This window comes from Thunnus maccoyii, chromosome 17 (assembly GCF_910596095.1).
Source record: "Thunnus maccoyii chromosome 17, fThuMac1.1, whole genome shotgun sequence".
NCBI classification, from domain to species: Eukaryota; Metazoa; Chordata; class Actinopteri; order Scombriformes; family Scombridae; genus Thunnus; species Thunnus maccoyii.
The window spans coordinates 13,299,602-13,443,780 of NC_056549.1; the positions used below are offsets into that span (position 1 = coordinate 13,299,602).

General features: G+C 39.1%; 4 protein-coding genes and 1 long non-coding RNA gene across 15 annotated transcripts in view; 2 read left to right on the forward strand and 3 right to left on the reverse strand.

Annotated features, from left to right (window-relative positions):
* Positions 1-255: 255 nt before the first annotated feature.
* On the forward strand, positions 256-19,348 carry med23 (mediator complex subunit 23). Its single transcript, XM_042390603.1, has 30 exons — positions 256-451; positions 1,178-1,209; positions 1,452-1,539; positions 1,662-1,786; positions 2,173-2,284; positions 2,669-2,767; positions 2,911-3,012; positions 3,109-3,178; positions 3,425-3,537; positions 3,629-3,724; positions 9,045-9,251; positions 10,154-10,297; positions 10,539-10,684; positions 10,795-11,040; positions 11,169-11,311; positions 12,540-12,714; positions 13,935-14,098; positions 14,272-14,396; positions 14,502-14,707; positions 14,804-14,984; positions 15,087-15,257; positions 15,484-15,700; positions 15,842-15,951; positions 16,069-16,195; positions 16,539-16,704; positions 16,888-16,960; positions 17,075-17,289; positions 17,434-17,554; positions 17,657-17,788; positions 18,579-19,348. The coding sequence occupies exons 1-30, from the start codon at positions 401-403 to the stop codon at positions 18,846-18,848; spliced, it is 4,227 nt and encodes a 1,408-aa protein (XP_042246537.1). The 5' UTR covers positions 256-400; the 3' UTR covers positions 18,849-19,348.
* Positions 19,349-32,907: 13,559 nt separating this feature from the next.
* LOC121882573 (A-kinase anchor protein 7-like) lies at positions 32,908-76,521 on the reverse strand. Of its 4 annotated transcripts, XM_042390919.1 has the most exons (11): positions 75,886-76,520; positions 75,733-75,765; positions 75,498-75,615; positions 74,243-74,392; positions 73,750-73,904; positions 72,415-72,551; positions 70,279-70,439; positions 67,520-67,629; positions 66,292-66,338; positions 65,666-65,766; positions 32,908-36,187 (listed from the first exon to the last, which is right to left on the reverse strand). In XM_042390919.1, the coding sequence occupies exons 1-11, from the start codon at positions 76,054-76,056 to the stop codon at positions 35,973-35,975; spliced, it is 1,398 nt and encodes a 465-aa protein (XP_042246853.1). In that variant the 5' UTR covers positions 76,057-76,520; the 3' UTR covers positions 32,908-35,972. The 4 variants fall into 4 exon arrangements, with proteins under 4 accessions (XP_042246853.1, XP_042246852.1, XP_042246854.1 ...); XM_042390918.1 differs by having other exon boundaries at positions 75,498-75,765; positions 75,886-76,519; XM_042390920.1 differs by lacking the exon at positions 32,908-36,187 and adding an exon at positions 40,204-41,001 and having other exon boundaries at positions 75,498-75,765; positions 75,886-76,521.
* A 429-nt stretch (positions 76,522-76,950) lies between these two features.
* On the reverse strand, positions 76,951-80,980 carry si:ch211-245h14.1 (uncharacterized protein LOC563420 homolog). 4 transcript variants are annotated; one of them, XM_042390683.1, is made up of 11 exons: positions 80,933-80,956; positions 80,767-80,841; positions 80,541-80,608; positions 80,288-80,409; positions 80,002-80,062; positions 79,725-79,874; positions 79,416-79,505; positions 79,261-79,287; positions 78,571-78,612; positions 78,174-78,386; positions 76,951-77,867 (listed from the first exon to the last, which is right to left on the reverse strand). In XM_042390683.1, exons 3-11 carry the CDS (start codon positions 80,599-80,601, stop codon positions 77,545-77,547), a joined length of 1,089 nt encoding a protein of 362 aa, XP_042246617.1. In that variant the 5' UTR covers positions 80,602-80,608; positions 80,767-80,841; positions 80,933-80,956; the 3' UTR covers positions 76,951-77,544. The 4 variants fall into 4 exon arrangements, with proteins under 4 accessions (XP_042246617.1, XP_042246618.1, XP_042246616.1 ...); XM_042390684.1 differs by lacking the exon at positions 80,767-80,841 and having other exon boundaries at positions 80,933-80,980; XM_042390682.1 differs by lacking the exon at positions 80,933-80,956 and having other exon boundaries at positions 80,767-80,924.
* Positions 80,981-102,153: 21,173 nt separating this feature from the next.
* On the forward strand, positions 102,154-110,353 carry LOC121881871. Of its 4 annotated transcripts, XR_006091947.1 has the most exons (9): positions 102,154-102,263; positions 102,821-103,017; positions 103,131-103,294; positions 105,561-105,609; positions 105,843-105,893; positions 105,985-106,084; positions 106,446-106,508; positions 106,907-107,060; positions 107,281-110,353. It is a non-coding gene; the product is annotated as an uncharacterized LOC121881871 (long non-coding RNA). The 4 variants fall into 4 exon arrangements; XR_006091946.1 differs by having other exon boundaries at positions 102,154-103,017; XR_006091948.1 differs by having other exon boundaries at positions 102,154-103,017; positions 107,404-110,353.
* An 8,651-nt stretch (positions 110,354-119,004) lies between these two features.
* The window catches only part of LOC121881823, a 37,456-nt gene continuing 12,281 nt past the window's right edge, over positions 119,005-144,179 (reverse strand). Inside the window, exons 3-7 of one of the 2 annotated variants that reach the window (XM_042389554.1) lie at positions 130,660-130,858; positions 127,968-128,009; positions 121,297-121,344; positions 120,075-120,236; positions 119,005-119,041 (exon numbers count right to left, since the gene is read on the reverse strand). In XM_042389554.1, the coding sequence (XP_042245488.1) occupies positions 119,019-119,041; positions 120,075-120,236; positions 121,297-121,344; positions 127,968-128,009; positions 130,660-130,858 (474 nt within the window). In that variant the 3' untranslated portion in view covers positions 119,005-119,018. The remainder of the gene's footprint in view (positions 119,042-120,074; positions 120,237-121,296; positions 121,345-127,967; positions 128,010-130,659; positions 130,859-144,179) is intronic. The other variant, XM_042389553.1, reaches the window with a different exon arrangement.

Genomic DNA, 144,179 nt, shown 5'->3' on the forward strand with positions numbered 1-144,179 from the left:
GAGAAAGATCAGATTGTAGTCTCGTCTGGCAGTAACAAGTGGTTACATGATATTCAATTCATGCAAAGGCTATGTGAGACTTAAAAGACATGAATAAGGCAATAGGTTAGAAGAATATATTATGATTTTCCACCACACTATCAATCGTATATTATAATTATCATATTTACAGAGACATAAGTGCTACACGTTGTGATGGCAAAATAAAGCGGAACTATTGCAGCTGTTGTCTCTGATGCGTCTCCGGACTGTTTTTGCGGTTGCACGTCTCACGGCGCATTCATTCCGGTGTCTGTTAGCATTTAGCTTGTTGGTAGCATCACCTGCGCTCACTGAAAGGAGCAACCTGGTAGATTTGTGTGATGATTCGCTGAAAATTGGCCCTTTTGTTGCTGCAACCATGGCGCTTTCGATGGAAACGCAGCTCCAGAGCATCTTTGAGGATGTTGTGGTAACTTGCATCTTTATTTACTTGTTTTTAAGCTAACATTAGTTAGCATTTCAGATAACATTAGTTTCAGTAACGTTAGTGTTCTGTCGGTGAACCTGCTGTGGTTTTACAAACGAATAATTAATCAATCAACAATCGAAATTAATCACTTTGTTTCAAAATACAGTTAACGCTACGTTATCCTACTAGCTAACAGCGACTGCTTTGAAATACATATGTACTGTACTTGCACTGTTTCTATTAATAACATAACGTTGCACTGTTATTTAGAAACAACTGACAGCAACGCAGACACTGAAATGTGGCTACTTTTCTGCATTGTGTCTGCAAGTCATTGAAGTTATCTAACTGCTTAATAATATTGTTTTCTTTTTAATGCAAATGCATATTCACAAATACTTAGTTTACCTCACAGTGATGCCATCTTAATTGGAAAAGGTGATTTGAGCTCATCCCTATGACATCTTTGCAAAGTGTAAATGAAGCGTGTATGTACTTACTGTACACCTTTTAACTTCCTCTGAAGTGTCCCCGACTCTTAAATCTCTACCAACTTTTCTGTTTGCCAGTTCTCACATCAGCAGAAGAGGCAACTGAGATGAAAATGCCGTTATTGTTAGAAAAAAGTAGTATGCTGTTTAATAAATAACAGAAGAAAGGTGAGGGGTTTGAGGTTCCCCACATAACATTTCTAAATTGTATTTTTCTCCCCTCTCCTCTCCTCAGAAAACTGAGATAATAGAAGAAGCCTTTGCTGGGTAAGATGACTCCAAACACAGCCCTCCTGCTGTGTTGTTATCATGTTGTTACAAGCAGATTTTGTCAAGTTGAAATAGGCATAATATTAACTTGTGATATGCTGGTACTTCTTTTTCATTTCTTAACACAAAGACCAATTAAATGTTAATCTATAAATACATCATGCCTTTTATTTTCTTTGCATGGCTATAAAACAGAAAAAGGTACTGGCTAAAAAGTAACAGCTATGTTGTGTTTTTAGGATGTTTATGGACACTCCAGAGGATGAGAGGACGAAACTGATCAGTTGTCTTGGAGCCTTCAGACAATACTGGGGAACGCTACCACAGGTCTCTACACACACACACACACACACACACACACAGACACACACTCACACACACACTCACACACACACACACAGTGTTACGAATGATTGGCTAGACTTAATTACCTCCCTGTCTTTCTTCAGGAGTCCCATGAACAGTGTGTGCAGTGGATCGTGCGGTTTATACACAGCCAGCACAGCCCCAAAAGAATCTCCTTCCTCTACGACTGTCTCGCGATGGCTGTGGAGACCAGTCTGTTGCCGCCCAGGTACACACGCACACTCATACACACTTGCTGTACAAAGGCACACAGATATCAAGAGTCACAAAAGATTTATAGAGATTTTTTTTTACCCAAAATAACACAGCCAGCTCTCGCCAAAAGATATTAGATAATAAGAATAGAGGAATGATGCTTATAGTTGATGATTATTCCATCATTTATAGTATTAATGTTCATTTTATGATACATGAAGTATGTAAATGATTCACTCATCATGGCATCTAAGCATCAATCATTAAAATGTATCTGTAATTAAATCTGTGTTGGCTGTGACATAAAATATGTGTTTACTGTACGTACTGGCACTCGTATCTGTTATCTGCCTGTTAATTGTCCTAATTATGCCTGTAATGAATCTGTCTTGTGTGTAGGATGGTGTGTGTCGCCCTGATAAGCTCAGACAATTTGGAGTGGGAGAGGACTCAGTTGTGGGCCTTAACTTTCAAACTGATTCGAAAGATCATCGGAGGGGTGGACTACAAGGTCTCCGATTGCAAACACACTCACACTTACACACAGCTGAGACAGTTCCTCAACAAGCTCGATGAACAAACATTTCCTCTTGAGGTCTACACATTATTGTGTTGTTTTTTTATATGCAACAGATATTGCTGTTTGGAGATGGTAGTTAATAGAACAGTGAATTGACTCTTGCCAAGAAATTACAAAAGATGTTAAAACATTTGGAAGTATTTTAAGTTGTTACAATTTATTTTAAAAATGTATTTTTTTTATGTATTTTTTTCTTAAGACACTCTCTTCATTCTTATTAGGAATCATAAAATATTGTAATATGTATTTTTTTTGTGTGAGAATTCCACCACCAGATATATTTCCATCTAAAGTGTTCTTGTGTGTGTGTTTCAGGGCGTTCGAGACCTGTTGAAAGCTGTACTGGATAAAATTCAGACCATTCCTACCACTATCAGCTCAGCTGTAGTACAGCAGCTGCTGGCTGGCAGAGAGGTGTCTGCCTTTTTCATCTTTCTCACTACACACACACACACATTTGTACTATTTGTCCCTTATCAAATTTAATTTGTTTTCATTTCTATGTTTTTCTCTGATACCTTGTTTCAATAATGTGTGTGTGTGTGTGTGTACTCCAGGTGGTAGAGTATATACTGGACAGAAACGCCTGCCTGCTTCCAGCCTACTTCGCCGTCACAGAAATCAGAAAACTGTATCCAGAGGGACAACTGTCACACTGGGTAAGTGTGTGTTACTTGTGTGTGTGTATGTTTGCAGCTGTGTCGGTGTGTATCTAACACTTTGTTGCATTCCTGTGTCCCTCTCTCATTTTCTAGCTGCTAGGCAGTTTGATATCAGATTTTGTGGACAGCTTCAGACCCACAGCCAGAATCAACTCTATCTGTGGTAAGAGACACATGAACGCACACACTGAAAGCTTACAAAATACCAACCAAAATATATCAAGTTTTTTCTTGTTTTGGCAATCTGATTGTTTCTTTTTTCACTTTAATGAAGTCTGAACATCCCTTGCAGTGTTTAAAATCAACTGGTTTAAAGAGGGAAACGCAGACTTGTGATTTTTAGTAGTTGGCTAAAATACATAATGCAGCTCATGTACCGTATTTCGTGCGTGAATGTGTGTGTGCTTAGGTCGGTGCAGCCTGTTACCGGTCGTGAATAACAGCGGGGCCATCTGTAACTCCTGGAAATTAGACCCCACTACCCTCCGCTTCCCTCTGAGAGGCATGCTGCCATTTGACAAGGTAAACCGACGTACATAAACACTACACACGCTTATGCGCACACACGCGCACGCACATATGCAGTAATTATGTGTCCGTTTTGTGTGTCTAGGACCTGTTTGAGCCACAGACGGGTTTGCTGCGCTACGTGTTAGAACAGCCGTACTCTAGAGAGATGGTCTGCAACATGTTAGGACTCAACAAGCAGGTAAGTCACCTTCTTCTCGTCCCGCTTCTTTGCTTCTTTAACAGGGCCCCCTCCTACCCTCGCTCCTCCTATCCCTTTCATACCCCCTCGTTGTTTAAAATTTTTGCCATCTCTTTTTTTTTTCTTACTTCTTTTCTCCTCTTCTTCACCCTATTCAATTCCTCTTTCTCCTCTTCCTCCTGCTCCCAGTTCTTTCTTCATTTCCTTCAAGTTTTCTTTCCTCGTCTTCTTCCCCTCCCCTCCCCACCTCTTCCTCTTCCTTTGGAAACCCTCTCCTCCCTTTGTTGCCCTGATAACACACCTATATAAGACCATATGTAAAGCAAGCCAATGCTGTGAGCTTGACCCATAATGCACCAGTAGTAGTTTGCCCTGTTGGGTTCACACAGTTTCAACTCAGCCCAGCTCACCGAGTGCAGCCATCTGTTGCTAAAAGAAAGCATTAATCAGCACCGGTCGCGGCTCTGATTTTGATTTTCTTCATAATTCAAATATAAATAAATGTCACAGAATCCAGTTTGCATGTTTTGAATCGGCTGAGTTGATGCTAACTGTGCTGAACGGACAGTGAACAGCCTAGCTCCTTTTAGTCACCACTTTCTGTTTCTGTCTGTCTCTCTTTTTTTTCCCCTCTCTGTTTCTTTCTCCTTCTTTCTTTGTTTCTCTCTCTTTCTTCTCTCTCTCTCTCTCTCTCTTGTCCTCTGGTTGTGTGTTGTGTTTGTCTGTCTCTCTGACATGCGCTCTCTAGACTCTGAACATTGCCCAGGTATGTCCTCTTCCCGGTCTTCCTGACCTACCAACTAACCAGCCCACTGGACGCTTAGCTTTTTAGGCACGCAGATGATGCCATCACTGTCCTAGAAATGGGGGAAACTGGAAGAAAAAAAAAAAAAAAAAAAAAAAAAAAAGGAAAACTTGAAATCGAGTAAAAGGAAATGCCACAGAGCTTGAGATGGTCACAGCAGGGCTTTATAGAGATACACTGAGTAGAGAGACAGATACGTCCAAATAAAGGGGATGAATGGCGGGCTGCAGGCAGGCAGCTGCAGGCGGATCAATGGGCAGACAGGCTGTTTACTGTAGCTGATAGAGTCATTTATCATGGATGATATTTTTCAGATACACTTTTAGCAACATTTGTACTCTGCTCGGTTTCCCAACGTGGGTGTAATCCTCTCCTCTTCTTCTTCAGTTTGCTTCTCATGCTACAATATCTGCAATGAAATATATTAATCAAAGCCAATATTATCCGCCACTGTCTTTCAGTTCAAGGGAATAGCTTGTGTAACTTGTTAAGTTTTCAGGGCCTATTTGAACTATGAAATTTCATAATGTTTTTGCAACATTGGTTTTGCTTGTTTAATCCTATTAGCTATTTTCTTAATTACATAAATTAGCCTCGTTGTATCCCTAACGCCCAGCGTCCATACATTTTTCATCTTATTGTATCTTGCAAGTGTCAGATAAGCTCATTAACACTGAGACATTCCTTCATTAGATTCTCTGGATTGCCGTTTTTGTTATGAGAAAACGTATTTAGTTCCAGCTAAGTAACTGACATGAAGTATCTCTACCTTTGAACCCTGCTGTTGACATTTCAAGTCCTGCCGCACTGCATGTATGGATGTAGTCTGGTCCTGTTGCCTGTTGTTAGCGAGGTCCTCTTGTGTCTGACCTTATGCTGCTGCTTTGTGTTGTGCTGACCTGGGCAAAACTACTCTTTTATTCATAGTAAATAGTGCAGCAGTAGTCTTTACTATCAACCAGCTGCCTTCCAATTCAAGCGACTACTCGATAAGTGTCAAAGAACTTGTCAGGCTGCCATAAACAACAACATTTAAGTACAATGTAATAGCAGGAAATAGTGTTGCAACGATTAGTCGATCGACAGAGAATTAATCAACTATTTTGACAGTTTATTAATCATTTGAGTCTTTTTTTTTTCTTTTTTAACGAAAAAATGTCCCAAGTTGTCAGATCCCACCTTCTCAAATGTGAATGTTTTCTAGTTTTAGTCTTCTGTGATAGTAAGCTAACTATCTTTGGGTTATGGACTGTTGGTCGGGACAAAGAAGACATTTGAGGACGTCACCTTGGGCTTTGAGAAACAGTTATTGACATTTTTCATAATTTTCTTACATTAAATGACTTAACGATTAATTGAGAAAATAATCGACAGATTAATCGATAATGAAAATAATTGTTACTTGAAGCCCTATAGCAGGAAGCTCGTGCACTACTTTGTTGTATAATTGTGAAAAAAGTCTAGATGTAAATCTATCAGAGGGTTTTTATGTAGGCCTAAAATAGGCTTGTCAGGTTTTTTTTTTTAGCTCATATGACATATATCAAAGTTCTTTAAATGACTTTCTCTCACTGTCAGGTCTTCTACTTCCAATCTAAACTAACTTCTGATGCTTTGATGCTGCAGTACATTAGTTACCTTGATTTCTATGCAACTGGTGCTGTCCAGTCAATTAACTGCATTTGCATAGTTTATTATTTGCAACGTTCATGTTTTGCTAACATCACTTTGCATTCGCTTATAAATGTATCTACTCTCCAAAGTGTACCTCTTGTCTCTCCAGGTTAGAGATGGAGTGATATATTAGTTGTTGCTTGAATAGCAGGATATGAATTTAAATGTGCACAGGCAGCCTCAAAAGTAGAAGACATGACAAAGTGTGGTACATAAAGCCAAATGCTTCTCAGGCGTCGGAGTTTTGCCCAGGTCGGCTGTTGAGTGATTCTGATTGGCTGCCTGATTGGATGAGTGACCTTTGACCTGTGTTGCGTGATGTTTTTTTTATTGATAATGCGCAATTAACAAAGGCCAACATGTGTTTGAGGCTTTTTGTTGGTTTGTTTCAGTTTGTTATTCAGTTTTACTTCTTTGATGAAATTTACTGAGCTTTAGCGCTTAATGAACTACGATCTGAGTCCACTGTGACTGAAAATATAAGGGAGATTTGTTTTTTTTTTTAATAAGCTTCTTATGCTGACCGTTAAATGATCCAAATAAATAAGGCATATATTGAAAGCTATCCTCTGAAGGTACTGAATGAATTGAAATGTTGAGATGACATGATTGCTGCTGAAATGTGCTTAATGTCCAGTTTAATTACCACGGCTATTTCCTCAAAAAGTCTAAATTATGCAGTGATTATGGGGGACAAACAGTCATGTTGTTCTGAGCTCCTGGAATAATCGTGTTTATATAATTTAGCTCAGAGAAAATGATGATAAAATCTTGGCAGAATGTAGCTCAAGCCGTGATGGTCTTCCATTTCTTTAGCAAACAGTATGACTCTTTTGGTTTGTAAAGCTTTTAGTTATTTTCAACAGTTGAGATTTGAAATTAAACTCAATGTTAAATTCAAGAAATCAGCTGTCAGTTACAGGTAGATGACATGCTCAGTTGCAGTTGGTTTGGTTGTCAGTAGTCAGGTTTGTTGCTGTGTGAGTTTGGATTATAAACCAGCCACAGATGTGGTTTTACTGTTGTTAACACACCAGTTTGTGAACTCTGTAAGCAACAAGACCATTTCTTTTTAGACAGAAGATGTGCTTGTGCTTTCTCTTTTTCCTCTTTCTTTTTCTCCGTCTTTCTCTCGCTCTCTTTGTGCGAGCATGCGTGCGTGTGTGTGCGTGTGTGTGTATGTGTGAGTGTGTGTGTGTGTGTGTTCGGGTGCAGGGGAAGAGAAGTTGTACTGAAGGCGAGTCAGCCTCACAGCTCCTCTTCTTCCTCCCAATCACACCACCTCCTCCCCCCCTCCCACCTTGGAACCTGTTAGCGTGCATGCCTAATTGTGTTGCTGCTCTGTTTGGTTGGGTTTGGTGTTCAGTGCTATGCCGTGCTGTTCTGCACCATGTTGTACTGCTCTGTGCTGTGCTGTGCTGTTTGATTCCTTGCTGTGCTGTTTGATTCCTTGCTGTGCTGTGTCCGTGCCCCCCCGATCTGTGAAAAGGGCTCAGTTAAGTCCTACCAGTGGTAGCCAATGCAGAGATCCTCGCTCCTTCCGCTCTGTCACTCACTGGTAAAATTAAGTTTCCCACCCTGGGTAATTACAAAATATCTAACATTTTTCTTATTAAACAAATGGAAAGACCAGAATCTTATTGCATGACATTATAACTATGGTGATATGTCTGCAAATAGGTGTCACAAGATACAATTCAACTTTTTAATGAAACTCAAAAAGTGAGGTCTGTAGATAACGCTTCAATCCATGAACATTAAACCATTATATGGCCTAAAGTTAGGATTCACACTTCTAATCAGGCAGAAACTGCAGTAAACCAATCACTGACTGGGGCTTTATGATCCCATTAACCAACCTCCTTTGTCTCCCCCTCTTTTCATTCTCCCTCTCATCCATTTTTCTTCCTTCCTTCCCTTTCTTTTTCATCATAAGCCCCTTTTTACACATGAAACTGACAACCTTATAGGGTTTATATACGCCAGTGAGGTTGTAGAGTTTGTAATTCCTCTGTATTTTGTCCCTGCATGACACGATCATTGCATATAAACTGCTTGCATATGACTTTTTGCTATGCTCAGTTTTATTTCTGCAATCTTTGCGTGGCAACGCAGTTGAAAGCGCAGCGTGACTTGATTGCCCCAGGTAATTTTAACGCATACATTTACAATTTTTACATAACCTCTTCATGATGTCCACTTCACACGTTAATGTTCTTGGATGTCGTAACGACCCACAAAGGCATGAACTCTTTTTCTTTTTAAATCCACCTTAGTTTCTGTAAGAAAGCTGTGACATGTTTCATGCCTCCCCGGGGAAATTTTTATCGCTTTTATTTTCTCTGGCACTGTGGCTAAAAATTTATGATAGTCTTACAAAGTCCTGAATTGGCAAATTATCTAAGCTTTTTGCACTGACACTTGAGATCAAGTTACAAACGTGATAAATTACTGGAACATTAAGGGCTAAGAGATCAATGTGGGAATGGGCCGACAGTCAGTTGCATCCAGTTGACAGAGGCAGGAAGGAGATGTCCTGCAAGCAAAGGGAAAAGGTTTTTTTTTTTTTTTTTTAAAGTTAATTTCAAACAATTGTTGGAGCATCTATTAACAAAACTTTGCATGTGAAGTAATTAAATGATGATCTTATTCTCTCCCACCCTCTGTCTTTCTCTTGTCTCCCCTCCTTTCCCTCTGTCTTTCCCTACTTTTCTTTTCTGTCTCAATCTGTCTCTTTCTGTCCCTGGATACCCCACCCCCCACCCCCCCTTTTTTTTCTATTCCTCTCTCTCCTGCCCACTATTTTCTTTATCCTTTAACACTTCCCTCCTACCCTGCCAGCATAAGCAGCGCTGCCCCGTGTTGGAGGAGCAGCTGGTGGACCTGGTGGTCTACGCCATGGAGCGCTCGGAGACCGAGGAACACTTTGACGCAGACATTGGAGGAACTAGCCAGTTGCTGTGGCAGCACCTCTCCTCCCAGCTCATCTTCTTTGTGTTGTTTCAGTTTGCCAGCTTCCCACACATGGTGCTGTCGTTGCATCAGAAGGTAAGGGGGAAAGTGATAAGAGGTGTAAGGGAGAGCTGATAATCCCACTAATGGATTGGAGTGCAGTGATGCAGATCGAAAACACAAGAAAATATGTATCTACCACGCCACTTGAAGAGATGGTCTTTTGATATCTTTGTCCCTGCTAAAACATAAATTAAATGGATGTATTAAAAAATGAAACAAACCACACGCAAATCAAACAGCTAGACCGATAAATCAGATAATGTTGGTGTATATGTCAGTTGATAAGTAAGTAGAAATTGCCAAACTAGATGTGAGGTAATTTAGAAACGGTGCACCTGTTACTTAGTTTGTTCACCAGAGAGCGGAGACAGGTTGGTTTTTCAACTGTAAATGGTCCTGCTGCAGAGCAATAGTAACATAAAGTAGGAAGCTGGTACTAAAAAGACTGTAACTTTGAAATGTAACCATTTGATTTGACTAAGTCGGACTGCTGAAATCTTAAATTAGCTTTTGCTGAACTTTGGAATACATTTTTACATAGTTTGAGCAAAGACTGTGGATTTTGTCCCCATCATTTACTGTACAGGCTTTAAAGAGGGGATCTTTTTTGGGGGCCAGTATGAACAGGAGAGCAAAAACTCTTTCAGTATATGTATATTCATGAGAGTTTTGTTTTATGACAGACTTGGAAAAAATGTGTACCTACCTTTTTTATTGTGAACTATCAGCAACAGGAAATTTTTTGTTTGCATTAGCATTAACTTAATACAGCTTGGATTCGAAGAGCGTGAAGAGTCAACAGTGAGGCTGATAACAATGAGATAAGACTACTAACTGTAACATTGGATTACAAACATGCATTGTTTCCTGTGAATCCCTCATGTGTAGGTAGGGAATTTGAATTTTTCTCTCTGTCTCTCTCTCTCTATTTCTAGCTTGCAGGTAGAGGTCTTATTAAAGGGAGAGACCACCTGATGTGGGTCTTGCTGCAGTTCATATCAGGAAGCATTCAGAAGAACGCCTTAGCCGACTTCCTGCCTGTCATGAAGCTCTTTGACCTGCTGTACCCAGAAAAAGAGGTACACGACTGCCAAGACGTTATTTTGGTGTATTCAAAATGTTTATTATGGTTATTTTTATCAATGGCAGTGGTATCAACATAGTTTCATTTCATTTCTGTAAATGTTTCCTACATTAGTTGAAATTGTGCTTCTTTCAGCAGTTGCAGTACTAGTAGTATTATTATTGGGCTGTTGGTGGTCAATTAAAGCTCTGAAGGTAACATCATCAGATTTATCTGTGTTTCCTCTTCCACTTCAGTGCATTCCAGTTCCTGACATTAACAAGCCCCAGTCGACTCATTCCTTCGCCATGACGTGCATCTGGATCCACCTGAACCGCAAAGCTCAGAACGACAACTCTAAACTACAAATACCCATACCGCATTCTCTGAAACTACACCACGAGTATGTATCTTTTTAAAACATTGTGTCCTGAAAATGTATTTACTTCAATAAATTCCTCAAATCTCTACACCTCCATAACTGTACCTTCTTCCCTTCCTCTTCTCTCGTAGGTTTCTCCAGCAGTCGTTGCGTAACAAGACCCTGGGCATGTCCGACTATAAGATCGCCCTGCTCTGTAATGCCTACAGCACCAACTCTGAGTGCTTCACGCTGCCGATGGGCGTCCTGGTAGAGACCATCTACGGAAACGGAAATATGAGGATCAACCTGCCCGGCACCAACTGTATGGCATCAGGATCTGTCACCCCGCTACCCATGAACCTGCTGGACTCACTCACTGTACATGCGAAGATGAGGTGGGAGGAACAAATGGAAGATAAAAATCAGATGCTTTTTAATGTTTAGAAGGATATATGATGCATCAGACACATCATTTCTTAAATCAATTGTTCCTGCCTTCTTTTGCCTCTTTCTGTCTGTCCAGTTTGATCCATAGTATCGCCACGCGGGTCATAAAGTTGGCCCATGCTAAATCCAGCATCGCCCTGGCCCCTGCGCTGGTTGAAACATACAGCAGACTGTTGGTCTACATGGAGATCGAGTCCTTGGGCATCAAAGGATTCATCAGTGAGTCACAAAAACATTTTATTTCACTGAAAATATCTGCTGTGTTGAAAAGTAGTCAGATACAAAAGGGACAAAGTGTGTGTGTGTGTGTGTTTTTTCTTTTCTTTTTAATTCCTCATTTCAGAATCAGATCATTATGTTCCTCAGAGGATAATAGTCGTCTCGCACGCAAGAAGCACAGATTAACAAGCAGGGTGAGGAGGAAGAAAGCAGGAAAAAGATTTGATCAACCTCAGTGTGTTGTATACAGTTTCACAGCTTTAATCAGGGTAAAGCAGGCTAACAGACACGCTTATAAGATCAAATAGACTGAATTAAATACAAAGACATATTTAATGAGGCATCAAAGCTTCAGCAACAAAATAGTCAAACAGCAGATGAATTATTTATGAAAAGCTTTACATATAATATTTTCTACCCATTTCAGTGTTTCCCCTAGGGGAAATTGACACTAAAATGAGAATTGCTGGTCCACCTTAAAAGTCAGTCCACCTTCAGTGAGCCTGGTCAAGTTAAGCTAACGCGTTGTTGCTAACTTCGGGGCTAACCCCCTTCGATAGATGAGTATTTTCTTGATGAGCTGCAGCATTTATTAACTGACACACAGCCTGTGCTGTACTTTTACTGCCAGATTGACAACTTACTGCTAAACTTTTCCTCTGCTCCGCTCGCGTCCACATCATGTTTCTGCCGCTCGCCCTCTGCGCGCGCACTGCCTTATTCTTTAACGGAGCAACGCTACTCTTGCAAAAACACATAGATGTCCTTTGAAGAACGAAGAGAGTGAGAATGAATGAATGAATGAATATAGGGGAAACACTGTATTTAGAGTCTTGTTAATTTAAATTGAAGTTAGTTTGCCTTGATGATGACATTTGGTCCTAGAGTACAGTGGACATAGATTAATGTGCATATTTTATACATATTAATTAACTCAGAGGTCATTATTTCAGTGAAATTTAAGGAAGCAGCAAGTTAATCACAGCTACGCCATTAAGTTTTTAAATAATTAACATTCTTAATCTCGAAGCATGAACATTGTTACAAAAAAAAAAGAAATATCTGTCTCTCTAAAAATAATTTGTATTCAGTCATCACTGCTCGTCCTCTGGGTTGAGCAGACTGGCTCTGAACATTTGTGTTTAACATTAATTTGTCTCAGACAGAATTTGTCATAATTTTCCAGCAGACACATGCTGATTAATGTGAACGCTTCTTATCTGTTTAGGCCAGTTGTTGCCCAACGTGTTTAAGTCTCACGCTTGGGGAATCCTTCACACGTTACTGGAGATGTTCAGCTACAGGATGCACCACATCCAGCCGCACTACAGAGTCCAGCTACTGAGTCATCTACACAATCTGGCTGCTGTGCCCCAGACCAACCAGAACCAGCTGCATCTATGGTAATGTAGACACACACTCACATATATCCCGACACACATCAGTTTAAACCAAGATAAGATTAGATTGTTCAAGTAAAAAGGTTGTTGCCTAATGCAACTTATATAAAACAAACAGCTACTCTTTGTTTGTAGTGGACTTCGATTTGAATTAATCATCAGCGCTTTGAAGTGAACTTGAGCTGTGTACAGTAACAACAGGGTGACTCAGGATTTATAATCCTGTTTCATTAATCAGATAAGTTGTTCTTGTACGGCTTTTTGTATCTAGACATTATTTAATACATTATTTAATTGACAAAGTTGTCTTCTTTTGTTAAATAAGAAACATGTTCCAAAAAAGATATGTTTTATATTTCTCTAAGCTATTAATAAAAGTGACTGAAACTCAGTTGTTGTATCTGCACTAGGGCTGCAACGATAATAATTATTTTTATTATCAATTAATCTGCTGATTATTTTCTCAATTAATCGTTTTGTCTATAAAATGTCAGAAAATAGTGAAAAATAATTCCGTGGAGCTCATGGTGATGTCTTTATATGTCTTGTTTTGTCTGAACAGTCAAAATTCCAAAGATATTCAGTTTCCTGTCATGTAAGACACATAAAGGTAGCTAATCCTCAAATCTGAGAAGCTCTAACCAGCAAATATTGATGACTAAATTGTTTATTCGATTATGAAAATAGTTGCCGAAATAGATGGCATTTAGAGGCTGATGTATGCATATAGATGACATCACCATAGTCAAGGACCGACAGAAGAATCTCCTCCACCCCTCTCTGCTTTCAGAATGTAGGAAAACAGGCCGTATTTCTATACAAAAAGCTCAATTTCATCCTCAGTTTATCAATTAAAACTGAAATATGAGCTTTTAAGGTAAGTTTGTCATCTAACCAGATGCCCAAGTACTTATATCTGTGGACTCACATTAATAGACTAATCATTGCAGCTTTAATCCGCTCTAGTATTGAAAAATGTCAAATGAGGTCCAGTCCTAACATGAAATACTAAAAATGATGATAATGTTAATTCATATGGATTGCTCTTGATTATATATTTGAGTTAACTCTCAGCGTAAGTACAGGTGGTTCCCACATTAACATACTTAACAGTGTAATGTGATACAATACAAAAACACCACAAACTACAGACTCTGAAAAGAATCAACTCCTTGCTAACACATTATAAACTTATCTCCATGTCTTTGCTTCTCTTTCTTCAGTGTCGAGAGCACAGCTTTGCGTTTGATCACAGCGTTGGGTAGTTCGGAGGTGCAGCCTCAGTTCACCCGCTTCCTCAACGACCCGAAGACGGTTCTGTCGGCCGAGTCTGAAGAGCTGAACCGAGCCCTGATCCTCACCCTGGCCAGAGCCACACATGTCACTGGTAAATGGTTTTTACCTTAGTTTTCTCATCTCTTAAGGTCCTAGATGCTTCTAAAGGTCTTTTTCTTTCATGCTTCATCCGGTGTCTTCCTGATCTCTCACTTTTCTGTTCCTATATTCTCTTAAATATATTTCTTAAGTTGTTATGGTCACCTGTTTTGTCTCTGTTCGCAGATTTTTTCACAGGGTCCGACTCCATCCACGGGACTTGGTGTAAAGACATTCTCCAGACCATCATGGCCTTCACACCTCATAACTGGGCTTCACACACTCTGTCCTGCTTCCCTGCTCCACTACAGGTGCACAAAGGGTCACTTTTGCATGGAAGAAAATGGGGAAAATGAAAACTTATTTTATTCTCACTCAATCCACATTCTTCCCACCTCTCTACCTCTTTCTCCCAGGCGTTCTTCAAACAGAACAACGTTCCTCAGGAGTCCCGTTTCAACCTGAAGAAGAACGTGGAAGAAGAGTACAGGAAGTGGAAGTCCATGGCCAATGAGAACGACATCATTACCCACTTCTCCATGCAGGGCTCACCCCCTCTCTTCCTCTGTCTGCTGTGGAAGATGCTGCTAGAGACGGACCACATTAACCAGATAGGCTTCAGGTCTGGTGCCACCATTTAAATGATGTCTAACTTAGAACCAGCTGCTAACTGCTGCTAATTGATGAGCTCACGATAAACTGATTTTGCGTCCCTCAGGGTCTTGGAGCGTATCGGGGCTCGCGCACTGGTGGCTCACGTGCGCACATTTGCCGACTTCCTCGTCTATGAGTTCTCGACTTCAGCTGGTGGACAGCAGCTCAACAAGTGCATTGAAATACTCAACGACATGGTCTGGAAATACAACATCGTCACCCTGGACAGACTCATCCTGTGTCTGGTGAGGACAGATATACATACAGAGAAATAGACGGTTATTTAGTGTGTAACTTCTCCTGTAAATATGACAATGTGGCATGTTGCTCCTCTCTCCTACCTCCAGGCGATGCGTAGCCATGAGGGCAACGAGGCACAAGTGTGTTACTTCATAATCCAGCTGCTGCTGCTGAAGCCCAACGACTTCAGGAACCGAGTCAACGATTTTGTCAAGGAGAATGCTCCTGAGCACTGGCTGCAGAGTGACTGGCACAACAAGCACATGAGCTACCACAAGGTACACATTTAACACAAACACACAAGTTTTGTTGTCTTCAGATGTTAAAAAAGTTACACCACAGACAAATTTAAAAGTTATGTTCGATTTTATCTGTGTTTAGATACATATAGCTGCTAAGAGTAGTGTCAAGCTATTTTTTAAGGGACACACCACAGGTTTAGAGATAATAAATCTATGTTCTTATGTTTAAAAATTAAATATTTATTTGTCGTTCCCCTACCAGAAATACCCAGAGAAGTTGTACTTTGAGGGTCTTGCAGACCAAGTCAACCCTCCCATGCAGCTCCAGCATCAGTACCTTCCCATTTACTTCGGCAACGTGTGTCTACGCTTCCTGCCTGTCTTTGACATCGTCATCCACCGCTTCCTGGAGCTCCTTCCTGTCTCCAAGTCGTTGGAAACGCTGCTGGATCATCTGGGAGGGCTGTACAAGTTCCACGGTGAGTAATGTCTGAAAATGTAAGGAATACAGACAAGAATACTGCACATGTTTGTAAAGAGGGGATTAAGGGTTAATCTCCAGGGATGTGAATGCAGTTTATAAGCCATTGTTTTGTATTTACTGTTGTGTTTGTGTGCAGACCGTCCAGTGACCTACCTCTACAACACCCTTCACTACTACGAGCGACACCTGAGAGACAGAACCAACCTGAAGAGAAAACTGGTGCATGCTATCATGTCTTCATTGAAGGTAGGCAGAGCGAGATGAAGGAAGAAAGAAAAAAACAAACACCCATTTTTTAATTATTTTTTTAAAACTGGCACCAGTTCGTAGTTTGAAGTGGATTTATTTTTCTTTATTGAACAGGACAACCGAACCCCAGGTTGGTGCCTTAGTGAAACGTATCTGAAGTTTGGCATGAACCCCAGAGAAGACAACGTTTGGATCCCTGACGACACCTACTACTGCAAGCTGATTGGACGTCTGGTGGACAATATCCTTTATTTATCTTTCTGTCTTTGTAGATGGATCCATCACTGCTCTCTAACTGACTCTCCTGGTGGCAAATAAAGGATAATGGGCCTTTGGGGTACTTAAACAATATACTGCTGATACTACTAGTCTCCCCCAATGCTTCTTAACTTTAAAGGCCGATGCTAATTACTTTAACTTCTGCAGTAAAGTCAGTCCCGGTTCATTTATTGCAGCCGATGTAGCTCTCACAATAGAGAAGGTGGAATCTGTTCTAGTGGCTCATGGACTGACAAACATACAGAATATAAGCATCTAATCACTTCCTTGTGCCGTGACTTTCACCCTCCTTAACCCTCTCTCACCCATGGCGGGAAAGTCACCTGGCCCGTTCCCCAACTGTGACTGGAGGTTCAACGAGTTCCCCAACCCCGCAGCGCATGCCCTGCACGTCACCTGCGTGGAGCTGATGGCTTTGGCCGTGCCGGGAAAAGATGTCGGCAACGCTCTGCTCAATGTGGTGCTAAAGAGGTACGATAGGAAAAACATCTTTTAAAGAGTTTAAAGCTCTTATTTTTTTGAGAAGAATGGCAGTGAAACTATGCTTTTTGTAATGATACAGATTATTTTGAGCACTTTGATTGTGCGCTCTGATGATGTGTGTGGGTTGCAGTCCATTAAAGTATGAATCACTGTTCTCCCTTTACCTTTTAGCCAACCTCTTGTTCCCAGAGAGAATATCACAGCCTGGATGAACGCCATTGGACTTGTCATCACTGCACTGCCTGTAAGAGAAATGCCACACACTCACAAAAGATCATCCCAGTCCTTCATTTTATGATGAATTCACATCTTCTTTGAACATTTGCTCAATATGGCCACCTCCGCTCTCCTCTTCTAGGAACCCTACTGGATCGTTCTCCACGACCGCATCGTGTCTGTGATTGGTTCTCCGGCGCTGACGTCAGAGACGGAGTGGGCCGGCTATCCGTTTGCCTTGCTGGACTTCACAGCCTGCCACCAGAGCTACAGCGAAATGAACTGCAGTTATGTGCTAGCGTTAGCACACGCTGTCTGGCATCACTCATCCATCGGACAGCTGTCTCTGATTCCCAAGTGAGGAAGTCTTTCTCATTCTCTGTCTTCTTACTCTTCTCTCTGTCTTCATGTTTCTCTTTTACTTCTGTTTTTATGTCACTAGTCCACCCACATTTGTTTATGAAACTCTGTGTGTGTGTGTGTGTGTGTGTGTGTGTGTAGATTTCTGTCAGAAACACTGAAGCCCATCGTCCAGACAGAGTTCCAGTTACTCTACGTGTATCACCTGGTCGGGCCGTTCCTGCAGCGCTTCCAGCAGGAGAGGACACGATGCATGTTGGAGGTAAACATACAAGTTTGCGATTTCAATAGTTTTGAAAAACTTTTTGTCATTTTGTCTGTGGTTATTGAATACACATTGTTTTCCTCTTTGTGTGTATTTCAGATCGGCGTGGCCTTCTACGAGATGCTCCAGGCAGTGGACCAACACTGCCAACATCTTAGCTACATGGACCCAATCTGTGACTTCCTCTACCACATCAAATACATGTACACTGGAGATAGTGTGAAGGAGCAGGTGAGCCTTTCTGTGTGTGTGTGTGTGTGTGTTTTAAATAGAAAATTAATCATCAACTTGAAAGCACATAACCAGTTTTATTACTTTGATAGGTTGTCATTAAAGACAACCTGTTTCAAAAGAACAGTAGTCATAAAGGTAAGAGAAGCACACAAAATAAAAAATAAAAAAGAGAGAACTGATTAAAATACTAAAACTGGAGACCTTCATCACCCAAACATCACGTAAGGTTACATCTGTGAACTCGCTGCTCTTCAGGAGACGGTTTTTATTTCCATTTTCCGTATTTAGTTTGAGTCTGTCACCTTCTGTGCTGCAAGACGACTCACCACCGGTGTCCAGACCTGACAGCAGAGTTAATTAGAGGAGATTAAACTAGCTGCACTTTGTGCTCGAGGCCAAGACGAGTGTACTTTTAATGGGAATGTCAGTGATTTTTATGGACAAAGCTGCTATTGGCCTTATAGAACGAGGCTCTAGTTATACATGTTGTTGTTTTTTGAGTGCTGTGATTCACAACAATCGAGTGTGTAACATAAATGAATATGGTACGTGCTGAACTGGTAATTACACTGTACCTTAATTTGATTTAGTGAGTCAGAGAATCAGTTTAAACCCAAACAACCTCAAACAGAATCATTTTGTTGTTTTTTCTAAACTGTTCCAGTACAATCTCTCTCCCTAACTCAACCCTCATATGATTATTGATATATTATTCTTCCCTATCTTGCCAATCCATCCATCCGTCTACATCTGTGTGTTCATTTTCTCTTCCTCTTTTTCTCTCTAGGTGGAGAAAATCATCATGACTTTGCGTCCGGCCATGAAGCTGCGACTGCGCTTCATCACGCACACCAGCAAGATAGAGACTTCATCATCAGCTGCCGCTGCTGCCGCCGCCGCCGCTGCCGCCGCCGCCTCCTCCTCCTCCTCCTCCTCCTCCGCCCCCACAGCCTCCTCCTCCACCCCTCAGCCCTCCTCGTCCTCCTCCTCTTCACTCTCGTCCTCCGCCGCCGCTGCCTCGCCCTCCTCCACGCAGCACACACACACACCTATGTAGGCGGTAAACGCAAACAGACGGAGGTGCAATCATGACAGTGGACGGTTCACACACACACACACACAAAACCAGACGTACTTTCAGAAACATTTTTGTGATTAGTTGTTTTCTTGACTTGGATTTTGCTCGAAATATAAATGTTGATTGTACTTTCACAAACTAGAACCCTGGAGGGCTGATTGTGTTCCCTGAGCATGAGTCTTGTTCATAAGTGCATATAAACATCCTTTTTCCCAGAATCTCAACTCACAAAATAATAAATCCAGGCTGATTTTGTTGTCAGAGAATATTAAAATGAATTACTTCGACCTGGCACAGAGGTACCAATATATGAAGCGTCTTCAGCAAAAAGTCTAGTGAATTATCAGGTCTGGTATCTATCAGACAGCAGCTCTGTCAGCAGTCAGGTGTCTTAAGGAGAATCCCATAATGTAGCTTATTTCTGTTATTGTCATGACATTTTTATTTTTCTGTTTGTAGTCAATTTTTTATATTGTATATTATTATTATTACTTCATTAAAAAAAAGATTTTGGTATCCCGGGTTCAGCTTTTTTATTGATGGTTCCTCCTTACTAAGCACGAGTAAGCAACAGGAAATTACAGAAAATAAGTCCTAGGATCATGTTTCAAGTTTAATGATTTTGTGTGGTTTCACAGTTTATCCCGGCACATTTTTGTCTTCATTGTTTCCAAATGAAGTTTGTCTTTTCTTGGCCTGTAATGTCTTTATTTTTTTTTTTGCCCTGGACTCATGATAACTTTAGCCTGCTGTCGGACTGGGTGTGAACACCACAATGGCTCTGCCCGGCCAGTTAGCTGTCATCTGTCACACTCTGGTGAAACCACTTTTCTTCAGTTGAGTCAGCATGACCCAGACAACCCAGTTTATAATCTACTTTGTCATAAAACAATCTTACATTGTAGCCTGACACCAGTAGGGGGAGTCCAACATTTATGGTTGCCTTCCAGTCAGACGACTCCTCACAGATGTACCTTTTTATTAATGAGTCATAGAGAGAAAGAGACACAGTAGACATCCTGTAAGCCCTATCAGATTGTTTCCCTGTCTCTGCCATGAGGATATCTGAAAAACATCTGAACAGATATCCATTCAATTTGGTAGAAAGCCCAGCTTTGAGCCAAGAACACTTTAGAATTTGGCAGTTGAATCTGAGATTTTTGCCATTTGACAATTGGCAATGAAACTAATGGTGAGAGAAGGACTTTACTCCAAATCCGAGTGGTATATTTGTTGGGTCAGTGAATCAAATAATTAAAGTGGTGCCTTTGGGTCCTTATAGCGAGCTGGAGAATTGAAGCATTGATGATGGTTTGGTGTAATAGTGACTCAGTCAGTATTCAGACTTGCCTAGAAGGCTGTTTTCACATCCGTCTGCTAAAAGTGGAAAGTTTTTCTGTGCTCACCTTAGATCTGAGTTGAAGAGTTGTGTAGCCATGAGCAAGATTTGTGACATAATAACAATTTGGTCCAGGTCCAGTATGCAACTTACCCAAGAGCAATGTGGAAACTTGAAGCCACCAGTGCACAAACACTGAGAATGGACTTTACAGTGAAGTAGGAGACAACTTTTGTCCAACAGTTAAACTTTTGAAATGAAAAATGATATATTCATATTCATAGATTCTGGATTTTTCAGTGAGGGAGGAGTAGTTATCAGCTGATATAGATTGAACATCATACCCCCTGCCTCTTTATGCCTTGCTGTTACACAAGAAACAGTGCGCTGTCACGGCCAAATGGAGCAGCAGTGATGTCACAGTGTACTGACCCCCCCCCCCCCCGTCCCCCGTCCCCTCCTCAGAGTACACTTTTACCTCACTGAAGCAAGGCGAGAAGTTCAACCCCTGGAGGTCGGTAAAAAATATGATTTGTGGCTGATGTTAAGTTGCTCTGTAAGTTCTTCCAACAATCATAAATCATGTTTACAATGTTTTCTCACGTGGAAAGATTAGGTTTGTTTCACAGCATCTCAGAGCCAGGATGACTCATTTTCCGGTTTCGTTCAAGCAAATGTCTTCACGCCTCCTTTCCTTATCACACCTCACCTTGGAAAAATCCTTAGTGAGGCTGAAGTCTAACTCTGCTGAAGGTTGCTCTTATTCTCCTCAACATTTGAATCCTGATGAAATGCTTAGCTCACATAGAGGAAGAAAACAATAAGGTTATGACCAGTAATCAATCAGTCCTGTTTTACCCACTCCCAATTACATTACATCTTCATCAGGTCAGCTGTAATTGAATTACATGAACATTATGCAAGCTGTTAACTAATTACATTAGAGACCTGAGCATCTCTTGTGATTTCCATCGTGACGACGGTGCAAATTCAGGTCTTAGTTGTCCTTGCCTGTGTCTTGAGGGGAGAGCACGTTGAGATATATTGATTTTAGTTTTCCAGACATGACACATCATTATTCCTCTTCATTAAAGTTTAATTTATACCAGGTCATCCGTGACTTAATCACATCACAACTAATGTCATGTAGGAATACTTAGGGCGTTTAATTGTTCTTTATGTGTGTATGCGTTTGTGTATGTATGAGTCATCACATGACCTCGCAAGGCCTGTGAGATGTAGGTCAGAGTATGTGCTGTTGGGCCTGTGACTTACCCATTAAACTCTGTGGCCCTAAATTAAATGTGGCAACATGTAGCCCTGTGGATTCACAGGGAGTTTCATATCGCAGTCTGGTTGAGTAAAGCTTTCCTTACATATGTGTGTTGCTGTTTCAGCTCTGCTGGCGTTGCGTGGGAAGCCCCGGTTTAAATTTAGCACGGCGGCATATAGGCTCATGAGCTGTACACGGACCAGTATGCAGCGTCAGTGCGTCATCTTGGATCGATTCCAGATTCACAAATCACTTCTGCTCCGCTCCTATAACTTGAACCTCCTCCTTTAGAGTTGTGGTTCAAATTTCAGCAACAGATACGTTCTTAATTTAATTGTTATCTGTGTTTTCCACTTTCGATTTTATGTAGAAACAACTAAATACATGTCAGGAACATATACAGTACATAAAAGTCCACACCCATCATCCTAGCTAACCATCATAAAAAATTTAAAAGCATCAGCTCCGTCTGCTTCAGTGGAGCTGCTCGGTGACTAGCAGGTCAGACTGCAGTTGTACTGAGCAGCTGCCAGGTGATAATATGTGTATCTGTGTAGTCAGAGCACAGTTCTCAGTGAAACTTCCCTGAATAAATAAAGTGTATTTATTGTTTGTACATTAGATATAGTCTAGTAAGGAAAAATATAGTAATTTGCCATATCACATCAAGCCAAACATGCAGGATTGAAAGTTGTGCAATCAGGACAACATCATACTTGGCATTTATGTATTTTTTAGTTGCACTAGCAGCATGGCAGTGTCACTCCACCACTTTGGTCCAGACTGAAATATCTCAAACACTATTGGATGGATTGTCATGAAATTTTGTGCAGATGTTCATCGTCTCCACACGATTAATCCTAATGTCTTTTTCCTCAAGCACCAATCATGAGGTTGACATTTGTGGTTCAGACTGAAATATCTTAATGATATTGGGTGGATCAGCTGTGAAATTTGCCAAAGGTATTCAAGGACCCTAGAGGAAAAAATGTATTGTAATTTCCTGACTTTTAATCAGGTAAACATTTCATTTTGGTCCAATACTTTGATTTATGACCATATACCTGCAAAACATATGACACCCCCCTCAGCTGTACTTTGTGTTGCATTCACAGAGGTACAGTTTTAAAAGTGGCAGTTCAAAAGCCTCAGTTACACTTAGTGGTGAAATGTTTACTTGTAAACAGAGATTGTTTCTTTGCCCTTTTTTGTTTCTCTCTCTCTCTCTCTCTCTCTCTCTCTCTCTCTCTCACACACACACACACACACACACAAACACAATAAGCCACGCCGCCTTGTAAACTCAGTGCTGTAGTCACAAACAGTCTTTCCTCCGTCCTTCTTTCACATTCAGTTACTGCTAAATGGGAAGGTCTGAGCTAAACACACATGCACAAACACAGACACAGAGCACTCCATTTCATCATCTGCGGTTGCCATGGTGACCGGGTGCATTTGGGGGGAAGTGAGTGTGTCCCTGGTGTTTGCCTGCTTCTCTGATTTGAAATGTGTGTGTGTGTGTGTGTGAGAAGATCTTTTAACCTTATCGTTCTGAATCTTGTCTGACGATCTTATTTCTTTGACAAGGAGCAGAGAGGAGTGATGAAGGGAAGAACAGAGGTGAGAAGTGAAGGGAAGAGGAGCAGAGAGGAGAGTGATAGATTGACAGAAGTGAAAGAAGAAGGTGTTGGGTGTTCCATGTTGGAAATGCACTTAAATCTGAGAAGAAATCAGATTAAGATGCAGGGATTCATCTTCAAATTAAGCACATAAGTATATGTGTTTGTTTATTTGTAGAATGCCGGATGGAGTCTAATGATACCAGAGAGGAAGCAATTACTGACGTAATTAACATTAACAACACAGTATCTCACTGTGGAGGACAGACACAGGACAAAAAGAACATCAAGTTGTTCAACAAGTTTCACTAAACTCACATGAAATATGTAACAGTGAATTGTGATTGTTCTGATTGTGTGTGAACGGGCCAAATCAATAACCCTGAATTATTACAATTTTAAAAATTGAATTGATTGATTGATCAAGCCATATGATATTAAATGATTAAGTAAAAATTAAATTAAATGCATTAATTAAGTAATTGAAGTAGTTGAATTAAATGATTACATCTAATCAAATGAAATAATTCAAGAAATGTTAATTAGATGACACATAACTATTATATAATTTAAAGTAAGTTACATTTTTAAAAAAATTACCAGACGCTGATCCTAATATATATAAATCAAAATCAAGCAATGAAGATTTTAAGTAATTGCAGAAAAAAAATAGACTTTATCTAATAACAACCTCAGCTTACAGTATTCTTGTTTGTTACATATTGTACTGAACGGCAAAGGAACACTGTGTAATGTCTTTATAACTCGGTCCAGTCACATGAAAATATTAAATATTCTTTTTCTAACTGGACTATTACAGATTCCATTAGACTATTTTTCACTGTGGAAACACTGAATATGCAAAGCAGCGACAGAAATCTGTCATTTGTGACAAATGCACTTTGCAGCTGTTCGCTAGTTTAAACCGTTTTCTGCTCTGCGGATCACTGATTGCCACCAGCGTGTCTCAAGCTGATTAGAGCTGCTGCTGCTTTCCGAAACGTCAAAATCATTACATAGAGAATACCTTTCTGCAGTTTTCAGTCCCGTGTTGCTGCTGGAAAAACTGTACATTAAATCAAATCTGAAGGAAAACCAGAGAAGGTCTAAACTTGTCTGTCTGTCCATACACTTTACACTGGCAGATCTACAAACAGTAAGTGACATTTTACTTTCTTTAAAGAGGAACTTCACCACTCTGAATATGATGATTTCTTAAAACTAGGTCACCTATATAGTAGAAATGTGCAATTATTTTTTTAAATTGATGCCCTATGACAGGATAAAACTGAGAAAAAGGCTGTAGATTCTCCATATCACTCTAAAGGGCAAATCCTACAACAACCAAAATGCATTGCACGCGCAGTCCCATCCAAATCTACTGATGGTGTGTTTGCAATGAAGACGTTTCCCAGCAGAGCGGCTGGTTAGCAGAGACAAGTTAGCATGAGCAGCGTTATATCTCTTTACTGAGGCTTATTTTCATTTACAAAATGCTTTTCCTCGTCAGGTTGAGTTATATCGTACCGGTGTGCAAGAATCATAACGGCACACTGGAGCTAGTCATGCTGATCAGTGCAAATTTACTGAGAGCTGCACACAAGCCAGAATGCTGCCAGTGGACAGTCAAATAACCTCCGTCTGCAGTCTCAAATTCAACTTGGTTTGGGAGACAAATGTGGACGGAGGGGTGTAAAACTGCAACCAAATGCGCTTTCTTTTATCGCTATGGACGACAAGGAACTGAGAGCTAATTTTGCTCAAGCTGGATGCAGCTGCATAAGCTACAGATAACACACAGTCGCTGATGTGCTGTTCTGTATTCAGCGTTGGCAAAGTCTGATATAATATTCTGTGAGAAAACAGAGTCAGGTTTACTAAAGTTTTCAGTTCTGTCTCCGTTCTTTCTGCTGATCCTCACCGCTCATCGAGTGATGCTGCAAAACCTCTCCGGCTGCGGCTGTAACACAGCTCCAGTGGTCGCTTTCCAACCCTTTCCACAGCATGATACTTGACCTCATAACTTACAACAGTAGCGCCACATCTTTGATACAACATAGTAAAGCTTTAAATTCACATTGAAGTTGTCCCACCTGCTCAGCAGCATGTGTGTGCGTGGCAAGACGGTAGCAAACAGTGAAATCTTCATCAGTGATGATTAAGGTTCTGTTGCTAGGTGAAGTTCTAGGTTAATACAGCTGCTGCTCAAGGACGAACTGAACATTTTGAACAATGGAAATTGCTCAGAGAAGATTAGACAGAATAAATCAGTGTGACATGAAGTATCTACGACACAAAACAAAACAAAATCTGCATCTCCTCTGTGTGGAGAGTCTTACTGTCTTTTAGCCACAAACAAAGCCTGAAGTTACAGTATTTCACAGGCTGAGTGGGGTGTATTTGTCTTTTCAGAAGAGTTTTTGCGTCTGTTGGAGCCTCAGTGCAGCTGGTGTGTGTGTGTGTGTGTGTGTAGCAGCCTGGACTCTGGTAAACATTTCTTTGTGCGTGCCCTCTGCTCATTTGCGGCTTTGGAAGTTTCTTCTACAGTGTCAACAGTTAGATAGGAGCTGATATTTGCTACAGTAATACTTAGTATGTCTGTGTGCTGCGTGGGTGGGAATGTTTGGGTACATTTGCAATTGTGTGTGTCTCACTAATAAGGACAAAATATTTGAGCAGCTTTTATGGATCTAGAAGATTTGCTGACTTCAGGGACTTTTTTTTCCCTGATTGAGGCAAAGCAGATCAAATCTTTCATCCCTGTATAAAGTAAACCAAATTTGGTTAAGACTCCATTTGCATAAAAACAGGATCAAACAGAATCAAAAATATTTCCTCAGAAATCAGTTTTGTGTTTCGTGAGGGACTGACAACAATGTGTGTTTTTAATTTGTGGTGTTTCTGCTTCTCATTCACACCCACAGACATGCCCGGTCAATAACAGCACACACAATGTGCGGTGACATTTCCCTGCAGTGTAAATTGCAGCGGATATTAACACAGAGTCAACATAAATCTCTATTTGAGGCTGGAAAGACAGATAAGAGGCTATCAGATACATCTTTGACAGACAATGAGAAGTGAAAATGAACCATCAATAAATCCTCAGCTTCCTCTTTGTTTGTCACCATTTTCCTTTAATGACAAACACACACAAGCAAAATCAAACTTTTTCACCAATTTATTATAAACCTGATATTTTCTACCCTCCAGACAATGCCATGAAAACGACCAAATAAGATATCGCTCACAGTGTAAATATAATCCTTTTAATTATTCTTTCAGTGTTATCGTGTTTTCGTGATGCAGCCACAGGGAACGTTTCAAAACTCAACCTTGTCGGTGGATTCAGTGCTTGTAGGAAACTCCGACACTCAAGAGTTGTCTGCTGACCTGCAGCTTTTTCGACGCAAGAAACTGCCAGATTCACATCACATGATTCTCCTCACAGCGTTTGCTTGTAGTGTGTTTCATTCAGTAGGTTTGATTTTCTGACGTCACAGGTCTTGAATGAATCTAGATAGACACTAAAATCTGCCTACTGGCACCTCTAAAGCTCACTAATTAACTTGTTTAGCCTGCACGCACAAAAAAGGAAAAACAAGTTTAGCAGGGAGTTATGAAACTTATGAATAATTTCTTCATCCGCCATATACATGCATTGTTTCCTGCTGTATTGTACATGGCAATTTGAATCTCATGCAGGAAAGGCGACGTAGCCGGTAACAAAGATAAACTACTGTATATAATTTAATTACAGAATGCAAACATCTTGAATTGCTATTACTGAAAAAAAATGCAGGGTCAATTCATTGTTGACTTTTGGTCTTTTTCATGGGATTTGTTGATATAAGCAAAATATAGAATATCACTGGACATATCCTGAAGTTGGGGAAGCTAATTAGGCTGTGGCTCAGAATCGGCAGTTCGATCCCCAGCTCTTCCTAACCATGTGTCAAAGTGTCCCTGAGCAAGACACTGAACCCCAAGTTGCTCCCGATGGTCAGGACAACACCTTGCATGGCAGCTTTGCCACCATTTGTATGTGAGTGGGTGAATAAGAGGCAAAAATTGTAAATCGCTTTGTCCGTTAAGGTAGGAAGTCGCTATATAAGTGCAGTCCATCTATCATGTCAAACAGAAAATGTGTGTCTGTCCATCTGGCTGCATAAAAGAATCGACTGTACGTAACTGCTTTAAAGTGCTTTAAAGTGACATAAGTCAGTGTGTGCAAAACCCTTTTTTATTCATCCACAGGAAACAAACAACCATCACTGACATTTCTTGGCACACATAAAAACAATTCAACCAAAGTTGACTTTCCTCACACACTCAGTCAGAACCTCCTCCTCCAGTGTTTAACAGTGAGAGCATCTTCACGTCCTCCGTAACAGTTTAGAACAACAGCTCAGACAAAAAGACAAACTCCTGACCCCTCTGTCACCCCGCTCACTCCTTTATTTACTCCTCTACCAGACTACAATGTAGCCTGCTGCCCACTCACACAACATAGTTCAAAAACAGCCTTTTACTGTCTGGAAATTCAACTCATTAAAAATGAAGGCTGCCCGTCAATACTCACATTTGTACTTTGGCCCACTGGTGAGCCTTTTTCACACTTAATTTATTGTGTGTTTATTTATAAAGGACTGCTGATGTGTATTGTGTGTTAGTGTTGGTCCACTGAGTCTGTGAAGAAAAATGAGCTGATTACCAGGCTGCGCGAAGAGCAGACGGCACCAACTGTGTCTGTGTCATCACTAAAGCTGATTGAATCTCCAGGTTGCTTCCACAGAGGAAACATCATTGATGTCTGCTCAGCTCACAATCGGGATCATTTATCTACATTTACACGCCGCTTTACTTTAATAGTCTTTTTAATTTCTCTCCACTGTTTTACTCTTTTTGTTTCTCTCATGATACAGTTCACATTTCTATAACTACCACTCTTTTCATGTCGCACTCTCCGCACTCAAGCGTGATTTTGCACACCGTGAATCGGTGCTTGTGTTTTAAACCCACCTGACAGCAGGTGTTTATCTCAGCAAATTAACAGAAAATGGTGCTTGAGGTAATTTGGAAAGTGGTATTTCAGTTTGTCAAGCACATTGTTTATTATACTGTGTAGTGTGTGAGGTGACAGTTTATCACAGCAGCAGGCAGCAAATTGTTGTAAATTTGTAGAACTGTAAAATGTAGTAAAATGTGAGTGAATAGGAGGGACGTGTCTACGCACAGAAGTATTCAGGAAAGTTAATGTCAAAACTTTAAAGAAATATACATATAAAAAAATGTGTAAGCAGCATTTTTATGTTGAGGAAGTTGCACTTAATTGTTACTAATTGGGATAGTTTTGATTATAACGATGCATCCTGTAAGACGATCACATGTTCTATATGTTAAGTCTAAGACTAAGACTTCAGTTTCTTAATACATTGTTTATTTGACAGGTTTTCTCACTTTGCACTCCATTAGTTTTTCTTTGTGTTTACTTCAGCGTTCAAATGTGATTTTAAATTATCATTCCTGAAGAGAGAAACAGTGATAGCTTGGATAAACTGTTTTAAATGTTGTATATAAAAAAAAATTCCAATGTCACTCTGGCTGTAATTATTCAGCTCAGTAGCTAAACAAATGCAAGTCATGTGCGCTCCTACAAGCGTTAAAAGAAGGCCGTAATTTCTGCTTTCCTTGCTGTATGACAGAGAGCGAGCATCGTTTTTCCTAATAGATTCTGTGTATCTGTATGTGGATGAGCGGAGGGAGGCGGGGGGTTTAGCTTGTTCATATTCTAGTCATGCTTGAGTCACCTTGCAGCACAGGCTCTTCACCGCAAATAATTGCTCCCTCTACCTCCCCCTCCCTCTGCATGCCCTTCAATTTCTTAAAATTATTATTGTGATAATTGCCAGCTCTCAGCCCACGGCCTCGGTGAGATGGTCTCTATTTTCAAATTCTATTATTATTAAGATGCATGTGTGTGCGGATTTGGCACTTACTGTATGCTGCTGTCGATTGAAATAGGAGGAAAAAGTGAGATCCGTGAGGTGATGAGTATAGTGAGCTGGCCAGAAATAACAAACACACACACACACGCACACACAGATATGTGTACTCGGTAAGGCAGATGGTGGCATGAACTGAGATGGAAATAGAAAGAGAAAAGAGGGTAAAAAAAGGGAAAAAAAGAAGAAGAGGATATTTGTTCTTCAGAGCAAAAGCAGAGAACAACCCTTTGGGCTTCAGAGAGTTCACAAACACACACACGCACATGCACACACGTACACACACACACACACAGAGCACACACCAGGAGCACAGGGCTGTATGTGGACACTGGCCAAGTTTAGTTGCTTTTTTGTTTTGTTTTGTTGTTTTATTCTAAAAATCTCCCCAAAGCTCAATAACAATCACAATAGTGGGTCATCTCAGTGGCTACATACAAAAATACCAATAAAACAGAAAGAAAACCAGAAATACTAACTAAAATCATACTACTAACTATAAAAACTACAAAACTTACTATGACTAGTATGCATTATATGCAAATGTCTGAATGTCAGATTGTGTGAAAATTAAAGGGATCCGCCAAAACTGTGGATCCTACATTTCCCATAATGCAGCTCTTTATTGGGGCATGTTTGTACTGCAACACAGGCTTTCTGTTAAAAACGTGAAGTCTCAAGCTAAAAAACATCATCAGGCTTATTTTCCAGGACTCAAAGATGGCGCCTGTTCACTTGAGTGAAAATTCATTGTAAGCCCAAAAAGTTTTCTAGCTTCTGTGTTTTGCGGCCCACTGGATATGGGCAGTAGTGTTTCTCCCGCTGGCCTCGCCCCTTAGTTCCTGCTCGGCCCACAGACTTTACACTGGGATGACGTATCCAGCTCTCTTAACACATCCATATTATTATCTCAGACTTTAGAAATGTCCTTCCAGAGCCACAGAAGACATTATACAACTGTTCTCACAGGCTGAGAATTACTCCTCATATTGTAGTAAACAACAAACTGACCTGCATGTGTAAAATCGGTGAAATGCCCCCTTTTTTGTGCTTGGACTTCCTCATTTTTCCTGCCTGACTGAACCTAACTGGCTTATTGATCCCAGACTCAGCTCGCTGACATGATAGATATATTGGAGGGGAATGATGATACACAACCGTGGGAAAGAGGTGTAAAGGAGAACTTGTCTGCTGTTCGTACTGTGCAGAAAACAAGAAGATGGTATGTTGTTCAAGCTTAAATTGACAGTGAAGGACTTGAAATATTCCCCCAAGTACTTAAGTATATACTCAGACAGTTTTTGCTCTCAAGAAGAAGATATCATCCTCCTGTCACAGGTCCTATAAATATTCAGCACTAGTATCATGGATGATTTCCGTTCATGATGAGACACAGCAGGTATGAGAGACTGACAACTTGCATGAGACGAGCTAATTAGAGTTGGGATAGCAGCTCCCTACATCCATTAGTCACATATTAATTAAATTAGTATACTGGTGTACATTTCCAGATTAGGGGAACCAATTCAGTATCTACGGTAGTAAACAGTTTTGTGGCCTCAGGCTCAATCAGCCCACTAAATTAAATGAAAGTTATTGAGATATACAATTCTTGATGTTCAAATGAAGACATTTTCCAAGTGGAGAGCGTTCCTGCCACATGAAATCTGTTGTAATTTTGCTGCCAATTCCTCCGTATGACGTTAATTCAGCAGATAAAGGTGTGACTCAGGGACAGCTGAAGATCAAACTCCAAGAGGACGAGTGTAAAATGAGTCAATCATGTTGGACAGGTGATTACAAATGTGCCCTTCACCCATCCATCCACCCATCAGCCCTGTCTCTTCTTGGCAAGCTGTTAATGCTCGGCGAGTAGTTATGAATCACGTTGAATCTGCACCATCACAGCACTATATCACACTGTACAGATCAGCTGATGACTAATCACAGTATCAGCTATGCGGCGTTACTCAGTGCAGTTCAACAGATTCTCACATTAGGAGGGAAGCTGTGAAACAACAGAGCTGGCAGGGTCTCACACCCTGGTGACCTCGTTTCACGAGAGCTCAAACTGACTTCATATATTTAAAGGTAATGTTGATGTTGGAAAGCTAAAATACCAAAAAAAAAAAAAAACAGCAGAGCGTCAGTTCAGTCTCTCTGCTGCCATTGAGACAGATGTGAGGCTTCCTTCACTGCGTCTGCTTTAAACCTCCTGAATGTCAGCAGAGGGAAGGTCATTATCGTTTGTCAAATGTCTCATTATTATGCTGAATTGAAATCATTTCTGCATTAACTAACTGTCCACCCATCTGCCTCCTGCTGTTCGTTAGGAGTCATGACTTTGCTTACAGATGCTTTTAGTCTTTTCTGGCTGATACAGTACGGACTCCACGTGCCGGCAAGAATGATAAGGTCTAATGCAACAGTGACAATCACGCACAGTCTGTCCTGAGACGAGGTCTAATCAGGTAAAGTGAATCATCTGTTTATGAAGGGGCCTTTGTACATTCAGACCTCTGCTCTGATTGAAGTTGAGCAGAATTACTGTGTGTCAACAAAGTCCATATACAATAAAAATTAATAGTGTGTGGTGTAATAGAAGAGTAAAAATTATGTCACCCAAGCAGTCTGTGTCCACCCACACAGTCTTTAAGAGGCCTAATCAGGCACGTGTGTGGGAAGGGCTTCATAGCTTTGCAAAGGTTAACAAAAGAGCACCAAAGGTTCAACTCTTAAAGACTCCAGCTGGTATTTTTTATATAGTTTCTATGTTGCAAGTGCCATAAAAAGCCCCAAAAACCAACAAGGTGTTAATTCGTCTCTCGGTACTTTTTCAACTTGCTGGTCAAGCCTGTTCACTCCTACTGAAGATGTAATTCTTTAAAAACACATCACAAATGTATTTTAATGTTGAAAAAAGGGATGAATATTTCTCTTTAACAGCTGCACACTGTCGTTTTTAGCAAACAGGTGTAAATAGTGCGTTTGTTGGGGGACTATTTCAGCCACAGATTTGGTGCAACGGTGAGTATTTATGGCAGTAAGAAGGTGTGTGTGGGATTGACTCAAATAAACTACAACACCCATGTTCATAGTAATAAAGCAACATGTCACCCAGTGCAACGCTATGGTTACTGATATGTTTATCATAGTTTATTGACAATGATGGTGTGGCATAGTGGAGTTAAGAGGATTTTACTACAGGCAATACTTGTTAGTAGGATCAATTCATTGCTGTTTTTTGTCTTTTCATGGGATTTTTGCATCTAAATAAGAAAAAAAATATAATATTATCAGACTTTTAAAAAAATTTAACATCTATTGATTTTTTTTAGAAGCAGTGGGTTTTAAATTCTTGATGAACATGTTGAAATGTATAATTTGAACTGCTATTATTCACACTGCCAGCATTCAAATACTGCACATTTAAGTTAAGGCTTATAAAACAGTTCTTTTTTAAATAACGCCTGATGAATTTAAAGTCTTGCCTTTCCCCCCACAAAATGGATATGACATTTTAGAAAGAAACTTTTCCATAATAATTGGTGTTTGGCATTTAGGTTTCACGTTTAGAGAAACATAATAACAAATAATAATGCAGTCCTGTTGGACACTGTTCAATAACATTTCTTCATGAGCCTTATAATATTGAGTTGAAGATCTTTTGCAATGTATAGCAACCTTAAAATAATGTCCTTCTTGATATAAACATAGATATACTACACATAAACACACACAATCTGCACATACATGAACACTCACACTGGAATCAGGAGACAGAGAAGGATATTGGTTTTGAATCTCATATCCTGGTTTTATTGTTCAAACATGGCAGAACAAGATATACAACACGGTACAAACAACGCAGCCACACGTTCCGACATACACACGGACCAATGGAAAGACAAACAGAAAAGACACACACACACACACACACACAGCTCCTAGTCGTCATGATTGATAGAGACAAGAATTTCTCTGGGGAACCACTGATCAAACATCCCACAGACACACTGTGTGAACTCACACACACACACACACACACATACACACACTCTCTCACAGACAGATGAACACACTAACCATACAGGCCAACAGGACAACTTGTGTATTAAAGGGGATTTTAAGGAGATTAAGGATCCGGTGACAGTAAAAGATCAAAACGAAAATGTTCAAAGTCCACCTTAAAACAGAATTCACCTTTGTTATTGACATTTCAATGAGCCCACAGTGGCAGCACTTAAGTGGGTTTCACAGGGATGAGAGCACATCTGTTCGCACTAGAGGGAAACAAACCTCATGAGGCTGAAAATCTGAGTCTCTGTGTCTCTGTTCATGTACACAGAAACTCATTTAACTTATATCAGAAATAACATAAATTCTGTTATATGGTGGATGTTTTTTTTTTTTACATTTAACTCAAGAATCCAACTCTTTAGCCGCAGGATAACATTTAAGAGACTTTGGCAAAATCTCACAGCACAATGAGCCATCATCACTCAAATCAGCCACGTTGGCTAAAAAAATGTCACCTATGCATTGTCACCATGAGCACTTACAGGAAAACAAAAATCACATCAAACTGTTTCTTAGTGACTGAAGGCCACTTTGTACAGAGGTGATTGGATTTTAACAGCTTGTATATATTTAACCTGCTCTCTGAAAATTGAAACAAAAAGACAAATAAAAACAGAAATTCAGAATTTTGTGCTTTTTTTTTCACCTTCAAATGCAGAATGAGTGTTCTTACTCTCATTTCAAATTAATGTTTTTTTTCACATAAAATTCATTTCTCAAACAGGGAAGCCATTCAGCTTCAACAGCAAAGCAAATAAATAGTTTAAAAAAAAAGGAAAAAAAAGGATAAAATAACATTTAATTTCAGCGTAAACCAATCACCTTCATCAGCTGTATCATCATCTTGCTGTCAGTTGAAAACCTCATCTTCAGGAAGTCACGTTTTTTTTTTTTTTTTTTTAACAAATCCAGACAATCTCCCTTAATTTCACAATGATGCCCGTGTGTTTAGTGAATGGCTTGAATAGATGTATGAGCTGTGGGGTCAAACCCAGTGCACAAAAGGCCAATTTCATTTTCAAGTTTGACAAAAAAAAAAAAAAGAAGAAGAAGAAGAAGAAGAAAAAAAAAAAAGATGGAAGACACTGAAATTAAGAGCCGGAGGGTTTTCAGCCGACAGCAGCGATTGTCTTAAGTTAACCTCCCCGACATCAGCATCACCATCCGAATGACAGCGTCCGCCGTCGGCTTGGCTTTAACTGCTCTTACATGTACAGTACAACTAGTCAGCATAAATACTCCCAATAAACACTGAGCCTGTTGCAGACTTTAAGACGACTGTACAGAAAACCCACAGAATTAATGAATGGATCATCTGTGCGGTCTGCTGCTGCTGCTGCTTTAAATTCAATTCACAGAAGAAAAGTGACATTATGTGGAAAACTTAATAATTATTAAAGTACATTTATGCATGATCAGACAGGAAGCTTAGTGATTAATTTAATGCCTGTGTCTTACAGCAAAAACAGCCAGTCATGAAAAAATCTGTTTTCAATGAGACGTTAATGGAGTTTTCGGCATTAATGGAGTAAAACTGCGTTCTTGGCAGCTCATAGTGTATTGTAGCAGTGTTATTATACTTTTAGTATCCCCAATTTAGTGTCTGACATCTCTTGTAAAGTTAGTGTTATTAGTGGAGATAAAGTCATGTGATAAAGGGAAACCAAACTTATGCACAGTCAGTATGTGCAGGGTGTCTCCCAGTGAGTGTTTGTGGACCCAAACAAAAAGCTGGTATCACTTAGTTTCTATTTCAAAAAAATTAATTCAGAGCTTATCATTGAATTTATCTTAATTTGATGATTGTCTCAGTGCTGCCTCTATAGGACACACTTGGTTAATACAACAGTAATATACGATACTTAAAGCGTTGCTGGGGCCAGATCACTTTCTATAAATGTAGAAAACAGGCAGAACTGCAGTTTGGCATGCAGACAGACATCTTATGAAAAAAGTTAAATAAATTCCTGGAAGTTACCTGAAGTGAATGAACTGAAAGTGCTTTGAACCCAAACTCGCTGCAAATAACAACCGGTAGAACGAAAATTCACACAGACCGAGTCCAACACACTGTAGTTCATACTGAAGTCTGAAGAATCCAACCAGTCACGACTCAGACTCGGGCATTTAAACCAGCTCTTTTCATCTGATGAGTAATCTTTTGTGGATGATGACAGCGCTGGTTTGCCCAAATAAAACATATGCTCAAAGAGAAGTACGAATTTTCTTCACCTGAAACATCTAAGTCAAGGAGAAAGGACATTTTTCTTTTTTTTTGTTTTTTTACCTCGAGGATAAACCAAACAGTAAATCAAATTCTCTACAAAACATTATATATCAGTTACTCTAAAAGGGCAGTTTGTAAGTGACAGGTCACAGTGAACCCTACGTGTGTCTCTAGAGGAGTGCTTCACATATGTTTTCTGGGTTTGACGTGCAAACACAGACCCACAGCTGAGTGAGGACCGAGGGACGTGTCCTGGGATCCTCGAATACCAGAGTTTGTGGGTTAACTAGCAGGCTTAGCTAGCTGGCCTTATTTGGGATGGTCGCCTAGCGTTGATCTCAAGCTACATTTTTTTTTATTTAACTAGCACTGTGTCAAGCTAGGTTAGGTGGGCAGATAGCTAGCATGACTGGCTAGCTAGTCAGCATACTGGGCTGACTGGTTGGCTGGTTCAGGCTTTGAGCCCAGGGCTTACTGACTCTTCTCATGGTTTAGCCAGGCCTGGCTGATGTTTTCTGGGCGGCTGGTTTGTCAGTCTTCAGTGCCTCAGTCCGATGATGTCACTTCCTGTTGTCTGTGGTGGAATTAGCTGTAGTGTCCGTATTTGTTGCTTCAGTGTTTCCGGGGGGCTGCATTGCTGTGGCGTTAGGCCCGCCCCCATTTTGAAGTGTTTCCTGTTTGTATTGTTGCAAGGCGCGATTGACAGCGTCTTCGACCAATCGCTTGCTGACCCTCAGTAGCTCTGCCTCATCGGGCTCAGACCGGCGACGCCCACCTGAGTAGAAGAAGCACAACAAAAGCAAATATTATATACATTATCATATTCAACACATCGATACATCTGTACATCATCACTCACGAATACAACACACCGAAAACTTAGTTTATGTAACAAAACAAAACAAAAACCTTCCAAAAACAACCAAAGACCCAAGAGATCAGATCTAGCACGATTAGTAGCCTAGACGTTCTCAATATCTCTTCTTTAAACTTGCATTAATTCACTTTTTGGCCACTTGGGGGCAACGCAACAAGTTGTAAACACAACACTAACATTATAAAATGTTTTAGCAAACAGTTGCTTATTTATACATTCAGCAAACACTGAGAAACGTTAGCATTCATTTGGAGTCGTGTTTCCGACCATATGATGAATACATGCCCATTATCAAATCTCCTTTTAGCTTTGTTTTGGTCACCACCGACTCCCGAGGGAAATATCTGACTCTTTTGCTGTTAAATGCTCCACAATGTTCACCAGCTAGTCACTAACTTTGTCTTCTGTTTGATGTTGGCCAGTGTACAGTCAGTTTATCTGAGCTTTTTGCTGAAAAACAGCTGCCTGCTGCGGCAGTCAAGTTATGGGCCATAAAGCCAAAAAAAACAAGCTAAACTGCAGGAAACAGCGGGATTGTTGACAATTCTGTGCTTGTTATTACAAGTGACCTCTTTCACATTACACATGACCATTTGACCCATTGTTCACAGGGAAAACGATTAGCTGCTTTAGCAGCTTTAAAGTAAATGAAGCAATATGAGCCTAGAATAACACTCTGAGATATTATCTACATTTAATATCATACCTAATTAATCATTTGAGTACATTTATTCATTTGGGGCTTTTAGTGACATCTTCTTTAGTGACACAGTCTTTTAAAATGAGCTGGAAATTTGTTCTTTTAGGAGCTTTAAATCAAAGTACAGCTTTGTTGTGTTACAGTGAATTGATGCCCTTTTCACTTCCTTTCAAGAGCTTAGACGATACATATGAGTACAATTTTCAGTCTGTCTTCAAAGGAACAATAATCCATTTCCAACAATATACATACATTTTGAAGTCAAACCCTATTATCCAACCGATGATTTCTCACTGTGTTCGTGCGCAGCCTGGGTGGTTGTGCTCTGCTGTATGCGACGGGGATGACACATTCAAATTCTTAACTATAGTGACCTTTAACGACATAAAGACCAGTGTGGATTTGACTGCAGCTCTAAGCCTCTTCCTGTGGTGTTTGGGTGTCTTTTTTTATATGATAGCAGGGCTGATTTCATTCTTATTCCAGTACATTCAAGATGAAAACAGAAAATAATGATTAATCTGACATTGATAAATGCAGATATTCATTCACTGATCACAGACTCTAGCAACAATAGATTAGATGTGATGGCAATAGACAAGATGTGACAGTTATCTAGTTGATAATAACAGATGAGGTAGACGACATCTCTCAACTCTTCTATATATGAATTTTGAATTCAATCTACCTCCTGGAGGGAGACATACAAAGCTCTTTTACTTTTGCTACAGACAAAATGGCAGTGGCATAGACGGGGAGTCACACAGACATAAAGCCAGTTAGAAAAAAAAAAAAAAAGTAGGGCAGAAAGTCAATAATTCATGTAGAAAGACAGTTAGATGTGCAGGCAGTAAGATAGACAGCCCACACTGAGCCATTCAGAGAGAGGGAGAGAGAGTAATATAGAATCACTCAACCGTCCAGTCTGTCTGACACACACAAGATTACTGCAGCGGTTGGAAAAAAAAACACTGTAGCCACCTCGACATTTCATACCATGGCCGAGCACAAAATCCCTCATCTTCCATACCGCAAACATCCTGCTGAGCTCATAGGTTTGTTTACATCTGAAAGTAACGTGGCGCTCTATTATTCATTATACAGGGAGGCAGCAGATACAGTAGGAGTGAGACAGAAAGTGAGGATGATAAAGGTTTTGCTGTGGTCAGAATCAAACCCTGTGTCACTTCCTGTTTTTTCATTTTATTTTGTGGTTTTGTTTATCAGTTTTTTTGGGTTTTTTTTTTTTTACATATTAACTTTTTTCCTTAAAAAAACAGTGAAAAATACATTTTCTAATTTCTAATACTGTGTCCCTGTGTTAATTGTTCAGTTACCTCTTGTTACAAGATCCATTTTAACAAAAAAATCTGAGTATTTTTAGATTTTCTTCTCATTCTGTTACATGTTATAGTATTTTTGATGACTCGTATTGAAAATCGGGGGCGTATACATAAATTATTACAATTAAATGTGATTTGGGGCGACTAGCTAACCCCACCGCTCATATCAACCTGCACTTGCCCGTTAGCTCATGAGTCATAGTTATTCACTTCTCCTTCGTCCTCCTCCTCTTGATATATGCAGATTGAGGGAGGTGTGGGTGGACACAGGAGAAGAACTCTTTAAGTCCCCTTCCACTTAAAAAAAGTATGTGTGACATACAGTATGTCATCAGTACGGCTACAATCCGTGTCGACTTGATTCCCCTTTCATCGTCTGGGCGTTCTGCTGGGTTGACAGTCCCTGTCACGAGTATGTATCACCGCAACGTTTCACCACCGCTACCAGATTGTTCTGTTGACACCAGGCATTATGTATTCATGTTATTCATGCCAAATATCCAGCCTGCTCACAGCATGCCACACAGAAACCAGGATTGGTCACACCGGGCGGCATATGTATACTCTTCATTCATCCAATCACGGTCACCATGCGTTCACATCAGCATCACTTTATCTTTTGCTAAACTGATTTAAACCCAGCGTGTTGTACTGTTGTAGTACATCTAACTCACGGTTTATTGAGTTGTGTTTTCTGAGAAGCCCTGCTGCTGTTATACCGAGATGCTATTTGATTATCTGCGGCCTGCCTGTCAGTCTGAGTGACTCTCACCTTTGACCGCTGTTTGATAAGATATTTTTACCCTCAGGACTGCGGCTGACTCAATTTATTCTATTTCTCGGTAAACTGTAGACACTAGTATGTGGAGTCCGTGTTTATGTTGGCGATTTTAGAGTAACTGGAACTGGCAGTAATGATCAGATCATGTTCAGAGCTCTTTTTTTTTTTTTGCACCAGTCCTCACCTCTACAATTACACAAATGGACCCAGCACATGTGAGACATCGTGGTCATGCTGACTTTGCAGCTTGTTATTAATAATTGAGTCCAGTTCGGTGTGACTGCCAGCTGATTACAACTGTTGGTCTCACAGAACTATATTATAATTTTGATATTACTTTATCTGCTTTTTTGACAATTTGAATGATCAATAGAAGAAAAATGTGAAGCCAACATCAAATAACAGTCTCAATGTGCCATCTCTTGGGATGCTGCCACAATGTGTATCCTACAAAATTTGGCTCACATGCAAAATCAAGTAATACCAGGACCAGAATCACTGATATTGATACTGATACTTTTTTACTATTAAGAGTGTCTAATGTAGCATTATGTAGAGAAGAGCAGTTTGTGCGCTGCTGGCATCATTTTGGAGGTTAATGTATTCTGAACACATTTTTCATTACCGCTGAGTGATTTGCCAAACATTACTTTGACTTTTGACTTCATTATTTTTTTACTATTCTCTCTTAACTACTTAATCGTGTTCAAGTTCCTACGCAGGAAAGTTTCAGTGGTGTATAACTGTATCTTTATTGTTTGTATTCTCTGAACTCACGAGATCATAGCTGCATGCAGGCACACAACAGCAGCAGCAGCAGAGAAGGAAGAAGAGTGCAGCGTCATGTGCCTACAACGTGATCTAACATGAGACGGAAGACATTTTTTTTATATCAATCCTTGATATTAAAAGCAAGATTTAGTTTAGGAAGTGTTGATACTTTAGGTATTGTAAAAGAAATCTGCAGCTTTACATGGTTTTATACTCAGCATTATGTATGCTGAAATCATCACAACTCCAGCAGTCACTAAAGGGTTCGACGCTGTTTGTATGATTTAGTACTTTATTAACACATAACTCATTGGAGGAAGTTTTTACAGCACAAAGAGAAGAATGTCCCTAATAAACAAATATTACTGGTGCTGCATTCAAAATGTTTCGGGTTGCAGACCCAAGCTCCTGGATTTAGTTTCTTATAAAACTAAGAATGATAATGTGACACTATTGATTTCTCCAAGTAAATTCTTGTATTTGTGCCACATCAGAGGTCAGAGAACAGGCTCAGCTACAGAAGAGCGCCCTTAAAGCCTGCTTTGCTCGAGGAAAAATACGGCACTGGGGGGGGGGGTGCTCGCTCACATGAGACCATAAAGGCAAGACTGCATGGTGGATGGACAGTCGACTTAATCACTTCCTGCCCTAATGCCCTAAACCAGAGACCTTTCCGTTTTGGTTAACTAGATTTAAACAGATGAGGGATGAAAACAGCCTCAGTTGAGAGGAAACACGGGCAGATACCGTTTTATCAGTCAGACTCTGATTGTTGTATCGCATCAGTTGTAATGGAATCAAATCAATAAAATAATGATAATCACTTACATAATGCTCGAGGTGAGTAACACCTCAGATAAGGTCTCGAAGAAGAAGGCGTTCAGATTATGTAATCTTTCAATACAATCAATGGTAGTTCAGAAGTTGTAGGAAGTAATTATATCATTGATCAGCATGGATTTGATTGTTCTGAGCGATTACATCAGATTTCATGCAATTTCAGCGTGTAATCAGGAATAGATTGGGTTTTAAATTAAACTTCCCGAGTCTCATTGTCGACACGTGATACGAGGAGGACACATACTTGGTTTACGTTTGGCACGGAGTGGAGTCAAATCTGCAACACAAGCACAAACAGCAAATATTAAATAAAGACACACAAATATATTAAAAAAAAAAGTGGGATTTATGATGTCCCGTGGATTTCATACTCTCACGTAGCAGCGCAGTCATAAAAGCCTCTTTGTCTGTTAACACAAGGGAGATACTTTTGGCGAAAAGCAGCAGTGATTTTAAAGATTAGGTCTGGACCCCTTGGCTACAGGACTAAAATGGATGCAGGAAAATTATGAGGAAATTTTGTTATCCGGAGCGGCTGACTGTCATACTGCCAAAAGCTGCGAGACACTTCGGTGTAAAAATAGGGTGCAGGTGTGCACTTTTTTGGGGGGTTATGAGCAAGGCAAGGAAGCCCGACAAAAGAGCATAATTTATTACACAAGACTGCATATTGTAAAAATGCTTTTAATAAAAAATGAGTGCGGTAGAAAAGCAAACAATTTTCTGAGAGCGTTTCAGACGAGGCAGCACTTAAGAAAATGAATTTGCTGGATGACTGTAACGTGGGAAGATTAGTGACAAGAGTTCCCGCTTTCGTGGACATTTACCCAGCAAATATTAGCTTGAAAACTGCAAAAAAATGGACTTCTGCTTGCTTGTCAAAGGTCTGTTTTATGTTGTTATCTTTTAAAGAGGTGTGTGTGTGAGAAATAGTATGTCTATTAGTCTGTTCAATCCTGACCTGACAAAATAAAGGTCTTTATGGTGGCTATAAAGCTGCCCTATGTACCCACATACACACACATACATACACTTTAAGAGAGTCACTGATAAGCCTTTCACATGGTGGATAGAAAGATTCCACAACAACGAGGCTGACAGACACAAGAATATCTGTCTCACACACACACACACACACACGTCCAACAGTATCTCACACACACTTTCTCACACAGTGTACTGACAAATTCTTGCAGCTTACTGTGCATCCTTCCACCTCTACTCCCTTACTCTTTCTGCCTCCTCCCTGTCATACTCCCTCCATCTTTCTGTCTTTCCAAACATCTCTCTCTCTTTATCTCAACCTTTTTTCCCACTCCACCTTTTTTTTTTTTTTTTTTTTTTTTGCTAGCTGTTGTTGTCATGGTGACGGGATGAGAACCAGACAGGCACTTCAACTTTTAACAACACGGGAGGTTGTACTGACTTCCATCTTTTTTTGGCAGGCTTCACTCGCTCTTGTCTTTAAGTGGCCTCTTCTCGCACATCTGTTTGACTTGTTTCATCTCCCTCAACCTTTTAGTCTCTCTCTCTCTCTCTCTATGAATCTGTTATGTTTTCTGCTTTGCCTCGCTGCGTGTCTCTCTTTCATGATTAACTGCCCTAATTTGTTGACTGTGTTTTTGGCTGGAGTTATCCAAGAACCTACAACATTAAAATTTGATGAATGACAAAAAGAAATGAGCTGAATTTCTTTCTAAGTATGCATCTCATTTAACTCCCGTCTCTGCCTCCTTAATTCATATACAGCCAAACTAACCCTCTCAGCTGATATAGTACAAGCCAAGCCAAGTAGTTAATTCTAGTTAAACCAATAGTGGAAATGAGCTTAGTCAAGGATATGCTGTTAGTGTCTGACAGCAATAGCATGCCAGGTTTTCTTTGCTCTGTTTGTGCCTCCGTCTTCATCAAGACCCTCCAAACATTTAGCCACACTAGCAGCGTGGCTGTGGGAATGACAACTAGAGCTGCCACTAGCGTTTATTTTCCTTACCGATTAATCTACGGATTTCACAATTTATCTATTAGTTTCGGTCTATAAAACATCAGAAACTATTAAAGAAAAGTCACAAAAATGAATCACATTTCTATCAGTGTCAGCTGTACTTTCTGTTAATTAGCAAAGGTTAGCAGGCTAACATGCAAAACTAAGACTAATACCTGCTAAACATCACCATGTTAGCATTGTCGCTGTGAGTTATGTGATGTTTGCATTTAGCATTCGCCACTCTTGGTCTTGTTATTTTCTCCTTCCACTTCTCTAACACCCTTTCTTCCTCTGTCTTGAATCGGTCCTGTTTTATAGTCACTCGGAGGGCATAACGGTTGTTGGTGCGCAGATGCTGTGTTCATGACTGTGACTGAATACTGTCAGCGAGCTGTGAGTCTGTAAAACATCAAGTGACAACTACTGTGTGTCTGCTTTAGTTTTATTTCATTCCCGGCGTCGCTGCTCCGCTCCGCTCGGTTTGGCTCGGCTGTCTTCTCCTGACCGCTGCTCTGCTCTGATTTATTCTGTGCTGTGTGAGAAACCTTTTAACACTATTACTTCAAACTCCCTTACACACTTATTTAACTTGTTCTTAAGCAATTCCTGCCTCCAGATAACTAATGTTGTCCACTTCCTGGTTGGATCAGATCTGACATTCTGCTGAAGTCTGCCAAAATGTTTCAGCCAGCCTCTTATAATACTTGTACTTTCCATGATGATGGGAGCTCTCTGATGGGTATGCGACCCATACACAAGCATCCATCAACGTGCAGTATCAAAAGGACTCATAATAATCCTTTAAGAATCTAAATCAAATTTACTGGATATAGCCGGCCAACTGATTATGCTTAGATACAGCCTAATAATCTGTTGCAATGACTAATTTCCTTTTACTCCAAATGAACTGATTTCCTGGAAGCTCTATCAGGGGTTTAGGCAGAAAATTAATGCAGCCATCTCTGGTAAGAGGATAAAGCATAAGAAAAAGCAAAAGGCAGATGAAGAGGAGAAGAAGCGGGAGCAGGGGGGGGGGGGGGATTAAAAGGAGGAGGAAGACTACAGTACAGTACAGTACGTGATGTGAGGAAGAGAGGGGCGAGCACATTTATTTGCGCAACATGCAGACCACCGTAACGGAGGTTAGGGGGGAAAAACGGGGGGAAAAAAAAGGGAGAGGGTGCATCTGAGGACAGAGAGGGAGGCTCAAAAAAAGAAGTAAAAGAAAGTGGGGGTATGTAGGGGCTGCGGAACTGCGGGGTAGGTGGGGGTATAGAGCCCTGATGGTGGGGCGGTTTCCTGAGGAAATACCAGAGACTCTCAGACACGAGATACTGACTGCAGTCTAGCTCAACACGTTTATATTCACACTGTATTAGGATAGCTTATAGGAACCAACCTCACGGAGAAAAGGAAAACCAACGTGTATATAATTTACATGGATGAATGCCTTTTGGACTTATTAAAGTAGACAAATGAGCTTATGTAATGTTTAGATGCAACCGCAAACACGCTGCCTAATTACATGCTGAATAACATCAGGACACCATAAAGTCAATGGAGTTTAATCCAGTTAATCAAACATTAGACTAGAGGTGGAGAGTAAAAATCAATAAACTTAAGCTGTGATCCTTAGAATGGAGGATGTCTGACAGACCTGCACAGCTCACTGTCCTCCTCAAACTGCCTTTGAGCAAGGCATTAGACCCATAACTGAGTGAATTTAATGTGTGCGAAACAAACAATATCAAGAGCTAAAATTCTGCAGCTCACTTTCCGACAAAAGGTCCTAAAACGTGTCCTGCATTTTTTAAATTCCACAAAGATGAAAATAATTCTATTTTTTGACAGGATGTTGGAGCCTCTTTGCCACCGGTGCACTGATCAACAATTTCCCTGCCAAATTCCTCCATAGAGACAGTGAAGGGCATAAAACCCATCAAAGCACACTTGTGCCTTTGAAGTGATATGATGAGGATGATGAAGACGGGGAGGGGGGGGTGACAAACATCAAACACCCACCATGTTGGGAAAAAGATAAAACATTTGTCCAGAAAAAGAGTGCAGACAAGTACAATTTTTTTACATCGTAGGACAAATATTATTGCAACTTTTTTCTTTGTATTTTAACACTTAGCTTAGCGGTCTGAGAGCGGACGCGGACATTAAAGCGGTGGAGTGGGACAGGTGTGTCGTCTGTGATCGTCTCTTGACCGTAGATCAAATGAAAAGCCCGGCCTTTCTAGTGTGAATGAACACGCTGTAAAAACATACTACCCTTTGATGTGACATATTTTTTGCTCCTCTAGCCTGGTGTCACAACACAAAGGGATCACAGCCTACAGTAGTCTGTTAGCTAACTCGCAATAACTTAACAAGCCGTGACTTGGCTGTATCAGCTTGGCACAGCCCCGCTGCGACTAACTGTGATGGAGTGTTGTTTTCATCTCTTAATCACTTCAGGAAATCAAAGCAAATCAAAATGCCTCTCCCTCTTAGCTTCACCCCTGTGTCCGCTCCTTGTATTTGACATCTAACTGAGAGGCGTTTATCACTTAAATACATTCATTTTACCCACTGCGGCTTTAGTATACGCTGGATACCTTTAGAACCAGCACTGGCTTTGTCTAGCTCACACTGTGTCCAGCCAGGTTTTCAGAATATGTTTGAAGAGCAACAGAGACTCTCAACCCGACACACCTTGGCACAATCAAACACTGGGAACACAAAGCATTTAAGAAGTGAACATCTTGTATTGATTGTATCTTAAAAAAAAAAGCAGATGCTGAACAGTTTCAATTTGTTTTCGCAGAACAAACCTTAAGTCCCTTATTCCCCCCTGGATAAGCTTCGGGGGCCATGTGTGTTGTAATTTAAGCCCAGCTGTGCCTCCCTCCTTTGTGTCAGGACCTGACACGGGGTTGAAGCGGTCAGTCAGTATTCAAGGGGGGGCAGCTTTTATCAACTCGCCGACCCAGCTTGCAGAGCTGTCATCGGCTGTCAGACTCACACTTACAGACTCGAACACGAGGCAGGGATTTTAGAGCGTGAACAAAAAAAAAAAAGGGAATATTTCAATGTTTTTGCATTTCTTAAGACTGAAATAGCATGGAAATGCAATCAGGAAGAGTTGACACACAGATGCAGCAGAATGAAAGAAGGAAACTTGGCAGAGAGAGCTGAATGGGAGAAAGAAAAACAAAAGGATGAATTAAGCAGCCCTGAACGCATCTCTTCCCCTCTCTCTCTGCTCCCTCCTCATCTCTTCACCAGCGTTCTCTCTCTCTCTCCCCATGGTGCATCACTCTCTCCCTTTTGTCTGTGTTTTTTTGTGAATCTCTCACAAATACCACAGTTGTGCAAACCTTGACAGCTAAAAGGAAAACAGTCATCCTGTCTGATTAAGGTCATTTCTGCTCTTTTGTTACTCTATCAATGCAGGTGAACAGCTGCAACTGGAGGCAGAGCTGCCTCCAATCACTTGTTCCCGAGGAAGCCGTGTCACTCTGCGAGGGGTGAAGCTGCTTCTACGTAACTGTTGTCGGACGAGGAGAATTAATGAAGATGGAACAGTGTAAATAAAGGTTAAGCCATTACTATACCAGTGGTTGTATATTCATTTAAAGATCCCAAAGAGCAACAACATGACACGCTGAGTGAAACGTTTTAAATTTGTTCCGTCAACTGTGAACCTACTGAGTGAGGAAATATGAGGAGTGCTTAACAAGCAGAGAGAGAGAGAGAGGTGGAAATAAACAATTAAGACCTCTTAAAGAGCAGCAGTGAGGCAGTGAAAAGACAGCTGCTCATTACAGCACAATTTAGTCACTTTATGTAGCTTTATGACGAAACTGAATGATTATAATGTTACATTTGTCTCATACTAGGAAATCTTAAAAACTGCTCTACATATTTCAATGAAATATGGTGCAAAGGAGGGAAAAAAGGAGGAAGAGCTGGTTAGTTTTTGATGCAGATCGCACCTCCGTGTGGCCATTTAAAAAGCACTTTTCACACCTCAACTGTGAAAGCGATGGAGCTAAAACAATTGAATTATCTGATTAGTCAATGAACCGTCAGTCAGCCACAATTTTGATAACTGATTAATGGTTACTGTAGTTAAATCAAGCAAACAGTGTATTTATTCTGGTTCCAGCTTTTCAAATATAAAGATTTGTTGCATGGTTCTTTATTATCTATGATTTAATTGGGTTTTTGGACTGTTAGACTGTTAGAAGATGTCTCCTTGGTCCCTCTGAACTTATAGATTGAAAAATCTAAAAATAATCAACAGGTTAAACTATACTGAAAAGGCCAGGCCATGATGACTTTACACTACAGATGTGCCAACACTATTCTCCACCAATCCTGCAGCTGCTATCCAATCAACAGTTAACTCAACTCGACATAAACTGCGATAATTCCTGCCCACATTGTGCAATCCCTACCAAATATAAAATGACATATCGACATATATCCGAGTGATCCCACAAAGTTTTACGGCATTTTGCCAAACAGGCGATGCAACAGCAGCTTGAAAAATGTGAACGGCTGTAAGTCAGGGGTCATAAGTTGCACTCACTTAAAATTGAATGAATTGCACAATTCATCTTTGCATAACACCACCAGAACGTTCCCAGGATTTAGGTATTTTACGGCAAATCGGAAACTCAGATGCAGATTTAGAAGATTTTCAATTTGGCAAATGTAGTGGATTATGCAGCCTTAACGGAGGTATCAGTTGCAAACGGCTGGAGGAAATAACGATCATATGATAAGATAATAAGATGCCCTGGAGAAAGCAGCAGCTTTTCTTGAGCTGGACAATAAACACTGTGATTGCTGGTATGAAAATCTTTACTCAAATACCAGTTAATGCTTTTGATACGAAGAAATCCGCTCAACTGTGTGCGTTCGTGTTTGTGTATATCTCTTGTTAGAGGTGTGTGAGTGTATGTTTTTCACCTGCAGCGACTGCTACCACCACTGTGTGACACCATGTCGTATCGGTCACGGTTGAATTCACACACAGACACACTGCTCGCACGCGTACACAAACACACACACACACACACACGTACGCGCTTGCTGCGCTCACGAGGGCGACTGTCATGAGGGTGACATCACGGGGTAGCATCTGACCTACACACACACACACACGCACGCACACACACACTCCCCCTGTTTGTCCGCCTCCTTCTGTTTGCCTTTGTCTTTGTCTCCATATCACCGTTTCTCTTTAAAGCCCATTCCCCCCCTCGTTAGTCTTCATTCGCTGCATCACTCTTTCCCCCCTTCTCCCTCCATCTCTCTCCACTCAGAAGTAGGGCACGGTGGCTCGACTGTGATGCGATGCAGCTGCAAGCGGTGAGAGAGAGAGACAGAGAGAGAGAGAGGGACACATAGGGGAAAACACAGGAGGGAGGAAGAGAAGCAGGAAGATAGTGCACACAGTGATGTGTGTGCAGGCGGTTTAATATCTCTGTTTTAACACACACACACACATGCACCCACGCCCACTGCACAGGCCACAAATTCATCAGATCATTTTATTACTTAGTAACACTGTTTAATCATTAATCTAACATACTTAGTTTAAGAATCTACAATAAATTACATCAAAATCAGTTTCTTGCGCTAGAATGAAAACTGGAACAAGCAAGTAAATAATCTAATTTACTCCCCCCCACAAAACACAACAGGGAGAAGTCTGAATTCTGCCTCTATTGACTGAAGACTTCCTTTCACTGCAGCTAATCCATATCACGCTCTAAATAAAACCGTTTGAGCTCAGTTAAAGTCAACAGACGTCATGTAAAGGATCAATATGCCAACCTGATACAGTTACAATGTTTAAAAAAATGTTATATTGTCCCCAAAAAAACATGTCTGTGGTGAAGAGATTGTGTTTATCTTTGTAATAATAGAGTAGCAAATAATAACACGGTTGTGCAATTAGTTGTACAGTGTGTGCGAGTGTAGCATCAAAACTGAGCTGTACATTCACCCAAAAATCTAAATGAACCCGCTACAGCTGCTACAGAACAATGAGAGACAAATAGCTGCTTAAAGCTGTAATCAAACCACAAGCTGCATTGGTAATTATCTGCCAGAGATCTTTTAATTTTATATGAACTGAAGCATAGCAGCCAGTTTCCACTCCATATCGTTGTCATCTTGTGGAAAATTTGGGGGCCTTCGGTCTTTAATTGATCTGTTTCAATGTTCCTTTCACTGACCGCTGATGTTGTGTAACAACACGTGTTAGATAACATCAGTTGCTCGAAAAACACTCATCCAGAAAAAAAAAAAAGTTGTTGTGGTTGTGGTCGAGGTATCGGGCTAATCTGTGCCACATGGTCATGGCCCTTGTGGAGCCATTCTAGCGTTGTGGCTCAAAGGATGACGATGTTGGTCTGTCAGTAAGTCACGTCTTTGGTCCGGACTTAAATATTCGAACAACTATTAGGTGGATTGTTATGAAATTTTGCACAGAGATTCATGGTCCCCAGAGGATGAATCCTATTGACTTTGGTGATCCTCTGACTTTTCCTCAAGTGGCATCGGCAGGTTTGTTTTAAAGTAACATTCTTTGACAACTATTGGCTGGATTGCCATGAAATTTGGGACAAACATTCATGGTGCCCAGAGGATGAATCCCAAAGACTTTAGTGATCCCCTGACAATACATTGGTTGATGACTAAACATTTACAAAACTACTGACACTCCCCTCAGCCTCAGGTGTACTTTTTTTTAGTGCTAATTAACATATGTTAGCATGCTAACATGTTAACTAAGATGGTGAACATGGTAAACATCACACCTGATAAACATCAACATGCTGATGTTAGCATTTAGCACAAAGAACTGTTTTGCTGAAGTACAGCCTCACATTACCCTTCTTTAACTTTCAGGCTGTTCAATTTAAATGCTGAGGCAACACAGCGAGAACTAATGACAGACGCTTCAGGTGGTTCTCCAAACATACTCGAAATGAAGAAATTACTACTTTATCAAACTGTTAATCATAACGTATGGTGTCGTGAGATATCAATCAAACATAATTAATACAAGTTGAGAACATAACTTTAAGTTTAGTACTCAGAATCGGACGTTATGCATCACCTCAAAGATGATCAGTTAAGCAATGAGAGCTGAATTACACAGCTGGAATTCAGCTGACCTCGACTGATACTCTACAAATGTAACCACATATACAATAATGAGCTGCACACAAAGACAACTCACTGATCACACTGTCACACACATACAAACACTTATCGTCCATCTAGTGCGACACACAGTCACGGATGTAGTTGTGCACACACACTGACAGAAGGCACACACACACACACACACACACACACACACACACACACACACGTATAATCGAACACTGCATGCATACAGATCCTCCCGACAGACAGCACCACTGAGTACATCAATCCGATTCGCTTCTCCAACAACACACACCCACGCATGGAGACACTTACTGATTTTCTCCTCGGCTTGGGAGAAAGGAAAGCAGCACAGCTGACCCATGGCGCCTCCTTCCCTCTCCTCCTGTTCCCCCTCTTCCCTGTTGTTCCCCCCTTTTTTTTCCTCTCTGCCCCTTGTTCTAAGACAGACAGATGGAGCGAGAGAGTCCTGCTTCTGTCTCTCCCACTCTTTCTCTTGTCTCCCCGTTTCTGTCACTCTTTCTCCTCCCTAGAAGGACAGGCGGATCGGCGAGGATGGAGGCAATAAAAAAAAATAAAACCCTCCCTTTCCCTGCATGCAGCCCGAAGAAGCCGGGGTAAGGCGGCAGACGATGAAAAAAAATGAACGAGTGGCTCCTTGCTCTCGCTCTACTTTGCACTGACAGGGAGGAGGGGTGTGTGCGTGTGTGTATCAGGGAGAGAGAGAGAGAAAACGAGAGAGAGAGAGAGAGAGAGAGAGAGGAAACGGGAGAGCTGGTGTGTGTGTGTGTGTAGGAGACAAAAAGGCAAAAAGAGTGTAGTTTTTAATAAAAATACAAATTAGTGTGTGAAGTGGGGAAAGCAGAGGAGGGGTATGTGTGTGCATAAGATACAAAGCGTGTGTGTTTATATGAGTGTGACTGAAAGGGGACAGAGGAGGAGGAGGAGGAGGAGGAGGGGTGTATTGTGCGAGCAAGCTTGATTAAGTGTGTATTTACGAAAGAGACAGACCGAGTACGCTCAAGAGAGTGGAAAGTGTGTGGAAGAGGAAAAGGGAGCGGTGTATACAAGGAGACCACAGACACTAGTGTGTGTGTGTGTGTGTGTGTGAGTGTGTGTGTGTTTGTGTGGAGGGGGAGGGGGGCTGCAAGCTCCACCTCCCCTCGTCACTGTAGCTTGAATAATGGTTGTTGAATAGCCGGGAGCTGCTGCCTGCTACTGCATGTATCTGTGTTATTTATGAGACATGTGACGGTATTTTGTGGGGGGTAAAATATTCCTGAGAGAAAAGAAAAAAATTGATTAAATTCATTCGTACAAATAGGTCAAACACAGGGTTGAGCAAAGATTATGGTTGAAGCGATGGTCAGGTGTGAAAATGAACATCACAGGATGAGGAATTATGGAGACATAAGGAGATTATGAGAAGTTTAACATTTATATTCAATGTATTTCACATTATCTTCAACGTTACAGTCATTCAAGAAAACGCAGCAGATGTAATGGATAATAGAAACTGACTAATACTCTCCTAACTATGTAACTGTGGTTTTTGACTGTTTGTAGCTTGTAAATAAAAGTAATTATGCCTAAAAATGTGTGTTGTATAAGTTATTTATAATAACGAAATGATTACTTTTATTATTCAAACTGAAAATAACTTAATAAATTTAACTTTGAAAATCATTTAAATCACTTAGCAAACCAAAATGCCAAACAAGGTAAGTATTTGGTTTTTCCCATGTTTTTATATCCTAATAAACTACGGTGCATATATATCTTTTCAATTTTAACTTTTTGACAGACAAAAACATACAACTGAAGACATCACACATTTTTGTTCATTTTACAGACTAAATGGTTAATCGTTAATGAAAATGATTAGCAGTTGGAACACAAATAATTGTAAGTGTATTCAGAGAATTATTCATTTGATAGTTTCTATTATCTGTTGATAGCTCACCCTTTGCTAAATGTAGTCTTGCCTTTGATAGAGGAATTCCCAAGTGGAACAGCAGGATCAGAGTCAGGGCTGATACCTGGCAGATATCAAAAACTGTAATAGACGCGCACATCCAATAAACTTCAAACAGGTGCTAGACCAAAGAAACAATGCACAAAAAGAAAAATGAGAGTCTAGTGGATGTCTATTAAACTGAATCGAAGGGAGCTACAGTGTGCAGACTTTCATCTTTCTATCTATCTGGCAGATATCATTCATTTGTTGATCCTTATTTGGTCGGGCTACATCACCTGACCAACAGGCCTCATGACACTTTCATAAAACACTGGAACAGCAAAGTGTTATGAGTGAGTAAACATCTACATAAGCCCATAAATGACCACATTGGTTTCCTGGTTGGGTTTTCTCAGTTTCATCATTGTTTTTTATGTATTACCATGCCTCAATTGATGCAGTGTTGGTAGTATCACCTGAATACTGTATTTGCATAATGAGTAGCTGACCAGACTTTCTTGCTCTCTCAGCTCAGCATCAGCACTACACTCAGATGTAATGACCTCAAACAAGCGCTCACAGTCGGAGTTCAGTATCGTCTGGCTGCACGATTTGCAAAATATGGTTGTAAACTGTATTCTGACAAAAGAAAAGGCAAAACTAGAAATAAAGCCTCACAATTATACGCCTCCGCCAACCTGTCAAGTTGCAGTTTACACCCATGTCTGTCCAGACTCATAATATTTGTAGTGAAGACTTTGAAGGAATTTAATAAAGGTATTAAGTGTATTTACCACGTATGTGTTCACATGTTTGGCCAATAAAGATGATTTTGATCGAACACAAAGTTGCAGCCATGACAGTAGACGATGATTCAGATATGGATGTTGCTGCAAAGCTACAAATAAGGCTACAAATTCTAAAACGAGGAAGCTTCACACACATCTTCAACCCGGCAGCACAGAAGATCAATACAATCACCAGAGTTTCAAGGTGGGAACCCAAGATAAGTGTCACCAATTCAGTATCCGACCAAATGTGAAATATGGTCACAATCTCCCCTTCTGTCCTCCTGTTCCTGAGTTATGATGCTGGATAATGGCCAGAAAAATGTTTTTGCAGAACATTACGATGTCACAGTGAAGTTGACCTTTGACCTTTTGGTTTCCGGCCATCCGGAGGCATAAAAAAGTTTTGCTTTTTCCATCTCCTGCTGTTGCATTGATTCTACTATTGGCGAAACTGAGTCACAGTATGACAGCAACCTGACAACAGAAAGCTAAAACAGACCATAAGATTACTAAAAAAGCAACAAAAGCAGTGTAGCTGAGTTTTATGGGACAGAAAAGAGAAAGGAGCAGATTTTTTCTTGGAAAACGTACTTGAGTAAGAGTGAAAAGGATGCTGCATTAAAACTACACTTAGAAACACCAATTATTCTAAAAAGTTACTTAAGCATATCCCTCAACCTGTGCTCTGCAACTGCCAGCAACCTTGTTAGCATTTCCCGAGGTCAAGACTGGTCTAATACATCGTCAACTTTGTTAAACGTACAAGCACTATTCGTTATTCGAATGAATTATCAAGTGCATTTTGTAAAGGAGGTCACATTTGGCCATATTCAAGGCATAAAAAAAGCTGTTTGTACATTTAAGAACATAATCTGGAGTTGCTCAGTGGCCACTGGAGCAGTTGAGGTTAAGAGCCTTGCTAATGAGGGAGGGGCAAGCGCTGCTTCTTCACTTTCCCCACCCATATCATCCTGTCAGTCCGGGAAATTGAACGGGCAACCCTCCGGTTACAAGCTCACTTCTCTAACCTTTAGGCCACCACTGCATGGGTGAACGTGTAGTGCTGCATGAAACGATGAGGATGCAGGTAAGAAGGTGATTAGAGGCACTGCTTTTCAACCAGAGGGCCTTGGTTCAAGCCCTCTCCCCGGTCCTCTTCAGCAGCTCTGCTGATGAGCCCTTGAGTAAAACAATGAGTCTCTACCAGTACCAAGGATGCTTTTTTGGTAGCTGCATGTGTACAACCCTACAGAGAGGAGGCCTAATTAAAAACACATCTCTCTACTCTACTCTGCAGGATTAATGAAGGATTATAAACAAGGGGTAAGGGGATGTGCGCGTGGATAGCAGGGGAAATGTAAAAGCAAACACACACACACACTACTAAACCACATACATTGTGCTGCATTATGCACTAAGCTCAGCTGCATGAGTACACAGTGGTGTGATTGTTGTCCTGTCTCAAACAGCAGCATTCAGCTCACAGCTGCCACTTCACACACAAAACGCTTTGCTCGTTCACACATACACATGGACATGCAGCTGTGATGACTGCTATCGGAGGGGCTTAAGTGTTGTTATTGATGAGGCCCAATTACTATTGAGTATCAGTTCTGCTGTATAAAACCTGTACGTGCACGTGAACACACACGTCATCTTTGCATGCACACAGACATAATCTAAGTGATTTGTTCATTTTAATGGTAAACAGAAAGCAGGTTATCATCATCATTCAAACGCAAAAATCAAGGCCAGGCTTTGATAAACATACTGTAATTTCTGGATACTACAATTCTCCTGTACATACTGCTTTTCTACTGGTTCAACTATAAAACATCTGTTATTATATGGACTATTTAACATGGAATAAATTTATATTATATGCTGTAACATGCAAGTTGTGAGCACCTCTCAAGGCCACATTAAATACACTTTCATTCAAGCACCATAATACAAAGAGAGAGAGAGAGAGAGAGAGAGAGAGAGAGAGAGAGAGAGAGAAAGAGAGAGCAACAGAAAACTCTAACAGTGTTGACTCTGTTCAGCTGAAGGTCAACTCATGGTGCCTCAGTTCTTAGTCACAAGACAGGTTATGCACACAAAGGAAAAAAGATGACTGCATGGTGCAGATAACAGGAACTACAGTCTCCTTTAGAGATATGGCTGACTCTTTATCACAATACTCTCATGAATAATTAACTATGGATATACTAACATACACATAATGCACACACTATTATGCAAAAGCACAACAAGCACATGCATGAGTTATGTTAAACTTATGACCTGTATTTCAGTTTCAGCTCCACATCTACACAAATGAAACCAGGGATTATATCTGTCCGTCATCACTATACACAATGAAAGTCATTTTAATTGCTAGTATAACAAATCACTCCCAATCAAACCACTGCACATAGGTGTTCATTGTTTTGGTGGCCTTGCTATCAACTCCTCGAAATGTCGTTAACAACTGCTCAATGCTCCCCTGTTCTTCTTTTATTTTCTTTTTCTCAGTCAGAAAAAGGACTCACTTCTGTGCGGTTGACAATTGTTTGTCACAGAGATGTAAATTTTCCATATAGATCTTCTCTGGCTGTCGCCTGAAAAGGGAATAAGCCTGCCATTTGGCTGGATTTCCACCGTACAAATTCAAGCACACTTAATCCAAGTGGCAAAGAAAAACATTATTTATATGCATGACACATTTCGGGCAGGATTCACTGCAAAGCTAACTCGGCTAAGATTTGTAGTCCACAGTGAGGTGGTTCCATTGTTGGGAGTTTTGTGGAGCTCAGCGACAGGTGTGTTTGTAAAATAGCGACTAGGAATGACACTTGTATTATAAGTGTTGTTGCTGCAGCTTTGTGTGGACATGTGTGGTTTAAAAAGCTTGTCGTCTCACACACACAATGTGAACACTATAAGCTTCATGCTGTTCATTGGTTTATTGTATAAAATCAATTTTTTGAATGTAAAACTGCATTGTCACATGTGTTCATGCTCCGTCATTGTTCACTCTCACTCCGGATGAACAAACTGACATTTAGTTACTTTCTGGGTGGGACGTGACTGCACTGTGTTATTTTTATGTGCTCATCCGGGCAGTTCAAGTTGTTAAAGCTTCTCTGGTTCAGTTTGTAACTGCAGTTTCAGTTCAGTGCTGTGGATTTCTAATACTTAGACATTTAGAGATTGTTTGCATTATTTACATAGCCTTCTTAATGGTGTTATTTAATAACTTAACTGTGGCATTTGCATCAGAAAAGAGTAAATTATGGTCACTTTTGAGTTGTAACTTCTACTTTGCACATAACATAACATAAAGACTTACAATTTACACAAATAGATCATGTTTCCTCATACCACTGGTTGCTATTCAAGGTTTGATTTTTCATTTGTTAATAACAAAAGTAACTCAACATTTCCTGGCTAATTATTTTCTCTTAAAAATGTTTGACAGAGCGGATCTAAATAAATGTTCCAAATGTTCAACACTGGAATAAAATGTTTAGAGCAAAGTCAGACAGAGAAACAGATGGAAACAGATGGATTTTTTTGAGGGAGGGGGGGTTGGTGGTGGTTTGGGTTGATTCTCATCACATCTGACACAGAAAACCAGAGGGACGATTCTCCCTTTCTAAACCCCCGTCCAATCTTCCTCTGTCTGTTGTTGTACTCTACTATTATTCCCTCTCTCTTTCTTTCCATCTATAGCCGTCTGACTCCTTCATTGCTTGACCTTTGTCGGCCTCCTTTGCCCTCCTTTTAATATCAGATTTCAAATCTCTCTTCTGTTTAATGTCACCTTCATTCAGACTCTCGATTTTCTCTCGTGGTCTGTCTGGCCACCCTTACAGCTCTCCTCATCGTTGCTATCTCCTCTATTTAATTCTATTGCTTCTGTTAGTCTGTTCTCCTTTCCTTTGTCCCTCTCTGTTATTCCTTTCTCTCTCTCTCCATACTCATTCATCATTCTTGTTTAATCTCACTCGCTCCTTGCTTTATCCTCTTCGATCTCTCCCTCACTTATCCTTCCATCCTCGTATCTGCTCAGTCACTGTTGCTTTAGTTTTCCTTTCCCTCTCACTCTCGTCTCTGGCCCATCCTTCTGTCCTTTCTTTTCTCATCTGCTTAATCTCGCTCCAGCCCCTGTTCTATCCTCTTAACATTCACTACTGCAAGCACTAAGTTCTCAGGTGCTTATTCTTTGCTGCGCTCATTGCAGATTTAGATACGAGCATGAGATTACATACTAGCTCAGTGCTACATCTATACAACAAGTTATTATGCTTCACTGTGCTTGTGTCACTAAAGCCCCGGCAGGGTCTTCTTGCTACATCTTCAGGACCCTACAGATGGTCCAAAAAATCCTTCACACTGCCTCAATCAAGTAGTTTCGAAAAGAGTATAATTCTTCAGACTACAAAATAATTTCGTCTTTTGAAAAATACACGTTAAGATTTGTCGTCTTTCTTGACCTGTGTGAGGTATGTAAGTAATCACGAAGGAGGTGCCACCATCAACATCATTCTTCTTTCGCTTCACCATGTTTTACAGTTGGGCAGAGAAGAGCATTCTGCGCTCTCATTTGTCACAGAGCACGTTGTAGAAGTTGTCAAAGCGGGCAAGAGAAGGCAAACGAATTGTGTCTTCCAATATGACACACTGCTTCAGATAAAATGAACAACTGTCATGCTCATTTTTGTTCTCAATGACCCACATCTGTCAGGTCATTATGCTTATATCATGTAGTCTGATTCTGGCACAATGTGAGACAACTTGCTCGAGGCGGTCAAAGTCTCAAAAACTCAAATGTAAGGGAGCTTTAGACAGCAAAACACCCGACAACAGGCCCACCAATGCTACTGTAGAGAGTTCTTATTGTTGCAACTCACATTTAAATCAAGGGTTTTAATTTTTTTTCTAAGAATAGCTGCCCTTCCTGTTGGATTACCATTAATATTTCCATCAAAGAGCACTTTATTCATTTGTGTAATTATGCTCTGAAATGCCTTTCAGGCTATGAAATTACTTCAACCTCAAGTGTGTTAAAATGCCATGCTAATATGACCAAACAAACTTTGGCAATGCTTCTGCGGTGAGATGCATATATGCAACGCTGCAACAAAGGCCTTATTCAGATACTTGCCGTCTTTGTAATGAATCAGAAATTTAGATGATTAGAGGGAAGAGGCAGAGAGAGTGAAAGGGAGACGAGGGAGCGGCAGATGCTGGAGGGATTTCAGAGTCTATTCAATACAATTAATTATTAGGAACAAAAGCCAGTAGTGATGTGCCAATCTTTTCATGATGACGCCTTAAAACAATACCAGATAGAGCCCTCAAAATACTTGAGGCTCACTGATTTTGGTTTTTATTGTTTTCATGCTCCTTTGGATCCAAATGTTGTTGTGTTTCCTGCTGCAAGAAGACACAGATCAGCACTGTTAGCAATAAAAGAGTTCCTCATGTAACGATGACAGCTCAGAAAATACCTCTGGTTATGTACCGTGAAGAGATGAATGGGAAGAAAATGCAAATGAGTTGCTGAGTCTCAACAAAAAATTGTGTTTGTGCTGCAAATGGTGTTTTTAAAACAGTTTCTCCCCCTGGATTTTTGTATAATTGATTTTTTAAATCCAATTTTCCCCTGTAATGAAAGAAATGTCTGTCATATTCAGCATAGAAGGCAAACCAGTTATTTTTTTTCAGTATTTTTAGTAAAAAATAGAGTAGATTTATCTTTAGATGTTCTTTTTTGTACTACTGTAGGTGTATAAAAACACTCCAAACCACAACCCATGTTCATAGTTCAAATAAGAAAACAGGACGCTTTCAAAGTGCTGTTTCACTGTTGAAACTGACAGCATTTTCCATGCTCTAGTGTACTGTATATATATATTTTGAGTAAATCTCCAACAAAACTTGACAGTGTCTGCCACTTTTTTTACACAATATTTCCCATTCAAGCATCAATAATCCTTCAATGTGTTGCAGTTTCCTGTTTCAATATGTCTCCAGAGAGAAATTAGCCCACTTAGATGCAAATTAGCGAATCGCGTCATCTGGCACTATTGGCTGGCGACTGGATAACGAGCACTGCCAAAGACTCAATATATGGGAAAAAGTAGAGCAGCACAGCCTGTAGGAAAGTGAGCAACCTTATCTCAATAAAATGCCAACAGGTCATGGAGCAACGAACCGTCTTCATCTGTCCATGTGTGCACACCGTTTGAGTGCATTTGTGTCGGCGTATGTTTGAGTCTGTGAGTTCCTGTATTCAGGTATTTATGCCTGCATGTGATTCTGTATGTGTGTCTGTGGGTTTGACTGTGTTCTACTGTAAATACCAACAGGGCATGACAGGAGCTTTACCTATCAGTCTACTGAGAGAGTATTATCACCACTTTACAGGTCGACTGGAAATGTCACACTGACAATTTGTTTGTGTGTGTGAGAGCACAAACAGTTAAGGATGTGTTTCTAAAGCCGTGACATTTTGGAACTTCACTCTAAACTCTTTTGGTCTGTCGACACTTGCTGCAAACTCGCTCTTCACTGGAAAACAACATTTAAGGCTAACTGAAAGGGGTCCAGTATAAATTTCATCCTTCAAAATTTTCCCAACAAGAACCTTCTGAGGTGAGGTGACGAGTGACGAGGAGACTTGTCACCACAGCATGGACCCATTATCTATCTCTCACACACACTTCTATTATTATCTCCATTTCCAACAGAGCAGTCTGTGGAGAGAGAATGAGATGAGACTTGAGTGTGTTTACCAGCGACCTACTTTTGCCATCAGTCCAAAGGGAAGTGGACAGGCCATCATAATATTTTTGCCTTTCATCTTTAGTATTTAGCCCAGAGGACAGAAAAAAAGAAAGATTTTAAAGCAGGGCAGAGAATGACGTGATAAAATAATCCTAATTTATGAGCTCGAACAAATTGTCGGTGAAATGTTTGAGCTTCACCGTGCAGAATGAGGGTACTGTACGTGTTGTGTTTGGGAAATTGTGATGATATTTTTTCACTATTTTTTGACATTTCATTAACTAAACAATGAACCGATTGATCTAGAAAATAATTGGCAAACTAATCGCTAATGAAAATAATCCTATTCCCATTTGTTCCGTATATCCTGGCTACCTCCCCCTTCCCCGCATACAAACACATCCTACTGGGTTGTGTATCACAGGCTCTGTTGTGGATTATGTTGTACTGTGGATTATGGGATTAACACACACACACACACACACACACACACACATATATATATATGCACACACACACAATCAGAAACTGACCTCGGTGGACTAACAGAAAAAGCACACTGAGTCTCGGTGGCACCCTGTGAGTAACGGGGATGCAGAGTGAGATAAACCTGACATGAATCCGTTTAAACAGTTGCCATCGCTTTCTCTTAATACAGCTTGATAGGATAATATCATGTAAAGCAGCGGTATTCAACTCAGTGGTATTATGTAGAAGAGATATACCAACCGACCACTTTAAATATATTCTAAGCAAAACAATTATGTTTATTTAATATTTTATAAGCAATTTAGCTACCAGACTTTATTGAAAATAAACAGAATGAAATAACGATTGTAATTTTAATTATTCATGTTATTAGCAGTTTTCTCTTAATTGAATCTGAATTCTTTATTCCCCACTGCATCGCCGTCTACACAGAGCAATGAGACTGCTTTGTGCCGGCTCAGTTTCCTACAGAGAGCGTGATTCCACCCAATCTCTCATTGCTTTATATAATAGAGATTTACAGCTGTAGTACAGATGCCGGCCATAGTTAAACCATATGTTTTTAGATTGATAAATTTCCTACCTTCACTGCTGCTTTTTTCCATTCATGCTGGCACACTGCAAAAAAAATTGACTTGACGTTTTCTTCACCATACAAAAATTTTTCTCTCATTTTTGTCAAAGTTTTACTATCGCTGCATGAGTCCCTGAAAGAAGAGACTCTTTTAAAAGTTCTTTCTTATTGGTGCGTTTAAATGCTTTATGGAAAAATAGGGAAAAAAGCATTCATCGATCTAAGAACAACTATATGCTTTGGAAAGAATCTATGCTAGTTTCTTGGTATACTCAGTCGTTTCCCATAAAAGTGGCAGTTGTGACTCTATATGTCCTGCTAACTTTTCTCTCTGCAGCTCCGTTATTGAGAATCCAGAGGTTCAGATTGGGTCAAATGAGGCCTTGTGTATAGTGACGGTTATCAGGGAAACCTCTGTCAGCCTCCTACTGCTTTAGAAATAAACATCATTTCTACATGAAGTTTGTTTGTGAGTCTGAACGAAAGTAAACACAGGAAGTACATGCCTTTAGGTTCGAATAAAGCAGAATTTTCCTTTAATAATGATCAGTTACTGTCACCCGACTTATCCACATCTATAGCAGGCGACTTGTGCAGAACATCTGGCACTACAAGTTTCTTGTCATGCTGTCTTTTTTGTGTTGTAAATACTAGTTCGTTTAACTGATGAAACATGTTTAGGTCTTAGTTCAACACAGGTGGCCGTGTGCCTTAAACTGCCACTCCTCTAAAAGATACTAAGTGCTGGCTCGAAGAAAAATCCCATGAAGAATATCTAAACTTCTCATTGAAATTACCTGTTTTTCAAAACTTATTTCTTGTAGTGTGTCTTGATGGTGATTTTGAGAATCATTGTGTTCAGAAATGAAGAAATTCAGTATTATTTTTTATATTTTATAGTTTCATAGTTGCGTCCTCGTCTTTACCTTAATCTGTTAGAATACACTTAGTCCTCCTTATATGGGGATAGATAACTTGTCTCCATACAGCCAATCAAATTACCTCATCTTTAACAATGTTTGCAGACTCTGAACAACCCACATTAGTATCCTGCTGAAGTTTCCTTCTCATCTAACTTAGAAACATGAACACACATCTTGTCCTGCACTGTAGCTTGTTGAACGAGCCACTGAACTAACACTCTTTGGGGAAAAGTGCCTGCTAAAGTAAGTTTGCAGGCTAGATAGGCTTGCATATTAAACAGCATGTTTTACCTGAAAATGTCACTTTGGTCCTTTTAGATGCTGGTATGATCTTTACTCTTTAATGCCACTGCTAACGACACGCTGTCTGCCCATGGCGTGCGAGCTACAGCACAAGATTGTTTACTTTGCCTCTAGATCCCCTGCTGCAGCTCAGTCTGCCAGCTGCTGTCAATCAACACAGACACACACCACAAGATGCTGGGATGAAAAGGTGCATTACTGACATTTCACTAAAGACCTGTTTTTGTTTTTTTTTTTTCGTTTTAATAAGAAAAAAACTTTTGACATTACATTCAAAAAACACATTGATGTTATTTTTGATTTTAAAAAAAAGATGACGAAATGCGATTTCAGCTGGACTTCAAGGCTAAAAGAGAAGTTTATCTACATTGAGACTATGTAACTGAATAGTGGCTGCAAGAGGCATTAACAGGATAATGGCAGATTGAATTTCACTTCATTTCCTAAGATTAATTTGATTCAGTTGCTTTAAAACCAACAACATTACATAACCTGTCTTACAGCAGGTCAAAGGGGATCACAGTGTGTTTACTTCTTTAATTTTGTGATAACACCGTTAAATGTTTATCTGGAACATGTTAAAATGTAGTAGCACAATAAAAGCAGATCAGTTACACAGGTATATTTAGCTAAAGTTCATCTAAAGCTGCAAATATTAGCCACTAAAAACTACTGGTTATACCAGAGTGTATTGATTTGAGCAAGGGTGTGTTTTTATTGCCCCTATATTTAGATGTTATTCCTTCTTTTAGATTTACATAGTCTTCTTTTACTGCTTGTAATATTATATAAGCTCTAAGCTTGAGGGTGACAGACTCTTAACTCTCACTCACAGACAGCAAGCATTATAACCTTCCACACTGCAACGCTCTGGTGTAGATGTTGCGCTATAATATCAGAGAAAGTGTTCAGCTTTACCTTTGACGCATTTTAAAATGTGTATTGTTGTGGAAAAACACTTGACAAAAAAACACAGGCTTTTTGATGATGAGAAGTGTGAGGTAAACATCCCTTTGCTCTGTCTCTCACTCCCACACACACACACTGTCGCTCTTTGTCTCTCACAGACAGCCCAGTGATCCACAAAACATTGTGACAGCCTAGTTTCACTCACGCTGACAGCCCACAACACACACACACACACACACACACACACACACTGACACCAGCACACAGAGCAATTAGTGTAGCTACTTCACAGTGGGACTCGGGGAGTCCCTGTCTATCCGTAACACTGTATATATTCATATGTGTGTGTTTCCATGTGCTTCTACTTGGATGTAAACTGCTGGCTCCATGGTAACACCGATCATTAGTGAGGTAATATCCTCATTTTGTATGCTTGAGTTTCTGATGTACGCAGAAAGATGGTCTGTTGATACAAACCTGAATTGAGAACATATTATCTGATGAAAAACAACTACAGTGTGGAGCCTCATGTGAAGCAGAATTTACCCAATGATCTCTGTGTTCAGGGTTACGTTCAGGTACGTAACCATTATCTGTAGAAACAGGCAGGTTTACTGCTCTCCCTGAAGAGAAAAGATTTTGTTTGCTATGTGATTTAGGTGAGACTGAAGACGAAGTCCATTTTATGTTTTATTGCTCATTACATGATGATTTAAGGGCTACTACATTTAGTAAAATGTCCTTAATTTATGATGAATTTGATGATGATTATAAGAAACGTGAGCTGTGTTTCAGGAAGGGAACCTTTTCGTAGCTGAATTTATTTGTACAGAGGACAAAGTTCTTTCGTTGCAATGTAATGTCAGTAGTTTTGTTCTTGTCTATGTTTGACAAATGTTTCACCACTGCAACTGTATTTTGGTGTCTGTGTGGGCTGGGCACTTGTATGTGCATGACATACTAACTAACTATTCATGTATATTTGGCTACTGATGAGCCTGAGAGACAAATTTGCATACATCAGTTTTTGTGAATAAAACTTTTAAACCATTCATATAACAGCACATCACTGCAGATCACACAGTGTTTTCATTGCATTAGGATTCACATTTTCCTTTGACACAGCTGTTTTAAAAATTTTTTTTTTTTTTTTTACCTAAAATGTATACACATGAAAAAAATAAATGACTGTTTTGGTTTTTCTGTTGACATACAGGGTTGTTGATCACCAGAGTTTTGAATGTGACCACAGGCCACACTAGCTATTAGTTCAAAGCGAGGATTTTACACTTCATTTGATATGGACCATACAGTTCCTGTTTTCAAATGTGTTTTTGAAAACCTCCTGCAAAAGCAGACCCTGCAAAAGCCGCAACTTCTGCCTCCAATCTAAATGGGTCGAGTTTTATCTAAACACCCTGTGAAATCAGCAACACATCCCTCTTACCTCCAGAACTCTACTTAGGTCTTTTTCCTCTGCGTGCCTCTTAAAACCAAGCTGTTTCAATGATTAAATTATATTACAAACATTGATTTTTAAATCTCTTTCAGACATCTGTCATTAGGAAACAGGAGGCAGCACTGCATTTGCCATTATGGCTGCCAATCGATCTTGGCTCACAACGGTCGCAAAGCCTCGACACTTGTTGCGTTTAAAATCCCTGTGCGCTCCGTTGTTTCTGCTAAAGCCACACCGCATGAAAAGCTGTGTGACAATTGATTCTGACAAGTTGTTTTATCTGTGGACGCGCAAAACCGTTATATTCAGAAAATGATCCTCCTGTTTTCTTGTAGAGATAAATCCTCCGTTGGCTGTTTGTTATAAGCTCCCAGCGTTTTCTAGACACTAGAAGCCCAAAAGATGCTGCTCGTCTGGCTGCATCCCAAGTCCCGCTGTGGTCAACAGCACCATCTCAAGTTCATGTGGAGCTACACAGTAACATAAACTACAATGAAAAAAAGCCATTTACAAGTACGATAAGAAGACAGCACAATGGATGCTGCAACATACTGATCTGATCACATTTTATGCGTTTCAGAATAGAGACTGAATATATATGTACATGCTCTTCATCAAATATTAAAAAGAAGTGAGCTATTTCCTCCATCCTCCACTTCTACACATCAGGAGATTCTTGTCCCGCTGCATCTCTGCACCTCAACTGCTAAACCTTTTAACCACATACTGCAACGTCTCGAGGCCCATCAGCACTGCATTCATTCAGTTGCTGTTTCACTACGGTGCCGAGTTTTGAAAGAGCTGGCAGGGTGATAATGTCTAAACTGGGCTGTAATGGAAATAGAAAGGAGCTCTTCAGCATCCCCATGGTGTTTGATCAGGCCGGTTTGGCTCTCTTTTAGATTCTGCTAAGCACAGGAAGTTTAATTGTTTTAGATAAAATTGTAAAAAAAAAAAAAAAGGACCCCTAAGTCTCACCACCAGCACAACAGCAAATAACTCTCACCCAGATTAATTGGCTGAGATAAAGGGCAAATTGACGGTAAACGGACTGGAAATGCACATTCATATAGCGCCTCTCTAGTCTTCCGACCACTCAAAGCGCTTTACACTTCATGCCAACGTTCACCCATTCATACACATTCATACACTGGTGGCAGAGGCTGCCATGCAAGGTGCCAACCTGCTCATCAGGAAGAGTTTCTGATGTTCATTCACATTCACGCACAGCTTCCAGGAGCAATTTGGGGTTCAGTATCTTGCCCAAGGACACTTCGACATGCGGACTGGAGGAGCAGGGGGTCGAACCACCGATCTTCTGATTAGTGGACAACCCACTCTACCTCTGAGTGCCCGAGAGATGAAAAATAAAGTAAATAAATAAAAAATGTACCAATTTATTATCCCGTAAAAATAACCTGCTGCCAGCAAATGTTGCCCAACTGCTACATCTATGGACAGCAACTAGCTGGAGAAACTAACTCTCCTGTGTGTGAGCAAACAGCCCCCTCAGGTGGTTCAATGTTGCACTTGACAGCCAGATACATAGCGCACACACACAAAGTATGTCTCTGTTTGTGTGTGCGTACTAACCGAGCTGTAGTGAAGTCTCTGTGTGGTAATATCCGTCTTGTTGCTTCTTTTTCAGCATGGAACAAAGATCCACTCGCTCCACCTTTTGGTCTCCGAAAAACCTAAGTATTTCAGTGAGAAAGAAAGAAAAAAAAAAAAAAAAAAGAGACAGTGAGGGAGTGTCAGAGAGGAGAGTGATGGTGCCTCTAGCAGCAAGTGATGACAGATGTCCGTCATCATACAGTTAGTCACTTGACAGCTAGAAGCGTTTAAATTAGCCACTTTTTGCTGCATTGTGTAATTGACCCATGCGCACATTTTCACTCTAAAAACTACAAAAATAGAGCCATCACAAAACGTAGCGTTACTGTACACATTCAAACAATTGATGAGATTGTTTTATTGAACTATTTGAAGGCAGAGGTGAGTCAGATCTTTGCCAAGAGTTAGAACTGCATTTGCTATCAGAGGGAAATTAATTATAATCAGATGTGGTTCTTTACATCTTCCTACTTACTGGCCTGAAGCTTTGATTACATCTACAGTTTAATTACGAATGAAGCGTGGAGAAAGGATATTATACAGCGCTGTACTACACTAATTATAGAGTACTGATCTTTTTCTATATGGAAAAACTGAGCACCTACCTGTTTGTATAGCTGGAGTAAAGGGCCGGGTCCACACGCTTTATACCCTGAGAGAAACAAAGGCCAAATACTGTTTATATCGAGTTTAATACACTTTTCATTCATTCCTGACACAAGCAAACAGAAATATAAACACACACAGACCGGAGAAGGACAAGAGTGCCGTCCGGCAGGCGCCAGGCAGGATAAGATGTCATCAGGTGTCAAAGGAAAACAAGATGCTGTCCTTCCTGTCTCTCCTTCTGACCACTGCTCGTCTGTGCTTATCTTTCTCTCCTTCCCCCTCGTCTGCACTCTTCTTTCTTTATCCGATTCACAGCCATTCCCTCCCTCTACCAGTCTCCTTTCTCCTCATCTCTTTCCCTTATACATTTCTCCCCCCCCAATCCCTCACCATATAATGGCCATCTCATCTAAATGTCTTTTAAAATATCACAGCAGTAGTGGTGTTGGTATGTTATTCCTGCTAGTAGTTTTGGCTGGTGAAATAATTTGGCATCTCACTATTGGGATGACACATTTAGCAGCCACTGAAAGGAAAATGAGGAGAATGAAAAGGACAGCTGGAAACCGAAGAACACCGCTGCAGCTGTTTGGTAGTTCTGTAAAAGCTGGCTAATGAAAGATTTGCATAAAAAAAATGTCTTGGCAAAGGATAATAATTTGATACCTTTGACATACAGTAATTGGTGTGAAAGTGAAACTGTTCTGACTCTGTCCGATAAAACTGAAATGTTGTGTCAGTGCAGCCTGATGTAACGACAGGAATCACTGAATATATAAACGGTCACTACAGTGTGAAAACCACTGAGCTGTTTGGACACATATGTATGTAAGTACAGTGCAAGCTGGGTGATGCTTCTGATTTCTAATATACTTCCCAGTGTAGAAGTGCAAACACACACTGTTTCTTTTGTACTGGAGCGTTAGAGCTCTCTGCAGCACCTTGACAGTCAACAGCTTCTGTTTTAGTACAAATTTAAGAGCTTAATGGGATTTCCTGACTTACTTATGTTAAATTAATAAAAAGTTCTTAAAAATGCAATACTTTAATTCTGTTGCTAATTCAAATATACTACTAGAACTTTTTTTGAATCCATCACATTCATTAAATCAGTTAAATACTGTCAGTAAGAAATATATTGGACAAATAATAAGTATACACAATACATATGGTACATTTTTGAAAATGTGTGTGTGTGTGTGTAATACATGTATATCTGCACACCTGAGATCTTAGTTTTGCTCTGGACAGCTTCATGATGGTGAGGTGGGGTTCGAACCCACGATGGTCTCCTTGCAGAAGACCCTGCTCCACAAAACGGCTGCGCAACAACTCTGCAACACACACACATAAAGTTTTAGTCTAATTTTAGTGTTAACACATGACTCAACCACAGAGCTAACTGTAAACTGTCAAGCAAAACAAAAGTACTCTATAAATTTCTTCCCGCTGAATCATCTCAACTTTCCTTCACAGATTTCTGTAAAAAGCATAACAAAGGACATAAATAGTGCAGACGCAGATGGCTGTGGCTGAGAATGTGTGTCAGGGGATGGAAATAAAAAAAGCTTTTTAGCCCATGAATCATTTGACCACTCAGATACAAGGGCATAAACACATAGGCAACCTGCAAGGGCAGACACACACACACACACACACACACACGAACTGATGAGGTTTAGAGGGAAACCACAGCGGTATTTTTAGAGGAGGAGCTCATCGGGGAGAGAAAGGTTAGTATATAATCAATAACAGCGGTGGAGAGAGCAGACAAGAGGATAGGAGAGTCTGACTTCCTGTTATTTCCTATTTTGCTCTTCTAACAATAACAACAATATGGACAATAAGACTCGGTACGATTCTTCTGAATGCTCTTTGTAAAAATAAAAACTTGTGAAAATGGTCCGCTTCCTGCAACGACAGCAGTTCCATCCGAGGCCTTACAGGAGCTCAAATCTACATCTACATACAAGGTGAAGCATTTTGGTTGTGGAACTAATATAAAATAATGAACTTTTACACTCAAAGCTATTATTGTTCCTTATTTTCAAAACATTTCCTGTCAAAAAACACACACTCCAGATGAATAAAAGACTTAAATAAATGATAACACTGGCATTTGTTGTATAAAGTAAGGTAATACATTAAAAGAACGACACATTTACATAAAGTGAAGCAATGATATTGAAGTTAACTATGGTTGTGCATATGTGAATCATCAATAATTCATTTTTGGAGGCCCCTCATTTTTATTTATTTATTTATTTATTTACTTACATAGGATACATTTGTCATAGAAAGCCATCTAAACATATTTAAGAGATACTTTAGCGGGCACTATCACTTTAATTAAAAATGTCATTATCTAGGCATAGATAACAGCATAATGAAGGCTCCCAGTGTTGTCTTTATGCAGAGGTATGAAACATTTCTCCCTTTAAGGCCTCTGTTATGATGTTGTTTTGTTATGACAACTAACAGCTAGTTTGAATCATATATGTACAAGAGTGTTTTATTTATTTCATGGACATAACAAGAACCCAACTAACACACTCTGACCTTCCAGGGTGTTTGACAGTTTGATTGGTTGCCTCTCATTAACAGCTCAGAAAGGTGCTCAGAAATCCTGCTGTTTGATTTGATTGGTTTGATATTTTTACATTTTTGCCATTTTAAAGTCTAACTACTGTCAGAGATCACTGTCGAGGTTAAATAAGAACTTGAACAAAACTGTCTCTATCAATAGAAATCAATCTTTCTGGGGAATGTTTGAGCTTGATCATCACTAATTTGCCAAATATAGCATTTTGCTGAGCTGAATCTAAAACATGATGCTTCCTATATTGTATGTTCAGACAATTTAATATATATTAGAGCTAGAAACAAAACAAAAAACACCTCAATCCATTTCAACTGGAGTGAATTACATATTAAACATTTCCTGTTGTGTCCTGTGTGTGAGCACAAAACCGTTGCTGCGTATTTCAGATTTAGCTGATATTTTAGAATGAAAATGGACTTCATTAAGTGAATGTGAGCTCATTTACTCTGTGTGCGTGTTGCAAGAGCAATGGAGCTGGAATCCTCTTAGAAATGTTGGCTTAATGTTGCTGCCAAAGGCACAACACAAAAAAAAAAACATGCACGCAAATGCTTCTGCATACACATGAACACAGACGCAAAGGAACAAAAATCTAAGAAAACAAATACAGACATATCACACGCACTCATCTAAATACACAGATGCATAAACGCTCCTGCTGTGGTGAAGAGAACAGAAATGAAAGAAAGAGAATGAAAAGAACACAAATACCATATTATTTAACCAAATCCACTTAGGCTGGATGAAGAAATAGGATGTGGTTGCACTGAATGCCAGATCACTGCAGGTGGTTGACTATTCAACAGCTGCAGCTTACATACATTTGCACACTTAACATACTTACTGTGTTTTATTTTCAATTAACCAGCCTAGTTTAGCCAAATTTCACCACCACCACCGTGTTTTTTTTCTAAAATTGCTCTGTTTTAACCTGCTCCTTGGATCACTCCAGGGACAAAAGTCCTGATTAGACCACCTATGAACTTTAAATGTGAGAGTGTGAGAGCTAGCTTACCAATAACAACCCCTGCAATATACCGTGCGATCGCCTAAAGCTGTCTAATCTGTGACCTCCTCCGGCAAAGCCCCCACGACAGCAAGCTTCCACCCTGTTAAAGTGACCTTAAGAAAGGCAGCAAATCCTCCAACCAGATGCAAGTCTCCTCAGCTGACCCCCCCCCCCAAGTTCAGACCTCCCTCCACATGGACACAGATAGACAGGTATCACATTAACATCCTGTAATGTCATTTATCCTCTAGTAACGTCATAAAAACAATCTGTAAGTCAATCTATACAGTGACAGATGGACAAAAGGAGGACATAAGAGGGGGGAAAAAAAAAGATGACAAGGAGTGTGGAAAGTTAAATGCTGTTACTGACCTGCCAGGCTGTCCAGTGTGTGTCTGTGTTGTCCAGGGGCCAGCCCAACAAACACCACCTCCTTCCTGAAATGACTGATCCCTGAGAAGGGCAGCACCAGATCCCGCCCACCCAGCAGCTCAGCCAATGACGGCTCGACCTGGGAGAGCACGGTCGCCGCCCTAAAAGGAAATATACACATGAATATGCACAAATACGCCAATTCACAACTTAATCCTCTCTCTCGTGTTACATAACGACAGAATCGAGTGATTACTATGACACAATCTTCTACTTGGGTGTAGATTAAGCATTAGTATCATCACATGAAATGGCTCTGCACATTCCAGAGCTGTATGTCTTATTGGGTTAAGTCAATGAAATCTGAAAGCCCTGGTCATTTCTACCACTTTCTGATGAAATGTTGGAGTGATAACTTCAAATTTTGAAATGTGATTTTTTTGCACTACATTATAGCACCCAATGTTTTTCATATTTCTTACAGTTTACCTAAAATAATATCGATTGGAAGTATTTGACAGACTGCAAAAGGTTTAAACAACGAGATTTATCTCAGAATGAGCAAGTTTATTCTGATCGACCTGTCGAAATCAGGTATTTTCATTCTTATTCTGATTATTAGGGGATATAATAAGCACTCTCTATAAAAATCCAGCCTCCCTGAAAAAACAACAACTGTGTTTCTAAGGCTTATTATTGGAATCTAAACCTAAAAAATTTATAGACCCATCTCCCAGTCTTCCTGGAAGCGCTGAGAGGAAGAGATAAGACAGAAGCTGGTAATTAGTCACTGCAAAACACAGCATCCCTGTCTCCAAGCTCTAACTTTAGTGTGTATTCACTACTGCAACAAACACAAGCAACAAGACTTTGATTAGCTATCTAACTGCTGATGTTGCAATAATACGAAGCATGACAATGAGAATGAAGGGGGTGACATGAGAAAAATGTTATTGTGACGTAAACAAACTTGAGTGGAGCTTCGTTTGATTTAAGTGCAGTATTATAGATGTAGCATCTGTGTTATATTCTGGGAGAGTGATACGTAAAATTGAAAAGTCAGGAGAAAGGAGAGATTTTATTCTATTTTATCCTAAATCACAGATTACACAGCAGACACTGGAGAAAAATAATGTACAGTACAGGTCTGAGTGTTGATCAATATACATCTGCGTCCACATAATGGATGACTTTACTTTGAGGGATAAAATCAATATTACATTAAATTTATATTGTAATATGGTCTTTTGCAACCAATTTTATTGATGTACTAGAAACAGCGCGATACATTCTGTTTGAACATTTGAACTTTTCTGCTTCCCGGCAGCTCAACCAGGTAACGGGCTGTTTGACAATTAATAATGAAACGTATTCATGTTGTCGTTGTGTGTTTCGTGGCTCAAATTCTATGAAATTTGGTACACGCTTTTTCATCTCGGCTTGTTTCTTGTCAGCTGTCTGTCCTCAATGAGTTTTCAGTTTTTCACAAATACTGCTTTTTAAAGAAAAAAAAAAAAAAAAAAAAAAAAAAGCAGAATTTGGCCAAATACAGGATACATTTTCCTCTTGTCACATAATGACCTGTGCTGTAATGCTACTGCTATGATGGACAAAGTATTGTGACAGTATGATATTGTGACCTAGCTTGTGATTTTTAGACATTTTGACTTGTGATAGCATGAAAAGCACCTGTTTAAATCATAAAATTACTGATGTCTGCATTCCATTTAGGTGAGCCAGTTTCAGGGTCCAGTTATTGTGCATAACAGAGTCATCGTTAATGTGCTTTTCATACTATGACAAGTCAAAATGTCTTCTGTGGAAAAAGGCCTATTGTTTGGCATTAATCCATAGTATCACACCTTGTAATACTTAAAATTTCACCACTTTGTCCCAAAAATGTTGAAGACACAATCTCTGACTGCAGTGATTTTTACCTTTTGTGTTATTAATTTAAATGTGGTGAATTTCTACTGTAGCTTGTGTTTAATTGATTAAAAGAGTTATTGTTGAACATTTCAGGCTGTCTATGAATATTACAGAACCAATAGTGGACTGACATGTGCATCAATACACTGTATACAGGCTGCGTTTGTTTGTATGTTTGTGCGTATGTGGGCATGTGCTTCCACTCACAGGTCAACTTGCTCCTGATTGGCGAGATGAGTGACAAATAGCGTGATGTGGAGAGTTGGAACAGGGATCATGGCTTTGGCCAATTGGGGTTCCTGCTGAAGCACCGCCTCTTGGACCTCAATCACAGCTGAGCTGATCTGTCATTGGACACATTTGCTTTCAATCATCAGCAGCAGTGAGTTATTACAACAAGGGGAGAAGCTGTCCACATGCGGTAACTGCTGGTTCCCTCTCATCCTTCACCTCTCCTTGCAAGAACTAACTCAATATGGATGAGAAGAGGAAAGGAGGTGGAGGGGAAAACATCAAAAGGAGGAGACAATCGGGGCAGCTTCTGCAGTTCAACAGATAAAGCGTCAATAGATGATGACCGTGGTAAATCAATTCCCATTCAGAGGAGCTTTTTGGTCAATAAGCTGTAAGATTTCAGTGTCATCAGCTGTCTGGTAATTGAATCTTGAACTTTTTTTTCCTTAGGAGACTTTTTCCCAGTGAAGATTGTGCTTCACTGACTGTGACCAACTGTCAAACACTGGACTCATCAACAGTCAGGAGAGAATATATTCAAGTCCCAATGCGTGCTCTCATCTTCTCTGTTATTTTAAACTCAAGAGGAGACAACAAGGTCTACATCCATCAGTTTTTGGGTCATACACAACAGAAAGTGGTGGCAATATAAAAAAACAAGGATTTATTTTATTAACATCACAAAAGAATAAGTATTCTCTTCATATTAAAAGAAATTATCAGAAGTGGTCCCACCTTTTATTTAAATATCATACCAGTATTTCTGTATAGCTTAGCCAGTTTACTACAAATAGTCAATTTTCTTTGCAGCCAAATATTATCCACAGACATATATTGCCAACTTTCTTCGCAGCCATTGGTTTACACTCATTTACAGTAGAACAATGTGAACGTATAGTCAGCTATGTGTCTTTTTTTTTCAAAATAGCATCATTGCAAGGTAATAAAGTATGACTGATGTTACTGTGACATTTTGAGACATCGGGGATTACTGCCAAAGATCGCTGCATTCACAAGCTATGTTGTTGGAATATCAAATAATGACCTCACATGAATGTCATGAAAATAAATGTGATTGTGAACTTGGTAGCAACTTATGACAAGAATGTTGCAATTTGGGAGGTGACAAAATGTCAGTTTGACAATTTCAAAAAAAAATCTAAAAATCGGTGGTTTGTTTTAGCAAATGGTAAGCAATAAAAGTATCTGCAATTTGTAGTAAATGTGGTAAAATGTGCAAAAGAAAAGAAAAAAAAACAGCATGAGCCTATAAGTACACTATTAGTGAACAGAACAATGATTCCTTACCTGCGTGTTAGTGATAGGAATGGAGACAAAGTAGTTGGGTCGCTGGCTCTTCTTCTTTTTTTTCTTCTTTTCTGCATCTTCCTCACTGTCCGCTGGCCCTCCACTGTCTCCTCTCTTCCTCTTTCTCTTCTTCTGGGTTGATTCTTGGCTGGGGACTAGAGAGAAAGGGCAAACATACAATAAATTAATGACAAATCCACCTAAGAGAGATTCACTGAATTGACCCTGATACTTCAAATTACTGTCCCTGTCTCTCTGAAAATGCACTTTCAGCCTCAAGCTGGTTAACTGTAAGTCAGAGAGATAAATTTACTGCACACTCCTTGAGCATATGACAGTAAATATTACAGGCGGCTGGCCAGTCTGTCAGCCACTAGGTTGAGGCACAACTTTGTCAGTCAGTAAATCAGAACTTCAAGACTTTAGCTCCCTACTGGTTAAAAAAAACAACAACTTGTAATTGATGAAAGAAGAGTAGTAAGAATGAACATACATCCTAGCTCCTTCCATGCAGTGGGGCTGGTTAGAGCAAACGGAAGCTCTGACATTAAAACGTCCGAAGTTTCAGCTGACTTGAGGTTTTTCTTCATCAGCTTCCTCTTCTCCTTCCTCGTCTTCCTCTTTGTCTTTTTCTCACTTGATCCTGTGGAAGTTTGAACATAAGACTTTAAATCATGATACAACCGACACACATGAACATGAATACAAAAACTCACAAAAGGAGAGCACTTACACATGTGGCGGTAAATGCACAGCAGATGGACATTATTCAGTACCACAGTAAAACTTCTTCTGTACAGCTCAGAGGACAATCCCATATTATACTGAATGTCATGTTCACCAAATAGGTAGATGACTACAAACACAGTGTGCTGTATATTTAGTGCAGTATTCTATGAACCCCCTATGAGCTGTGTCCTTAATTAAGTCTGAATTTAATTGAATTTAGAGAAAGACACGCCACACGATGCTTTCAGAAAATGGTTGGACTTTAATATCTGTGAGTGTATTACACCATTGTGGGGAATGTTGACATCAATGAACGGGACTGCTTTATGGTCATATTGGACTTTTAATTATTTTTTCATCACTATGATGAAAGTAACTTTTTTCAGATATTTAATATGCTGCATAAGAAAAAAAAAACATTCATGTTTGCTTGTTTATTCATTAATAGTTTCAAATGGTTTTCCAGAAAATGTACTATATTATAATACAAATAAATATTCTGATATACATTTACATATACCATGGTAGAGGATTTTATACAAATCCTCCACTTCTCGTGGCAAATGAGGGAAAATCTTTAATATCAGATACTGTAGAAACTGTTCTTTGAGTAATGCAAGGTTACACTTTAATTTTGAATTAGGTAAAGCAACACATTTTAAACCACTATCTGTTAAGGTGCATGAATACATTATTAAAGTCGTCTTTAGCCAGCATGTAAGTATTGGCAAAGAGAGTACAATTCTGTTTTCATTTGATTTTCCATCATGCCAAGCCACGTTAAAGGTACGTTCATCATCCTCTACTGTTCATTGTGATGTTGGAACACCTGAAGTTTTGTTTGGCATGTGCCAATTCATGTGAACATTTTAAATCGTGTCTCTATCCATCCAGCACAGAGTGTTTCTGTGTCAACTGTTTTTTTTTTTCCGAGTGTACCCAATCAGTCGTGTTCAGCGAGTACTTTATGACATTTTCAACAAACCCAGTTATTATCTCAGGCAGTCAGTCCAACTCACCTGACAGCGTGGAGGATCCAGGGTCTTGCACCTCTGGCTGGACCTCCATGCTGACTGCATCCACCTGGTCTGGGGTCATCATTACCCTCTTCAACTCCTCCACTTCTACACCCCTCTCCTGTCCAACCACATCCTCATTACCACCACCACCCTCGTCATCATCATCGTCATCATCTGTTGCAACAGCAGTGGTCTCTTTGTCATAGGAGATACTGGCAGGCTGCATGTCACTCACGGTTACTTGATGCAGACAGGGCTGTGCTGTAGCCTACACACGAGAGAAATTGTACAACCAGGACACAACCATCATTATATTATATTTTTGTAAATTGCAGTGAGGATGGCATACGGGTTTCTTGTTTTCATTTCAAGACATTTCAGTTATTACCTTCAGACTGATGCGGTGTGCAAATGGATTAAACGCGTTGACGTTATGATAGTAACTAAAATGAATTTGATGCAGCCAATTTGATCGTTCATAACCGGCAAAAATCTTCTGGAAACAAATACTTCTTGAACACGTCGATCTGAGGTTCAGCAGGACGCGACCGAGGAGCATGACACACAAGTAACACAAGTGTGACAGAGTTTTGCTAACGTACAGTTGACGTTAAAAGCTGGCTAATGTTACTCGAATGGGCACTACAGCTAACTATAGCTCATATAGCAAGAAAATAATAGCCTACAACTACATTAAGAACAGTTACAGTTATGTTAAACCTGTAGACTTTGCTACCTTGTCGCTAATAACACCTGTTGAAATGAATCAATCAGCCATGCTGCCGAACATCTGTTTAGCTAAGTTAGCTAACTATTAGCAAACTGACTGCTAATTCGCTAAACTAGAGGAAATATACATTTTGATAACTTGTCATTGTCTGTTGGAGGAGAAAGCTCATTTGTGGTATTCTTATTCAGTAAAAAAGTCAAAGAAATAGCGGAAAATAACACTTATTTTCACGCTCTTCTTTGGATTATCGCCCGACCGGAAGTAGCGTCTGTTTGTAAACAATATCGCACTTCCGGTCTGGGTTTTCAGCGCAAAGGCTCTCTTTTTTTCAGATTAAAAGTACATGGCACTTGACTTTATATATTGAAAACTTTTATATGTTAATGTATTAAATATGCTATTGTAATAAATATGTTGGAGTCCCCCGCTATAATGGATTATTTACATACTTTTAACATTTATTGTATGTCAAAAGACTACTGTGTATATTTAGACCCAAGTTGTGTAGGAATTGTCGGCCCTTGAAGTACTAGATATTAAAGACTGGTGTGCTAAAATACAGCTCATTTCTGAGTGATTCATGATAGAATCAAAGTGAATTTTGATCAACCCCATTCTTATGTAGATACATGAGCAAGGTTCATGTCTTTCGGTCATATACGATATGTGATGCAATTCAGTTAAAAAATTATATGAAAGACTAAATAAGCACAGACACTGTGATTACACTCACACATTAAGTTTATTGAAAGTATCCCTTTTATTAGTCATCAAATCTTATACACATTCCGAGACAATAACTTAAAATCTAAGTGGCTAAAGCAAAAATGCTCATAAATGCTTCAGAGCAACAAAAAATATATATATGCTATTCGCCAACCTGAAAGTCATGTATTAGTCATCCATATTTATTTACTGATCAATACACAAAGCTTTGTAGCCTTTGAACTCTTCAATCACTTACGGTATATTCAAATCTTATTATATAGAAATTTAAACTAAAAAGAATAAAAGCTGACTGATATTCTTACACAGTTTTATACAAAGTGCTGACTGGTTACATGTAAAAAGCCACACATAAAATACATGAAGTTAACATTACAAATTCAACATCAGTAAACATGCAGAGAACTATCTGTTAAGCAAATGTGAAATGTGCTGTACATGAAGTTCACTTGCCGTACCTATAAATCAATCAATTTTGTTGCTGTACATATATATATATATTTAAATTCTTGCTGTTTATACAACCCATTACATATTATTTTACTTGTGATAACTGTAATGATAACACCATAACCACCAACACTGCCAATTCTACTTTCTGCCAGTTAAAAAACTGAATATAGAACTGCCACCACCATCAGTTGCTGGAGCAGTCGCACCACTGTCACGACCACCACCACCCAGAGCATTTCCACGGGTGTCCTTCCTTCCCTGAATGCTGTACTCAAGTAATTTGTTTTGTATCATAGAGGCAGCGTTATCGTTCTGATGACACTTCAGTAATCCATGCACAGTATCATGGAAGAAAACGCTGACCTTCAACACAAGTTGAGGATATTCAGTCAATATTCTAGGAGATGTGTTCTTGGCCTCATGTGAGTGGTGCATCAACACCAGGATGACAGGTTTATTATCTATGGACACCAAAAGAGAAGAAGAAGTATGAGAGAGAGTTCAGAAGAAGATGCTCAATGATGGAAATGTTTTAACTTCAAATTGTAAGATTCAGACTGGAGTGAAATTCTCTGACCCTGCTGTTGAGACCACAAAAGATAATCAAAAGATGTATGCATTGTTATATTTTAAATACCATTAGATTCTCCTTTGCTGATACATTAACATGTTGATAAAACTGATTTTAAAAGTCGGATAAAATCTTGTAAGCACACAAAATGAAAATAAGTACAAGCAATCTCCACTTCAAAAAAATGTTCCCTTACCTTTAACCTTAGACATGGCTGCCTCCACATCTGTTCCAACTCGTGAACTGATTGTACAGAAGACAATTATGATCTCGCTGTCCTGATCGCTCTCAATAAGCTGAACCCCATATGGAACTTGAGCCTTCACTTTGGCCAGCAACTGTGCGTCAGCATCAAAGTTTTTCCCACTGACGATCTTCTGGTACATCACTTTGGCTACAGAAGGAAAATCTGTTGTGCAAATGACACAGAGTTATACACTGACAAGAATTCAGAGTGCCTGACAGTTGAGTAAAATGAATCTCAAAAAAGCTATGCAGTTCCTATAAATTGAGAAAATAATAATATAGCTTTTTAAATAATGTTTTAAAAAGAAAAAAGAGCACTGCTGACTGTCTAATAATCATACACTCACCTTCCTGATAGTCCTGTGGAGAAATCGAGGTAAAGCACTCTCCTAATGAGAAAGACGGCATTTACTGTTAATTAGGGATGCACCAATCTGTTTTTTTAAGTCCTGATACAGATACCGATACCTGGGCTTTGGGTATCGGCTGATACCGAGTACTCATCCAATAATAAGCTGTATGCCTCACTGTGTGGAAGAACTGGGATCTTTCTTTTACGTGTAAGGCAACAGCAGACTTGACTTAAACAATGATTGCCTAACTTTGTAAAACAAAATGTGACAAATAAAATACATAGATACAAATTCACTGAATTGTTATTTATTAAAATAATGGTATCTGATACCCGATCCAGCTATCTGAGTCAGTATCGGACCAATATTCAATATCAGTATCAGTGCATCTCTACCATTAATAGTATGTTCTACCGTTTACCGTTTCAATAGTCAGAGACAGAATCATTTCTATTTAAATACAATACTCCAAATGATACTGTGATCTCTTTATCTATGTTTCACTTTACAGGATGGAAGGTATTTCAGTAAAACTGGGTACTTCTCACTACATATTATGAGAGCAAATTCAGCCACTAAATGAAGCATATTGATGGGGCTGCTGTTGGAACCATTAACAACTAATTTCACAGTGATACATGAGCAAATTTCATATTTCATTATAAGAAAGAAAAATAGATTTACCTTGTGCTCCTTGTGAAGTATCTGTGCCTGCAAAACATAAAATGACATGATGCAATTACTGGTGCCCTATAGTATATAATAAAAACTGCAAATGAGACCTGGAATTTGAGTAATAATACATTCTTAAAGTGAGATTTAAAGAGTGCAAGACTTACCTTGGGCTCCTGGTGGAGGGCCCGTAGTTTGGCAACCATAGAGCACCATAGGACCACTGCTACCTGAGGTACTTATATCTCTCAAAGAGCCTGTCACATAAGATAGAATAATGCACTTATTGATCCCAAATCTTAAATAAATCACCCTTTTGAAAACCAGATCTATATGTAGGATATTCCTAAATACATAAGCTTCAAATAAGCTTTGATCAATAAGATTGAGTACTACTAACTCTAAAATTGTCTGATCGAGTAGCCATTTGCTCATGTTAATAATTATAAATGATTTTAATAATTAATCATTTTAACCATTGTCTGGTTTCTGGTTTTGATTTTTGGTGAATTCCTCCAGTAGACCAATATGAGCTTCTAGGAAGTTCTGGACATTTTCCAGTTGGGTCTTCATCTCCTTCAGGATAGGGAGGTAATCAACCAGGACCCCATTACTATTTAGAGCAGCTGGAGAGAGAAAATCAGGTTGAGTGTGAATTTGGACAACTGAATAAAGTACAATTACACATCTGCAAAAAAAATAAGAAAGCGATCAATAAGAAAGTGAAAGTGACTGCTATTAGGCTGTACGTACCTCTCAAAGAGTCATGAGGGATGAAATCTTTCAGTTCTTTTAGGAGGACATCAGTTCGCTTCTGAAACAAAACATTTATGGAATCACCTCACTTTATTTTTACATCATATAATTCATAGTAACTTTATTTTTCTACTGTTTTTTCATGTTTATCAAGCACACAAACAACAATGAGCAAACACATACAGTTCTGACTCTTTTCATGTCATTATTTCTTGATGCATTCTAGGTCTCTCAATCTAAATCTCACTCTAATGAGATTTACACGCCAGCTTCTGTTACTCACCTGTTTGTGTATTATTTCAAAGACGGTCTTTCTCAGTTTGAGTTTCTGACATCCAGGAAACAGCTCATGCAGGTCTTCTCTGGTCAGTGACTGGATCTCTGAGTCAGTGTGATAACCTGCCCCTGCAAGTACAGCACAGGTGTGTGTTGTGTTGGTTTGTGTCCAGAAAAGACCCCTCGTAACTGTGCTTGTATAATGATCCAACGGAAGGGGTGTTCATGTTTTGTGTATAATGTGCGTCAATCACACTTACTCTCCAATACTGGGGCTGCTTCTGGCCTGATGCGTTTTATTTCCTTCAATAAAACTGACATGATTGACCTGAAGAAAAACACACATAAAAACAGAAAAAGGCAGATAGGATCGCATGAATTTCTACATTTCTTTTTTACACACAGTACTAAGCATGATTGTTCTCTGTTGTGTAAACAAGCTGGGCCTGAAAGAAGAAGGCGGCGAGAGGAAGGAGAAAGACAGACCTTTAAACTGATCGAATCACTTGATAGATTATTGACGATTATCAGCCGTCACAGCAGGTACATTTATTGACTCAGCTGTTAATTAAACAGGGAAAATACGACTGTTTCAGATCGTATTTTAAACTTTACAGCTAGGTTATACGTTCGCAAATGTAAAACCACTCACCGTTTGAAGATAATAGAAAGTGAAACTTTAAAAAAAGGGCATTACGCCGTGACGTTACGCCGTGACGTCGCGGCGTAACGTCACGGCGTAACGGCGTTACGCCCCCAATAAACCATTTATAATGATACTGACATTCACAGTTTTTCATTTAATATATTTACCATAATTTGAATAAACTACAGTAATTCCTATATGCTAAAAGAAAAAAAGCTATTGATATATATTGTTAAGTATTTAATTATTAATAATTTCTATTTATTCAGGAAATCGCATTGAGATCAAATCTTTTTTTTGCAAGACAGACCTGACAACAGGTTACATATACACAGTCAGGATGACAATAAGATTTAAAGTTCCTCAGAGGAACAAGTGTCTCTAACTTTAAGCTGTGTTGCAGTTGATTTCAGTATTAAGGTGTAAATGGTACTGGAAACCAGTCTTCCCCAGTGCAGAGTTTGTATGAGGAACCTTTAAAGCCATCTGTTGTCATGGTAATTAGCTCTGAGCTCAACTAAGGATGTCAAATGACTCGACAAGTTGGATAGCAATTTTGATCGTAACGTATACAATATATTTATCAGCATATGTTACATGTGTTGGTTCCATAAACGTTAGATCAACATCCAAATGATTCACAGTGAGTTGCAGTATGTGATGCTTATCATCTGTGTCCAATTTGATTTATCCCAGATAAAGGGCAGACTGCATCATTGACATTCACATGTAGGAGCTACACAGCAGCTTTAGTTTAGTCAATTCAAGTCAAGTCAATTTATTTATAGTCAATTTTGAGTGTTGACCAGTCATTTCTTTATGATCACCTCTGGATTTTAACTGGGAGTGGGGAATGAAGTAAAGTAAATGCCTTACTCAATCACACAAGGACTGTAGTGTTTTCTCATGTCAGATTGAGCAAAAAAAAATGTTCCCACTTAGTTCAGTCCAGTCCTTCTGTCCTCCAGGCTGCTGTTAATTAGAACAGTGCTTTGTCACTGTAGTGGTGCCTTGTCACTAAAGTGGCATCATGCTTCAGTAAGAAGCAGAATAATGAGGGAACAGCATGGGGAAAGCATGTCTGTGTATACAGTGAGGCCAACAGGGGGCAGCACTGGACAGCTTTTTATTACCACATTGCAGCACCTAAACCTGCTCAATACAGTAATACAGTAATTTGTAGCCATGGATAAGATTATATTCTCTGTTCTGTATGTATTGGAAGCAATAGGACACAGCACAACACAATCCTAAAAACTATATCATCATCTGAAATAACCAAGACAAAAATCAAATAATATTTCTGGTGTTGCATGCATAGCCATAACAAATAGAAAAAATAGAAAGGCGTCTAGTATTTCGAAGATATTAATTTGGAGTGCTGTATATGAATGTGTTTTTGTCTCCGAGAAAAGGACAGTCTCCTCTAGGGTCAGCCTGATTTCTCGACTCATTAAACTCTCCTCTGCTGCTTTTTAAGTGAGGATAAGGATAAGAGGATATGACTGGGTATCATCGAAGCTCACTACAACTACAACTATTATTATGCGCACTATATCATTATCATTAAAACAGAAAATTCAGATGTTTCAAAACAAAACAAAACACTTTTTGGGGCCATCTGATTACATCGCTGAAGGAGGAGGACTGCACACACACTTGTTCGTTTCATCAACTTCTTCATTTAAGTAGCATCGTGCTGAATCAAAGCCTAACATTTCGACTTGTGCCTTCATCAGGGGCCAAACAGGAATACTTTTTATACATTTCCAAACATCACAAGGCATGCAGTCCTCCTCCTTCAACTAGTTAAGAGCTCCAAGGCTACCGGCATAAATTTGATGTGGTTGAGGTGCTTCTTCATTTGATACCATCTGATTACAATGACATTACATTATTTTTTTCAGTACATGTTAACATTTCTTTGTCTGTAGCAGTAAGATCATGATAAAAATCAAGAACACCATGATGCACAGCAAACTATGAGATTAAATGCCCGTAATAAATAAAGCCTAAGGTTAAAAGATGCAATTTAAGCACATTGTTTTGCTCCACAGACTCCATTTCTTTTTATTTATCTCACTCTCTCACTTGCTTGTCTGCAGGTTCGGACAGCTACAGTCCTACCAGAAGCTTTGGGCCTCTCAGAACAAGTGACACTAATAACAAGGTAGTTCAGTCTGGCTTTAGAGAAAGTTCTTTCCTTTACAGAAGAGCTTTTGTAGACTCAGTGCAGTGAGCAGAAAAAATTAAGAGGCGCCTTGAAACAAAGGCTGCTGTGAGTTTGTCTGTTGTGTCCAATGTCATTCACTAGTGTGTCTACAGATGCTGGAAGCTGCGCCTCTTCTCCTTTTGGCAGAAACTGACAGCAGGTGAAGTGTTTTTTTCTCTCCTGCGTCAGACTGCCTTGTGCGTTTCCACGGGGGGCGAGACGGCTCCTGGTGGCTCTGCTTAGTCTTCCTCATGTATGATGGCGGAATAAAAGACAGTTCAGTGAGGATCTGACTGCGTAACGTGGCGCTCTCTATGTAATGACATGCAAAGACTGTTTGAGACAGTGGAAACTACTCTTTCAACAGCTTAACAGTGTGCCTGGGATGGCTCTGATAGTAGATTCAGGCTTTGAAGCCTCTTCAGTGGCATCTTTGAACAGAACACAAACATTAATTATGTCAATAGAGAGATTAAAGCTTTAGTTGCAATGTGCACAACTGAAGTGTTTTTGATATCTTCAGTGTTTTCGGGCTTATCTGTCGTTGTGCAAAGAAACACACTGAAAATGAATGAATAAATAAGCATATGAATACATAAATAAAGAGGGGTTACTTAACCATGGATACAGTTGCCAAGCTGATCTTCACTATTTTTACAAGCAGTGGCAAACTTTGGCCAGAAGATGGTAATCAGGCATCAGAAGTCTGAATCGGTTTGATTCAGCAAATGCAGGGATCCTAATAGAGAGAGTTTATAGGCTGATTTGGCCTCCGGCCTAACTTTTTGATCATGCCAAGTCTGCACTGCATCAGCATATTTTAGGTTGGAGCCAACAGTTAACACACACAGATGTCTCTCTCGCTGAACTTACTTGCTGGACTCATTTACAGTTATCGAGATCGTATCAAACATGCTTGATTATGAGTAAGTAAAGATTTCTGTACTGAACACTGCAAATTACAAAGTTCTTTACGATAAAAGCATCCAGCACACGATGCCAAACAGGCAGGATTGTAACAAATAAAGACAGAAGAGCACAACATTAGTGTGCAACGTAAGAGTGCAGCAATACAGTTTAGTCTTGTCAAGTTTTTTTTTTTTTTTTTTTTTTAAATGTCAACTGAATGTCAATTGAGGATGATGGTGTTAAGGTTCTGTTCCAGTCTGGCTCTATGTTCATTAGCTGCCATTATCCACCAGTTCACCAGAGACCTTCAGCTTTTTCTCCCTGTGATGTTAAGTCTGGACTGAGTGAATATTAAGATGAACTGACTGTTTAATTCTGCCTTGTGCTGTCATATTGCCGTAGATGCCCTTTGTGTTTATTGATCTGTTCTCTAGCGATATTCATGGATAGACTGAAGGGGAATCTGTAGGTGGACAGGAGGTGGATTTTCTGTAAATATCTAACATGCTGCAATGATTCGACAGTGTCAGTCTGTCAGATTTTGTTGTTCTTTATGCTGGTTTCATTTGGATGTTTGAAACTTTAATACGTTAGTGTGACATATTGAAGAGAGGATTTTGTTTCTGGAGTTTTGGTTTGCTCTATGTTTTTCCTCCTGTGTCCCCAGCCTGCTTTACCCTCCATATTTGCTCTGCGTCAGTCTCGTTAGCCCAGCCCTGCTCCCTGTGTCTTCCCCAGCCTATCAGCTCCTCTCCTGTTCTCCTGTTCCACCTGCACCTCATCTCCTCATCAGTTTAGTTTGTGTTTAAGTCCTAGTTTTCAGTTTAGTTATCTTGGCTCCTTTGTTCAGTCTAGTTCTGTATATTCTGTTTCTGGTTTGCTCTGTTCTGCTGCTTTGCTTTGTCTGCACAAGCCAGAAATAAAGAAGTTATTCTTCAGCCTTGCTCTGCCTGCGGTCTCATGCATTTGGGTCCACCTGCTCTGCTCCGCATAACAGATGGAATAGTGAGAGTTGATTATAATAATCGTTATTTATAGAGCATTATAGATCACTTTTCAAAACCAGAGTTACAAACTGCTTCATTAAAGGCAGCAAATTACAATCAGCAAATTATGATTTTTTTAATTAAACCTGATAAAACCAATTAACATTAAAATAAGAAGACATAAAAAGATAACTCAGGTAAAATAAAATTTTAAAAAAACTCAAGTAAGCTATCCAATAAAAGTATTTTTAAGGAGGAGATTTAAATGTTATACTGACTCAGCCAGCCTGATTTCCTCAGGCAGGTTGTTCCAGAGCCTCGGGGCCTGACTGCAAACACCCTCTCCCCTCTAGTATTAAGCTGGGCCTCTGGAACAGATGAAAAGACCTCTGCCCGAGGATCTCAAACTATGTTGTATGTTACTAAAAGGTCAGACATATAGCAAGGAGCCAGGCCATGAAGAGCCTTAAAAGAAATTAATAAGATCCTTAAATACATTTTCAAAACATAGAAGTGTAAGGAGGCTAAAACAAGTGGGATGTGGTCGCATCTCTTGGTTCTGGTTAAAAGCCCAGCAGCTGAGCAGTCTGTCATCGATTTTTGATGAAGACCACTTAAAAGGCTGATGCAATAATCAAGAATTGAGTAGATAAAAGTGTTTAAAAATAGTCCCTGTGTCTTTAAAGGTTACAATAGATTGAATTTTTGAAGGATAATCAAAACATAAATGAACAAGCTTTGTAGTAAACTGCTCAAAACTTAAATGAGTATCGAACAAAACACCAAGATAAATGTACAATCTCTCTACATGTAAGCCAAGCTCTGGGAACATCCAGTAGACACTGGTTGACCAACCAGTGAATCTTTATGTTACTAAATGAGCACAACAATTCAGAAATGTACCCAGGAGCTTCCCTGTAGTGCCTGAATAAAATTGTCAAAACTCAAACTAGGTCAAATCTTGCATGACTCCTGTGAGGTGATATAAACAGAGGCTTAAATCTGACAGTACAGATCTGTTGCCTTTCTTCAATATCACAGTTTATTTGTTGTTCAGCTGATACTCTATCCGCCTGCCTGCTTTACTGAAAGGGTTGATTTTGGATCACAAAGGTGAATGCAAAGCAAATTGACACTGGCAGAGACGTTTGCTGATGGGCTTAGAATTTTGACTGTATGATCAGAAATATCAGGCTGTAGTTGAGTTTGCACTGAGTCACGATAACAGGATTATATGCATTGTGAAACCCCCTTTGTGTCTGTGCACTTAAGTTACTTCACTTATCAACAGGAGTGAAGGGAAAACCACTGTAGTGTCTTGGCAAATAATGGAACAGGTGTGCATGTTTTGTTTTCTGTGACTGGAAATACCATATTTTTTTTACCGTCTTTTGGCAACACCAACTGAGATGACAAAGTGGAGTAGACGACAAGTAGACAACTACCTTATAAAATTCCTCCTGAGAGGTGGAATTGAGTTGCAAGATGGTAAAAACAACAGCAGCTGAAAAGAATAGAAGATAAAATGGACTAGGTATTAAACCATACCAGCTGCTATACTGTAGGAATTCATAATACTGTAAATCATAAAGGTCAATCGAGTTTAAATACTTTATTAATTGCATAATATCCATACCATTTTGAAAATGAATGGAATAAAACATTGTGATTCCACTGCAGCAGTCAATGAAATCCAAAAGATAATCAAAAGTTGTGTTATGAATAATAATAATGAATAATATCGTTGCCATTCTCTACAGTCATGAAAAGTGGAGCTTTCTCTGCAAATCTACCAAAAATGACTATTTAGCAACAATTGCAGATAAATGTCTTGTGCATACTGAAAAGAACAGATGTTGACTTTCAGATGTTTGTACGCAAGGAAACGTAAAGACAATGTCAAGTGGAGAGAAGGATTTCTTATGCATTTATTTGATATGAATGGCAACAAGATAAGAGATGAGACGCAGAGACGCGAGAGAAGCGCACCAATGATGCAACTCATGCTCCGTCACACCAGCAGTCTGATCTTTCCCTCTTAACGCGCTCAATTATGGAAAAATGTGATTTTTTCTCTCATCTAGGCATAGGCAACATGTTAGATTAAAAGTCAAGGCTTTGTAGACACAAATTCACTCACACACACACACACACACACACACATACTTGCTCACAGTCACAGACATTGCCCTCAGTTATTATGCATTCATAAATCAAAAGGTTGTGACAGGAATTAATCTAAAACGATGGTAAGTGTAAGTCACCGGATGCAAATATGACAGCTTTATTAGAAAACTAGATTGCTTGAATTTGTCTGAATTAATGTGACACTTTTTTTGATTAAATAGCATCCCCCCCCGTTCCCCCCCCAGTCCCCCCCTCCCTCACTGAGCGCTGAAGGGGGAGGTAAATTAGGAAACAGCAGGAAAAACAGAGGTGGCTCTTTCTTGCTCTATTTTTTCCTGTTGTTATCCTTTCACATGGTATACACAGCACAGCAATCCTTTTTAATTATGTTTATAGAGTGAACATGGATTTCATTTCAATAAATCCAAACCACAGATTGTCTATGATCCAAATAAATTGAGAAAACTGTTGAGAGTGAATAGTTTTTTATATTACACTCTTAATATACTCGTTATAAATACTAAATACTGTTTGACCTCCAACTAGATGGAACAGAAATGGATTCAAGTTCTGATACAATTAACAGAAAATTAATCAACAACAACTTTGATAATTTATCAAGCAAAAATGCCAAATATTTACTAGTTACAGCTTCTCAAATATGAGTATTTGTTGCTTTTATCTGTTTTATATCATTTTAGATTAAAAATTATTGGGTTTTAGATTGTTAGCTGGACAAAAAAGGCAATATGGCTCTGAGAGAATGTGATGGGAATTTGTTGCTATTAATTGATCATTCAAGACTACATGATTAATTGATTAATTGAAAATAATCATCTGAGCAATAGATAATGACAATGCCAGTAGTTATCTTCTTATAAGATAAAAGATTTGTTTCGTTTGCAACTCAGAGAAATTGAATTTTGATCGATTTATGGAGTATAAAATTCAAAATCAAAGCTTTTCTGACAGTAAAAACACGCTTTGTCGTTGCTGTTGTTTGATTTTTCTTACCGTGTCTATTGTCTTTCATATGAACCGCTTGTCCGCTTAACTGATGGAACAGAAAGTCGGTTTGTTTAGTCTGTCTGCCTGTTTAATTCTCTCCACTGTCTCAATCTTTCTCATTATCTCTTTCCTTCTTATGCTTTTTGCGATTCTCTTTGGTGCTTGCTCGCCCTGCAGAAACACTCGATTTTCCTTCTGATTAAAGTCACCAGGAAAGTAACGAGAGGCAGAATAAAAAGATGAAGAGTAAAATGACCAGTCTTACCTGTCAGTGCACTTTTCCCTCTTTTATAAATAACCCATTTACAAGACACAACTTGTAAATGGTCCCTTCCTGTAAAATACAGTAAACTTACTGTAATTTATTTTACAGTAAGTTTACTGCAGTTTACAGCAAGATATTTAACTATAATGAAAGATGTGAGTGAATAAGGAATTTATTAGAAAATAGACTGAATGGAGTGTAACAGAAAATGATGTGTCAGCCTATTTTCACTTGAAAAAGACAAACAGGTGTCTTTTATCTAATCACACAACAGGTGATCAACCACAAGACCATGTTGATTTGTGACAAAGAGATCATTGCCAGGTCAGGAACTGACATGTTGTGATGTCATGATACATCATATGTTTATCACAGCAACATTTCTGTCACGACAGCCTGAAAAACTGAATTCATAGTCATGACTGATTGCAGTCACACAGATTTTACATATGTGTGTACAGCTTGGATCTTTTTGTTTTCCAAAGCTAACTCTTAATGACAAAGCCTACAACTTATGAAGTCAGAGACTGTCCTGCAGATTATAAACCCATCAGAACAAAGAGACACACACAGTGTTTCCTTGATATAGGCAAGAGGGCAGCTAATGTGTCCATAGATTAACATAATATTACCAGTCAGATGAAATTTGAAGTAACTACACCTTCATATCAATTGAATTCTGTTGTCACAGTGACTGTATTATATCAATGTTTTTTTTTATCCAGTTTCTCTTAATGTGATGTAGCTTTCTAAGAAGCTTGTGTTGACAGCAACCCTGATGGAATTGATTTCTGTTGACTCGCTGCTTTAACATCCTTTGTGGCTTTATGTCCTATCCATTCATATGTGACCTTGATGTGGCTCCCTGGAATTCATCACATATGAGAGGATTAAAAATTATATTCTGTCGCTGTAATGTGTGCATCATACTTAACAGCCAGAAAAACTTGTGTTATTTGCCTGAGCTGAGTTGATCTCGGTACAGCATTAAGAGAACAACTCAAGCCGCAGACTTTTCTTTTATCTTGCTGCTCCGTTCTGGATCAGCATGCACTGTTCCTCTTAATCTTCTGTTCTAGCCAGAAATCTTATATATTGGAGCAGGGAAGGTTTTCATATTTTTTTTTCATTTCTGTTGCTTGTGAACCAGGCTGTTAGAGGCCTTGTGACTACGACAATACCTCTTATACATTTCCTTTCTCAACTTGTTGTCTCTATACTTTCCTTCTCTGCGTGGCATTTTTGGGTTTTCTGTCCTTGTTTCCTAGGTCACGACTTGGGTCAGCATGACCTTTTAGTTTGACTATATCAGGCTCTATTGTCTCTGAACTAGTCAGAGACGAGCAGATCAAACTTAGTGAAGCTACTGTTTCCCTCTGTGCACAGATGAAGGAATAAAGTCTTGATTTCCTGATTGATTACTATTGCTGACTCATTGCTGAGTCTCCTTCTCTGGGGTATTAAAAATTTCAGTTTCATATTGTAGAGGGATGGTATCACATTACCACATCAGAATGAGGCTTACAATATTATAAATTTAACTTACATTGTTATTGGTACAGCATTGCATTGCACATTGTGAACTAACTGAAATGCAGTACTTCTTTGGTAATAAAAGAGAGAGAAGAGAAAAGAGATATTTGGTTGAAAATGTTTATGCAGTGAATCCCCAAAGCATATTTTCTGATACATTTATACTGACAAGATATATCCATTAGTGTAATGATATAAGCATATTATCGTGTGTACTGTCCAGTGCTTCCAATAGTTTTATCCTTATTCTTTAATCATTCTTAAATCATTAATTTTAAGCCCTTTAGGCCACATGTTTTCTGTTTATCAGGATATTTCCATCTTATTTCTCCCCCTCTCCCATGTAGAAATCATACTGGAGAAAAAAAGTTACAGTGACTCATGTCTTAACTGGATTTTTTTTATGAACTATTCTAAAGAGGATATCATTCTTAAAACGTAGCCTAGTAATAGTACAAATATGCACAAGAGGAATGTTAATAAATAACATATAATGACAGGATATTGTAAGCTTTGCTGCCTCTTTTTCTAAAGATGAACACTGATAAACTGGAAATATTTCAAATTTTTATAGTAACAGCAATTACAGAGTATGAGATTAAAAAGATTAACCTTGTAGACTACGTGGCGTGTGCGTGAGTGAATGCCTGTTTTTGTGTCTGTATATTATGCTCTCACTGCTTCCCCAGCGCAGCTATGCAGACAGCTAAACCAACTCCCCACTAAAGACATGCAAGAGTCTGGCTTCCTTTAAGGAGATTTACTTGTTCTTTGATGGCAGAGTGAAAACCGAAACAGATAATACTTAATTATTAACAGTAAGTTGAATATTTCCATTAATGATGCAGACTGATAGAATAAATGTCACATCTTAGGAGATGTTGAATTCGATGTCTCCATACATCTCTTGTCGAGGCACTTCTCAGTTCGATATGAATGGAGCACAGAATGAGACTCCCCAGATGAGTAAATGGACTATGGCATTTTACATGAAAGATGTGAAATCTGAAGCACAAATCCAATGCCAATGGCAGCAGTCATTATCAAGAAATATTTGACTGTCGAACATTGGGATGATCTATTCAATTCAATGCAATATTTTGCAGCATTTTGAAAAGCCCTATAAGGCACAGTAACTAAACAGACACAACGTTGCCTCAGTGATAGCCAATTTCAGTCTGGATGAAGGATCGTCACCTTCAGCTCAATCTTTCAAAGACTGAGCTTTTAGTATTTCCTGCCCCGGCCATCCGACACAATATTAGCACTGAAATTGCCTCAACATCATTGACTCCAACTAAAGCTGCACAGACCTTGGCATAATAATCATAGACTTCTTTCTATGAGCTGCTTTGAAGCAGTTTCTGTTCACCACACAGCAAGTGAATATTGTCAGACAATTCTCCATGTACCAAAAAGCTGTGGTCTTTTATAGCTTTATAGCTTAGCTTACTACAGATGTAGCGCATTATCTTTTTGTTAATAAAATGACTTACTTTCACAACCTAACAGAATAATGCTAACTCTATGAGGTTTCTAGTTATGCCAGACCTACAGCTCTAGACCTAATGTCCATAGAGCTGGACAATAAGCTTTATAAAAATCCAGTGTTCAACAAATGTTGAAGATCTTAAAAATAATTTGAAATATTATCAGTTTATAATGTTGAGATATATTCATTTAATAGTTTGAGGCCTACAAAGATCAAAATTTGAAACATGAAGTTACTTCCTCTTCCTCCTGTGAGGCCTTTATGCCATAGCTGTCTCGTGAGATGTCTTATTTTTCCTAATTCCAAGCTGAAATTGAAAACTTGGCACTGATTGGTTGGTCAACCTCCCATCAGTTATTACACATTACTGGAATATTAAAGGATTGCATTTTCTTTATATGAAACTAAGAAACATGCAGAGTTTGAAAAGGTTAAGAGCAATCAAATCTACTCCTACTCCAAGTGTGACCATGGAAGCAAGACTTCACTTATGTGTTTTTGAATTTTGACTTTATTTATGTATTCACTCATCGTAAATTCACATTTAGCATGAATTTAATATATCCAAATAATTTATAATTTGCGCACCCGCCACGTTCTCCCGCCATATCTTGAATTGTCAGTGTTTGTATATATAGGCTGAGTCTTTCGGCAGCTTTTCAGTTGGACAATCATGTCCGTCATGTCGGATGAATGCTCAGTTCAACAGGCCAGACGGCGGGCCAGAAGAGGGGTCTTCAGTTCTTCAAAGGTGAGCTATTTTTGTAGATATTATATAGTCTACTGGCTATCATTACACTGGACTGTGACTGGATGTGCCACAGTGTACTTGTGGCACATTCAGTCTTTAGTCTGAAATACAGTAGGCCTACAGCTTACTAGGACAACATGATAAATAAATGTTTAATGTCTAGATGTTTGTCAATTGTTATCTTTCATCACATTTTCAAAAATCGGTGTGTTTTTTACCATACAAGTGAAAGCAATTCTGATTTGTCTTAATATTCTGATGTAGATTTTAAATGTTCAGACAAGAAGAGGGTGCCGGACCAGTTTGCAGACAAAAGCCTTGCCAGATGACGTTTAAGGTGTCTGTGCTGAGGAGTAACTTGGTGACATGTTACAGGTCTCATAGGGGTAATCTGTCTTTTTATTTGTTTGCTCATTTTCAGGGATAGATCTTTGTGTATAGTAATATCATAGGAAGACTCATTGTAAAATTCATTTATTGTTTCACCATGTTTCACACTGATAACATTAAATCTTATGAAAATTGCTTATCATCCTTTGATGAATGGAGTTTTGACTTATTATTATTAACATTAATATTGTTTGTCCTTATAGTAGTGGTTCATGACATTTCATCTTGCTTGTTTTATTAATAACACCTCTATCATGATGGTAAAACTACTCGTAACATATCTTTGTTTACATCTGTTCACAGATGCCACTCCTGCCCGTTGGGTGGTCGTGCCTTTGGACCTTAATGCCCAAGGATTTCTTCAGGCACTTCAGGATAGTATACCTGAGTTGCCAGAGGAATTTAAACTCTGTAGAGTCAATGGACAACCAATTGTTGTACCACTGGAGGAGCAGTGCCCGAGGGACGTTCATACTTGAAATGCTTTATGTCACTCTGCGCTGTAACAAGACCCAAAAGTATGCAAATATGTGACACAGTCCCATAGGAGTGAGTTTGTAAACTGGAGGTTGCAGGATGACACAAAATGACAGGATCTCTACAATTCAACTGAAAAGGAATTTGTGAACAACTTTTAGATTGATCACGATATAAGGTCATGCGGTTGCCCACCCCTATAATGCTGTATTACACACAAAAACCCCACTTCAAAAAAAAAAAATTAAACCATCCAAATGTGAAAACATGGAAAAAAGTTATTTAGATCTTAAAAAAACTAGGAAAAAGAGACATAAAGACTGACATATATATCACAATATACTATAATACTGCACCACAACATTGTTATTCTGGACACACATTACAGTTGTAAAATATGCTTGAATATATATTTAGTTTAAAGGTCACTGAGTGAGTTATAATATCAGGAAGGATATTCAATAAAACAATGGTAATAAGGTTCTACGAAATGTAGTCTTTAACTTCTGCAAGCCACTGTTAATAATAGACATGTATTTCTTTTACATTTCTGCAGCCAACCACCAAGATGAGCCAGAAATCCAGCAGCATGAGGTGATAAAGTAAGTGGTGTTTATTCTAGTAGTTTAGATGCTTGAGTCTACATTTGGATTGTACACCTAGCAGATGTATTAGAGGCAATTTCTGTTGTTGGCAGCATGAATATTGTTATAAACAGAGTCATCATTTTTGTACTGGAGTAATCCTACTGGAATGGTGAGACCAGAAGCAGACAGCCATCCTGACGTGCAAGTAGTCCAGCAGCCTGAGGTGATAAGGAAAGTGATGTTTATTCTTTATCTCTCAACTCTGCCTTTGGAATTTACACTTAATTGAAACTGTTGGGATTTTGAATAACCTGATACTGTTCTGAAAGACTGTATACAAAACCTTAAACACACTGTCATTGTCACATTAGTTTGACAGATCAAATTGATACCTTATATTAAGATAAATGTATTTTTTTATTATTTATTTGTATGAATTTCCCAAGAGGAAAGACGAGTCATATAGCTCCACATCATGAGTTTCTATGTAATTATGAACAAGTTTGATAAAAGTTCTCTGGTTGCCTTTATTGGACATCCTTTCTTATAATGCTTTAGAAATTCCAGGAAAATCCAGGTTTTATAAACATTTCTTTGTGTGAATATGTGAAAGCTCTCCTTCTCTTTAAAGATTTCAATGCCATCCCTGCACATTATATTACACTGATGTAAATTCATGTCTGCTATTGTATTTACAGCTAAATATGTCCCTTAACATGCAACAACAGTTCCTTTTCTGTTTGTAATTTCTTGTAATCTTTGTCTATTCTGGTGGTGTATAGAGAGGCCATCTACATCGAGTCTGATGTATCTGATGCTGAGGAAGTCCTCCTGGCGTCCCCAGTCAGCATCAATCCATCAATCTACACATGAAACACCATGAATGTGTTCTAGATGTAATGTACTCTTAACAAGTTACATCATGTATTCATCAACTGTTCTATTTTATTTCAGAATAACATGGACCTCACCACGATTTTGACTGATTTCAGGCAGGACAACATCGACAACACAAACAACTTCACTGTAATTGCCAGATGCAAGTGCATCCTGCAGACCGCCTGTATAGCTCTGTCCAAGGTGTATTTTAACTAGCACAAAGTGCCAAATGTAGAATTCGTTTCAGAAATGGCAGATGATTATGGCGGCTCAAGGAGGGAATTTTTCGGTAAGTTACACTCCCATTTAATACTTGTGACTACAGTAATACAGTGAATGCATTATTGTGAGTTCATTCAATAATTGCCCTGAAATTTGCATATGTAACTCAATGAAATTACACAAATATTTTCCCTTGACATTTTCTTGCAGATTTATTAATGTTAGAAGTACAAAGCTCCCTCAGAGTTATTGAGGGTAAGCCCGGGGACCTATTATTTACTTACAACCATTAGTCCCATGCGCAAAATAAATACTACACAGCTGGAAAGCTGACAGCCCCCCGCTGCATCAATGCAGAACTCTTTAAGATGATGTGTGGTGAGAGGCCAGACATCACATTAATAAACGTGGACCTTTTCATGGAGGAAGAACAACATGGAAAGGTAACATAGGGTAATTTAATGAGGGGTCCTGTAATTTGTAAGGACAAACATAGCATGAATGTAGAGCGTGTCTGGTTGAGGTTTGAGTGGAAGGATGTAGATGATGATAGTATCATGTTTAATTATAACACAGAAAATACCAAAGTATTCTGGAATTACAACTGTGCATGTTCAGTTTTCTTTTTCTTAGAAACTGTCATTCTATTTATTTTAAAAGATTGTGATGTGCAGCACGCAGAGTACCTGGCCAGCCTCAAAGCAACAAATGGGGACTGGATAGATGGCTGTGGTGTCCTGGACATTTTCAAAGCCACACCGCAGGATCTGCCCAGAATTAAGGAACAGGTTGTGGCTCACTTTCTTTTTCGCCTGTAAGAAATGGAGATGGAATTAACTGTGAGGTACGACATCTCAGCAGTTGGCTGACTGTTAATATTATGTGGACATTTGTTCTGTCAATGTTTTTACATCCAGTTTTTTCTGTGATTGCCAGTCATACTGAGAACTATAAGCAAAATACTTACTAATGCTGTGGTAAATTTAATTTGACACAGCAGCACAAGGCAATGTAGTTAACATCAAAGAAAGACATTTTTATGAACACCTATAAATCAAAAAAACAAGTAATAAATAAGGTGAAATAGGAGTAACAGATACAATAAAATAGATCTGTGTGTGTATACACTGTAAAAAAAAAAAAAAAAAAAAATCATAAAAAAATCGTAAAAAGTCTGGCAGCAAAAGTTGCCAAACACTTACCGTCAAATAAAAAACCTTTAGTTATTCTACAGAGATTTATTTTAAAAATACGCATATTTACTTTGGACATTTTCTACATTTTTACAGTCCAACCATTGTAAAATAAAAAGAAATCATTATAAAACATCACTAGAATGTTAAACAAATGTATAAATCTGCACAAAAAATGAAAAAGATTGCAGAACTACCTTAAAATTACCTAATTTGATGAAGACTCTTGTTTTCATACAGTAATCTACTGTATACAGTATATATGCAGTGTTTGTGTGTATATACTGTTTTTATAAGCCCAACAAACTGTGGTTCCTGCCACTTATTTATGTTATCTAATTTGAGTTCTGTTTCTGACGCACAGCACGCTACGACTTGGGACTGGAGTTAATGTGAGTCCATGTGGCGGTCCCTGATGTCTGGTACTAGGTGGCAGAGACTGTCAGACTTGGTCTGGCCTCATGGAAAAACACCCCCTTACCTTTGTCCTTTACGCAACGCATCAGATCAGGATTCCTGTGCTGTTTCTAAAAATATACATACAGTACATACACTCATACAGTAACTGTTTGTGTATACATGTGCAATAACTGTGGTAGTGACAATTTAACTGTGAGTGGTGTATGTCTCAATCAGTGGAGGTAGATGGTACCAGGTGCTGTGGCATTGTGGAGTCTGATGGCTGATGGCATGAAAGAGTCTCCTAAGTGCTTTGAGGCACGTGGCTGGATGAGTCTGTGGCTGAATATGAGCTGCCTTAGCTCAGCATAGAGAGGATGAGAGGGGTTGTCCATGATAGCTTCAGCTTCAGCGTGTAGGGGGAGAGAGGGAGAGAGCAGGAGATGGGCAGTGGCTGCCATGCCACGGTCTTGTGGTGCCACAGAGAGGCCTACTGAGAAGGGGGTAGCCAAGGTTTGAATGGGGACATTAGAGTTCGCCCGTGCTAGTGAGTCAAACCTGTCAAAAACTGGTTTAAGTTATTAGCACCTCCCTTTGTCGCCTCTACTGCTCCATCTGACCTTTTCATGGCAGTAATGCTCCTCTCTACTCTCTCGAATTGTCTTGCTGCAGCTTCCCCTCAATCCTGTTCTTGTAACAGTCTTTAGCCCTCCTCAGCTCCTTCTAGATTTCTTTCTTGGCATCTTCATTGTGTCCTGCCATGAAAGCCCTCTTCTTCCTGTTCAACAGGGCTTTGATGTCCCAGTTGATCCAAAGCTTGTTGTCAGGGAAGCAGTGAACCTTCTTGGTGGGGACAACACTCTCCTCACAGATCCTGTTATAGTCAGTTACACAATGAGTGAGACCCTCAGTGTCATCCCCGTGGTCTTCCTGAAACAGCTCCCAATCAGTTATCCTTTAACACTCTAAGCAAAAAAACTATATGCACCTGTAGAAAATAGACATAGCTAAATATATTTCCTGTTCTTTCCAGCCAACACTTTGATGCAATTCATAAAGTGCAAGGCACTCATTCTCATATAATTATGCACATCTCAGTTCTTTCTCTCTCTCCACACAATCACACGACTGATTAATGCTGGTGTGTTTTGCAATCACAACAGCAAATGTGATTATTATAAAGAAATGAGGATACAGCAATTCTACAATTGCACATTACCTTCAGGGATATTCATTTCAGCTGAATAATAAGTCTGAATTTTGGATAAAAGCTTTTGGCTCACCATTAGAAAGAAAGAACTCACAGACTTAAACCTTGGTTGGAAGCAACAAACTCTTTCTGTATTTTTATTTAAAGGGGATATATTATGCTTTTCCTTATTTTCTACTTTCAGCCCGAGCCAACTTCGGCGCGTGGCAGATTTCTTTATATGGTCATCTGCTCCATAGACAGCGTGCAAGTTTACTGCTCTGCTTCACTGACATTATGGCATTTTCCATTGTTTTAGGGGAAGTCATGAGCCATGATTTGAGTCGAGCTGGCACACTGTGAGTGTTTTTCCATTACACAGCAGGGCAAAGTAAAATAAGTTATTTACCTGTTGGAGATGTGCTGGTCGTCTGCAGCTCTTCATCAAACATCATCATCACTGTGGTTGTTTCTGCTTGTACTATTCCTTCCTGCATTATTTCTGACTGATCCACTGAACAAAGGGCTCCAAATATCTCAATATATTGTTGCGTCAACCAGTTTTTAGCACTACTAATGAAGTTTTGCTGATTCAGTGAGGAACACGTTTAATTTCCTGTAAATTCTTCACAATAGAAGTCTCCTGTTATTTAGTCATTTAAAAGCTTTATTTGAAGCAGTGAAGCAGGAAATGTTGGGTTTGCATCGGCGGTAACTTAACATGACTGACATGTACTGCCTCTTGGCAGGCTTTCGGAAAGCTGGCCAATCAGAACAGAGTGGGCTCCTCAGGAGGGGGCCTCGAAGAGACAGGAGCTAAGACTGCCTGTTAAGAGACAGAGGCTGAACTGAGGGGCTGTATAAAGGATCAAGAGTTTTTTTTAAGTGCAAATCATGCAAAGCTACTCTAGCGGAGTGCAAAAATAAAAATATAGAGCTGGAAATTAGCATAATAGGTCCCCCTTAAAAGCCAGCAATGCACTAACATGCACCTGTACAGTGCCTTGCAAAAGTATTCAACCCCCATGAAAGTCATCACCATTTTCTTGTTTACAAAAGATATTAATACATATTTTCACAATCAGTATTTTCTTTGTTAATACTTGTGCTGTAGTATATATCTTTTGGCAAAATTAGTCTTTTCCTCATTTACGCATTTGAATTACCTTGTCTCTTAAGTCTTCCTTATCTCTGTTATTTCACAACCTGGCTAATGACCGAGGACTGAGTGGTTTTTATATCCAGAGGGAGATTTCTACTTTAACCACTCATAGGTAACTAATAATGATAATTTATGTTCAAATAAGTGATATTGCTGTATCATTTGTGAATAATTTTTCATCTCTAAATATGGATCTCAAAGGCACAGGGGTTTGAATACTTATGCATTCAGCTTTTAGTTGATTTATTTTTAATATTAGCAGACAAATAACTTATTTTGCCTTTAGAAATATACTGGAGCATAAATGTTCACAATGAAAATGCTGATGGAAAAATATGTAACTGAGAAAATGGTGATTACTTTCAGGGGGCTTGAATACTTTTACAAAGCACTGCATATATTCCAAAACCAAATGTTGCCACCATTACTGTAAATGGGTCTTGACTATAATGCAAATGAGGAATGCAGCCTTCCTTTTCATGGAGAGGCAAGACCCATAATCAATAACGGAGGCAACATTTTGCTTCACTCTATGAGATGATTCTTGGTAGCCCACTTGCATTCCTGTTTCTGTAACCGACGACTGTGACCCTGGTTTAATCACTGTGATGATGGTGTGAATCACCATTTTCAAAATAAGCCAATTTGATGTTTGATCCTGACCACATCTCATATTTGTGTGGAATCCCATGTAACGTCTTACAATGTCTCTGAAAGTACTTAATACATGAATGCATTGTTATTCAATGTACCTCCTCCAGACTAATGTTGTATTTATGAAAAGAGACCTAAAATGTGTTGTCTTTATATTTGCTCTATTATGTAAACAAGTAATTACATCAAAATAGAAATAAATACATTACACTAATTTCGGTAGATAACCAAAGCGCCATGGTATGGAATTCATAAAGAAAGTTCACTGTTTCTAAGCTTTACATACCACTTTTAAGAGAGGGAAGTTGACATCATGTTTGAGGAACTGTTGGTGTTTGTCACAGGTGTTTGACAGCCTGTGACTGTGTCAATGTGTCTGCACAATGCTTAATGTATGTGTTCAGTTTGTTTATTTTATCATTATTTTATAATTTAAATTAACCAATATTTTTTATGACCATGCACTGCCTCTTTCTGTCCTAATTAAGCAGAGAGTTTTGCACTAATCAACGTTTCTGAGTTATGTGGATAGCTCTTGAGTAATATGACCTTGCCCAATTATTGAAGTGCCACGAGTTGTGACTAACAAATTGGACAACTTTAATCCTGACTGAATCCTGAAGTGTTTGTGGGTTTTTGTTGCTTTTTCATGACAGGCAAAATACACAGATTACACAGAATGCCACACTCAGTGTCTTTAACATTGTACAGTCAAGTATTCTCTATTTAGATAGAACATTGAAGGATTTCTGTGGTTTTTATTTCATGACATTATTTTACCCTGTACGTTTTCTGTCTCTGATTCTCTCCCATGAAGTCAAGATCTCTTTGTAACCATGCCAAATGTTTGGCCTCAGATCTGCCAAATAAGTAAATGTAAATGTTCAATAAACAACTTGGTGATTTTGGGCCACATTGAAGTTGATGGGAGGGTCGTACCAAAAACGTGCAAAACACCTCTCTCACTTGGCCTCATCAGCTGCATCCTTATAAATAGAGTGGAGACACAAGAGACATCAGAATGAGATTATGGCTCAGAGGACTTATCTTGCAGTGCAGACACATTCTTGATGATTGCACACAGCGTCTGCCGATGGAGGATGTTGGACCCGATGTGCTTCTGTTAACATTAACGAGGTATGTTGTGATATTAGAAGCATGTTTGAAAACGTCTTGGGATGACTAATGTAACCTTACAACAGGATTAAGTAAAAGGTCTGCACATGCTGTTGACTAATGCTAAGTTATAGACTTGCCTATGTAGATCTTTGGGTTCTGATCATTATGCTATATTACAAAAGTTTGCAGAGGAATGATATGGGGCCTGGTTAGTCCAAAATGGCCAAACAATACCTTGAAAATCGGTAACCATTACGTTTTCTTTGTCAGGCTAGAGATGATGCAGAGAAGCCTCCAGTGGGCAAGGGGAAGATTGATCAATGTTACAGCTGCACATTGACTTCTCAGTGCGTTGGCTGAATTTATTCGAGAGGTCACAATGTCTTCTCAGCCTGGACAACAATGCTCCACTGTGTATTTAGCAAAGGACAGCACAGATGTCCTCCTCTGTAAGTTTAAACTCTGAAATTCTATTTTCAGTCTGTTTTCTTGTAATACTGTGATCATTACACGCTAGCACCTCCATAAACAGAGTGTGCCCACACACTCCTGTAAAATCGCAGACATCTGGTGAGTAGCCTAAAGTAGGCGACTCCAGACGGCCCGCCCACCACTTCCCCCACCACTCCATGTGTCAACTTTTAGCACCTGCCATAGCTTCTGTGGTTTTATTCTTCTGATAGTTATTACATCTTGCTTCACATCTACAAATACTGTATTGTATAAATACTCATACATTACAATTTAATTCCCATACATGATGCACATTATTGTTGTTTGCACTACCACACATACTTGCACTTTACGTACATTGTTTGTCTTTATTATAATCTGTATATTGCTTGTATGTTGTGTACTGTCTGTAAATAATATGTACACTGTCTGTATATTGTCTGTATTGTTTGAGAGTCACCAATGGCTGGAACCAAATCCTTGTGTGTGTTAACATACTTGGCCAATAAATCTGATTCTGATGTCATTTCAGGCAGTTTCTGTGACCAGGCACAGCTGGTTTTGCGTGGTGGTAGGGGTCGATCCCATTACTTGGTCACTTGGGAACAGCTGTCATTCCTAAGGTCATGTGAGTTTACTACGCTTCAGATGGCAGATATTCTGCATGTGTCTGTGCGTACAGTTAGACGATGTTTAAGGTGCTATAATCGTGTAAGCATGTGATGTAAGATTTGACCTGTAAACACACACATACACTTCTATTTGTAATATGTGTGAATATTGTTGGGTTAAGTTAGGTAATGGTTGTACTGGAGTACATTTTTTACCTTTCAGACAAATCCACTTCACCTGTGCTTCACAGACCTGACAGATTCTGCCCTGGATGAATCTGTGCAGGACATTGAGGCTGGCATTAACCTAGTGGATCCTGGGCAATATGGCCAAAAATGTTATCACAATAAAAATTTTCATATCAGTCAATATCGATAATTACCACGATAAATGTCAAATCTTGCCAGTTCAGAAGATTTCACAAATCTGAGGTAGAACATTCAAAACAATTATAATGATAAAACTTTTTTTCAACATGAGGATATGCATGAGTAAAATTAATTAAAATCCTTTTGCAGTCCTTTTTCCTCAACAAAAAAAATATCTTAATAGAAAAATTAAGTAATTAATTAAGATGGCTCAGATTACAAAGTTAGTTACATGTCCAGTAACACATGGTAACGTAATTCCAACTAAATTATACAAATGAAAACATCCACAATACATATCGTCAAGAAATCACCTCTGCCCAGATGAAGTTGTGACCAGGCATGCTACGGTAAGCCTATTGTCTCATTTCCAGTTGCCAGTGTTTCTTTGTTACTGGTAACGTTTTTGATGCTCTCAACCCAGTTAACTTTGCTATATTGTTCATTATAACAACTAATTACCCGTTGTACATTTAAACACACATTTGTTCTGCTCAAGCACTCATAGCTTTCTCCTTCTTTTAGTGATTTTCTCGCTAATCCCACAGTTGCTTACACCCCATTCAGATCTGCTAGCTATTTTAGCTTAGCAGTTAGCAATGGCTTCCCTCTCTCCCTCTCACTCTCCTCTTCTCTCCTCTCTCTCATGCTCGGTGTGTCTCCTGTTTAGCTATTCCTCTGCCTCCTTTAGTGATAATGGTACATGTAATTAATGTACTTCATTTGCCGTGATCGAGGCGAAGCTGAGTGAATTAGAAGCGTGGCTCACCGAAGCCAACCCAGCGTAGCTCCTTCAATGTCTTCTCTCTTTCCCGCTCAGTTTAATTATATTGAACATTTGTATATATTATATTTCTCTCAAGGAAAATTACATCAAGATAATTATTGTTATTGTTTTATTGCCCAGCCCTATCTTGAGTCTGTCAGAGCATTCCTGCATGCAAGTGGACTTTGTGTACAGAGAAAGAGGGTGCGAGCAAGCTTGTGCCGCATAAATGCTGGAGCTGCACTTCAAGCAGTGTTGCAGAGACCAGAATGACGGTCTTATCAGGTGGTGGATCCAAACACATTGTGAGACATTGATGGAAATTACAAGCTGATAAGGTAGGTACAGCAACAGCACTTATTTCAGTTAAAAAAGAAATCAATATTACATCAGCTGTATGTGTTTCCAATTGTTGCTATATCAATGTCCACCTTTAATATTTTCTATCCAGTTTTAGGTGGACGATAGTCATTCATGGGGCTATAGATGGGTATAGTCTCCTTGTGATCTTCCTGCATGCCTCAAAAAACAACTGCAGCAGCACTGTATTGGACAGCTTCATCACTGCTGTGGTCCGCCATGGCATACCCTCCAGGGTCAGGACAGACAGAGGATGTGAGAACAATACAGTCTGGCTGATGATGAACATTTACAGAGGCTTTGATCGTGGCAGTGCTCTCAGAGGCAGGAGTACCCACAATCAGAGAATTGAGAGGCTCTGGAGTGATCTCTGGCACGGATTGATGAATGTCTATTATGACTTATTCCATCTGGAGAGCGAGGGCATCATTGTTATTGACGATGAAATGCACCTCTGGGCTCTCCATTACATCTATCTGCCAAGGATCAACAGAGATTTGAGCGATTTTGTTAGCCAATGGAATAACCATGGTTTGAAGACATAGAGACACATGAGCCCACTACAGATTTTTGTTAGAGGCTGCCTTGAGCAACAGGGCCGTCTGTCAACTACCAAACAGGACATTAATTCTCTTTAATTTTAAATGAGTTACCTGCAGCAAAATGTTCACCAACTAATAAGTGGTGAGCAGGGACGCAAACCCATGACCTGCTTTGTAACATTTCTATCGATGCCTTCACCATTACACCACCTCACTCTACAATGCCATAATAGCCCAACGAGGTTTTAATTTTATTTGTCATTGTTTTACCCTTGCTCATACCCATCGTTTAACACCAGAGTGCTTATTTACTTGTATGACATTGTCTAACCAGTAAATTTGGTAGGGGAATAAAATAACACCCAAGTGCAAACTTGGGCTTTTCTTTAGGCTACCCAAACAAATAGCGTGACAAATGTCACGACAGATTAGGTGGGCTAATGGGTGCAATCGTTTTGCAGCAAAGGAGATGCTGGATTAGTATTGTATTTATTGGGACAATGTACAGTTTTAAACATAAATGTTAACATTTGAAGTACTGTACCAGAGTTAGCTTTAAAGCAGTCCCTCATAAATAAAACATATAGCAGCACAATAACAAACAGTACAAAGTAAAAAACACACAGGACACATTATACAAAAAACAAAGTTACACACAATAGCACATCACATACACCCAGGGTGTCAAGTGTGATCTGCCCCTCTCTTTTACTGATTGGGTGGTTACAGTTTAAATTTTGTGGCTGTGAAAACCACAGGGCGGAGATCATTATCATTAAAGACAACACCGCTTTTTACACTGTCCTTGGTGACACTGGGCAGCATAAAATACATCATTCCATGAGTGCCACTTTTTTCACCACTTGTAAACTGACAAAAAATGCATCGTTTTCGCAATTCCATGCCACTTTTTACACTGTTTTACCATTACGTTACACACGCACACACATATATAGATAGATAGATGGATAGATAGATAGATAGATGGATAGATAGATAGATAGTATGCCAGCTTTTATGATGGACAGTGTTGCTTTGTGGTTAATCAATGTGAAATCACCTGCTGTAATGTTAGCAATGGCTTGCTGATTGTTATTTGGATACTAACAGGTATTTTGGTGAGAGACAGAGAGCAAGAAAGAGAGACAGAAGCTTCTAGTCACTGATTATAACGACCAACACGTTCCAACCCTTTCCTGATTTTGTTTTGCCTGTCTGTGTATTTTGGTGCCAAGCGCAGGTGGGAGTACAGGTGGGAGGAGAGGGGTATGGGGTAGGGAGGGGGGTTATTCAGATGAAGCAGTGCAAAGCGAGTTGTTGGTGTTGCTGTGCTGAGAATAGATGTCTCAGAACCACGTCTGTTTCTGAAGCAACGTCAATCCACTGACACTTCAATGATTTTATCAACAAGAAACAAAATTCTCTCAACAAGTGCACAAAAATAACAGAATAAGGCTTAAAATATAAATAAATAAATTGTTAATTGATCTGCAGCCTCCATACACTTCAGACTGATCAGTTGGAACTCAGCATTCTGCTTGTTATACGGCATCGGCTTACCTGAGCTCTTTAATCCTGTGCGTCATGAAACTTCTTTCCAACTTTGTTTGCAGTTTTTCAGAGGTTCATGTTTTATTCTTGAAATGCCTTACAATGCTATTACTTTTGCATCACATTTTGCGATACAATGTGAGAATTTACAACATGCAATAGAGTAGAATTAAGACTATTTTCCCTGTAGGTTATGAAGCCACTTAAGAGAGAGGTTCTGTTCCTGGATTCCCAACATTCAGACATGAGACAAGGCTTTAGACATGAAACTTATTGAAACACATTAAGGTTTCTAAGGTTAGATTAGGTTAGAACATGCCTGAGGTTTCTGCCTAAGGCATGTTCTGCAGCTCAAAAAACTTTGTGTTCCTCAAAAGAATTGTTGTGTGTGTTTGAGTTTTTCTATATGTTATTTTTGTTTTTATCAGGTCTGTTGTTGTGGAACCGTGGACAGAATTAGCAGGCTTGGATATTAAGGTAAAAATAATTTGCAAAGAACATTTATCTGCATATCACTTTTTTTTAAAATTAATTATTGGTTTGTGTCACAACTTGGGCTACTTTACTCTATTTCTCATTTCTCATTTACAACTTGAACATACTGCAAACTGCCAAACTAGGTCTATCACACTAACACACAATCTTTAAGCTATTAAACTTTGTAGTTTGCTTTTCATTAAACTTTTTATTTTTTTTATCTTTTTAAACAGGGGCTCCCCAAACAACATTTTGGCATTGACTGTGGAATCTTCATGATAATGGTGAGTGAAACGTTTTCCAGAAGGAAAAAATTAAAAATTAAAATGAAGAAATAAAAAAATTAATAGATTTTTAATTCATGCTCTCTTATAGAATGTCCATTAACAGTGATGAGTGAAGTTTTAGCTCAGTAGTCAGCGCAGTCGTCTATGATCTCCAGTTCGAGACCCAGTGTGATGACCCCCTTCATAAGGTAGTTTATTAATGAACACTTACTGTAACACTTTAATTTTCTAAAATTAAAAGCATAATAAAAACGAAAACAGGATTTTAAAGCCTTTCCACTTTGTTTCGAATACAAATACAAATAATTTTGCTGCCTCAACAAATATAGATACAAATACAAATACTGGGCCCTCTGCACATCCCTAGTCTGTAGCCCTTTTCACATGTGCAGTCTTTTCCTTTACTTAAAATGACAGCAGCACAATGTCAGCACTCTGACGCAGCTTCAGTTGTTTCCCTTGTCCTCAGTTCCACCTAAAGCAATTTTTGTTATAGTAATAGAGTCATACTGTTGCAATAGAGGACTCTCTCTTCTTCTTTTCATTCAGCTTGCTGACTTCAGATGCACACAAACCAACCAACACAACTTTGCTATATTTGCAGTACTCCTGGTATGTTGTCCTGGAGGCTTCATTTGATTTCACAATGGTATAACTTCAATGCTCATATATATGATTAAAATAAGTACAATTTGATTTGTGATTTGGTCCAGGAAGTTGCCCCCTCTGTGATCCTTCCCAAGATTTCTTTGCTTTTCTCTTTGGGTTTTTTTGGGGAGTTTTTTCTTGCTGTTATGAGGGTTTAAGTTATGGATTGTCGTCTTGTGGCCTGTTAAGCCCTTTCAGACTGGAAATAGTGAGATGGGCCTCCAAATAAACTTTACTTGAAACTTCAACTGTGTGAAGGCTACAGAACATGCAAATAAAGAGAGGTCCTTCGCCTCTGATGCTGTGTCCTTGTTCCAAGATGATGATGGAGATTTTGTAGAGACTCATGTTTATGTTCACAGCTGCCTGAGGAAATGTTGCACATGATCTTCATGCTTGTGGTGCTACAAGACGGCGACCCTGCAATCCATATCCTGGCTCTCACGTGCACACATTTCTGGAGGATAGTGAGAAAAGAATCCTTTCTGAAGGAAGCACACTTCTGCTGGCTTCACAGTAAGTTGAGTGTTGTTTCCTTCTGCCCTCCTCCCATCTTTTTAGATGCAAAATACCTCTGAGCTATAAGTGAAAGTCACTCACTTAAAGGATCACGGTAAACTATAGGTGCACTCAACTTGGACATGCTGGTTTGCCGCTGCTTACGTTGCAGCGAGGCCAGAGCAAATTTTTGTTTTAGATAATAAGTGTTTATTTTAATCTCACATTTCTCTTGCAGTGGTCGTAAATTCCTTGCTGTGGTGGCTGCTAAATGAATCCTGGGGAAACACTGCCACCAGAAAATTTCACATAAAAAAATCTGAACTTACATTTTACACATGAACCCTTCTTCTGTGATCAGGTGTGGTGAACTGGAATGCATTTGCAGAGGAGTATGGAAGGACCTACAGAACTCCATATGCAATCTCCTGTTGCATTCAGTGCAATTCTCTCTGCAAAGACTGTGAGGGCTATAGGGGATGTGGACAGAGAGGAAAACTGCAAAGGATTCTACTCGGAAAATTACCTTGCAGGATACTGCAGCACTGACTGTTTTTATGTGGCTGGAGGCATTTTATGATTGACCTCTTCATCTCTACCTCACTGAAACAAGCTCCTGAGGAATTATTCCTGGGGAATAATCTGTCTTCTTTTCATAAGCTGTATCTCTTACACTTTGTTATACAGGGCGCGTAGTTTCCTATAATTTCCAAGAAAAAAACTGATGTAACTGTAACAATTTCATTCATTTGAAAGACAGGGGATCTGATATTGATCAAGCTGAACCCAACTGGAAGTAAAATGGAAACCCTGTTTTGCTGTTCCTCTTTTCCTGCATCTCGTAAAGTCGCATCTGTCATGACTTGCAGGAAGTTATTATCCTGTCTATTGTATTTTAATGTGTAAAATAGGCTACATTACCCTTGTTCACCCATAAACTTTAGTCAGCAGTAATTCGTCCATGTCAAAACAATGGATCCCTACACCTGTTATGGAGGACATTAACATGTTCAACCACAGAAATTTTGTCATAATGACTCCAATACTGCATTTCTCCCTCACATGATGACCTGACTTATCTGAGCCTTATTCAGGTGCTCGTGTTGTGTGGCTGTAAATATTTGAAAAATGTCAGTGAGCTCCAACTATTGTATGACTGGCTTACTGGACAACAACACACACAATAACACTAATTTCTGTCATTTCTGTTTTTCTGCATCCCTTGCTTCTGTCAGACATGGTAATTCTTTTGGCTTGAGAGAAGAAATATACTTAGAAGTTGATGGTCCTGCATTGCAGAAGTTAGATTTTCTAGATTTAATTAGTACAGCAATGGCAAGATAAAAAGTTCAACCTGACTGGAAAAATGATATTGCTCGGTTAACAATATATATGTAACCATTACGATGTAATGTGTGTAAAGAAATGGGAATGAATCAGATATACTGTGTCTAATTTCAATAAGTAAATGTCATCCTGTTCTCTGAAGCTAGTTGGTTATATTTGCCTCATTGACAGTAATTTACATATACTTAGGCTAATTACCCTTGTCTGCATAATTTTGACAACATAGCAGGAAGATCATGATTGTCATACATTTTAAATATTGCCAATATTGGCATTGCAATGCAAATGCAAACTCTGCATTTTAAACACTCATTGAACATCATGTTCTTCAAAGTAAATTTTCCTTCAAAGTTTTATTTTTTCTTCTTCGTAGCTAATTAAAATAGATTTGAACAGATGAAAGAAAACAAGAATGCCACAATGATAAACAGATGAAACCCAGAATGCCCTCAGATGGCCATACGCATATAAGAAAGAAGGGTCGTGACTTGTAGTGGTCTTGCAGACTGCAGACAGATTCTATTGGCTGCTTCGGACTGACAGCTAACTTTACTCCTCCCCACACTGCAAGAAATGCACTAGGCACACTGTAAAAAATATCTGCTGAACAGACGTCTTTCAAGCTCTTGGGGAGTTGTGGTCTTCCATATCTTCCAGTGCAGATGTATGAATATTCCGAGTTTGTTGCATCCTTAATTTCAGAGTGGCCTGCAGTCAATTGCTAACTGGTAAAGTTAGCAAGCTGTAGGATGTCAGAGGGTCCATATTATCCATCTATGTTACTGTCTGACACCGAGCAAAAATACAACAACAACAACAACAAGAACACAAGCACTCTTAAAAAGAAAATCTTTAAGGTAAAAAAAAAAAAGATAACATAATCCAAAAAAACTGTCAAGTCCCAAATCAGCTGCAGTGAAGTACTTTGGCACTCGGTGACACAATTCAAATTTGAGATCACATGATGCATTTCTTTGGCTCAACCAATCAGCTCCTGACTTCACAGACAGCCTGTCATGACCTAATAAACTCTGAGACAAATTTAAAAACTGTTAAGTAAAATCAAATTCAAACTAATGTTTAAATTCTTTAATTTGCACCATGAATTTGAGGGTTTTATTTGAAAGTATTACAAAAATAATCTTCAAATGGGTGATTTTCTTTATAAAAGGGAAAACACAGTAGCTACCTTAACTATAGTAACATAATGGTTTCTGCAGTAGTATGAATATTGCTGTGATTTTCTTCAGTAGTATAATGTTTGTGATTTACCACAGTAGTATAATGTTTGTGATTTTCTACAGTAGTATAATGTTTGCTGTGATTTTCTTCAGTAGTATAATGTTTGTGATTTACCACAGTAGTATAATGTTTGTGATTTTCTACAGTAGTATAATGTTTGCTGTGATTTACTACAGTAGTATAATGTTTGTGATTTTCTACAGCAGTATAATGTTTACTGTGATTTTCTACAGTAGTATAATGTTTGTGATTTTCTACAGTAGTATAATGTTTACTGTGATTTTCTATTATAGTGGGATTATTACGGTGACTTTCTACAGTAGCGTGTTGATTACAGTGATTTATACAGTATTAAGTTGATTACTGTGTTTTTAGGCCTAATACACAGTATTATACTGTAAAAAAATATTCACAGCAACTAACTGCACCGAAACACGGTAAATTACTGTGGATTTCACAGCCATTTTTGAGGTGTGTGTCCTTTAGGTTTGAGTAACAGAGTTTTGTATTCAGTATAAACAGCCACTGCAAGCAACTGCAGGATGTGTGTGTGTGTGTGTGTGTGTGTGTGTGTGTGTGTGTGTGTGTGTGTGTGTGTGTGTGTGTGTGTGTGTGTGTGTGTGTGTTGGGGGAAGGATTCTGGATGTAAGGGCTAAAGAGTGCTTTGGGAGTCGAGCCAGGAGGGATGTTGCAGCAGCCCAGGCAGGATGACTAAAGCATGAAAGGAGGGTTGGGTAGAGTCCCCTGTGAGGGAGGGTGGTGGGGGGCTGATACGGTGAATAGTGCAGACTGCAAACCTGCAGCAGCACATTTTACATTTTATAAACTGTGGTTAAGTACATCTTTAGAACAAAATCGGCCTTTTTGGTGCAGGTGGAAAACATCCATGAAACAAGCACCGAGATACAATCACCCTCTGTATTTGTTTCATAATTTCTATGGTTTAGCTGCCGCCTTCAGATCATTCAAATGCCTCTCTGGTGAATAAAATCCTTTTCCCTACAAAAATCTGGATATTTCAGAGTATGTACATTTTGAAGCTATATTGGAGCTGTAGCATGAGCTTCTTCTTTGTTTGTTTCAAGTAAAAGAAATTAAAAGCTACATTAGAGTTACAAGTCCTCATGTAAATGTCTCACAATGCTGTATTACATGTGGGATGGTTAGAAAAAAACATCTGAAATGTTTTTTAAAAATATGCTAATGTTTCTCTCTCTGCAGTCTCAAATGGCGTGGGAACTTCGACTGATCACTTACTCTCTTGTTGGATTCTGCTGTGCAGCTGCTTTGAGTATTAGTGTGTGTGCGTGTGTGTGTGTGTGCATGTCCATTCTCCCACCGCCGTCTTTCCAGCAGGAGCCAAGCTTCTTAAAAAAAACACACAACATCAAGCAGCAGCAAGATTTGCTTTGTGTGTGTGAATGTAAGTCGCAGTGCTCATGTGCTATAAGTCCATGTGAACGTGCATGGTGTTGTCTGAGTGCCAGTGTGTACCTTTGCATGAATGTAGGCGTGCACATACATGTCAGGGTGCACCCATGTGGTTCACTGTGTCTCTGCATGTGTCTGTGTGGGTTGTTGTGTGTGATAGTCATGGGAGTGTGATTCCTTTGATCACGACAGCAGCATGGAGAAACAGATTACCTTCCACTGCCGCGGTGACAGAAAAGCGCTCTCAGGTTGACAAACCTCACCAGCAAATTTAATATCCTTCTCATTTCACCAACAAACACCAGGGTACAAGAAGTTGTATGTGCAGTTGAATTGAATTTCTTTGTGAATGTAATGCTAAATAATGTGACAATATCTGTCTTATTATTGCATTTCTGGAATGCAGAGAAGACAGTGCTGAGCTGCGCCAGAATGTGCTGTGCTTTTAAACAGATTGCAGCACTATGCCAAAGTCAGCTGTTAGAAGATTAAAATTATCCTCAAAATTATTGATATACCACAAGGATGTTGGCTGGAAAATTCTAATTTACCACAAAGATGCTCATTATATGATGCCACCAAAGCATTGCCAATCCTTTCAAATTCAAATAACATGGTAAACCACAGGAAAGATTTTCCTCCTCCACTCAGAAATGTGTCTTTCTTCTTGTCCCTGCAGTTGAATGTTTGATGTTCACTGTGTAGAATGATGTATGTGCAGAGTCTGACACTAGATAATCTCTATGAACAGATATCTGCATATGAATGTAGAATCTGTAGGCAACAGAAGAAGATTTTAGTACTGGAAGCCTTTCTGGTTTCCATTTGTAGTCTGTTTGTAGTCCAAGTAGTATTGACTAATCACATTTGAGCGAGCTTTGGTTGCATGCAGGTAAACAGTCCATGTGGAGAGCAAAAGAGGCGGAATGCATTGGCCTAAATGCAATCTCGGAACCCATCAGCTATCATCTGACGACGATTAAACTTTTTATTAGCTCTTTTTAATTTGTCTGCATCCATATTAGAGATTAACCGAAATGTCGTCTAGACCGTCTCAAGTTGCTTATCGGACTGTAAACAACAACCAGCACATGGAAGAGGAAGTCTTAGCCCTGATATCTGTTATCTGGATATCCATTGGCTACACCAGAAGTCCCGAAATATTGGCTATTGCCCCCAGATAGCCAATGGGTTCCCAGATTGGACACTAGAAGTCTGTTTTCACATTCATTCACTGAAAGTGGAAAGTTTCTCTGTCCTCATTGAAAATCCATTTTTAAGGGGTGGGCATACAACTTGTCTGGAAGCCAATCCTGGTCCCCTCACACAAGTGTGATGTGGAAACTTGAAGCCTCCAGTGCACATACACTGAGAACCGATTTAACGGTAAGTAGGGGACATCGTCTGTGAAGTAGTTAAACCTTTGAAATGAAGTATGTTTGCATCATAGACTCTGGAATTTTTAATGAGGGAGAGGGATTTTAACATGGTAATTGTACTTTTTTTGTGGAAAAACCAAATCAGACACGCAATATTGTTCCAAGCAGAGTATTTTTATATGTCTTAATCCATGTCTGGAGGAGATCTTTAAATCAAAGCATTCATGGGAGACAAACCATTTGCAGTATCTGCTATGCTTGTCTGTATTACAATAGATTGTTCAAGTCATTTTCAGTTGCATTTATTTTATTCAGAGTTGTATTCAATGTGTTGCCGTGTTTTGCTAGAAATTAATTTATTGTGCTGATTCTTCCTCCCTCTCTCACACACATGGATGAGTATTGAACACTGAGCATTAGCATTAGCATCCTCTGTGTTAACTCATATCTACAGCTTCAGGCTCCTTAAAATGTTGGCATTCCCGACACAGTTCTGTCACTTTAAGGGTATAGTTTGACACTTTTTGGACATTTGCTTATTGACTTTCTTGCCGAGTGTTAAATGAGAAAATTGATACCACTTTCTTGTCTGCATGGTAAAAACAAAGCCACACTGGCAGCCGGTTAGCTTAGCTTAGCACAAAGACTGTAAACAAGGAGAAGCAGCTAGCCAGATGCTGACACTGACTTCATTTTTAAGATGTGCAGACATCTTCTCACCTAAATCTGGGCAAGAAAGCCAATTAAAGTATTTCCTGCAAGTTTCAAACTATTCTTTTAAAGGAACAGAACTGTGTAAGGGAAAGAAATAGTCAAGACATAACCCCTTGTAAAGCCATATGCTTTTTATACTTCTTTTTTTTAATAATATAAAAATTTAGTGAGCTTTAGCAGTGCTGGCAGATGGATTTTACCTTTGGACAGCCAAGCTAGCTGTTTCCCCCTGTTTCCACTCTTTGAGCAAAGCTAGCTTCTTATTTACTTGGGTCACATTATGTGCAACAACAATTGCACAAAGGATCGTAGTGCATTCACACAGGATTTCATGAATTATATTCATAGGTTGAATTTTTTTTTGCAGAAACCTGGATCAGACCATATCCAGTTTTGAAAAGCCCCCAAATTCCTGCTGAGACAGTAATAAGAGTCGCAGCAGTATGCCGCTGTAATACTGGCCTGTTTGCAGGTTTCTGCAAACTAAAAACCTAGTCAAATGGCTTTTGTGTTTAGTGATTGGTTTCTGTGTAGTATTGCTATCTAAAGAGTTATTAAATGCTGAGAATGTGTAGATGCATGCATGGTAAACAGCTTATTGTGAATAAGAACTCAGCATGAGTGACTATCCAGAGTGTTGTAAACACCGTCTGTAAACACACAGGACTTCTGGCAACATGAAACTCATCGTGGGGTGAGTGTGATGAAGGGTTGTGGCACTGCTGGTCTTGAAATCTGTTGGATTTATCAGATGCTCGGGATAGAAGATGTCTGACTCCAATGAGGCTGCTCTAAAACATACCTACAGCCAGAGAGAGCAAGTGTTAAGATATGTAGTTTCAGTGTCTAGAGAGTAGCGATTTCTCTGCCACACACACATTTTCTCAAACATTAAACTGAAATGGATTATCACCACCCCATCAGAAGTTGGCAACTTGCACCAAATGTTACACTACTGTACAGCTTGGAACCTGGCAACCTGACCAGCCCTGAACAGCTGCCGATGTCTGATCTTATCAGCATGGGGGAAGGGTTAAGAACTAAATCTGGCAACCCAAAAGAAGAGGGACTAAAGGAAGTACGCTGCTTTTGCTGCTCTTTGGATCAAGCTTTACACTTTCATAAAGTTTTTGTAATCTCAAAGTAAAATCCTGTCAAACAAATCTGACTGAGAATGAAATCATATTAGGCTATTTTTATAGCTGAATAGTTGGAACTAACTGTGTTTTGTTACAGTCTGTTTTAACAAATCAAATCCAATTTTGCAGACATTAAAACATTGAACATTTAAAGACGTTACGAGACTACATTAAATCAAAGCTGCATTCTGACACTTGCAGTAAAAAACACAAGACCAATATTCATCTTAAACCCTGCATTTCTTGGAATATGTCAACAATTTGCAAGTGGCAACTTGCATGTACTGCATGCCACATAACTATTATGTTGTCAGAAATGGCTTCTAACAGCCATCTCATCAGTTTGTGTGATTTTGTGATCAGAAGGTTGCTGGTTCTAATCCTCAGATATCTCGGATCAGAGAAAATGAGGAACTTGTCACCCTTTAAATCTCATATTGACATGTACCAAAGCATGTATGTGTGTAGCTACTGTACCTGTTGCTGCAAATAAAAATAAACCAAAGCAATATTTTGTCAAACATATTTTGAGAATCAAATTGCATCATGCGTGAACACTAACTTCTGTAAAACATACTTCTTGTCGATAAATGGTTTCGATGGGACGCCAGCAGACTCATGATGACATCTGTTATCATTGGACCTTTATTGAATTTTTCACATGTTTCATTGCGAGCATACTGAGACAGACAGATTGTCTCTGAGATGGAATTTGCATACAAAAATGCATGTCATACCTGGCGCAGATGTGTGCAAGTTCACATGCACTTTTTCAGGTATGTGTGTGTGTGCATGTACCCCTCCCAGTGCGATTCACTTCTGTGTAATGCACCTAGCCTGAGGGCCGAGGTTGCCAGGTTGTGTAAATAAATTAAAGCAACAAATTATGTTTAAAAGCTTCTCCCTCAGGCTAGGGAAAACTAAGATCCATTATTCATGGCCTTTACTGCTGGGAATCTAACGGCAGGTGTGTGTTCGTGTGTGTGCGTGTGTGTGTCAGTATTTTTTGTCAATTATTCAAAGATTAACCGCCCTTACCCCATCACATTATCTCGTTGATGAAATTGAATACCATTTACATTGTGATACAAGTGATGAAAACTACAACAACGGATGTTGAACCTCCGTTTCATGGTACTGAAATTGGAGACATTCTTGTACAAGAAACCTTTAAATGCTGACATAACAATTTCCATTTCCGTCAATAATCACCCTTCAGTCAATAGGTTAATAAGGCAAAATAGAAAATATTGCTTTCTGATAAACATTTGATTGATTTAATCTTGAAAATTGCATCACTTTTCTCTAAAATCTTGATTCAACATTGCACAGTGCGAGTGTTTTGTTGGAATTCTGCGCAAAAATCATGTATTTGAGATCAGTAATTGGAGAGAAGTGCTACGCGGGAGAGCTGCAGTCTTTTCCAGGTCAGTTGAGTTATATTTCTGCCAGCATGTGCTGGCCAGTACAAGGATCTCCCCCAGCATGTTGTTAGTACATCTCCAACAGGAACCTTCTTCACACATGACCAACCGATCCTGGCCTCCCTCGTCTCTACTGTGAGTCTACTCTATACTCTACTCCAGTGGATCAAATACTGAAATAAGAATGCTGCTTTAAAACAAGAGCTCAGGTGCTTCAAACATTACTGCTATTTGCTTGTACATAATGCTACTGCTGCTATCAATAACAATTATTATATAAATATTTGCGTGTTTTGCTTAGCTTTAAAGGAATAGTTCTACATTTTGGGACTACATTTTTTGCTGAGAGTTGCATGAGAACGTCATCACCACTCTCAAAGACCAACGTGCAGAAACAACATTTCAGGAAGCTACTGGGCCCGGCCAAGAAATAGTCCCGCACATAACCCTTCATAAAACCTCATTATGGATTTGACACTTCAGTTTTTTTCCTCCATTCCATTCCCCAAACTGCATCCCTTTGTTTAATTTTGTTTGTACAGTCAGACCACATCGTTTAATTAAAAATCATTCATCATTTTAGTTTTAATTCTGTGGTAAATCATCATCTGGATGCCGCTCGGTTCCCACACAAACCATTATCAGAGTGGAAGCGGTGCTTATTTACTCTTCATTTACTTAAACTGTGATGAGACGCTGAAAGTGTGTGTTGGAGAGGACGGAGTGTTTGCACTGACAGATCAAAGGCTCTTTTCATTAACATCTCCACAGAGAAAAATAAACTTGTGTAAATGATGTTATCTTCAAAGCTGAGCTGCCATGATTTTTAAAAAAAGAGGTTTTCAATCATGGTATCATACCGATCTGGCGGATTGCTCTGACTGTGTTAAGAAATACACTTTACTTTTATAATGTATTTTCTAAAATTTATTTTATTACCTTTTAAAGTCAGGTTATCATCATGACATGTTCAGGGATAAACTAATTTATATGACATATTTCCATGTTGCTAATCCGAGCCACATTTTACAGAATCGACTCCCTGAACAGTCATAGAGATTTTCTCCTCACTACAATGTGGTTAAAATCTATTCGAGCCATAACAAAGTTATGATTTCATTATGATGTCATTTTAATTTCATAATAATGTTATTACACTGCAGACACATTCCCACAATACTGACTGCAAGCCAACTCATTTTAATTAAAGCAACTAGTAATTAACATACCCTATTTACATTTTGTAAATTATACAGATGTTTCCATTTGAGGCTGCAGACGACAATGAGGATTATAACAAATGAAGAGATGAGAAGAGAAGCAGATGTATTTGCCAAGGAAATAATATGGATGAGAGTTTGTAGGGATGATATGAAGATGGTGTTTATTGAAATTAACTGTTACGGGGCTGTAATCATTCCTTCCTATTTAAATTTATGTGGTAATATGCCTGATCAAGTTTAAAGATCCCCTCCAGAGATATAAAAACACTCTGCTTTGAATAACAATTTGTGTCTGATATAGTTTTTCTATAAAGAAAAAAGTTCAATTACCTGGTTAGAAATTCTTAAAATGGCATCTATTCCTTTTACCTCATTTAAAATACAGAATCTATGAATATGCAAATGTTTGTATCACGTAAGTTTAACTGCTGGACAAAACATGTCTCTTACTTCCATTCTGAGTGTTGGAGACTTCATTTTTTCCACATCACACTTGTCTTAAGTTGCATACTTTACCACGAATGGCTTCCAAACTAGTAGTGACGCCTTGGTGAGCACAGAAAAACTTTCAGCAGATGAAAGTGAAAACAGCCTTTTAGAGTAAAATTCTGCACATACATCATTCTGCACAGTGAAGATTAAACATCCAACTGAAGGAACAATAACCAAAACACATTTTTGATTTGAGATGAACTTTAATAAAAAGCTGTATGCAGTTTTGAAAACGTTGTACTGCACACAACACAATGCTAACCTTTTACTGAAAGCACCAAAAATTCAACTCAAAACAACCCCACAATAAATATAGTATTCTCACACAGTACAAATACATCCAGGTAAAGTGGAAATCTAGCTTTGTGATAGACCAGCAACTAGTTTTGGATATCTCCCTGCTTTTATCCCTGTGCATGCTGGGATATCTCCAAAGCCTCTTAACTGTGAAGAGGAATAAGCAAATTGTTAATTGAAGGATATATTTCAACAGCCATACTGAGTGTTTCAGCATGTTTCGGTGTTTCAGCAGACACTCCCCACCTCCCAACATGTAAGGTCTTTATAATATATATCATGCCTGTTAGGCTTTGACTTTGTTTGCATGATGAAATGCGAAGGTTACATGAGGCTCTGTGTTTTGTTGATATAGCTTTCTGGTGATCTAACGCATGGCCTTACAGCCTGGTTTTCTTTATTCAGCCCTGTTTTCTTTCAACTATGTGTCACACTGTCACCCTTATCTCAAGAAGAGTTATGGATTTGCAGTTTGGGTTTTTTTTCTCTCTGTCTCCCGCCATCATCTACTTCTCATGTTCAAGCCATGTTTAGGCTCCTTGTTGGAGACACCCAATCTGATACTGGAGGGGCCCACTGCGGGCAACGTTATCTCCTCCTCTTCTTCTTCCTGCTGTCTTAACTGTTCATCTTCCTGCCCAGAAGATTGTTGCTGGTACTTGCCTCATGTTGAGTTGGGGGCTTCTCAGTCATGGGTCATCTCCAATTCAGACCACCGGCCGTGTAAACAGACAGAAAGACTGGATAGAGAAAAAGGGAGGGAGGGAAATGGAAGGCAGTTTGCTTTTATTTGACTGCAACATTGGTTAGCAGTGTGCACTATAATTTTATTACACAATGAACCTTTGTGGAAAGACCCACCATAATATTATTGTGATTTGTGGTAAAGTTTGAAGTTTATTGTGGTGTAGGAGTCAGCTTGTTAAAAGTATTACACTTTGTTGATTTGAGAGATGGGTAAATTCTTTCAAACAGGCTCAGCTGTGTGCTGTTGCATAATTAGTCTATTAAAAACTCTAATGATGTTGCAACTACAGGCCGAAAGGAAACTTAAGCCAAGCAGTTTTTTGTTTTTTTTATATTAGCAGTTTTTATTCATCAAATTCCATTTAACAACAGACAGACAGAAAGAAACATTGCTGTGATATACTGTACATCCCCCTATCTTGTCTCTACATCCTCTCTTCAACTTCAGTCAGACTGACACCCTTTCTCTTTTGGTTTTGTCTTCCTCTCGTCGGCTCTTCATGCTTCTCCGTTCCTCTATTTTTTTCCACCCTCTTCTCCTTCAGAGCTCCTCAGAGTGTAAAGCTGAAGCAAAGAGGAGAAAAATAAGGTGCTCAATCAATCCCAGTAGTTTGATCGATCCCAAAACTTGCAGGAATGAAATATTATGGGATGAAAAATGGCACACATGCGGACTACTAATTGTTACCATTTCCTACAGAGACATGGCTCATTAGATGCAAAAATAATAAGTTCTAGACTCATATTTCCAAACCTAGCAAGCAATTAATATGAGGGTGCCTGCATAAAGGAATCATTTTCCCCTTATTCTTCTGTCTTGGTGCTGTTGCTTCAGCCTTGAACCTCCTCCGCTGTCTATGAGTTGTGTGTTGTTATGTTCATGATACTCTCTCACTGTGTCTTGTAAGTGTTGTGGGAGTATTGTGAATAAGTTTTTATCACAGTTAATTAACAGTATTTTTAATGGGCCATTGGTTCTTATAATTGAATAAAGTAGATAAGATGGAAAGTTTATTTTATGCCTAATGTACTCCCACAGTTTAGTGTGTTAAAGGGGCGTCATAACTCTTGTTAGTGAGTGAGTGATTATGTTCTTTAACATGACAGCTCCATCATCATTATTATTTGCACCGTCTAGATTATAATGAACCCATTTGCACTAAAAATATCTGGTTTCAGTGAAAAGATGAGAAGAATCTGAGATGGGATACACAGATTGCTTTTCAATACAGAATTATGCACATTAATAATTCTTCTTTACTGAGACTACTATAACTACTTCATTACTATTAAAGTACTATATTATACATTCATAGGATACATTACGGGCTGTACTTTCCTGAAACAGGACGCAGGAGCAAAATAGACCTGCACCCAAGAAAAATTGCATAAAGACGTGACGCGTTGCCCTGGCGCTGGCTTTGCAACAGCAGGAAAATTAAGCTCTAGATGGGGTATAGATTATTATTGACATAGAATACTACACATTATGTCTCTAGCCAGTACAACAGATCTTGTGAGAATGACACATTCCCATTATCATAGTCACAATGTTTGTCCTTAGATGGTTAATCAGTGTGAGTTGATGTTTTCTTACATGTGAAGGTTTCAGTTAGCTGGTGAATACCTTCCTCCTCATCGTCAGGAGCTACCAAACTGGCTGCAAACGTCCATAAGATCCCCATCCAGTCGATGCTTTCCTGAGCTTTGACCTCACTAGGGACTCCAGCAGGGCTTGATTTTATAGGACGAACAGCACCTAAACAGAATAGAATAAAGAAGAACAATAGAATAGAATAGAGAAAAATGTAAAGCAAAGTAGGCTGCTGATTTATTGGTTACATTGATATTTACTATTGGCATCCCACTAAATCAAGTCATCTTTATATTGCAGGTATAGTTTAGGGAAATACACTTGTTCATTTTCTTGCTGAGAGTTATATAAGAAGATAGACACCACGGAAAATAGGAAGCTACCATCAGTAGCTGGTTAGCTTAGCTTAGAAAAAAGACTGGAAAGGGGGGGGAACAGCTAGCCTAGCTCTGTCCAAAGGTAACAAAATTTGATTACCAGCACCTCTAAAGTTCACTTTAACATGTTATATTTTTATTTTATTTTTTATTTTTTGTTTAATCCATACAAAAACTGAAAGGTACTCTCTAGTCTAAGAGCGGATTATTTTTTGGGCAGTGCTGGTTTCAACCTCACAATAAAACCCCTAGTGACTGCTTGTAGCTAAGTTACACTTTTATTTTGACATATAATGTGTTAACAAGTGAGATTTCAAAGTGTTCGTAAGTGGACTTTTTTTAACCTTCGGATAGAGCCCGGTTAGTGACTTCTCCCTATTCACAGTTTTTATGCTACACTAAGCTAACCGTCTCCTGGTTGAAGTTTCATATACAGATATAATAACGTTCTTGTCATCTAACTCTCAAGAAAGAAATCAAATATGCGTATAACATGGCAAACTATTCCGTTAAACAAGACCTTATAATACTTACAATATGTTTTACTCAACAAGTAAGTAACAAGTGTTGAGACCACCCCACACACCACACAATACAGTATCAATCTATACTGTATACTGTATATATACTGTATATATCCGAATATACAGTATGTGTTCATGTTATTTTCTTCACCCCATGCAACTGTTTGTGCTCACACAAAGTGTAATGGTTGATTATGTTTACTGTAAGTCTCAATTTTTCACATAGTGGCAGAGAAATCAATATTATATACAGTAATATTAGATATATTCAAATTCATTCCTAGTGTACGTGATATGTATAATGGTGTCGAAGTTTTTGCTTGCCTCTAGCCCTCAAACCTCTCTTAGCGACGGCAGGAGGAGGAGGGAGACCTGAGGGAGAGAGACACAGGAACAAGACATCAAGTCAGACAGCATGACGTGAAGAATACAGAGTAGAAAAAGAGAGAAGAACAAACAGAGAAGGGAATAAGACAAGTAAAAAAGAAGGAATCTATGGAGAGATAAAGTCAGAACATTGATCAAAGGCCTTCAACTCAGTGTATATTTTACATTTTCAATCATTCACAGCCACATATAGCATTAGATTTATTGCTTGCCTCCAGGGTGCGATTTGCTAGGGGGGATGGTGGGGATTTCCCCCCCTCTGGTCTATATATTCATGCCTCTGCTGAGTTATGAGGGGACAAAAATTTATCCCCCTCATAGTGATTTATGCTGCTTCACCCATAGACCATATAAAGTATCTAAAATAAAAATAGGATATTTAAAAAAGTCTATGTAAAGCGCTGCAACATGACAACAGTCATTAGAGCAAACAACAGTAAAATCAGAAATGGACTCTCACTGTCAGCGCTTGTGTGACAATAGAGATGACACTGCATCTAGGCTACGTGATGATGCAGTAAACGGACCAAGGGTTGCCTCCTTCCCTGCTCAGAGATTTACACAGATGTGGATGAAAGAGGGGACACACTGTGGATGACCCCTCTACAGGGTCAGCAGGCTGTTTCCTTTGTCTGACAAGCAGGCATATACTGTAGCCTATTTATCTCTATGATGATAGCATGTTGTGCTAGGATGAGTACTGTTAAAACGGGACACTTTCCAAAAATTTGCATTCTGGAAAAATTTGCTGAATCATCCCAATGCCAGGCGGGATGGTGGGGATAAAAATCAGATTACTTTTCAGCAATGCATAAGCATTGGTTTTGGGTTATTTTGTGTTTTCCTTGAAAAGATATTCATTGCAAAGCTTAACTGTCCCAATTTGCCAGGTGTCTCAAATTAATAATACTCACCCTAATGTTGTGATTATTTTCCATTCAATATTGAAGTTTGCTGCACGCTGCGCATAGAGCCGAATTAAACAGTGACTTGAAAGAATGACCTATTGGCACGTCTGGCTGAGTGGTGCCATTCACAGTGCTGAGAGGAGCGTTTGGGAATTTAATTCTGGCATGATCACGTATATGATCACATCTTCTATGTGTCCGGATGAGGAAAGGACAAGGCATGAACTTGACATCATATTGCTGAGAGTGACAATATCATGCTACTTGATGAATTAATTTTTTTTAAACGGATTAAAATATTACTGCAAATGCAGTGCTCAAGTTCAAGTTTCGTAATTGTTTTATTGAAGTTCATAATTATTTTATGTTAATGTAAGAGCTACAAGAAATAGCCTAATAGGCTCCATAGTCTATATAGGCCCACTGTGGTTCTGATTTTCATGAATAAAAACATTTCAAAAACACCCCCACCTCCCCTTCTTCTGTCTTTTTCACAAATCGCACCCTGCTTGCCTCTGTAATGTGGCAATCATGATGAAATAATAAAAAACATCACACAAAGAACACACTTCATCATACAGAACATGTTAGGACTTATCTTGATGCTTGATGCAAGACATGCTGAATGAGCAGGATACAACGGCAACACAAGCAGCTTTTCAGTCACATTTTTACTAGTATTTCCACCACTGACATTATCCCAAAGTGTTGTGTCTGTCACTAACTTTTGGTTTAAGTTGCAGTTGTGTCAAAATAGTAAGTCCAACACATTTACAAAAAAGACCATGAGTCCGCAAAACAAAAAGAAAATGTTCTTTTTGGCTGGTGGGGCATGTCGGAGGCTTGTTTGATTGACATTAGCCGGCAGGATACCAGTGCTACATTGTACCGAGACAAAGTAAACAAACTGCAGTGTGTCAGTAAAAGCAATCACCAAACCAACATATACAGTGACATTTGCAGGTACATTTAAATTAAATTCAATTCAATTCAATTCAGTTTTATTTATAAAGTGCCAAATCACAACAAAAGTCATCTCAGGGCATTTTCCACATAGAGCAGGTCAAGACCATACTCTTTAATTCACAGATACCCAACAACTCCCCCATGAGCAAGCACTTGGCGACAGTGGCAAAGAAAAACTCCCCTTTAACGAGAAAAAATGTCAAACAGAACCTAGGTTGGCAGCCATTTGCCTTGCCTTTGTACATGCTGTTAAATGTACAGCAGCTGAGCAGCTAATTGGCTATCTAGCCTGCTAACTGACATTAGCAGTGCTAATGCTAATTTCACTAATATACCCGGTTTTGTTGGTTGAAACGGGAACTTTTGAGCCAACCACCTAAACTCGCCTCCTCCTAACATGGAAGTGAGCTTACATAGATGTCATCTGAACTACGTCACTTTCCCTATGATACATATTGTAGAAATGTTGATATGCTACGTATTAAACATATTGAAACGTAGAGGTTCAACATATCCGTGGTTTGCAGAAATGTATAATGCCAACATTTTGTTCTGGCGGCTGGGCTAAGACTTTAGCAAGAAAGCTAATGTGGCTCTTATGTTGTGTAGCAGGATGCTATCAGGCTCAGTGTGACTGTCTGCTCCCTCTGCCTATAATCTTAACACCTTATTCAAAATTTAATTCGCTGTATTGAAATAAGGACTCCAGCTTTGTAAGCAGTATTTAATCTAAATAATGTAAAACTAGGGGGCACAATCATGAAATTAAAGAATTTAAGATCTAAGTTTCTCCCTTTTTGACTTTTTTTCTCAAGGGAGAACACAAGTGATTTACAGAGCAGATATACTGTACTGTAGTAGACAAAAAAAGGCAATTTCATTTCAGTTGGACTTTAAAGCAAACCAAAAGATATTTTCATTATTTTCAGTTTTACTTTTGTACATTGACCCCTCTGTGCCATCGACAGTAAATTAGCCCAAAGCGGCTGCTCTCAGTCTCTATAAAACACATTTTTTCTCATTTGCTTTAAAGTCTGGCTGCATGTCACAGCTTTTCGAACAATTTAGTGGAAACTAATTGCTGCTGCGACACTTTCATGTTGTACTGAACTTCTTTGCTGAAGTGTTTTAATTTTGTATTAAGCTGAAACACTGTGCACACTTTATGACTTGCAGCTGAGGGGCTGTGCTACCCAAATGTTTAGCTGCTCTTCTGTATCTATAACAAGCGAGATAATAATTTCACTTTGATGTAAGCTTCTCTGGCCGTGAAAATAATGACTCTTTCTTTCAGGCTGCTAGAAGTGTTAAAACAAACTGTGATCATATAGCCGCTGCTGCAGTGCAGGTGTTTTGCATTTGTCTCTCAGAGGGACATGTGAATAGCTACTCTATTATGATAACTGTGGGCTCTAAAGTGCTAAATGCACTGTTTAGAATTCCTCTCTGGATCTCTTTAATTTTCCCCCTCCCAGGTGGAAGAAGCTTTCTGCCTGTTTGTTGCCCAGTGTGGAGGAGTCGTATAATGGATCCTCATAAACAGCTGATTAATGCGCTGACATTTCTTTGATTGGCATGTCCAGACACAGTGCCAGGGACACCAGGAATAGAAGACTAGCATTTTCCCTTCCCTAACTCCCCGTCATCCTTTTATTGCTTGTTACTTATTAATCCGGTCTCTCCTCCACCTCACCTTTCTATCTGTCTGTCTTCCATTCTTCAGTCATGCCATGCCTCTTTTCTTCTCTTGCCTTTCTTTAAATCTCTTTTCTGTCTCAGTCTTACTTTAATGTTCATATCTCGTGTCTCTTCTCTGCTACCTTTGTTTTTGAGTTTTGTGTGTAGTTTAACAGCCACATCAAAATGATACAATACAAAGAAATGAGATGAAAAGTACAAATTGTGCAGTAGAAATACAAAAAAAGGAAAGGTAAGAGACTCTGAAAACACTCTTAGAAGAAAGAACATAAAGTAGCTGGAAGAAAAACATCTGAGTTTAATCTTTCTTTCTTTCTTTCTTTCTTTCTTTCCCTCCCTACCACCCGTTTGAAACCAAAGTAAACCCTGAATGGTCCTCTAGTAACATTTCCATCTGTCTCAATCTAAGTGGTAATAATCACATACATTACTGTAGGAATTACTCAATCTGTGCCTCCGCCTTGCTGTCAGAGACAGAAAGAACAAGGATTTGATGAGGTGACTGATTAAACTCTCACTGTTTGCGGCGCGGCTTCTTTGTCTCTCCTCCACCTTCTCCCTTTCTCTGACACCTTTGTATTTTGTCCTTCCTGCTGTTTTCTATACTCTCTTCCTTTATCTCCTTTGAATTACTTATTTTTCTATACAGTATATCTTTGCAAGTGTGTGTGCTCCTGTCTCCTTATATATTGGTATCCCTTTGTACTTTCTCTGACTATTCTCTTTCACACACACACACACACACACACATCTCTATCTCTAGCTCTTTCGTGACAGGGAGAATTGCATTTCTTCTTTATTGTCCAAAAATGTCTCCTTGCTGTTTCATTTACACACACTGGCCTTTATTGAAATGTCATGGTGGGAGAAAAGCTTTGTGATTAAAAATGCAGCCTAGCATTTTGTCATTGTCAACTTGCAAATATTTGCTTCAGAAAATGGAGGATAACTACATCGTACCGGGAGACACTTGCTTTTCATGTGCGCTTCCTCCTCAGCTCAGGACTATCATCGCACTGGGAGTAAATGTTTCCTTCACTTAGAGAAAAGATTTGATACTTTTATAAACAATTTTATATACGAAATTTATGCAAATAAATCTCATTCAGGGACTCTGTATTCCATTTTCTCTGTCTAGGTTTTCTTCATGTTCGCCACATCAACTTGAACAATGTCAGCGGTCATAAAAAAAATCTTCAAAACTGGACAGATGATTTAAACAATCCCAACATGCTTACAGATTGACTGTTGTCATGAGGCAAAGAGGCTGCACAGCTGTGTGTAGATTTTACGCTTTTGTTTCACACTTCTACTTTGTCATTGAGGACTGTTCACAGGGTCCAGAGCAAACACAGACGCACATGCAATTTCACACTTGTTATGCGAGCGCACATATTGTTGAGTTGAGTTGACAGATGGGTGAGAAGTTAGAGGAAAAACCTGAATGTTGAACCGTAACAAATGCAGATGCTTCCGTACTTTGCATGATAAGAATGAATGAGTGGTATGAAAATGATGTGGATCGTATGCTATGGCCTTCACAGTCACCAAACATCAACCCTTTTTTAACACCTGGTTGTTTTTGGTCCAGTTTTTGGACAGTGCTCTCCACCAAAACACCAAATGACAAGTAGCACTGAAGCCAGCTGTTCTGTGTTGTTTTACCTTTAATTTGTCTGATTTGTAGCTGAGTGGCTGGATAAACACAGACTGTTTGCAGACCATGACAAGCTTACATTGTAAACTTAGTATAATTTGAATATGAAATTCTATTGAAGAGTGATTCATTTAACAGATGCTTTCAGCAGGAAACACAACAGGTAAATCAACATTTGAATTACTTAAAAGTGTCAATTCACCCAAACCACAAAATCCTCAAAACTCAGATTTTCTCACTTTCCCTTTGTGAAATCCATGGAGACAGTTTTGGTTTCACATGCTGCCAACCAATGGAGGGTAAAAGGATCGTCCTTTTGGTGCTTAAAGCATCACACAAATACACTCAACAGTATGACCTGTTTACTTAGGATAACCCAGGAACTATTTTCTACTCAAGGTGCAAAAGAGAGAACATTTTTCACAGTGAGTGGATGCGTGACAGCATCTGGTGAAGGTCTTGTTAGTGTAACTCCTTAACGACAAGCACAGTAAAAACTGCAGGTCTGGAGAAAAATAACTGTTTATTCTTGAAAGAGAAACTCTGAAAGTTCAGAAAAGTCAATCACAGCTGTCGATCAACAATAATTTCCAAAATGGCCACCAGCACACTTATTGGAGGGTCCAAATTTAGCGATTGAGGCCATAAGGACTTACCGAAAAAAAGTATCGACTTAGTATTTCTAGAGAGAAGTTGCTTTTTGAATGGGAGTCAGTTTGGACCAGAATTTTTTGGAGCCAGCATCTAGTGGCTGTTGATGGTGTTACACTTTAAGGTACTTCGGCATTATTCAAGCTCAAGCTGTGGTAGTTACCATTAGGGTTTAGTGGTGAATATCTGAAAACCTCAGCAAATCAAACCAAAACCATCTGCAAGACTATTTTAGATACCACTGGGGGAAAGCGCAAGTTTTCCTTGAATAATTTGGGTGAAATGATCATTTAAGGCAGCTGCTCTGCCCTGTGTGATTTGAAACTTTTAAGAACTGTGCATTTTCTGAATAATCTCCCAACAGGGGTAGCCTGATCATCAGGAAGAATCAATATTTTCAGTCGACACGGAAGTTGCATTTACTAAATTAACCAGTTGTTATTTCTAGAGGTTGCTTCACAACAACCTGTACAGCTGCGTCAATCCATGCTTGTCTCCATTTTGTAGCAATTTTTGTTTTTCACAGAAAGATGACGTCTCCTTGGGGGTTGGCCAGTAATGCAACTTGTTTACAAGTTTAAACCTATAAGAATAGTGCAGCACCAGTCTTGTGTATTGAAATACTGGACAAGAATTATGTATATCTTCATTTTCTCTGCAACTCTTTAGTACAAACACGCAAGGCAATCAAACTGTTAGTGGTTTCGTTGCTGTTGTGGGTTTTTTACCAGATGATAAACACACGGGGTCGTCACAGTATGATGTGTACTCTTTCGATGGGATGGCAGGTGATTGACAGCATGAGGATGGATGGAGGTGAAGGAAGGAGGAGAGTGGGGAGAGGAGTTAAAGATGAGTGTGTGGGTGTGTGAGACAGGACTATCCTTACACTGTAGGATAGTCCAAATGCATGGTGATATGTGGTAGTAGTTGTGGTGGGAGTGATAAAGAGCAGATATGAGGAGAATTGATAGAAAGGTCATTATTACAGTGCATTAACTTTGCTCTGGAACACACTTTGTTACAAAATCAAAGTGATTGATTTCCTGTTGTGTGGTTGGAAGATTAGTGGCAGTTTGACCTTAGTGTGCCAGGTCTATTTAGATTACTACAGTGCATGCTGACGCTTCACCGTCATACATATACATATGGGGTAAAACTTTATTTTATTGTGCCATTATTTATTAATTATTTTCCATAATTTCCAAGAGGTTGTCTAGAAAGAGCAACGTAATCTTTTCCTAAATACAGGAAAATAAATGTGTTACTATTATTCTCCATGTTGACTGTGGTAATGCTTTATTTAACAGGTCCTTTAATTTTCTGCTAATTTCCTGAATATTTTCTGTACAATTTGCAGGTAATTAACAGTCAGGACATTTTAGGGTGGAAAGCAAAACAGAAAATGTGTTTTCCCCACTTGTTCATTTGAGTTCACAGTTGTTCATTTGCAAAAATTCTTAACAATTCTTTAACAGAGAAAAAAAAACTTTTCAGTGTGTGGTTTTGTGAGTCAGACGACATATTGGCAACTCTATAATGAGTGAAGGATGTCTCCCATTACATAACCTTGTCAAAAAACACCCTAAGAATGAACAGTTACACAGCAGCTACTTTTAAGAAAGTATTGGGAAATAATTTTTTCCATTTTTCTTATAATTTCTACTAAATTGCACCACCCTTTCTGTAAAATGTCCTAAAAACGTCTATAGACAAATTTCACACTTTTGCATGTTCAACTACACTAGCTGAATGAAAAGACTCTATGTCGCACTTGCAATTTACTGAAATGAATTACATAAAAGTATACCAATTGAAGACAGTTTCTGTTTGTGTGTACCAAACAATAGTTGTTGTTTTTTTCTGAGAAACATCTTGGAAATAATTAGGAAATCACTTGGAATATACAAACCCGTAAAGTAAATCTACCAATTAGGGATAGTGAAAGGTACCTGTTAATTGGCGCTGTATCAAAAGATGCACAGTAGCAGTGGAAATAATTGGAGCTTAGGTGAAACTGCAACCTATAATCCTTTCACACAATTTCGCACAAGTCAAACTGTAAATAATGTTGATTTTCACATGAACAATTATTCTATGGTTCTATCGTTACATGAGCATGTTAACATGTACGCTAATATATTGATTCTACCACGATTAAAGCAATACATTAAATCTCACTACAATTCTTTAGCTTGGGTATTTAAAGTAAATAATAAATGGAGCATAATTCGGATAATACAGCTGTATTCTTGCTCAGTCGTTTGATTTCTGGGGTAGAAATCAACCCAGATGCTTCTACAAAAATAATAAGCTGAGTGTGGTGCAGTTTCTTATGATCTCAAGATATAAATTAATGGGTTTGTAGAGACTTGATCATGGTGCCAGCGAGCAGAAAGTGAAAATGTTTGAAGAAGAGATCTTGACTTTACTTTAATCAATCAGCAGCATAGTTGCGATCTCAGGAAAATTCATTTTCTGTTATCTCATGACAATGAAGTAATTAAAATGTGATCACAGGGAACAAAATTTGATCACTCAAGACAATTAAGTCATGAGCTGGAGATAATTGGATTAAAAATATATGAAGACACACAACTGCTCTCAGTGTTTGTGTCTCGGTGTCATAACATGGAACATGTAGGATTTTATAGAAGTCTGTGTACTGCAGAAATAATATTACTTTAGTTTAACAAGTGTTTTAATCAAAATGGAAACTGATTATCCCCTGTGACTGTGTTATTAGTATGCGTGTTAACATCAGGAATGCCCTTTCAATCAATTCTCATTCTATGAGTGTATGGATCAGACATTTAAGTGAAAATGAGGAGGAGTGGATAGATCTCAGTATGTACACAGCTGTATTACTACACTGGTACATAAACTGTCAAATAGTGGACTAATGTTAGAGCTTAAGTGAACATGTAGGTGGGAGAGAATGAATAATCTCTGCTTCTAAAACCAGTGTGTCATTTTCAATACATCTGTCAAGTGAAGGGAAACACACATTGTGTTATTTTAAACTGTGTAAAAGCGACACACGTATTGAGGCGTTATGCTGTTATCAACATGTGTTGAAAAGAAAAAAAATGAGACTGTGTGAGTCCCCAAACTTGACACATTGGACGTTGTTGAAAATGATGACCTTGATGAGAGCACGTCCACTTTTGAAGTCTGCTTCAAAAATGTCTGAGAGGGTGTTGAAAAATGCTCGGATGAAATATGGATGTGTGAAAGAAATGTGAAAAATGGGTAATGCACAAATGGAAGGAAAGTGTCACAAGGTATCATGAAACATAACAATCACATTATGATGGAATTATTATGATTGTCAAATTAAAAATGATAATGCAGCTTTACTTAAAATAAAAAAATGAATCTATTAAATGATTAAAATGGTAAAACAATGATTCTTATTACCTGTCAGAGTCTTATAGTCAAGCAGATCAAAGAGAACGATGGCCACGGCTGACCATGTGATGATCAGAGCCACAACCAGCAGCCAGGCCATCGGTGAACTAAAGGTCAAAATGACATCATCCAAAAATGTCCTCTGATGTGGCCGAGATGGAGGGGCCGCCTCCCCATTGCTGGTCTGACTGCTCATTGGTGAAAAGAGCTGGGGGAGCAGGAAGAAAGAGATAGAGGTTTGAGTTGAAATATGAAAACAGAATTACAAAAAAAAAGAAAAAAAGGTAAGACAGCGAGGAACAGTTAAAAGCTATCTCAACAGTTAACAGAGTGCAATAACAACGGCCACATAGGTCGATTGTACCTGCACTCCAGAATGACTCATAGGAGCATTTTCTAATATGCCGCCTCTATCACCTATATCGTAATAAATAATTATGTTTTACAGTGTGACAGTGCTTTGGTTAAGGTCTGGTTAGGTTTAGACACAAAAGCCAACTGATTAGGGTTAGGGAACGATCATGGTTTGGGTTAAAACGATCACTTTAAACATGGTGTGGGTTAAAGTTACTACTTCCTTAAAGTTACAGAACATTCATCACCATGGCAACAGTAAACAACACAATATTTGAAGTTATGTTTTTTAAAAAACTGTCCCGACTCACTGTTGGAAACATGGTATACATTGAAACAGGGAACAAACAAAGCTAACTTTTAACCTCTACTTTTTGCCATTTATCTATCTAGCCATCCACCCAACCCACCACCTCCTAATATGTAAATTTGTCACGTTAGATTGACGTCATCTGAACTTCGTCATTTCCCCTGGTCATAATTACTACAACCGCTAGATGGCATCCATCATGCAAATGTAACTATAGGTTGTTTTTTCTGGCTGAATTTTTGACCTATACTGGCATTTTTCTTGTGAGGATGGGCTGATCATTTTGTAATCCTGCTGTTTCAATCAGCATGTTTAAAGGAGCATCCCAGCAAATGAGTACTGCGCTTCACCTCTATAACATTTGGACTGACAAGAGAAAGATTTAACAAAAAAAAAAAAAATGTTTGGTAAAAATAAGGGATCCTACATTTCCCATAGTGCAACTTGCAACAATTTTACATTAGACAGTCCCTGCCTGGTAAATGCCCACTTCATTTAAATTTCATGTCCCCATTCTGTTAGGTTTTATGTTACACAGTAAATTCACAGTAAAAAAAAAACTCTTCAAGGCCAGTCCGGGCTGAGATAACTCTGATGTCATCATCAGGGTGATTTTCTAAAACTTGACAAAGCTCTTTCAGAGCCACAGAAGACAGAATACGACTGTGTCCACAGTCTCCCTTCATAATTAGTCTCTGTACCAAACTTCTGAACCACAGATCTATCTTTCATTCATCCTCAATGAAGCTCCCAGAGAGCAGTGACAGTGTATTCTTTATGTTTTATACAATTTGCTTATGGAGAAAAAAAACATTCACAGTCACATATTCAAGCCCCATCACTTTTTGCAGGCTTTATTGTGTTGTAGATTTCATTTCAAAGTGATAAAACTGCCATTTTTGCTCATCAATCTGAACTCACTAGCCCATAATAAAAAACATTTTTTGCAAATGTATCAAAAACTGAAATCTCTCATTTACAAAGCTGTTCAGACCTTTTCTGTGGCGCTCCAAATGTTTAATACCTTTTCAAAAAAATCTAAAAACATGCTTTCACTTTGTCATTATGGGATTATAAAATTGCTTAAAATATGTAGATCCATTTAAAAATCAAATCTACAACACAATAAAGTGTCTTTCTGAATCCACTCTAACAGCCATCATGATTTCAGTGATTTTTGACTTTTTTTTAATAACATAGGTAAAATTCATCCCTGAACAAAACAAACAAACAAAAATGGGCACCAGCTGTACAAGCATAAAAAAGTATATTGTATATTCTGGGCAACTTTAAGAAAAGCCATAAAATTTCAGGATCAATGCAGTTTGTCGTTGGTTTTGAAGCAATGCTTAATAGCAACAAGTTTTGGGTGATACTGTAGATTTCTGGACACACAGAAAGACAATCAGCATGAAAACAAAACAAATTCTTGCATTTATGATACCAAATCCTCATGCGCACAGCGGCTGTTTGTTCACATGGACACGAATGAATCACTCGAGCATGTGTCTTTTTGGGAGGATGAGAATGACAGATATGAGGAAGAGAGATGAGTGGGAGGGGAAGGAGTGGGAGAGAGAGAGCAACGAGAGACAGAGAGAGAGACAGACAGAGATTACCCGAGGTGATGAGGAGATTAAATTCCATTTCACTTTGAAAAATCTGTTCGACAAGACAAATTACTTCTCTAAAGAAAGTTTTCATCATTGTATGGCAGTGGGGGCCGTGTGTCATAGCATGATTGTGTGCCTGCGTTGGGTTGTTTGTGTTCATTATGTGGTTTGCTGCAGTGAACGCCTGAGATGATTTGTTTTTCCTTGTTTCTGTGCCTGCCTCGCACACAGCTTACCCACAAATGCAAAGTGATAGTTACACTGTTGTGGAGATTTGAATTAAAACAGGGCTGACTCATTTGGAGGAAATATGCCCTTCTCAAGGTTATTAATGAGGCCCTGAAGAATGCTGATCCACATGAGCCTTTTATGCTCCGCACCACACCAGCTGAAGCATTTAGCACCATTCATTACGACGGTCTCGTTGACAGAATTAGGTGGAGGTTTGGACTCTCATTTTGGTTTTCATCTTAACTGTCAATTAAAAGAATGTAGATTGGTGACAATGTCGCCCCCCCACACGCCTGTGTCCTAATTATAAGATGCAATATGCTACTGCTTGTGAGTAAAACCCAATCACATGAATAAATTGGCCATATTATAGCTAGACAAAAGTATGTGTTTGAATGCCTTCTTCAGGGTATCAATGATGTTCAACAATAAAGAAGCAGCTGATATTCAGGAATGGATGCATCTGGATGCATTTCTGACAGATTTCAAAGGAGACATAATATGCTTTTTTGTGATTTTTTTTGTCATTTATATACTGTTCTAATGTTGGATGTCTATGTTAAACATGGTCAAAGTGCCAAAACAGGAGGTGAACGTATGAGGAAAATGCTCCCTGAAAGTCAAAATCCGTCCGTGTAGTCTTTGTTGCTGAGCTTGTTTCACGGCTTCACTGTTCACGTTCATATTTCGGATCACATTTCAGCTCAAGTATGTATCTGAGAAGTTCATTTAATTTCAAGTATAGAACGAGAAAAAGAAGTGAAATCCCTCTAGAGGCTGAACTAAGGGGCTGCATAAAGGGCCAGTATAAGATAAATAAGGAGTTTTTTGAATTGTAAATCATGCAAAGATATTCCAGTAGAGCCCCAGAATATAAATATAGACCTGGAAATGTGCATGATATGTCCTCTAACTGCTACAGTATTAGTGCTGTATAGCGAAGTAAAAATGAATGAAGATTGAGTGTGAACCAGTTCATCTATCTATCTATCTATCTATCTATCTATCTATCTATCTATCTATCTATCTATCTATCTATCTATCTATCTATTTTACAAAACATTAATGTCATCCAGAAACGTTGTATAATGTGAAGAATTGATGTGTTTTGATTCACTAGCTGGTCTCACACTGACCTTTCTATTGCTGCATTCAGATAACAAACTGCAAAATCAATTTAACATAATTCTTCCCCCCCCCCCCCCACTCACACATACAATCGAATGGGAATTTGTGTGTGTGTGTCTGATCCAAGAAGGCTAACCATTGATCTAGTGAACAACGGCTGGCATGCGTGTCATTTCATTTCAGTTTCAGGTAGAGCTGAGAGGGCTTGCATTTGTGTGTGTGCGTGTGTGATATAAAAGCTGACCATTGATCTTGTGAAGCCCTGGCAACGGCTGGTCAGGCCAGCGTATTGATCCACAGCAGGTAAAACGATGTTGCAATGACAGACAGTTGGAGCACAGACTCGAAATGTTCTATAGTGGACAGAACAGAAAAGCTGTACTGATGTGCAATCATCCACTTCATCCTTCTCTGAACCATGTAATTACAGCATAGTTTTTAAAACAGCCTATGTTTTATATATTTCTGTTCAAGTGTCAGTCACAGTGTGCAAACACTTTTCCCTTACAACATATGTTCCCACCTGTTGTTACCATCAAGGGCTGAGCTGATCTTCACAAACACAACGACGGCAACTGCTGCTGCTGCCTCCTCCACACCAAAGGAATGAACAGAATTAGAACGACGTGGGTGCAGGCTACTAACCAGCATTTGAGGGCAAATGAAAGGTGACAAAGGCATGGTCCAGAGTGTGAGTCATTAAATGCAACTCATTTGTTATAAATACAGCAACTTTATGACAAATAGACAGGTCACTGCTTAAAAAGTCATATCATTACTTCATAGCAACAACTCAGAGTGAACAAAACACGCTGCATGTTGAACACACACAAGCACAAACCATTGGTTTTCTGTTAACAGCACAAGCTGATCAAAGAATTCACTCAGTTTGTTTTTAGATTTGTGAAATAAGCTTCTTGGACAGATACAAAAGCAGCAATTTGAGGGGCCGCGAGCGCCATATTTCATTCTGGCCCTCTCACATATGTACATTTTCCTTTCACATACATATATTTTCTCTCCCTTGCATGCAAATTGTTCCCCTCAGTCATGTTTTATAAAATCAACTGTAAAAATAGTAGCTGATCATTTTAAAAAATACTCAAATTTTAGGCATAATTATCTGATCATAATTGTATTTGTCTGATTTTAGAAAAAAAGGACTCGCATGGTTGAGATGGTGGTGGTAATTCTGTGTATTTGATGTTACATGAAAGTGAAATGATGTGCAGTTTTATTGCTGCCTGAGGCAATACAGCAACAGGTTAGTCTGGAATTTTAGTCATAAAGGATACAAAAAAAAAAGATTGTGAAGTTTTACCACTTCAAACAAAACTAAAACAGTTCATCCTTACGTGGGTGAGGGATTTTTTCTCAGTGAAAAACATAAACCTTTAGCTCCACAAAAGAACAATTTAATCTGCATAGTTTTGGGTGAGACCATTTTGCTAAGCTTGTTGTATTTCTATTTATGGGGAGCCATGTCAACAGAAAAAAACAAAACAAAAAAAAGAATCAAAGACATTTAAAGTGTCACTCAGTTTACTGCAAGAAAGTTGGGAATGTTTCAGATTTTGATAGAAATGAAGGTGACTTCTATGATGTGTACTATGGCTGATATCAAAACCCAAGAGAGGAAATAATGAAATGTCACTGTAACATGAGCTCATAGCTCACACTGGAGCTTTTAGCACCAATGGTCGTTTACATACCTTGGTTAATCTGGCAAAACATAGTTAATTAAATTACCTTAAACATCGTCTATTTGCAGTTTTCCACCAAGTTGTGCTGTACACCCCGACTGTCAGCTAAATTCTAATGAGCATTTTAAATGGCATTGAGAAACACTAACTGTGGGGAATGTGTATAAACCTGCAGCAACCAGGAACATCAGTAGCAGATCATTATTATAAAGTTCAGCCAGAGTGAAATGGATTTTTACAGTACCTTGGACTTTGAGTTTGCTGGGTGTCTACTGATAACCTTCAGTCCTTCAAAGGCTCGGGAAATGCAGTGTTACCATAGAAACAAGCGTGTAACTCCTTCGTTAAATCCTTTTCGGCCTCAGTTGATTGTGAGAGAAGACGATGGAGGCAACACTCAAATCTGGCAGCAAAGAGCGAGCCTCAATTGTGTTAAGCTGGATCACACCGGGTCTAAAAATACACTAAAACCTTCCCCACAGGAGAAAATGAAAAGAAATCCAGTGAACAATTCTTTGGTTTTTACTGTTCTTGATCATTTCAAAGTTGTCCTTGTAGGTTTTGGTTTGTGTCCAAAAAATTCTTGAGTCAAAGTTTCTGAGATTTGGTTTCTAGCTGGTTAAATGCTGGAGAGAGTGAGACAGAAAGGGTCACCCATACAGTCACCCTGCCCCCTCTCAGCGTCCAAAATAGAGAGATAAAGAAGGGTAGGCAGGGAGGGAAGGAGGGAGGGGAGGATTGGAAGGGAAGGACTGAAAAGGAAAAAGCAGTGTGTAGCAGAGAAACATCAAGGGATGGAGAGGAGAAAAAGAAAGGAAGTGAGGAGATAAAGGGTTAAAAGTCTATGTGTCTTGGAAGACCTTATCAATCATTTTATAATGATGGGAGGCCCATTATTTTAATCCTGCACTCATCTATATTGACCTATTCACTGTAAAAATATCAAGACACTTCCCTTAAACCTGTAAGATGAATTAAGTAGTGCTATCACTAATTTTCTTTTAATTATCATCTTTTATAATGTGATTAGATAATAAAAGACTATGGGGGATGTCCTCCAAAAACAACAGAACCAGTTTTAACAAGACTTTGTCAAGAGACCCAACATTTTCACTTTGTGCCCTTGGCTAGAAAAATAAATTACTTGGAACTTTAAACTTCTAAAATCTTCCAACCATCTTTGCGGTTCCTCCAGGGGAAAACATTTCCTCTGAAGTGCCCCGCCTCGTCAAACAGAGGTCAACGTTAACAGTAAATAAGTGAATAAATATCTAGTAGAGCCCCATGTGAGTTTTAAGCCCTGTCAGAGCCTGTTTTTGAGGCCCAGTTTAAACGAGGGTGTGTGTCTGTGTGCGAGAGAGCAGTGGGAAGGAGTAACCTGACCCCCAGTCTTGCCCTGGGAGCCTGCAGTGCACAGGCTATAATTAGAGATACAGACAGCAGCTGGTGTTAACATTGGACTGGATTGCTTTATATGTAGGGCGCACAGAGGGGGCTGAGGGCTGGGGGACACAATGCACGCACACACACACACACACACACACACACACACACACACACACATACACACACACACACACACACACACACACGCACCACATACACACAAAACGTCACGTCCTATGGGGACCATGTATACAAGAAACAGTTAGGGACTGTACAAAAATTATTGGAGTGTGGTAGGGAGGTAAACTTTATGTTTAACTTTTTTTTATTATTATTATTCTAAACCTCCCAAGAATTATCAATTTTTCTTTGGCCTCTCCCCTTAACTTACAAAAAAACTGCAACACCTTCCCCTACAATATCTCAACTGAATTGATAAAGCTTGTTTCACCATCAATAACTCAAAAAGGCATATCATGAAGACAATGTACCCTAGTTTACACCTTAATATGTTGCAGATGTAATCAATATTGTCATATAAACAATGGATCACATACCTACTTCTATGTTAAAGGCGTCGCTCTTAGTGATGAACCCACAAAGAATTATCTCAGCCTGCAGTCCCTCTCAGCTCTCCAGAACATTTTAGAATCTTTCATCCAGTTGTTTTGGTTTTACAGCCGGCAAATTCACAGTTTCGGTTCACTGTCACTGCTCTAATTGGCATCATTTCCACACATAGTAGGCAGCTGTATTTGGCTAAATTGCTCTGATAAACCCAATAAACCCACAGCACCAAACAACAAACAGCATTTAGCAGCTAAAGAGCCAGATATTTCCCTCAGCAATTACCAGACAGAGTTCGTAACAGAATGGATGTTGTACTTACTTTTATCATTTATATTATTATAAGGATAGGACAAATAAAGTCAGAGAGAGGAGGCAAAGCACACCTTTATGACCCACTGCACACACCACAGCCATTACTTTTTTTTAACTATTTGATTTTTTTAAATTAATCTTGCAAGGGAAGGCTGAAATAAAACATGAATTTTGGGTGATAAAAAACAAATTCCCCTGATGTCCCAAAACATTTAGACTATCTTCCCCTTGGCAAAAAGATGAAACATATAACCATACTCCTTTTCTGACCCCACCGCTCCCTTATAATTTTTGTACAGTCCCTTATCAGCCCAGATCTGTGTCTATATATCCTGTGATGTAAAAAAAGCAGGTAATGTAACTCCTTCCTGATAAACACCGAATGTTCCAGTTGCACACAGGTTGCATGGCTTTATCTGCACCTAATAAATGTTTACTGTTGGCCCTGTTTTGATTCTTAGTCTTGATGTTTAGTTATTTTATGTCATTTCATTTTTTTTTTTTTTTTTTTTGTCACATAGCTGTTATATGAGAGATGTTCTGATGAAACCAACCATCCAAAGTAAATCTGATGAAACTAACAGCAATCAACAAGAGCAACGTTCATGCCTGCACTACAGTACCTGTGTGCTTCTGTGAGTGTGTGTGTGTGGCTGTGTACTTTTTTGACAGAGTGACACATTGATAGATCCTAAATAATTCTTCCTTCCATCTGTAACTCAGGATATTGAAGAGATGACAGTCAGAAACAACCTGATACTTGTGAGACTTTAAAAGGTTTTTATGAAACTATCCCTCTGAGCATCACACTCAGAATCGAAGGATGTTTTTGTCTCTTTGAAATTCTCTAGGACAAAGCCTCGCCGAGAGGACTTGCGTTGCTCCTCAGGTTCTGTCTCAGGTTCAGAACCTCAGACAGCAGCAGCAGCAGCAGCAATATCTGGCCCTGCTGATGCCTGTTCAGCACCTTGGACAGTGGAAAAGCACGCACCTGTGGCTGCCGGGACGCCCAGCTGGAGCTGAATAAGAACAGAGAAAACGCTCCAACGCCCTCAAGATGAACTGTCACACATCCAGCACCGCTTCACCTCTCATGCAGACTCAAACCCTCGAGGCTCTGAATTGTATAACTGAAACTTCCTAACTACACTCTAACTTCATCTCCTCAATGGTCCTGTCAGGAATGTGCTTCACTCTGACTTCCTACTTACTTCAAGCCTTTCAGCAATGTCAAGCTTTCTTGCCAACATTAAACATAAACAAAAATATACTTAGTTAATATTAATTTACAGTTAAAATCTGCTTCATCAGTACTGTGTGGTTGTGGTTTGACAAAAACACAAATACAGAACATTTTGTGTCCATGTAGGACCACATCACTCACATTAAGATGACATTTGAGAAAACAGAGTTTCACATACACAAGTCTTTGTACATATGTTTGACTATTGGTATGACCTCAACTTATACCTGTAAGACTCCAATTACTGTTGCTGTATGTCCAAACGTCTGAGTTGAATAAAAGCTTTTTGTTGGTCATCAGTAAGTCAGAGAATTGATTTTAAAACGCTGCTACATCTACAAACCTTCACATGCTTTCTCTGTGTGAACCCTTTAGATAAAACACTATAGGTTGTCTGACATGGACCACTGTTCCTAGGATCAACACAAAACATGAGGAAGGGGCATTTTGGCACCACACATGCTCGGAACAGTCTTTCTGATGATGTTGGCAATGTCCAAATGTGACCATGTTTAAATCTGTTACCTGTTTTGCACGTCTTGGTGGCACAACATGTGGCTCAATTCTGGCCAGGGACCTTTGCTGCACGTGATAACCCTCTAGCGCCCTATATTTCCTGTTTGTGTCTTTCAAACTATCCAATAAAGGCAAAAATGCAAAAGACATACAGTACTGTGCAAGAGTTTCAGGCACTTTTGATGTTAAGATTCTTATCCATAATGCAGTTTCATCAGGGAGGCCTCTAATTGGTTCAAAATGTATTCCGCAGCATCACAACGACCCTAAACATTCAGCCAGAGTCATAAATAACTATCTTTGACAACAAAGAGTCCTGCAACAGATGGTATGGCCCCCACAGAGCCCTGATCTCAACATCATAGAGTCAGTCTGGGATTACATGAAGAGACAGAAGCAACTGAGACGCCGAAATCCACAGACGAACTGTGGCAAGTTCTCCAAGATGCTTGGAACAACCTACCAGCCAAGTACTTTGAAAAACTGTGTGCCAGCGTACCAAGGAGAACTGGAGCTGTTTTAAAAGGCAATGCGTGGTCCCATGCACCAAATAGTGATTTCATTTAAGTTTCTTTTGTTTACTGAACTTTGTGTGAAGTTAACTGATAATAAAAACTATTCATGGCATTATGGCAGTACTGTATATACAGAATATATGTATATAAAAAAGTTCACTGCTGCATGTACAAATGTTTAATCAGCTAATATTTCTCAGACAAGATTACAAAGGTATTATCCATTAATGATGTATTATTTACTAAAAGATCACATTTTCAGTGTTTGGTTTGCCTTTCATATCTAGCACTTATAAATTTCCCATTTTGGCCTTTTTCTCGGCAGATATTTTGACATGTCATGTCACTTTAATATCGGCTGCATTCCATTTACTTAAGCTAGTTTCATCGTCCTGGTATTGTGCATGCTGGCTCACTGCCATGGCTTACTGGAAAACTTGGCTCCATACACCCATGTTCCACCCACACAGTTTTTTTTCTCTTTTTTGCCTGATTACAACTCATCGAAGTAGTGTGTACAGACATCTGTCTGACCTTCCTATTAGCTTTGTTGTACCTGTTAGAGTGGGAGACGTTACACCTTTATCACATTCATATTGGTTCTTGAAGTTCGCTGACCACCAGCATAACTCTGCCCAACGTCTACCTGTGCAGTTAACTAGAATAAGTGAAAACACCTGTGTGTGTCTGTTACATTTGATCACACCATCGTAATTGTTTTTAGTTACACCTGTGCTTCCTGCTATAACAAGTTAAAATGTCTGCTTTGAAAGAGATGTATTGTGAACATCTCAAGTCAAACGATACTAGAAATGTGTCCACTGAAGACAGTAGAAGCAATAAGTATATTTTGAGCATAAATTTTCAGCCATTTTTCTTAAAGGAGACATAACATGCTTTTTGTGATTTTCTTTTATTTTTATACTGTTGTGATGCTGGATGTCTGTGTTAAACATGGTCAAATGTCCAAAACTTGGTGAGGTGAGTGTATGTAGAAATGCTGCCTGCGAGTCAAAGGCCAGGGCTTCAGCCTGCTCTGAATGCCTTCTTTGAAATGTTATCTCTACTTCCTCCTCATTATGATGTCAGATTGTTCACACATGCCCAGAAACAGACATGCCTTCTGTAGTTTTTGTTGCCAAGGTCACTCATATATTTTCAGATTGGATTGCGGCTCAAACATGTACAGATGTATTTGAGAAGCTTTCATTTCCATCATGAGAAAGAATGAGAAAAGAAAAATAAAGAGCCAGTATACTTAAATACAGAGTTTTTTGAAGATATTCCAGTAGAGCCCCAGAAATGTGCACACCGTATCCCCTTTAACAGTAAAATGAGAATAATGGACAGGTATGTCGTTCATTATCCAATGGGATTCTTCAAGAGTATGTGGCAGCCTGGAGGTACACAATGAAGTCTCACTCACAGTAAATGAGATGCTGATGGAAAATACATTTTTATATTGTCTTTACTTGGCATTGAGTGAGCTATAAAAGGCATAATTTCTGCATGGATTTAAATGACAGTTTTGTTTAGGAGGCTCATCCACTGTGTGTTGTGTTAGTAATGCTGCTGTGGATCCACAGCTACCTGTTTTTGACTGTTTCGCACACTGCTGTAGGCCTTTAACCAGCAGAGGACAGCGAGGACACAGAGTTAGTGATTAAAACAGAAGTAAAGAACACATCAACCATACATCTCTGTCTCTCGGTAACACTTGCCTCTCGCTTTCTGACTTCTTCACCTACCCACATGTGCTTTATCTTTTTCTGCTTTTCCCTCTCTCGCACCCTTCCCCCCCCTTTTCTTCCTTTCTCTCATTTCTTCCATTCTCCCTCCACACTTTTCTGTCTATCTAACTTTATGTCCTCCTTTCACCCTCACCTCTTGGTCCTCCCTATCTCCCTCCTTCTTACTCTGCTGTTCACCTTTTCTGTCCTTTCTTTTACTTTATCCAACCTGTTCCAGTTACACTTCTCTTCTGCCCCTGAAACCCCTTTCTTTCTTTCTCTTTTCACCTCTTGCATCTATCTATCTTGATCTCACTCTACTTCACCATGTCCCTCTCCATCTTTGTTTCCCTCCCTCCCCAAACACACACACATACACACACACACACACACACACACACAATCTCAGCTCTTCTTATTAAATTAGTAATAATGTCACCATGCTCCCTCCCAGGAGGCCAGTGTTATTGACTTCATTATGCAAATGTAAACCAGCCCAAAGCTATACTACTGATGGGATAAGACACACACACACACACATACGCTGTTTGTAGGCCGAGTGTGCTGGCCAGGAAAAATTTCTTGCTGTTTCAGATAATTATGTCAAACAGTGGAGTTGATGTGTGTATTAGCACGAAAGCTGCTAAATCCAACGGGCCTGGGGCTTATTATATCTGTCTTGGAGTGACAATATGTTAGCATGGCATGGTGTAGAATAGAATAGAATAAAATAGAATAGAATAGAATAGAATAGAATAGAACAGAAGAGATACTAATTTTACACACTAAAAATTACTGGGTCAAAGAACAAAAGAACTCAAGACAAAGCGTTGTTTCGACCCAGTTTTAGTGTTATTTTTTGTTTTACTTTTGGGTTTTTTAAAGCCAATGTTATAATCTATTCTTTTTAAAGTTACATATCACATTTTGTATAATAGAATAGCTCTGAAGCGTCTGACAAATTAATGTAATGTAATAAAACATGTTATATTTCATTACATTTTATGTTTAATTTAACCAAAATAACCTGATTTATTAGTCAGGTTTTATTTGATTTTGATGTTTTTTATTTTATCAGGCAGTAAAGCATTATGTAAACATTTAATTCCAAAAAAACCTGGTCACCCAAACCTCTAAAGCCTGTTTTACATTTGTGTTGGCTCTTCACTGTGTTGTCCATGCCAGCCTCAACAAACCTAGTTGGCTGTGTACAAACGAACAACCCTTCACAGGAAACAGTCAGATGGAAAGGGACGCCAGGTGGATGTAACCAACAAGTACCTGGATGGCCTGTGAGCTTCTGAGGTAAATTTGGCTGTGTGGCTTGGCCAGGAAGTGAAAGTCCTCTCATCTTAACTCTGATCTGCTGGGCGTGCGATTCTTTCCGTCATACTGGCACTTGCTGGCCACAGACACAAAACCATGCTGTGTCTTGATACACGTTCACAGACCTGAAAACCTACTGCTAATTATACTGTACATACACATGCACACACGTGCACGTGCACAGTCAAACACAGTACTGGCAGAGGCAGGACCAGACAGATGGAAAGACAGCAGAGAGCAGGGAGAAAGTGCAAATTAAAGTCACAGTCAGGAATAACAATTAGAGCTCAGGGACTAATAATACATATAATGAATAAGTGAATATTAAGCAGAATTTGCATCATCATTTTAACAATATTTTCTATGCATTCAGACATTAAAGGTCCCCAAAGGATGAACTATACTGACTTTGGTGAATACTTACGTTAGGGACCAAATACCTGCAAAAACAAGACATTCCCATCAGCCTCAGCTGCACTTTGTGCTTAGCGCTAATTAGCAATTGTTAGCATGCTTACATGCTAAACTGAGCTGGTGAACATGCAAATTACTATTAAACAGCAGCATGTTAGCGTTGTCATTGTGATCATGT

Coding starts and splice junctions, on each gene's coding strand:
- med23 (XM_042390603.1), top strand. CDS start 401: ATGGCGCTTTCGATGGAAACGCAGCTCCAGAGCATCTTTGAGGATGTT. Junction 1,787..2,172: donor ACCAGTCTGTTGCCGCCCAG/GTACACACGCAC, acceptor TCTTGTGTGTAG/GATGGTGTGTGTCGCCCTGA. Junction 14,397..14,501: donor GCTTCCCTGCTCCACTACAG/GTGCACAAAGGG, acceptor TCTTTCTCCCAG/GCGTTCTTCAAACAGAACAA.
- LOC121882573 (XM_042390918.1), bottom strand. CDS start 76,056: ATGCTCCTCGGTCGCGTCCTGCTGAACCTCAGATCGACGTGTTCAAGA. Junction 65,767..66,291: donor TACTCCAGCTATACAAACAG/GTAGGTGCTCAG, acceptor TGAAATACTTAG/GTTTTTCGGAGACCAAAAGG. Junction 36,188..65,665: donor AGAGACTTCACTACAGCTCG/GTTAGTACGCAC, acceptor TCTTCTACTCAG/GTGGGCGTCGCCGGTCTGAG.
- si:ch211-245h14.1 (XM_042390684.1), bottom strand. CDS start 80,601: ATGTCAGTTTTATTGAAGGAAATAAAACGCATCAGGCCAGAAGCAGCC. Junction 80,410..80,540: donor AGCAGCCCCAGTATTGGAGA/GTAAGTGTGATT, acceptor CTGTACTTGCAG/GGGCAGGTTATCACACTGAC. Junction 77,868..78,173: donor AGCCATGTCTAAGGTTAAAG/GTAAGGGAACAT, acceptor TGGTGTCCATAG/ATAATAAACCTGTCATCCTG.